General features: G+C 42.6%; 2 protein-coding genes across 3 annotated transcripts; both read right to left on the bottom strand.

Moving 5' to 3' along the window:
* Nucleotides 1-5,023: 5,023 nt before the first annotated feature.
* On the bottom strand, nt 5,024-70,605 carry LOC117356689 (alcohol dehydrogenase 1-like). Its single transcript, XM_033936297.1, has 9 exons — nt 70,559-70,605; nt 59,843-59,944; nt 54,281-54,422; nt 49,568-49,655; nt 47,747-47,966; nt 35,634-35,894; nt 19,570-19,705; nt 11,765-11,903; nt 5,024-5,206 (listed from the first exon to the last, which is right to left on the bottom strand). Exons 1-9 carry the CDS (start codon nt 70,574-70,576, stop codon nt 5,182-5,184), a joined length of 1,131 nt encoding a protein of 376 aa, XP_033792188.1. The 5' UTR covers nt 70,577-70,605; the 3' UTR covers nt 5,024-5,181.
* A 10,753-nt stretch (nt 70,606-81,358) lies between these two features.
* On the bottom strand, nt 81,359-118,031 carry LOC117366131 (alcohol dehydrogenase 1B-like). 2 transcript variants are annotated; one of them, XM_033957281.1, is made up of 9 exons: nt 117,772-118,031; nt 111,612-111,713; nt 110,012-110,153; nt 104,402-104,489; nt 104,086-104,305; nt 94,662-94,925; nt 89,084-89,219; nt 84,805-84,943; nt 81,359-83,088 (listed from the first exon to the last, which is right to left on the bottom strand). In XM_033957281.1, the coding sequence occupies exons 3-9, from the start codon at nt 110,100-110,102 to the stop codon at nt 83,064-83,066; spliced, it is 963 nt and encodes a 320-aa protein (XP_033813172.1). In that variant the 5' UTR covers nt 110,103-110,153; nt 111,612-111,713; nt 117,772-118,031; the 3' UTR covers nt 81,359-83,063. The 2 variants fall into 2 exon arrangements, with proteins under 2 accessions (XP_033813172.1, XP_033813164.1); XM_033957273.1 differs by lacking the exon at nt 117,772-118,031 and adding an exon at nt 117,204-117,363.
* Nucleotides 118,032-118,803: the final 772 nt, after the last annotated feature.

Below are 118,803 nucleotides of genomic sequence, written 5' to 3'. Positions count from 1 at the left end.
ATAAAGAAAGGAATCACGAGTAGATCAGAGAAAGTTATAATGCCGCTTTATAGGGCAATGGTCAGACCACACTTGGAATACTGTGTCCAACATTGGTCTCCCAACCTAAAGAAGGATATAAAACTGCTAGAGAGGGTGCAGAGACGAGCAACGAAGCTAATAAAAGGTATGGAGAACTTGGAATACGAGGAACGACTTAAGAGACTGGGATTGTTATTTACAATGTCCAATGTGACACGGACAACAGGACATGGACTGAAGCTAAGGGGGGACAAGTCCAGGACAAATATCAGGAAGTTCTGCTTCACGCAACGAGTGATGGACACCTGGAATGCTCTCCCAGAGGAGGTTATTGCGGAATCCACAGTTCTAGGATTTAAAAGCAAACTAGATGCACATCTCCTTATGAGAGGCATAGAGGGATATGGGTGACTAAAATTATGCCAGGTGTACACCTGGCTGGGCCTCCGCGTGTGCAGATCGCCGGACTTGATGGACCGAAGGTCTGATCCAAAGATGGCAGTTTTTATGTTCTTATGAATATATACTGTATAATGAAAAGTTACCTTTATTGACAATTTAGCGAATTGGACTTATGAAGATATTGGTGAAAAGCTATTCTCATTAACACTGCATTGAGAATGTCATCTCTGATGGTCGTCAAGACAATTGATTTAAGTTGGGATATGAAGGTGTATTTATCAATATTGTAAATTTATATCCCTAAAATTCCTTACACTCATGCATTCCCTACCTATTAATCTTGAGGAGGGGTATTAGGTTGAAGTGAGGGTAGGGTTTGGAAACAGTAGTTTGTGTCATGGACAAGATACCGTATTTTTCTGCTCCATAAGATGCACCTGACCATAAGACGCACCCTAGATTTAGAGTAGGAAAACAAGAAAAAACATTCTGAACCAAACTGTGTACTAACATATACCAGGCTCTGCATCCATCGCCCTCACTTCCTGCCAGGCTCTGCATCCAACCCCACACTCCTTGCCAGGCTCTGCACCCTGTTTTCACTCTCCAACAAACTTTAATGTAATTTTTTTCCTTTCATTTTTCATATACACACAGCAGATATAAATTCTCAAAACTGACACATTTCGATCACTAAATTGAAATTAAAATAATTTTCATTAGTTTCTGGTTGGACTTTTTTCTGACTGTGGATCCAACATTTCTTTCACAATCCATCCACATCCCCTTTGGATCCAGGTCTCTATCTCTTTTCCAAAAGGTATAAGAAGATGATAGTGAGGTAAATCAACCTTGACAAGTCCAAAACTCCACCTCACAATATCAGAGAAAGAGATGTAAGGCTGAATCTAACAATTTAGAACAGCCACCTCCAATATCAAGTCCTCTTCAAACCATATCAGAAGTAAGACAAACCAGATATATGGGATAATTCAATCATTTATTTTCTTCCATACAGCAGAGATACTAGCATGTCCCCGACGAGACCCGTTTCCCCCAGATAGGGCTTTTTCAAGGGTTTACAGTGGGCGCTTTTTCTTCAGCGTCCTTACATATGATTCCTCATGCCCCGCCCCTTTCAGATGACTACAATGCTGGTGTTGGAGTACACTCTGGGTTTCCAGCAGATCTAGCAGTCAAAAAGTGAGGACGCTGAAGAAAGAGCGCCCACTGTGAACCCTTGAAAAAGCCCTATCTGGGCGAAACGGGTCCCGTCGGGGACATGCTAGTATCTCTGCTGTATGGAAGAAAATAAATGATTGAATTATCCCATATATCTGGTTTGTCTTACTTCGCTATCTTTTTTCCCTCTGCTTACCCTCCCCAGATCCAGTGTCAGTTCTCCTTTGTATCTACCACCACCTTTGTTCCAGGTCTTCCTCTCTCTCCCTCCTCTGTTATGATCTTGCATCTCTCTGTCTTTCTCAGGGTCTCTCTTTCTCTGTCTCTTCTGTATGCAGTGGCATACCAAGGGGGTGGGGGAGGCAGTCCACCCCGGGTGCATGCTTCAAGGGGGTGCACAGTCAGCTGGGTTCGGACCCTCCCATGCTGCTCTAAATGGTACCTCAGCGCAGCTGCCGACTCTGCTCTGGAATAAGTACGGAAGCCGCGCTGAATTGCAGGAAGGTCCCACAATGACTGCGTCTACCGCCTCTGCTCTGGAAGAGATAAGTGACGTCGGAGGGGGTGGACAAGCAGCTTCAGTCATCGTGGGACCTTGCCGCAATTCCCTGCTTCTTCCGGCCCACCCCCTCCAACGTCACTTACCTTTTTCGGAGCAGAGGCAGCAGAAGTAGTCATCACGGGACCTTGCTGATTTGGATGGAGAGAGAAAAGAGCATAGCAGGGTGGTGGAAGGAGAAAAAGGGGGTCAGGGTGATATGGAAGTGTGGTGGAGAGAGATAAAAGGGGCAGATGCTGATGGAATTGTTGTGCATGGAAAGGGGAAGAGACATAAGGGTGAAGGATACTGCATGGAATTGGGTTGGAGGGAAAGAAAGGGGGCAGATGCTGATGGAAGTGGGGGGGGGGGAAAGGAGAGGAGAGAGTGAAATGCCAGACCATGGGGGTGTGGGGAAGGAGAGGAGAGAGATGCCAGTCCAATGGGGGTGAGGGGAGAGATGGAAGGGGGAGGTATAAAGTTTCTGGAAGGGGAATAGAAGGAGAGAAGATGCCATATAGAAGGGGCAGAGAGAGGGTAGACAGTGGATGAAAGGAAGAGAGTGACAAGAAGATGAGGAAAGCAGAAACCAACAAAGACAAGGTAGAAAAAAATTATATTTATTATTTTTTTTTGCTTTAGAGGAGATGCATCGCTGTTTCTGTGGTGTTGCATTGTATGCAGAGTCCAACTTCTTGGTGCGTCAGTTTAACTTTGTCTACGTATTTTTATTCTATCTCACCATTTACAAAACTGTAGAGCATTTTTTAGCATTGGCATCTGAGCTAGTACCACCGTGGCTAAAAAACACACTACAGTTTTGTAAAGGGGGAGGGGTTAGATTGTGATTACATACTAGGCGAAGATGTTTTCTTTGTTCTGTGTGTTCGAAAAGACATGGTTTTCTGTTAGGATTGCCTGTGTAGGATTGATCTGTACTAGTCTGGCTTGTTTAGTTTTACAATGCTGCCTTTTCCTAGGTACACTCTTGTGTGATATATGGATCGTTACTAAAAATCATGTTTTTCATATAGTTGGGGGGGGGGGGGTGTCAAAAAATGATGGGCCCCAGGTGTCACATATGCTAGGTACGCCACTATCTGTATGCACCTCCCATAGTTCAGCATCTGCCTCCTGTCTTTCCCCTTTGGTCCAGGCCTCGCTCTCTCTCTGTCTTTCTTCTGCTTACAACCCCCCATCCCATCCCTATGTCCAGCATTTGTTCTCATTTCTTTCAGGTTTTTCTCTGCTTCTCTCTCTCTCCTTCCTTCGTCCCTCCCTGGTCCAGAATCTTTCCACCTCTTTATAGTCTCTCTCTCTCTCTTCCCTCTATACACCCCCATGTCCAACATCTGCCCCCCTCTCTTCTGCCTCCCTTTTGTTTCAGGTTTCTCCCTCTCTCTATCATCCTTCTGCTAACATTTTGAGTATGTGACCCTCTCAATCCCCTCTAGTCCAGCATCTGCCTTGTCTTCAAGTCTGTTTTCCTGCCCCTCCTCAAGGTCCTTTAGAAGCCTCCTCTCACTCTCACACCCCCCCCCCCACCGGTGTCCAGATCCAGCGTCCCGCCGGGGCCCTCATGATGGGTAGGGCCTTACCTCCAATCTGCTTCCTGCATCCAGCAAGAGAGGTCATCTTCTATCCTGTGACCGCTGCTGAGCTAATTACGGCAGCCTGCAGAGCGAACTTAGCAGGCTGCCATTGGCCTCCGAAGCATGTTGCCTCTGCTGCGGTCCCGCCTCCTCCTCTTACATCAGGGGTGGGACCGCGGCAGAGACAATGTGCTTCGGAGACCAATGGCAGCCTGCTAAGTTTGCTCTGCAGGCTGCCATAATTAGCCATATTGGGCGTGGGCATTTAAAAAGGTACGTCGGGGTGTGGGTAGGGTGTTTAAAAAAAAGTATCTTCGCTGCAAAAGATGCACTGACATTTCCACCCACTTTTGGGTGGAAAAAAAGTACTTCTTAAGGAGCCAAAAATACAGTTTTGTTTAGCAAATAGAATGGCAGTTTGGAAAGTTAAGTGAACATTAAACCCTGGTGAAAAAGAACTTTTCTATTAAGCCCCAAAATATGAGGTGCTCATTTGAATGCTTATCTGTAATAAACATGATATGGAAAAGTCTGGAGCAATGCATAGAAGATATGAATATTAATGAGCTGTTTCACATGCATATAAACTAACTCATTAATATTAAACTAATATAAATTACAATAAAACACCATCAGTTATATTGTGTTAATCAGATTTTCTATTCCGTCTTTATTCAGTTCAAAGTCAGATTACATTAAAAGAGAGGTTGGGTCAGTTACCCAGGAAGTTACAGTGGACAAAATAATGCAGACATTCAGAAGGGTTGCTAGTACATGCAGATCAGTAAAACTATTAATACAGTTAGGTCATAGCTTCAAATATATAGTTACAAATACAAGCAGATCATCATTGGTTCTTCATTTTGCCCCAGGAGTTGCATTAGACAGTTTAGAAATGGGCTTTTACAATTACTGTTTCAGTTACTTCAGGTTTGGCTCCCTGTCTTCATACAGAAATGCTTCAACAGGTAAGGTTAACTTTCCATGAGATTATCAGCAGATTAATACATCTGTTGATAATCTTGGCACCCCTTTGGCCCTCAATCTATAATGGGGTATTGTTCTCTAGTGTTCATCCTGGCAAGCAGATCCCTCCTTCCTCTAGCAGCAGATACTGTAAGCTTCCCAGGACAAACCCACTAGATTTTAATCCCCTGGCAAATTCTCCCCCCCCCTTTCTCAGCAAAGCAAGCCTTGCCTTTAATACTAAACTCTGCCCGAACCCCAAACTCGAAAAATTACTGACATCTTGCCCCCACCAGATGTCCTGTTCCCCCCCCCCCAGTTCTCTATAGGGCAGAGTGATGACCAATTGTTCTTGCTTTTCCACTCCATAAATTTCCAAAGGCTGATCCAAGGTTCCTCTTTGTCCTGCACATGAAATTGATTTCTGAGATCCTTTCAAATTCAATAAAGATGTTCAACTACCTTCCAAAGCAGATGACTTTAAAACGTCAGGACAGTGCGAATACTGAAAGAAACAAAATAATATTAGTAAGATAAGAATCATTTATTATACCAGTGTACTATTATATGTTAACTACTACAAATATTTAGAAAAATCTGTTACTATTATTACTGTCAAAAGATGCTACTAATTTGCATAACACCATACATATGTAGACGGTTGCAAGGAGATAAGAGTTTGGTGTAATAAATACAAAATGAAGATAGCAAAATAAATGACAAAGTTTGTGTGTGTGGAGCTCAGCTTCCTCCCCAGCACATGCAGCTCAGCCCCGCCTTCTTGTGACTAGAAGTCTTCCCATTGGCTGAATCCTACTGCAGCCTCTGTACTGGAATGGGGGAATATTGGATAGCTATAGTGGGCTAAACTGTGAAAAATATCCACATACTACAGTCCTTCTGGCTTTGAGACAGATACGGGGTCTGTTCAAAAAGTTCCAGGACAGTTTGAATTGCGCACCAATGGAATGTTCTTTTGAGATGCACTAGGTGATATTGAGTAGCTTGAAACCTCATGAATAACCTCCTTTTTTCCGTTTGTTGATATCTGTTTTCGTCTCCATGCTACAGCAGTTTTTGTGAAAGTATGTTATTGTGATCGGCTTTTTTTCATCATGTGCGACCTCAATAAACAGTTCTGTTTTAAATTGGGTAAGACCACTACAATATGTTTATGTTTATTAAAATCTTTATATACCGCACATACAACCAAAAAGGATCAAAGCAGTTTACAACATAACTCAATCAAATTTGTGAAAAGAACTCCCTTTAAATAGGAAAGAAAAAAACCCTTAACATTTCTAATACATAAAACCCTATTACAACCAAACTACAATTAATTAATTATTAAAAATTTTTAAAATATAAAATTATATAAATGCAAATTGATACAAATTGATACAGACTGCAGTCCCAAATTTTAAAAGGTCATTTGAAAAAAAAAAATGTGACTTTAGATGTCTTTAAAAATTTTGAAATGATTCTTCCTTTTTCAATTCTACTGGCACACTGTTCCTTAATATTGGAATTAAATTTCTAGTCAAGGCAAGATGAGCCTTTGAAATTTGGTGAACAGCTACTCTATTAACATTCAAAGATCTTAATAAATGCCTAGCACAAAAAACAACACTAGGTTAGAAAGATATGACGGTTGTAACTCAAACAATGCTCTATGTGCTAACATCAAAATCTTAAATTTGATTCTAAATTCCATTAGTAACCAAATTGCAGCATTTTGTACTGTACAATAACTTATGAAATGTTGAAAGTGGCTTATGGGGAACATGTAATGAGTTGTGGAAGGTGTTTGAATGGTATTCACACTTCAAAAGTGGAAGACAATTCGTGAATTGGAGGACTATCAACTTCAACTGATGATGATCATGTTGATCAAGTGAGAGTTATTGTGCACTCTAATCAGCGATTAACTGTTAGGGAATTGGCAGAGGAATGCAACATCTCCATTGGTTCACGCTACAATATTCTAACAGAGACGTTGGGGATGTCTTGTGTTGCAGCAAAGTTTGTTCCATGGGTGATGACTGACAACCAGAAGAACAACCATGAATTTTGCACCAAAAACGCGATGACAGTTTTTCCAAAGCCAGCTTACTCTCCTGACTTGGCCCCTGCTAACTTCTTGTTTCCTAAACTTAAATCCACACTGAAAGGAAAGCGATTTGACACCATTGAAGACATAAAGCAAAATTTGATGCAGCAACATTTGACGATTCCTGAAGATGCATTTAAGGACTGTTTCCAGAAGTGGAAATGACATTGGGAAAAGTATTTACGTAGGGAAAGAGAGAACTTTGAAGGGGACTCAATGGAATAAGTTGTAATAATGTTTAATACATTTTGATAAAATCAGTCCTGGAACTTTTTGAACAGACCTCGTAGAATGCAAATTTTTAAAACCTGAAAAAATCCAGACAGTTGGCAATCCTAACCTCCTGAATCCTGAATACATCTGATAGGTCCCTCTTAAATGTGGGGGCCCTAGGCACATGCCTACTTTGCTTATGCCTTAATCTGGCTCTGAATAGTGGAGTTACATAAACTGTGTTTCAAAAAAACGAACTATACAAAGCTTGTTATCCTAGGACAAGCGGGCAGTATATTTTCACACGTGATGTCATCCACAGAGCATGGTATGGCAGTGGTAAAATTGTATTGGCAGTTTTTTAAAAAACTTTGTGACAGCCTGCACTGTGCATGCACAAGTGTCTTCCTACCCAACACCGGCTCGCAGCACCTCAGTTCTTCATTTTCCATGGAGTAAAGAAGTTCTGTTTTTCTGGACTCTGTCCAGCGTGCGTTGCCTTCCTATCAACGTTCTTAGTATTTGTCCTTTGGCCATTTTTCTTCTTTACTTTTGTTCTTCTTTTTTTTGGGTCTGTTAATTTTTTTAATCTCTTTTTTTCTTTGTACCTTGGTTGTTTTTTTTGGCCCTCCTTTTTCTACTTTGGCAGTGTTTTTTCCACTTCATTTATCATCATTGAGTTTAACCTTACCACTGAGATTTTAAGAAATGCTGTTGGTGCCAGTGTCCTGTCTTAATCACTGACCTGCATAGTTGGTGTTTGCAGTGTTTGGACCCTGAGCATTGGATAGGCACCTACACTTGTTCCACCTTACAAAAACGCTTGTTGAAGGCCTGTTGCATCCAACAAGAGAAGCTGTTTGGCTCGACTATGGACTCCAGGGATAAATCTGAGCCCTTAGTACTGGCACTACAGGCATCAACATCAACATCAGACACAATTCCTGCATCGGGAAAGCCTGCTAAGAAGTCAACCTCTTACCAACAAGCATCGCAGGCCTCTACAGCATCGAGTCCTTTGATGCAGGCCAAGCGTCAATGCCATCATTCTCCTTCAGTGAAGGCTGTGTATCCTTCAGGACCTGCATCCTCATTGAGGTCACCTATTCTTCAACACCATGCTGCACCAATGTTATCGGCTACTGAGCAGTATATTCCTCCAGACAGTCTTGCAGATTTTCAGCAGACCTCACACAGTCTACTTCAAACCAGAAAATATATGGCAAGATCAGCATTTGATGCATTTGAAATGTCATCCAGAGCATCTGCCATGATTGTTGCTATAAGGCGTCTTGCTTGGTTGTGAGTGTCAGACATGGATATTAATCTGCAAGATCGCTTAGCCAATATCCCATGTCTCGGTGGCCCAGCCTCTATCCAGTGACAGGATAGAGGCTGCTACTCAAAGCTTACTCAGCATGAGCAGAATTAGAACTCTTTAAACAGAGCTAAGACTAAGAGTCAACCATCTAAGCCTGTTCCATGGAGGTGGTCCAGAGGAAGGCTACGAAAATGGTATGTGGTCTTCATCATAAGGATAGACTTAAATTTCTCAATCTGTATACTTTGAAGTAAAGGTGGGAGAGGGGGAGATATGATAGAAATGTTTAAATACCTATGTAATGTAAAAATGCGCATGAGTTGAGTCTCTTTAATTTGCAATGAGAGGGCATAGGATGAAATTAAGAGGTGATAGGCTCCGGAGTAATCTAAGGAAATACTTTTTTACAGAAAGGGTGGTAGATGCATGGAACAGTCTCCCAGAAGAGGTGGTGGAGACAGAGACTGTGTCTGAATTCAAAAGGGCCTGGGATAGGCACGTGGGATCTCTCGGAGAGAGAAAGAGATAATGGTTACTGTGGATGGGCAGACTAGATGGGCCATTTGGCCTTTATCTGCCATCGTTTCTATGTTTCTATGTTTCATAGCCTGCTTCTTATTCATATAAGAGATGATATCCTGCAACATCCTCTTTTTCTAAGCCTCCACCACAGAAGAGACAAAAGCAACAGAGGCCTCAAAAGGCCCAGTCTATGTCTCCTCAAAAGCTTCTAGAGAGCATGGCCAAAATTCCTCCTTCTCAGCCTCTTCCCTAACTCATCGGAGGTCGACTTCAATTGTATCATTGAGGCTGGACTCTCATCACTACGGACTCCTGAGTCCTCAAAGTCATCAAGGAGGGTTACTATCTCTATTTTGTAATCATTCCCCCCAACAACCCTCCGAGAGTGTCCTCTTTTATATCTCATCAGACGTCCCTTCTTCTTCAGGAAATCGAAGGTCTACTTCTACTAAATACCATAGAAGTAATTCCCCCTTCTCAGAAAAATCAGGGTTTCTACTCCAAGTATTTCCTAATTCCAAAGAAGACGGGAGGTCTTCATCCAGTTCTCAACCTCCACGACTTAAACAAATATCTAGTCAAAGAAAAGTTTTACATGCCATCTTTAGGGACACTATACTCTCTTCTAGAATGAAACAATTGGCTATGCTTTCTGGACCTCAAAGAGGCCAACACACACATATCCATACATCTTAATCACAGAAAATATCTGCGTTTTTGGATAGCTCACCAACACTTCCAGTACAAAGTTCTGCCATTTGGCCTAGCTTCTTCTCCAAGAGTCTTCACCAAGTGCCTAGTGGTTGTGGCAGCAACCCTACGTACTCATGATTTCAAGTGTTTCCATATCTTGACAATTGGCTGATAAAAGCTACATCTCCTCAAGCAGTCCACTCAGCAACACAGTTGATGATGACTTTTCTTCAGCTTCTAGGGTTTGAAGTGAACTTTCCAAAGTCACAGCTTTACCCCTCTCAACTACTGCAGTTCATAGGAGCCCTACTCGGCACCACTCATCTACGGGCGTTTCTAACTCAACAAAGACAAGACAGGTCTCCTCTCTACATACCATCTCAGCAAGACATATGATGTGACATATAGGTCACATGGCATGCACAGTTCATGTTACCCCCTTTTCACAACTTCATCTCAAATCAGCTCAGTGGACCTTAGCATCTCAATGGTCTCAAGCTCTCGATCATTTATCCCAAAGGATCATAGTCACCTTACCTCTCTGTCAATCCCTTCAGTGGTGGATGGATCCATCAAATCTTTCCAGGGGTCTCCTTTTTCATGTTCTTCCACATCAGACAGTGCTCACCATGGACGCGTCCATGTGTACTTGGGGGGCTCACCTGTTAGAGCTGCGAGCAATTCAAAATGCTCTAAAAACCTTTCAGGAGAGTATTTTCAACCAAGAGTGCCAAGCTGCTTCCAGAAATCCTTCTATTCAGCAATGCTATTGACAGAAGTGGACACATTTCAGTTTGTGATGTACTCTCTATCACCAAGATGCTTCCTCCTCCTCCTCTCTTCCTTCAGTGTTGGATTATCGTCTCCCTTTATCCAACTCTGGTCTGAAAACTACTTCAGTGTTCACCTCAGTGCTATTAGTGCTTTCCATCTTCCTGTCAATGAAAAACCTCTGCCAACTCATCCTCTTGTTTCCAGGTTTATGAAAGGACTTTACAACTCCAAACCTCTGCTTAAGCCACCTCCAGTTGTCTGGGATCTTAATGTAGTCCTCGTCAGTTTGATGAAACCACCATTTAAACCACTGGCATCTACTCATCTTAAGTTTCTCATTTGGAAAGTGGTCTTCTTGATTTCTGTCACTTCCACTTGTCGAGTGAATGAACTTCAAGCATTGGTGTCGTGGGAGCCAGTCAGGAAGCTGCTCAGCGAAGAGCATCAGTGCCAAAGCGCGCTCCTCTCAGTCACCAACCGACCAGGTTAGCAGTAGGACAGGAGCGCGGAAAGCTCACTCCTGCCCACTGCACCTCTGGACTATCAGGGATCAGCAGAGGAGGTACTACGAACAGGGCATGGAGGGGGGCAGGGTGTAGAGCCTGGCAGAGGCCTGCAATAAGTCTGGGAGGGGGGCACTGGCCTGAATATAAACAGCTTCACTTTCTGTTCAGTGGAGACACGGCATTGTTCTCACACAGATGATTGGCTTGTAAAGGTCATCCCTTTGTACCATTATTTGTTCACTTAGATGTATATTATTTCACTATAAGAGGACAATTGCAAATAAATTGCTTTGCATTGAGGCTAAGACCCCTGAGGCAGGCCATGCAACCGAAACATGTACATGTCAGGTCTTGAATGAATAAAAGGATTGAGCACCACAGATCGCCTCTTTTGGTTTTCTTTGGGATATAGAGTCAACATGAACACTGGGCAAAAAAAGATTGGCCTCCAAGGGAATATATATATGATGGTTAGAGGACAAAATGTAATCAATGAACTTTTGGTAGTATGAGATAGAATCATACTGCTACCACCACTACATATAAAGCTAGGCCTGATGAAACAATTTGTAAAGGCTTTGAATAAAGACGTTTTGTGTATTGAATACATAACACATATATTACCTGGACTTACCATGGAAAAACTGAAGATATTAATTTAAATACTACATTAAAATATCCTGATTTCTTAATGGACGAGCAGAGTGAAGAGTAGTATATGGCACATGTTCTGTATATCGAAAACTAAAACTGGAGAAAACTGGTGACATTTTTGGAATCAGCAGGTCAAATATATCCAGAAACAGGTCTAACATTTCAGGCACCAAAATGAGTGTTGGCCAGTGTTAATGGTCCCAAACTTTTTGATAGCATCAAGATATAATCTGTGTGTGGCTCTCATAGTGTACTATTAAAAAAACTTACCATTTCCCAGAGAGAATCAATTCAAATCCATCATTTATTTTATCAAAAGACACATAGTGAGACACCAGTGAATCCAGGTTAATTTTCTTGGCCAGGTAATCAGAAACAAGCTGAGGGACAGAGTCTTTGGACTTCAGGTCTGAAACACAAATAGTATACAACTATATCTGCATTCAATATTCCAGCCTCATAGTCCAAAAGTTTGATGAGAAATAAGTAAATGAAATTAACTGAGAATTATACAAAGCTGAGCATATGAAGTATGTTATGTTATGTTAAGTTAATCAGGTTTTCTATTCCGCCTTTATCTATTCAGTTCAAAGTCAGATTATATCACAAGAGGTTGGGTCAGTTACCCATGAAGTTATAATGGACAGATTGACACAGACATTCAATAAGGTTTCTAGTACAGGTGGATCAGTATAACTATTAATACAGTTAGGTCATAGTTCAAATACCGTGTTTCCCTGAAAATGAGACCTATCCCCAAAATAAGCCCTAGCATGATTTTCGGGGTAGGTCATAATATAAGCCCTACCCCCCGAAATAAACCCTAGTCACCGGCAGCAGCAGCACTTCCCACTCCCCTCCCACGACTCATCTCTCCCTCCCATCCGAACCGCGAGACAGAAAGAAATACCTTATAACAAACTGGCAGCATTGGCAGCAATCTAGACCGGCTGCTTCGCGGCCTGGGTCATTCCTCTGTTGCGTCATTGAGGACATCATCAGCAATACGGCAGAGGAACGGCCCAGGCCATGAAGCAGCCTGTCTAGATTGCTGCTGACGCTGCTGGTTTGTTATAAGGTATTTTTTTCTGTCTCGCGGTTCGGATGGGAGGAAGAGATGGGTCGGCGGGGGAGGGGCGAGGGGGTGCGCGGCGGCAGCGGGGGGATAGGAAGATGCTACACAGGGGATGGGAAGAAGGGAGGGATAGAAGCTGCAAGGGTTCTGCTGCACAAGGGATCGGAAGGATAGAAAGATACTGCACAAGGAGGTGGGTGAGAGGGGAGGAAAGATACTGTACATGGGGGGGGGGGAGAAATTAAATAGGAAGAATTGGGGTGGAGGAGAGGAAGGGAGAGATGATCATTGTACATGAAAAAAATAAGACATCCCAAAATTAATATGACAGTGTCTTATTTTCAGGTAAACATAGGTATAAAATAGGTCCATAGGTATAAAATAGGATGTGCAACATTCTATAAATGGCACAAAAAAATCAGTACCAACTAAAAAATGTGCTATTATTCTATAAATCAGGGTCCCACAAACTTTTTGACGCCATGGCACGTTAAACTTGGTGCCACGGCTGGAGAGCATCCTGAAGTGCGCAGACATTGATGCGATGACATCACACATATGCATGATGTCATCATGTCGATGTCCGCGCATGTGAGAAGGCACTTCAGCCGCAGCCCTGAGCCGATTTCTACGCCAGTAAGGGGTTACCGACAGAGGAGTGGCGCGGGGAGAGAAGGAGATATGCCAGTGAGGAGGAAAGGTGCTGGCGCCGGCTGACTCTACAGGGTATGCTTTTTGCAGTGAGAGGCACATCCTATAAGCAGTCAGCTGGGGCCGGCACCTCTCCTCCTCGCTGGCATCCCACTGCACATGTGCTGCGGCATACAGTTTGCGATACACTGCTATAAATGATGCTCAAAGTTAAGCACTGTTAAAGTTAAGCATCTACTGGGCTAGATAAACCATACTGACCCAGTATGGCTCTTCTTATGTTCTAAACTGCAGTACATTCTGTACATTTGCATGTACATTTATGCAAGTGCCCAGTTGTATATAATTGCCTCTATAGCACATACAAAAAACACAGTCAAATATGAGATCAAGAATTAGTTAATGGTAAATATGCCGGGATTATTTGGTCTGAGCTTCTCCTTTAAATTCCATATTTCAGAGTAGCCAAATAAATTATATTTGGTCTATATTCAAAAGAAATTATGAGCTCCTTTTACAAAGGTGCGTTAGGGCCTTAACATGTGGAATAGGGCCTGGGATAGGCACGTGCTCGGAGAGAGCAAGAGATAATGGTTACTGCGGATGGGCAGACTAGATGGGCCATTTGGCCTTTATCTGCCATCATGTTTCTATGTTTAAGAATTTTATCAAATTTGGAATGATTTCTGAAGGGTTTGAAGACTTATTTCAACAGGCATACAGAATTAATTAAGGGCTTCTTTTACAAAAGTGCGCTAGCGTTTTTAGCGCACGCACCGGATTAGCGCGCGCTAGCTGAAAAATTACCGCCTGCTTAAAAGGAGGCGGTAGCGGCTAGCACGTGCGGCAATTTATCGCACGCTATTCCGCGCGTTAAGGTCCTAACACACCTTGTAAAAGGAGCCCTAAATCTCTTGGGGGAAGTAATCTATGGCACAATAGATGAAGTATAAAATGTTTTTATTATTGAATTTTTAAAGTTTATTTTTATGGTGTTTTTTTTTTATTATTGGTGGTAAATTTGTATTCCACCTAGGACAGGGGTAGGCAATTCTGGTCAGGTTTTCAGGATATCCACAATGAATATGTATGAGATGGATTTGCATGCACTGCCTCCTTGAGATGCAAATTTATCTCATGCATATTTATTGTGGATATCCTAAAAACCTGACCTGGCTCCGGCTCTCAAGGACCAGAATTGCCTACCCCTGACCTAGGTTATTGGAATGGGTAATAAATGATGGAAATAAAGTAGTGTAGTAGCTGTGTTAGTTCACTTTAAAGGTTAATAAAAAGAAAAGGAAGTCATCCTTTTTTATTGGACTAACTTAATATTATTTTTTAGTTAGCTTTTGGAAACCAAAACCAATTTCCACAAGTCAGAACAGTATACCATATCAGCAGGAAGGTTTTGATTTCTGAAAACTAGTCAAGAATATATTTAGTCCAATAAAAAGGAATACCTTATTGTAGGTTTCTTTTTTGTTGTTTTATTTTTATTTAATGAAGTGATTGGAGCAAGTCAGTTTTTGAAATTTACATCTGATATTGTTATATTTTGTATAGCACAAGGGGACGTTTATCACTTTCTATTTCTCTGGTTTTGCACTATATTCAGAGTCTGGCTTTATGGGATTTCAGTTTAATTTTTGTCTAAATATTTCTATTTAAAATTCTGTCTAGTTAATTTACACATGGTAATGGTCTTTCTGTTTTTTATGTATGTGAAAGAGATCAGTTATTCTGTTAGCACGCTGGGTCTAAAATTGCACACTGGTGTCCTATACAGAATTGCGTCTGCAGACGCCTAACCCTACCTAACCTTGTCTAACCACTCTGATTCTTTAACCAGAGTCCATGTCACAAGGATGCACTGGGGAGGGGCCTAAGGCCCTGAATGGCTCAGATGCCTAAGGACCCTCCCATAGGAGAGACCTTAGGCACCTGGGGCCAACCAGAGTCTTAGGCCTCCTTCCCAGTGCATCCTGGGCTATAGTAGGAGTGGCCTAAGACTCCGATTTGCCAGATACCTAAGGTCCCTCCCATGGTATCTGGCCAATCAGAGTCTTAGGCCACTTCCACTGCATCCCATGATGCCTCCCTCCAGCCAGACCTTTATTTTAAAAGGTATGGGGGTGGGGGGAGGTGGAGTGGTCTACCGGTTAGGGTTATATGCTGGGGTGGTCTACAGCTTAGGGGCAGGGCCGCCATCAGAAATTTCTGGGCCCCTTACTGAGCAATCCTATTGGGCCCCCCCACGCACCCCTTCCCCCCCACTTTTGTCCGGGGGGGGGGTGCTATCAGGAAATCGGTAGGGGACAAAAAAAAGTATGACAGCAGTGTTTATTGTTTATTGTTGTGCACAGCAGAAGCATAATACAGGAATTTGTGCTATGGTGGCCTAGGACCAATGTTTCCTCTAAGGATTGATGAGGTGTGTGCAAAAAAAAATATGCATGAGTGACAAGTTACATACTCCACAAATTTATGAGCAGGCGCGGAGGACGCATTTTTAAACAAATGTAGTTTATCCTTGTACTCCTTATGTATTTTTAATCATCTATGGATATGTTTGTATGTTTATTGTTCAAATGGTTTTATTTATTTCCCCAAATTTATTTTTGTTATACGCATTGAAAATATTTGATATTGTGTTTAAATCAAAATCTCAATAAACTTGAAACGAGTGCCCGTGAGATTGTGGGAGGGTTAAATACTCAAAACTTAGAAGAATAACAATTTACTTAAAGTTTTTGCTAAGCCAGCTTTCTGGTATCTTTACATACAGTGGCGTACGTAGCATATGTAACACCCGGGGCCCATCATTTTTTGGCACCCCACCCCCCATCTGTAAGAAAAACATGATTTTTAGTAACAAACCACACGTCACACATGAGTACCTAGGAAAAGGCAGCATCTTATATATTGCAATGAGCAGTACATCAATACACCCATTGTAAAACTAAACAAGCCAGACCAGCACAGATCAATCCTACACCATCAATCCTAACAGAAAACCATGTCTTTCAAACACACAGAACACAGAAAACACCTTCGCCTAGTATGGAATATGTCATCACAAACGAACCCCTCCCCCTTTTGCAAAACTGTAGTGTGGATTTTAGCCACGGTGGTAACAGCCCTGACGCTCATAGAATTCTGAGCATCAGAGCTGCTAAAAAAAATGCTCCACAGTTTTGTAAAAGGGGTGATAAAATAGAAATACACAGTTTCAACGCTCTAGCTCAGAGATGCCCAAACTTTTTGGGCTTGCGAGCTACTTTAAAATGACCAAGTCAAAATGATCTACCAAAAATAAAATTAAAAAACACAAAGCACACTATATGCTGAGAAAATGTTAATTATCATTCCTATTCTGGGTTTTTTTTCAAAGAGGTCAAGGCAGATGACTCTATGCATTGTCACCTCAGTAACAACCATACAAAAATAGACAAATATACCCCCCATCCTTTTTATTAAACCACAATAGCAGTTTTTAGCGCAGGGAACTGCGCTAAATGCCCAGCGCTGCTCTCGACGCTCATAGGCTCCCTGCACTAAAAAACGCTATTGCGGTTTAGTAAAAGGGGGCCATAGTGCAAAATATAGACAGCATATATAAATTCAGACACATTTTGATCACTAAATTGAAAATAAAATCATTTTCCTACCTTTGTTTGGTAATTTCATCAGTCTCTGGTTGCACTTTATTCTTCTGACTGTGCATCCAATACTTCTTCCCTTCTTTCAGCCTCCTGTATGCTTCCTCTCCTCCAGACCTCATTCCCTTCCCCAACTTTTTCTTTCTTTCTCTATGTCTGTCTTTCTCTGATTCTGTGCCCCGTTTTTTTGCTTTGTTTCTGGTTCCCTGTCTCCCCCCCACACACACACACCTTCTTTCTTCCTTCCTGCCTCCCCCATGCCACCACCGCCGCGGAATAGCCATCTCCCTGCTTCTCTTCTGCATGGGGCCGATCAACTCTCGCCGCCCGATGTCAATTCTAACGTCGGAAAGGACGTTCCGGGCAGCCAGGCAGCGATTGGCTAGCCAGAACGTCCTCTCGACGTCAGAATTAACGTCCTCTCGACGTCAGAATTAACGTCCTCTCGATGTCAGAATTGACGTCGGGCCGCGAGAATTGGTCAGCCCTGCAGGGAGATCAAAGAACACGGTGCCGGCCTGATCCCCGATGGCAGCAGTGAGAAGGGAAGGGAAGCAGGTTGGGCACCACTGCTCTAGACGAGCCGCATTCTAGGGAGAACAGTGGACCGCCCCCCCCTTGGTACGCCACTGGAGCAGCAGCGTGTCTGGCCAGCTCGTTCATTCAAAGCCGCAGGTGACGGCTCCTTGCGAGATCCGCGCCTGCATCTGAAGTCTCTCTGATGTTGTGACGTCAGAGAGGCTTCCGATGCAGGAGTGGATAGCGCAAGGAGCCGCCAACCCGCGGCTTTGAATGATCGAGCCGGCTGCTGCTCCAAAAGGAAGAGAATGATCGCCTCCAGACCGCGGGCCACAAATAAAACCTGGAGAGCCACACGCGGGCCGCGTGTTTGAGACCGCTGCCTTAGAGGGAACACTGCAAGACCTTGGGGGAGCCCGGGCCCCCTGTCACCTCCGGGCCCCTGAATGCAGGACTGGTAGTACTGCCCTGATGGCGGCCCTGCTTAGGGGTGTGTGCTGGGGGGTCTATAATTGGGTGTGGGGGCTGGGGGAGGGGGGTGGAAGTCCTATGCATTGTCTCTTGGGGCTCATCAGACTCCAGGGCCCTGAGTGTCCAACTTTCGGTTTGGTCTTGTTCAGGCCTCTTTCCTCCTGCCTGAAGCATTTTTTTCTTGTGTCATTTGTGTATTTAATATGTTGCATTATTTTGGTGTATTATTATGATTTTTTTTGGCATATAATTCCCTGGAGTGCATTCAGTGTGCATAATACCATCAGTAACAGATATACTAGGGGGAGGCAGCTGGTGCAACTGCACCTGAGAAACATTGAAGGGTTCTTTTGTTCAAAATTGCCCCAACCCCATCTGTTTACTGCTAATATAGGTGTTGCCCCTACTCTAAGGATTTTAACTTGCACACACCCCCCGTCCCTAATTCCATCCCATTCTAGCCCCACCCTAACTCATTCCACTTAGCCTTCCCAAACAGCTGAGTCACCAACCACTTGCATAAGTGCAATTTTACCCTTAATTGCTTGTGCAGCCTAGATCCAAAACAACTAATTAGCTACCTCTTAGTACCTGTCTTGGAGGAGATAGAAATAAATGTCAATATTTAATTTTATAAAGAGTGCCTGCCCAAAATTCAGTGCTATTTAGCCAGCCTGGAACAGCTCCTGGCCAGCTAAATAGCACTTAGCCGCCTAAGCACTAATATTCAGCGCAAGATGGCCGCTGAATGTTAGCAGTTAGTGACTTAATCGGCTAACTGTGAAATTCAGATCACTGGCTGGCTAAGTCGAGCGGCCAAATCAGTCTGCTTAAATAGCTGGCCTATCTTTAGCCATTATAAACATAGCCAGCCAGCGCTGAATATCAAGATGGCTGGCTAAGTATTTAGCAGTTAAAAATAGACAAGGATTGGAAATGGCCCAGCATTGGAAATGGAAATGGCCCAGCATTGAATACCTGGGCACAGTATGACCGCGGGAGTCAGCCTGGCTAACTCACATGGTCTGAAAATCAGCTCCTGCATGTATTGCCATTATAAAATCCAAAATACATGAATATGTACTTTTCAATCCCACCCAAACCACATCCATAACACACCCTTCTCAAAACGATTTGTGATGCAGAGATGATTTCTAAAGATAACTATTTAGAAATGCAGGATATTTACAAATATATAAACACTGCTGTTTACATGGAGAGGGTGGTGGATGCCTGGAATGCGCTCCCGAGAGAGGTGGTGGAGTGGAAAATGGTGACTGAGTTCAAAGAAGCGTGGGATGAAAACAGAGGATCTAGAATCAGAAAATAATATTAAATATTGAACTAAGGCCAGTACTGGATAGACTTGCACGGTCTGTGTCTGTATATGGCCATTTGGGGGAGGATGGGCTGGAGAGGGCTTCAATGGCCGGGAGGGTTTAGATGGGCTGAAGTAGGTTTTGACAGAGATTTCGGCAGTTGGAACCCAAACACAGTACCGGGTAGAGCTTTGGATTCTTGCCCAGAAATAGCTAAGAAGAAAAAATTTAAAAAATTTAAATTGAATCTGGTTGGGCAGACTGGATGGGCCATTCGGGTCTTTATCTGCCGTCATCTACTATGTTACTATAAATTCTGCCCAAACCTTCCATAATGCCCCCAACAATATACTAATCATTCCCATATCAAAATCATACTTCCAAAAAAAGCTCCTTTCAAGGTGCGTCCTGTCAGCAACAGCAAGGGGTTAAACGAGAGTTTTTCACTGGAAGAAGGTACTCCAATGATCACACAGGTTCCATAACCATAATGGCAGGACTGCAGGGCAGATACCTGATGAACAAATAGAAGCAGTAAATTATCCAAGGTCATGAAACAAACTTCCAACAAAATAATTACTACACCAAGAAAGTATCTGAGAAGCAATTGTTTAAGACCAATTATTGCTCATTGGGTTGGGATGAGATACAATAATAGTTATTTTAGAAGCAATCCCATATGTAGAAGGCAGCATTTACATGTCTGGAGTGGTTCAGATGCTTAATAATAATAATAATAATAATAATAATTTTATTTCTTATATACCGCCAAAGCCATAGTAGTTCGAGGCGGTTTACAATGAAGAAGGGCTGGACAATCAGCGAAAATGGTACAATGTTACAATCAGATTTAAATACCATTTCATAATATAAGTCATTCACACATAGTATATAGATGACAAGGAGGCATGGGGAAGGCAGGGAGAAGGAGCAGTTTTGGTCAGGAGGACTGCAAGCAGAAATTTTAATTAAAGAAGACCAGAGACTAGCAGAACTTTTGAACTCACAATATAATTGGCAGTAATCTGTCAATGGACTTCATCCCTACCAGAAGATATACATTGCTCTCCTCTTCCCAAATAGGGCAATTTTGTATTTGGCCACATAACGTGTGCAGCAGATATGCTCATAAGTAAAACCAATTTTAAAAAAGATAAGCATGTGTTTACTTTTACTTTTTAAATTATTGCATGGGAAATACACACACACACACGTGCACACAATTATTCTTGCTAGGAGGCAAGCTCAAATTTACCATTTTATGTTATGCATCTATGCATGTACAGTATTTTATAAAATATGCGTGTAAATCTAAACCCTGTCCAAGCCCTGATCCAGGTTGGGCTTTCTTTAGTGCATACAGGGTGTATACGTGCATAGGTTTAGGCTCATATGAGGTGCTACTCAAAAACATGGGGAATTCAATTGTAAAAAAAATATTGCTTACCGAAACTCCTAGTTTCCACCGTCTCCTTCGAAGTAGTCCCCTTGAGAATGTATACAGCAATCCCAGCATTTTTCCCATGAGTCCATGCATCTATGGAAGCCATCTTGGGTGAGTGCTTGAGGACCTCCTGCAATTCTGCCTGGATCTCTTTAAACATGTTAAAACGGCACCCTTTCAGTCATAATTGCATTTTGGGGAATAGGAAAAAAATCACAGGAGGCAAGGTCAGACGAAAAGGGAGGGTGTGCCATCACTGTAATGTTTCTGCAAGTTCCGAACAGACAGAAATGCGATGGGCCCTCTGTTCACAGGTTAGCAGTCTTGGCACAAATTTCGCAGAAATGCGTCTCATGTTCAATTCGTCCAACAATATTCATTGAACTGTCCCGTATGACTATCCTACCATCTCACAAACATTGTGGATAGTTTGCCTATGATCTGCAAGGCTAGTCTCACAAACTTTTGCTATGGTTTCCGGTGTTGTGCTTGTTGACGGTCGTCCTGAACGGTAATCGTCGTGGACAGATGTTCGTCCGTCCTTGAAGCGTTTGTACCATAGAAAGGTTTTGCTTTGGCACATGGCATTATTTCCAAAGGCTTTCTGGAGCATACGATGGGTTTCTGCAGCAGTTTTTTAAAGTTTGAAACAAAAATTTGATGCAGATTCTTTGCTCAGTAAAATCCGTCATATCAAAATCCGCCGAGTCACTAAAATACAACCTTACAAAATCGCACAGAACAAAACAATGCAACCACTCAGCTGCACGTCCGTTGGCACACCGATTCACAAAGCATACAGCTAGACACCTCTAGCGGCAGAAAGGCATACTATATCCAGTTCACGTGCGCTGTTCACATTTCCTGAACTTTTGGGTAGCACCTCGTATATCCTTGGCAATTTTAGAAGAAATGAAGAGATCACGGGTGCACGGGGTGGGGGGGAGGGGTTGGAGGAGAGGGTTTCATTTCAAAATTGGATCTGCATGGGGGTTGATATGTTGTGGATTTATTCATGTTTGTTCATCCTTTGCCTGCACCTTTGATTATTGTACATGATGTCCTTATTGTATGGTCATACTCTGTATATTCCCGTATGCATTGATCCTTTAATAAACATATTTTCAAAAAAAAAAAAAACACCTTTATGTGAAGACTTCTTAAAAAATTATCCCTCTATGATTCTAGTCCTACCACCGGCCCCCTGAATCCACATCTTCCCTCACTGTCTGCCTCTATGCTTCTCCCTTCCCTCTTGTACTGACCACTTCCTCCTCAATCTCTTCCCTCAGCTCACCTCTCAAAAGCAGATGCAGGGAACTGGTCCTGAACATATGAGTGAAATGTATGGACTAACTCAGTGTGCACTGACAGACTGCAAAGTGACTCCTGAATCTGCCATGGAAGGCAAGGCCTGTGAATGCACATTTGCTCAGTTCCTGTGCTCACAACTAACCTGTTGCTGCCATCAGAACAAGCCCCTACAGTTTTTCTAGACCACTTCAGGAGAGGTGATCTTAAAGGAGGACAGCTCAAGAAAAAAGAAGGAAAAAACCATGAAAGAAAATCCTTGGGGGTAGATGGGTCAGGATTAGAAACTGAATGGGGGTCTGCATGTACAGTCATGTGAAAAAATTAGGACATCCCTTGAAATATTCAGTTCTTTATTAAGAAATGTTCATATATCGATGTCAAATCTTTTTTTATTATTATTTCTCTGGCAAAGAAAGGGATGTAATTGCAGGTAAACAACAATTTTTTTCTTGATTTGCTCATGAAACAAAAGATATCCACAAAAATGTGTATTCTAACTGAGGAATAAATTAGGACCCCCCCCCCCCCACACACCCACACACCCATACCCATATCCTCCCACTTAAAGTGGTTCAAATCATACACAGGTGTATCACATCAAGTGCACATAATTAGAACATTGTTACTCAGCATTATGAAGGAGGTTTTCCCTACTTAAACCTTAGACATTTAGTTTAGTGGGCTTATGACTGCTACGGTGAGAGTGAACTCCATGGTGAGATCAAAAATCCTGTCTGAGGCCTTCAGAGAGAAGATTATAGCAGCTTATATGTCTGGCAAGGGATTTAAAAAGATCTCAAAATAATTTTACATTAGCCATTCCACGGTATTGAAAATATTGTACAAGTGGAGGACTTTCCAAATAACTGCTAACATGCCCAGGTCAGGCCGTCCAAGCAAGTTGACCCCCATAGCAGACCACATGATGTTAAAAGAAGTCTCCCAAAACCTTAAAATGTCATCATGGAACCTACAGCAGGCTCTTGCTACTGTTGATGTGAAAGTGCATGCCTCTACAATCAGAAGGAGACTGAACAAATTTAACTTGCATAGGAGGTGTGCAATGAGGAAACCTTTGCTCTCTCTATATGAGAAACATCAAGGCCAGAATGAAGTTTGCCAGAGAGAACGTAGACAAAACACCAGGACTTCTGGAATAGTGTTCTATGGACAGATGAGTCTAAAATGGAATTATTTGAATACCAGAAAAGAGGACATGTTTGGCGTACACCAAATACAGCATTCCAAGAAAAGAACATCATACCAGCTGTGAAGCATGGAGGTGGAATTGTCATGGTTTGGGGATACTTTGCTGCAGCAGGACATGGCCAGCTCACCATCATAGAATCCACCATGAATTCTACCGTGAATCAGAGGGTGCTTAAGGAACATGTGAGACCATCTGTAAGAAAACTAAAGCTGAAGCAGAACTGGACTCTGCAACATGACAATGACCCAAAACGTACTACATATCTATTTTACCACTTGCTGGTAAGAATCTCTGGAATTCAATTCCAGGTATAATGAGATTATGCAAAGATCGTATGTCTTTTAAGAAGATGTTATAAACACAATTATTTGTGGACGCCTTTCTCTAACTCTGTGGTTATTATTTGTTTTAGATTTAAAGCATTCTGTATTAAGGAAATTTGTGGGGAAGATTGACATTTGTTTACTGCATTTTTTGTTTGTGCTTGAAATTGTGGATGTAAATGATTTGTACATCGCTTAGATTTAAGTTATTCATAAATTTTTAAAATAAATAAATAAATACCAGTAAATCCACCAAGGACTGGCTGAAAACTAAGAAATGGAGAGTCCTGGAGTGGCAGGGTCAAAGCCCTGATCTTAATCCCATTGAGATGCTGTGGGATGATTTGAATTTGGACTGTACATGCAAGAAACCCCTCAAACACCTCACAGCTGAAAGAATTCTGCATTGAGGAGTGGGCCAAACCTTCGTCAGATCGATGTCAGAAACTGATAGATGGCTACAAGATGCGTCTTACTGCAGTTATTTCAGGCAAAGGGGGTAACACTGGCTATTAGGGTGTAGGGTGTCCTAATTTATTCCTCAGTTAGAATACACAATGTCTTTAAAAGGTCCTAAACAGATCCAAAGAAGCCTTTTAGTCAACAGCTCTCTCCTCAAGCAAATAAGAACATAAGAAGTTGCCTCCACTGGGTCAGACCAGAGGTCCATCGCGCCCAGCGGTCCGCTCCCGCGGCGGCCCATCAGGTCCATGACCTGTGAAGTGGTTTCTGACCAATCCTATAACCTACCTCTGCTTCTATTTGTACCCCTCAATCCCCTTTTCTTTTAGGAACCTATCTAGACCCTCCTTGAACCCCTGTAGCATGCTCTGGCCTATCACAGCCTCCAGGAGCGCGTTCCATGTGTCTACCACCCTCTGAGTGAAAAAGAACTTCCTAGCATTTGTTCTAAACCTGTCCTTTTTCAATTTCTCCGAGTGCCCCCTTGTACTTGTGGCTCCCCACAGCCTGAAGAATTTGTCCCTGTCTACCTTCTCTATGCCCTTCATGATTTTGAAGGTTTCTATCATGTCTCCTCTAAATCTCCGCTTTTCCAGGGAGAATAGCCCCAGCATTTCCAATCTGTCAGCGTATGAGAAGTTTTCCATACCTTTTATATATGCAAATTATTGTATATATGCAGTGCACAGCTTGCTATGAAAACTATCTTTAATGCAGATCCTCTACAACCTCCCTTTTAGAACCAGGCTTACTGAGGGTTAGGCACTAGGCCAGCATTCCTCCCCTCAAGGGCCACCTGTGGAGTCTGATCTCTAAGAAAGTCCTCAGAGTTCACTCTGTATCTTGCACATGGGAAGAGACAGGTGAAAGTTTGACAACTCCAGTATGTTCATCATTTTATTGTCACATACTGTGTGTGGGGGAACTGTGCAGTTTTGGAAGGAGGGGAAGGCATCTTGACTGATAAGTTGAATACTGTCAGCAGTACACCATATATCATCCCCATCATGGTTAGCATGGTGGTGACTTCACAAACAGCATTTAAACATAGGTGACCTGGGCTTACATGCATGGTATGTAAGGTTCTGGTCACCTTGTTCGGCAGACTGGATAGACCTTGTTACAGCTAACTGGCTTGTTACTCAGTTAAATCATACATGCCCTTTTGAGGGGTGCAGAAGTGTTCATCTGCAGACCAGACATGATGTCCCAGGAGGCATGTCATCTGCCTGGTGCCAAAATCCAAGATGTTACGGAGAGCTTGCCAAGACTCATAAAAACATAAGAATAGCCTTACTGGGTCAGACCAATGGTCCTTCTATCCTAGTATCCCGTCTTCACAGAGACCAATCCAAGTCATAAGTACCTGGGAAAAACCCAAATAGTAGCAGCATTCCATGTCAGTAATCCAGAGCAAGCAGTGGCTTCCTCCATGTCTGTCTCAACAGCAAACTATGGACTTTTCCTCCAGAAACTTGTCCAAATCTTTTTTGAAACCAGCTACATTAACCGTTCTTACCACATCCTTTGGCAAAGCATTCCAGAGCTTAACAATTCTCTGAGTGAAAAAAATATTTCTTCCTATTGACTTTAAAAGTATTACTCTGTAACTTCATCAAATGTCCCCTAGTCTGTAAATCTTGATGCAGTAAAAAATCGATCCGCTTGTACTCATTCTACACCCCTCAGCCATCTCTTTTCCAAGCTGAAAAACTCTAACCTCTTTAGTATTTCCTTAAACAAGAGGAGTTCCATCCTCTTTATCATCTTGGTCGTTCTTTGAATCTTTCTAGTGTCGCTTTATCTTTTTTGAGATAAAGAGACCAGAACTGAATGCAATACTCCAGGTGAGGTCGCACCATTGAGCAATACAGAGGCATTATAACATTCTTAGTCTCGTTTATCATCCCTGTTCTAATCATTCCTAGCATTTTGTTTGCTTTTTTGGCCGCCGCCACACTTTAGGCAAAAGGTTTCAGCGTATTGTCCCCAATGACTCCCAGGTCTTTTTCTTGAGCGCTGACCCTCAAGGTGGACCCTAGCATCTGGTAACTATGATGTGGGTTATTCTTCCCAATGTGCATCACTTTGCATGAGTCCACATTAAATTTCATCTGCCATTTGGATGCCCACTCTTCCAATTTCCTAAGGTCTTCCTGCAGTTTTCCACAGTCCGCATACATTTTAACAACTTTGAACAGTTTCGTGTCATCTGCAAATTTAATCACCTCACTCGAGAACAATGGCCCTTTAACCCTACTCTTTGTTTTCTGACCGTTAACCAATTCTTAAGCCTAATAACTATTATCTGATGTATATCATCTGATGCGTTTCATCCATGTTGGCAATAATAATACTGCTAGTTACCCCTCCAAACATATCATAAGTGACTTTATGGCTCTGGGAGAGAAAATGAAGCAGTCAAGTGCGCAGGTGGTATTCTCGGTGATCCTTCCTGTCGAGAGTAAAGACCAAGGCAGAGAAGCTCGTATCCTGGAGATGAATGCGTGGCTGCATGGATGGTGTCATCGAGAGTGTTTTGGCTTCCTAGACCGTGGAATGGTTTTCCAAAGGCTGCTGAGCAGGGATGATGTGCATCTATCGATGAAGGAAAAAAGTATATTCAGCAGCAGACTGGCTAACCTACCGACGAAGACTTTAAACTAGAATCATCAGGGCAGGGTGATCAAAGCCCCCAGGTTAGTATAAGCCCTCAGATAAGTGAATCACTGAATATCACTACACAAATGGGAAAAGAGGGCAATGTCTGGAAAGCAGTATATACTAATGCTCGAAATATGCGAAACAAGGTTCTGGATCTAGAGGCTATGATGGATGAGGCTAAACTGGATTTAGTAGCGATCATGGCGACGTTCACGGAGAACCATGCCTGGAATATACAGTACAGTACAGGGAGAGGGGGGACATGATTGAGACATTTAAATACATCATGGGACGTGTCGAGGTGGAAGAAGACATCTTCTTTCTCAAGGGACCCTCGGTCACAAGGGGGCATCCGCTCAAACTCAGAGGAGGGAAATTCGATAGTGACGTAAGGAAGTATTTCTTCACAGAAAGGGTTGTAGATCACTGGAACAAGCTTCCAGAGCAGGTGATCAAGGCCACCAGCGTGCTTGACTTTAAGAATAAATGGGATGCCCTAGTAGGATCCTTACGAGGGTCGAGTTAAGGAACTAGGTCATTAGTACTCAGACTTAATGGGGTGGGTCAGTAGAGTGGGCAGACTTGATGGGCTATAGCCCTTTTCTGCCGTCATCTTTCTATGTTTCTATGTATTTATGTTTAGCAATCATTGACAATATAAGACTGCCATCTACTGGATAGGTTCTGAATGGCATGTAACCTTTAAATCATTTAATTTACAAATTCACATCAACTCTCAATATAAATACACACTCAGTCACAACCTTTTGTACCATTCATCTTTTTTCAGCTGGGTTAGTTCTTTGAATAGTTGTTTTGCTATATTTTTTTTTTGTTCAAATGTATATGTTCATATATTCATGTATATTATCCAGCATGTCACTTTAGATACTTATTACATATATCTCTGTTTATATAATTTTAGTTTAGCACGTTGTTATTTTACATTATTAAGAACATAAGAACATAAGAAATGGCTTCGCTCATTGCACAAAGAAATAAACAGAATGTCACTTCAGTTACATATTTTATATCTATGGTTATATAATTTCCGTTTACCACGTTGCTGATATTTGTTATTATCAATATTTGTCAATGTTTGCCCTTTATTTGTTTCTTATACCCACGAGGCAGGCTTTAATGCCAAAACATGAACTGTGTTGGGTCTGCAACATAGATTGAACTAAATATTTGATAGACTCTTTTATTAACTCTTTAATAAATATTCATTTACTTATTTTATCTCTGCTTAATGTGTACAGGTCCATCCTTACTCCTTCATTGTTTGGGATGTAGTTATAAAAGGTTATAATCTGTTCAGGAATGACAGAGTAGGAAGAAAAGGAGGGGGAGTGACATTATATGAGGGCCATTTTTAAAGTAAGAATCATTTGCATTTAACAACCTAAGTAGGCCTTATGGACTGGAACATTGTTGGGAACATGTCTAACGTGACCATTTATTTTTTTCATCAAAAGGGGACATCTATTAATTGTCAGTCCCGCCCCCAATCCCACCCCAGCTCCGCCCCAATCCCACCCTAGCTTCACCCCAAACCCGCCCTACCCCACCCCCAATCCCGCCCCCAATTTCCTCCATTCATTTTTCATGTACACATATCTTATTAATTCATAATGGTAACCATAAAATTTTTTAAAAAAACTACAAAGCACACTATACGCAGAGAAAATGTTAATTATCATTTATATTTGGGGGGGTTTCAAAGATGTCAAGGCAAATGACTTTCAAATATGCAATGTCACCTCAGTAACTAAAGAAAAATAGATAAATATAGTGCAAAATATAGACAGCAGATATAAATTCTCAAAACTGACACGTTTTGATCACTAAATTAAAAATAAAATCATTTTTCCTACCTTTGTTGTCTTGTGATTTCTTGAGTCTCTGGTTGCGTTTCCTTCTGTCTGTATATCCTTTCTTTTGTTTCTTTCTTTCTGCACTCAGGCCCAACAATTGTCCCTTTCTATTCCCTCCCTCCTTCCTTCCCATGTCTTTAGTGCCCCCAGTGCCTCCTTCCCAAGTCCTTAGTGCCCCTTCCCATGTCTTTAATGCCCCCAGTGCCTCCTTCCCATGTCTTTAGTGCCCCCAGTGCCTCCTTCCCAAGTCCTTAGTGCCTCCTTCCCATGTCTTTAGTGCCCCCAGTTCCTCCTTCCCATGTCTTCAGTGCACCCAGTGCCTCCTTCCCAAGTCCTTAGTGCCCCTTCCCATGTCTATAGTGCTCCCAGTGCCTCCTTCCTTCCCATGTCTTTAGTGCCCCCAGTGCCTCTTTCCTATGTCCCTCTCACTGCCTTCCACACTTTGTTCCCCCCCACCCCCCAAGCCAGCCTGCCTGCCTTACTACCTCTTTCCCTCCCTCCATGCCACAAAAAAAAAAAAAAAGCCTCCCCATCTTTACCCCTGTCTGCTGCTCTTACTGCCCTGCAGCTCCCGCTGCTAAACCCGACAGGAAGTCTTTTTTCCGACGTCAATTCTGACGTCAGAGAGGACGTTCTGGGTCAGCCATGCTGCGTCTGCTGGCTCTGCTCAGGGAAGAGGTAAGTGACTTCAGAGGGAGGAGAGGTTAGTTTGTGATTACTTATTCCATACTAGGCGAAGGTGTTTTCTGTGTTCTGTTTGTATGAAAGACATGGTTTTTTGTTAGCGTTGACTAGCCTTGTTTGGTGAAATGCATCAGGCATGGTCCTTGGGAGCACCTTGAATTAACTTGATTTGAATCTCCTTATTTTCTGCCAATCATCTTTTGTTTCACGTTGGATTCTTTGGTGGACTGCTTGCCTTGTTGTTTTGTTGCAAATTAACATGCATGGAGTGGAACATACTAGAGGAGTTACAGATTTGGTTGTTTATACATACATATGGGTTACAATTGGTTGATGTAGAGTGAGGCAGTTGAGAGGCGTTGTAAACTTGATTATTAATATAGACTTATATTTCGGATAGTATTACTGCTTTACAAATATTTGAACATTTTCATATATGCATGGAAAGGGTTCAGAGTTAAATTCCTGGGTAAGTAGGTGGGAAGGGAAGGAAGGGGGATTTGTTCATAGATGTTTGGGGGTTGCATAGAAGAAAAACTGTGCACTGATATACTAATCTTTGTTTTGAATTTTAAAAAAAGAAATACAAGTGGAAATAAAGAAGTAAAGAAGAAAACAGATAAATATGGGCGGGACATGGGCAGGGTGAGGGCAGGGCAGCGGCAGGGCCAGGGGGGCCCAGTGTACTTGTGTGCCTAGGGGCCCTCAAAGAATTAATCCTACCCTGCAAGCAATATGCATGATGAAGCAAGATCTGAATGCCCGTCTGTCATCACTGAAGAATTGGAAACTGCAACAGTGTTTTGGGACTGGAAAGGCATTCTCCTGATTGATTTTCTGCCTCGAGGAGAATCCATAAATGCACAAAGGTACTGCAAAACCTTTAAAAAAGTTACAGTAAGCTATACAGAACTGACGGCGAGGTCTGCTCACTATGGGAGTGTGTCTGCTGTATGATAACGCACATCCTCACGTTGCTTGAAACGCAGCAGAAATGTTACAGAAGTTTCAGTGCTTCATCTTGCATTTTTGTTCTCCTTTCGATAAACAAACGTTTTTGAAACACAGAATAGTGCAGTTTCTGGAATCCAGTGGATTACATGACTCGTGGCAATATGGATTCACTAGAAGCAAGTCTTGTCAGACAAATCCAATCAATTTCTTTCACTGAGTGACCAGAAAATTGGATAGAGGGAGTACGCTAAATGTGGTGTATTTAGATTTTAGCAAAGCCTTTGACAATATTTCACATAGTCATCTAATAAATAAACTGAATGACCTTGTTATGGGCCTCAAAGTGACAGGCAAAGTCAGGAATTGGTTGATTGGAAGGTGATAGAGGGTAGTGGTTAATGGAGATCGCTCTAAGGAAAGGAATGTTACCAGTGGTGTGCCTCAAGGGTTGGTTCTTGGGCCTATTCTTTTTAACATTTTTGTAAGCGATATTGCTGAAGGGCTGTCAGATAAGATTGGCTCTTTGCGGATGATGCCAAAATCTGCAATAGAGTAGACACCCCTGATGGAGTGAAAAACATGAAGATGGACCTAGCATAGCTTGAAGAATGATCTTAAAATTGGCAGCTAAAATTTAATGCTAAGAAAAGCAAAGTTATGTATTTGTATACTTTGGAGGAAAGGCAGAAGATGGGAGATATGATAGAGACTTTAAATACCTATGTGGCATAAATAGACATGAGGCAAGTCTCTTTCAGTTGAAAGGAAGCTCCAGAGTGAGAGGGCATGGGCTAAAGTTAAGAGGTGATAGGCTCAGGAGTAATCTAAGGAAATATTTTTTTTTACAGAAAGGGTGGTAGGGACAAAAACGGTGTCTGAATTTAAGAAAGTGTGGGACAAGCACGCTGGATCTCTTAGGAAAAGGAAGAGATAACGGATGGGCAGACTGAATGGGCTATTTGGCCTTTATCTGCCATCATGTTTCTGTGTTTCTATTTCTAGGATCCAGGAATATATGAACAGGAGGAGGCACCGAATGTAAGCTGGTCATTGCCAGTCCACTACTGTCTATATGTTTATTTTTAAATATCAGGTAGGACCAAGTGGTTTACATGGCAGCTAAATAAACAGTAGAAAAGGAACGCCAATTAGTAAACAGGAAAGAGAAAGCATTAATTCTAGAAAACAAACATATATACTGTGGAAATGTTCACCCGCAGTACATATAGGTATTTTTTTTTTAAATTTTGGATGGCATTTTTTCTGTTTTAAATGAAACTGCTTAGCTGTATGGATTGTGGACAAAGCAGAGTAGTAGTGGAATACTAACAACAAAATACCATGAATGCCCAGGCACCAGCCACATAACAAAAATGGAGAAAAGGGATAACAGTGATACGTTAAACTCTGAAATTCATTAACGGCGAATGCGGTGAAATCAGTTAGCTTAGCAGGGTTTACAAAAAGGCTTGTGTAATGTCCTCAAAGAGAAGTTCTTAGGCCATTATTGAGATGGTTTGGGGAAATCCACTGCTTATTCCTAGGATAAGCAGCATAAAATCTGTTTTGTTATTTGGGATCTAGCTAGGTACTAGGGACCTGGATTGGCCACTGTTGGAAACAGGATACTGGGCTTGATGGAATTGGTCTGTCCCAGTATGGCAATTCTTATGTTCTTATAACCTGAGGCTTCTCGGGGCTGCAGAAAATCTATGTTTAGATGTTAGTAAAGTAAGGCTGGGCAACTTGCAGTTAGTGGACTGAATGCAGCTTGCCATTGAATTTTATGTGGCAGCTGAGACCATAAGAAACATACACAGAAATGCCCAAATTCTATAAATGGTGCTTTGGGTTGTGGATAAAAATTCGGGCACGCACCCGATTTGCACACTCAACATAATTGAATAACAAACCGATTAGTATTGATAATTAGCTCTTAACAAGCAATTATTAGCATTAATTGATTTTAATTTAAATTTTTCATGTAAAGTTAGGCCAGGGATCTGCCCCTAAAATTTATGCACAGTGCTCAAAAGGGGGCCCAGAAATAAGAGGATCCTCGGCAGATCAGGGGCGTTCCTCATAGTTACATGCGTAATTATAGATTAAGGGGCATCTGCACCTAACTTTAGACGTAGCTCTTGGTCATAAGCACTATTGTATAAACTGTGCAGAACTTTAGGGGACATTTATAGAATAACATGTGGAGGGGTGGGGAAACATCTAGACGTCCCCCCCCCAATTCTTTTTTAAATGACCTAGTTGGACATCTTGGCCTTTAGGACATAAGAACATAAGAATAGCCTTACTGGGTCAGACCAATGGTCCATCAAGCCCAGTAGCCCATTCTCACGGAGGCCAATCCAGGTCACTAGTACCTGGCCAAAACCCAAGAAGTAGCAATATTCCATGCTACCAATACAGGGCAAGCAGAGGCTTCCCCCATGTCTTTCTCAATAACAGACTATGGACTTTTCCTCCAGGAACTTGTCCAAACCTTTCTTAAAACCAGCTACGCTATCCGCTCTTACCACAACCTCTGGCAATGCGTTCCAGAGCTTAACTATTCTCCGTGTGGAAAAAATTTCCTCCTATTGGTTTTAAAAGTATTTCCCTGTAACTTCAGTTTCCACTCAGGATTTTTTACACTTCAATCATGTCTCCCCCCAGCCATTTTAAATACCAAAACACCCTTGTTCAAATGCCCTAATTCAGACCATTTGGATGTGGGAAGGGCCAACATAGTAATGGATTGGTCACATAGACATCCCAACAGAGCAATGGGGTACCTTAGAGGGCACTGCTGTGAACGTCACATAAAGGGTGTCAGATGTATATCTCACCATAACCCCCTTATAATTTATGATGAACCCTCCCAAAAAACTCTGCCAAAGTCTACTAGCCCCCAAAGCCCTTATGGCTGCAGGTGGCAGCTATATGGCAGTATAGTAGGGTTTGGGTGGGTTTTGATGGGCTCTTACTTAATACCATAGATGTTGTGGTTAAAATGCCTTATGGGCCTGGGTCCTCCTCTCTATGATTCACTAGCCCACCCACCAGGTAACACTGCACACCTGATGCTCTCCTAGGCTTCCCCATACCAGATGCTGCTGTTCTAGAGCCAGGTATATACCTTTTTGTTCTTATTTGTGTGTTTTGGAAGGGGGTCAGTGAGCACTGGAGGAGTGTGGGAGTATCTTACCTTGATGTATGCAGTGGTCATCTGGTCAGTTTGAGCATCTTCGTGGCACTTAGACACTTCTAAAACAGGTCTAGCTATGGATGTCTTAAGTTCCGCCCAGAACAGCTTGCAAAATGTTCAATTATCACTGCAAGATGTCCAAGTCTAACCCATCCTTATGCACGACCAAAGCCCACCCATACCACGCCTCCACCACACCCATCTCAAGCTCTTGACGCACAGTGGCTGGGATAGCTTGCTAGATGTCCAGAAAGGTGGCTTTGATTATTGGCACTTGGATGTCATGGAGATTAGGACATCCAAGTGCCGATTTAGGATGCTTTTGGGATGTTCATGTTTCATGTTTATTAAAATTTGATGCATACCCTTATAACATAGTTTCAAAGCTAATTACAAGTATAAAAAAGGAGTAACAAAAACAATTTGCACATACCTTTACCAAGACAAACAGACTTACAGACCACGAAGGGATAGTGGGTAGAGAACTACATAATTTTAGAAAAAGTGATGTATTTAATTTCAAATGTTTTATTATTTGTACACTTGATGTAAGATTGAAAATGAATAAAGAATTTAAAAAAAGAAAAAGGCAACATTGAAGGATCACATAATGAGAGGGGAGGGTAAGCAGAGTAGGGGGTGGGTAAGCAGAGTGGGCAGACTTGATGGGCTGTAGCACTTTTCTGCCGTCATCTTCTATGTTTCTATGTAAAAAGCAGGAACAGAATGCTAAAAACAGGAAATCTGCAGAGATTTGTTCAATTAGTGAATTTTAATTTTTGAAAGCATCTTTGAAAAGAAATGTTTTCAAGAAACTTTTAAATTTATCTAGAGCAACTTCTCCTCTGATCTATCCGGGCAGTGAATTCCATAATTGAGGCACTGCTACTGAAAATATTTCTGCTCGTCTCGTGCTGATAACTTTTAGAGATGGTAAAGAAAAAAGATTTTGGTCAGTGGACCATAGAGCTCTGGATGGAGTGTAGGCAATTAATAACCTGTCTAAGAAAGTAGGAAGACTAGTTTGACGGATCTTAAATGAGAGTAATGCTATTTTATAGGTGATGCGATGAAATATTGGCAGCCAATGAGCATTTTTTAAAAGAGGTGTTACACGATCATGCTTTTTTGAATATGTTATGATTTTTATTGCAGTATTTTGGATAAGTTGAAGTCTCCTTATTCATTTTTGGGTGATACCTATTAGGGCTCCTTATACAAAGGTGCGCTAGCGTTTTTAGCGCATGCACTGGATTAGCGCATGCTATAGCACGTGCTAAACAAAAAACTACCACTTGCTCAAGAGGAGGCGGTAGCGGCTAGCACGCGGGGTATTTTAGCGTGCGCAATTCCACGCGTTAAGGCCCTAACGCACCTTTGTAAAAGGAGCCCTCAGTAGAGAATTACAATAATCAAGTTTAGAAATAACAAGGGAGTGAATAAATATATTGAGTGCCGATGGTTCCAATACTTTTGCTAGTGCCCTGATCATGCGCAATTTGTAAAAGCAGCTTTTTATTGTTTGGCTTATGTGATCATGGTACGTTAGTTTATGATCTATGATTTATGAGCCCCACAGGCATTATTTTTGGCACCATTTTTTTAGGCGCAATATATAGAATTCAATCCAAAATGTCATTAACCAGAGTTTTGATTTTTAAATACTGTATTTCACAAATATTTTAAGAATAGTTACTCTAGCAGCGTGCTTCCATCATTTATAGTTAAACTTTTACTTATTTATCACATTTTCCAGTTCCAGCATTGTGTAATGTTGCAGCCCTCTAAGAGTAGTGTTGACATCCATGTGGCCCTCTGGGTATAAAGGTTGCTCACCTTTGAAACTGATCAGATGGCAGAGATGAGGAGAGTAGTGGAGCTTCTATTGTATGGTGGCCATTTCACCTACCAGAACTTAAAGAAGTATGAAGCAAATATTTTTATTTAATGACAGGTGATATTTGACAAGACCTAAATACCTCATAGAACATAGAAAATGACGGCAGAAAAGGGCCACGGCCCATCAAGTCTGCCCACTCTAATGACCCACCCTCCTAATTTCTTCCATGAAGAGATTCCACATGTTTATCCCATTTTTCCTTAAAATCTGGCACGCTGCTGGCCTCAATTACCTGTTTCAGCTTGCTATTCTTCCCTCTCTTTATGAAAATAGTTTCAGTGGTTTAGCCAAATTTGCTTTAGTGCGAGGAACTGTTGAAGAAAGCAAACTGAGATAGCACCGCATATGCAACAGCTCTAGTAAGTTAGATGATCTGTAAGTTAAATCGGAGCATAAAATGCACTTTACCATCATATCGATATTTCCAATGCACTCAAAGGAGTAGTCCACTCCATGATTAGTCATTCCAGCCAGCACTTCATGAACGGGCTTGTCATAATCCCGAGGGTTGATGCAATCAGTGACTCCTAGTTCTTTTGCCTTTTCAAACTTGTCTGGGTTAATGTCAACTCCAATGATACGAGCAGCACCAGCTACTTTGCAGCCCATGACAACAGAGAGGCCGATTCCTCCCAAACCAAATATAGCACACGAAGAACCAGGTTCAACCTGTACAAACAAAAAATAGAGAAACTCAGTGTAGAGTGGTGTTTTGGAAAGGACATCAAAATCGGAATTGAAATGTCCAGGTCAGGATGTCTGAAGTTTGACTAGTATTTTAGAACAGCATCTGCTGATGTAGATCCTGCTCTTAAAAGTAAACTCAGACACGTGAAAACTCAATGATGTTCCAAAACACACTTTCACAAGAAAAATACAAAAAATGTCATATACATCTTTTGATCAGGAGATGCGTTTCGGCGTCCCGTTAAAAGTTTGATCGGATTGTTTTATACCCTGAGGCAGCAGGCTCGTGAAACGCTGGCCACCGTCGGTGTACCGATCAACAGAAGATAAGTTGAAAGTTTCTTTCTTCTATCACAGACAGCCCTGCTTAAGGTTTTTATTACTTTGGGAGTGTAATGGAGGTTTTTTGCCAGTGAGGTTATCACCCAACCACCTTGGACCACCATTGTGGTGGTGGGAGGGCTTCAGTCTGAGGCTTTTTCCTCCATTTTTTTGAAACATATCTTATTTAAACCAATGCAGCACTGTTTATATTGTATATGACATTTTTTGTATTTTTCTTGTGAAAGTGTGTTTTGGAACCTGTTCTTAAATACATGGAGAAAATGGAAATTTATGCTCTGGTTACATGTGGCAGAAACATCCATTTTAGAAATGTAAATGTCTAAATTATCAACAAGTCAAAATGAGCACATGAAGTTTATGTTATGAAGTAGCAACATAAGGGACCGATATTCAGACTGCAGCTAAGTCAAAATATTCAGCTCTGGTCAATTAAATTAATAGCAGCCAAAGATAGGCCTGCTATTTACATGGCCTGATTTGGCTTCTAAACTTAGCCGTTCAGCACTGAATATTGCCAGTTATGCAATACAACTGCTTAACCTTTATCCACTAATTGTAAATACTCAGTAGAGATAACCAGTTATCTCGCACTGAATATTTGGAGTTAGCTGGTTAAACAGTATTTAACCAGTCCGCGGCCATTTCTGGCTGGTTAAATAGCTTCTGAATATGAAGGGGGGGGGGAATGTTTATGTGCTGGAACAAAAATTTATGCTAGTCATTTTAGAAACATAAACATTTCACTTTTGAGGGGGACATTAACCAATGGGGAATTAAAGGGGGGGCTTCCTCTAATTCTTCCAATGGAAAGCTTCTCAATGGGAATGCTCTTCTAAAATCTAGAGGTCTCTGATAGCAGTTGTAAACCATGACATTGATCATTTTGGACATAGGTATGCATTCCCTTTTTGAAATGAGAAATGCACATTTAATTTTTTGCCCCTCCCTAGTCCCACCTAAAACATATCCAGATCACACCCCTTTGCCAGATCTGGCTTTGTAAAATCGGTCTTTAGATTAGATCAAGTTTCAAGTTTTGTGGGGTTTTTTTTATATCCCACAAATCTTATTATGTCTAAGCAGCTTACAATATAAGTTGATATATGCATAAAATAAAAATGTAATAAAAACATCACAAAACACAAATGGGTAAGGGAAGAACTACAAAAGGGAAAGGATAATGCAAAAGGTCTAAGGGATGGTCTACAGATAAGAGTAAAGGTAGATTATAGGGATGGGATTAGAGGTAAGTTACAAAATTAATCAGGGACCACTGTTCAGGCACTAGGCCTGATGGGCCGCCGCGGGAGCGGACCGCTGAGCAAGATGGACCTCTGGTCTGACTCAGCGGGGGCAACTTCTTATGTTCTACCTTCCAGTTCACCTCCACTGCCTTCCCATTGGCTGAATCCTAACTATAGTCTCTTCTGATAATTACAATGGAAGTAGGCAGGGGCAAGGGTACTACTCACACATGGGAACGTGAAGGGGGACTAGACAACTACAGGTAAGAGTTTTTAAGCTCTGAAAGATGTCTAGACTCATCCTTCTACATTCAGGAAATTAATGTAAAATTCTGCTGAGTTTTGAATGTACAGTGCTGCTGCATGCATCTAGCAACACTATAGAAATGATAAGCAGTAGTAGTAGTAAAACGAGCTGGACAGTTGACAATCCTAACCTTCTCAATCTTGAGAATTGCACAAGGCGCTGTAAACATGTGGATACAAAGTATGTGCAGATATTGCATGACATGCGGGGGTAGTTGTAGGAACTAGTGTTGGGAGCGATAGACCTGCCAAGTCTCCTGCATTCAGCGAGAGCCTCTCGCTTTAGAACAGGGGTCTCAAAGTCCCTCCTTGAGGGCCGCAATCCAGTCGGATTTTCAGGATTTCCCCAATGAATATGCATGAGATCTATGTGCATGCACTGCTTTCAATGTGTTTTCATTGGGGAAATCCTGAAAACCCGACTGGATTGCAGCCCTCGAGGAGGGACTTTGAGATACCTGCTTTAGAAGGTCATCTCCTGCACTCTTCCTGGGGAAGCTGAAACTCCCGCTCAGGGGCAGAGCAAAGTTCTTCCCACGTTTCATCTTCTCCCTCCCTCATGAGGTCCTGCATCTCCCCTTCCTATCATTCCTCTGTGGCCTGCCCTCTCCATTCAAGTATTCCTGTTCTTACTGTTTCTTCATTTTTATTGCAACAGTGTCGGTACCATAAAGAAGAGGAAGACATCGTGGAATCTCGAGCTGATGCACACATAAAGTCACTTTCAAGTTTCGGCCCCTTCAAGCTCTTTGTCCTGACCTTGTCTAACCTCAATTCATCCTTATCTGTATTTGCAGCATAGCATAATAGAAGGCATGTATTCCTAAATCTTGAATGAAAGTAGGCAAGGGATCTAAAAAAGTATTAAAAGACTAGAGCTAGAACTGAGCCTTGAGGAACACCAAAGGGAATAGAGCAGTGTTTTCAACCTTTTTACACCCGCGGACCGGCAGAAATAAAATAATTATTTTGTGGACCTGCAAACTACTAGGACTAAAATTTAAAAACCCCGTTTCTGCCCCATCTCCGTGAGCTCAGTCCCCACAAATCATCTGATCCCATCCACACAAGCCTCAGTTATGATTTTATATTGAATGTATTTTATTAAAGTATAAAAAGAAACAATATTCTGTACATTTGTCATTTTATAAATACAAATAATACAGAGCAAGGATCAACAAAACCCCTGTCTCCCCTCCCTTTCACATATATCCCCTCTACTATCAAGAAAAGTGAACAAGCCAAATTATTATAGAACTAGTGTTTAAGCCCGTTAGATTAACGGGTGCTAGATGTCTCCTGCTTTTGAACCTGGGCAGGGGCAGAGGCAGAGATGGGGCGGGAGGGAGTGACGGTGGGAGAGCAATTTCAAAGCCTCGGCATCGGCGGCTCCTTGACCAATCCGCGCTTACAACGTCCCCACACTCGCGGTCTGGCTGGCTCCCCCTCCAAAGCCCTTCGCAGCGGCAGCCCCTCCGCAATCCGTCCCCGCGTCCCATGCCTCTCCGAAGGCCGGCTCCCACGAAAATGGTGCCCCTCTGTGCAAAGCCGCAGCGGCAGCCTCCCTCAAGACACATTTAAAATCTGACATATTGTAATCACAAAACAGAAAATAAAATTATTTTTCTTACCTTTTGTTGTCTGGTCATTATTCATATCATGTAGGGGTCCCAGGCTATGGTTGGCTTTTGATAACTGGCTTGCCAGGGCCCCTTCTTTCTTCTTCCCTCCCTCCATCCCTGCAGCTGAAGACAGGCACCTCCCCCCAGTGGTCTGAGACAGGAGGGAGCAGTTAGGAGAGGGTCTGAGGGCAAAGAGGGGCTCAACAGCACACAACCACCTTTCCTTCCCTCCCTCCATCAGGTGCAGTGAATCCACCAATGTTAAAAGGAGCCGCGTCGAAATCGGAGGCCTGCCACTGCCGTAGCACGTTCCCCTCTGCCTTGGTCCCGCCCCTTCTCTGACATATGGGACCGCGGCAGAGGGAACGTGTTACGGTGGCGGCAGGGCTCCAATTTCAAAGCAGCTCCTTTTAACATAGGCGGAGATGAACTGTACCTGATGGAGGAAGGGAAGGAACGGTGGGGTAAATTTCGGGAACGGCAGGAATTGTTTTGCGGGCCAAGCACCGTGAAAGTTTGTTTCTTTAGGCAGCCCCGGTTGTTTATTTGGATTAAATGTGAGCCCGGTGAGGAAGGCCGCCGCAGCCTCGCTATGGTTGTTTCGGCCTTAGTCGCGCACGGTCATGTTTGGAAGTTGATTTTTCACCCTCCTCGTCTTTCGGGAGTGCAGTTGGTTACTCCGTTCCCTCCCTTCTTCCCTGTCTTTGGATTTGGGGGGGGGTTGTGTTTTGGAGTGGAGTGCTGCCATTAGTGACACGGTAGGGGTTTTGTGATGCTGCAGCAGTCCGGGTTGGCCGTGACGGTATGGGAGAGTATGATGTCATGGCGGCTGTGCTTTGCTGGAGTACACTGGTTGCAGCTATGTTGGGCAGGTAGGGGACAACAATGGCGCTTATGCTCAAGTCCCCGCCGCAGCTCCTCTCTCGATCCTGGTGCGGTTCGAGAGAGGAGTCGTGGCGGCGGCTTGAACATAAGCGCGATTGTTGTCCCCCTACTTAGCCGCGAGGCTGCGGCAGGGTTTCCATGGCAACCCTGATCGCGGATCTCAGTGTAGGGCCTGGTCTGGCGGCGCCGTGTAGGGCGGAAGCGGGAGGCGGGACCTCAGCACAGCACCGGCGGCCCCCAGGAGTTTGAGGTCGGCGGCGGACATGCATGGCGTGGCATGGTGCAGGAGGAACAGTGATCGGTGGCGCGAGCTGGAGAGCAGGTGGTGACAGTGATCGGTGGCGCGAGGTGGAGAGTAGGTGATGACGTAAAACGTGCGCATGCGCACTCGTGTTTTCGGGACGGATCAGGGAACACGTTTTTTTTAGTGCGCATGCGCGGCCTAGCATTTTATTATATTAGATGCTACACAGAAATATGCTAACAGAATACTGCAGTCACACATGACAGGAATAGTTATAGGGGAGTGCAACTAGGGCAACTGCCCCCTGGTCAGAGAGGGCCCTAAGCCAGCTGGAAGCTAAAGAAGCACTGCCTGGGCTTTGCAGTCCCCAGTTATGTCTAACACCAGCTCTAGCAGGATATATATTTCAAATCTGATATATTCTAATCACAAAATAGAAATAAAATTTTTTTTTTCTACCTTTTGTCGTCTCTGGTTTCTGCTTTCATCTTCTTTTCACTCTCTTACTTCCAGCGTCTGCCCTCTCTGTCTTTTCAATCCAGCATCTGACCCTTCCATCCACTGTCTGTCCTCTCCCCCTTCCATATGGTATCTGTCTTCTTTCTATGCCCCTCTCCCCTTTCCATCCAGCCTGTGCCCCCTCTCTCCTTTTTACATGATTTATTCCAGCTTCACTGCTCTCTTCACTTTTATCTCTCCTACACCAGATCTACCATCGTTGTCCCTCTCTACTTATTTTTCTGCTGACCCCCTTCCCTTCATCAATCTCTCTACTTTCTCATGCCTGTCTCTCCCTTCCCTTCCTCTAATCTCCCTGCCAGCTGTTTCCTTCCTTTTTTCCTTCTCCCTTCCCTCCTCCTCCTGTCCAGCAGTAACTCTCTTCCCTTCCAGCAGTATCTCTCCTTCTCCTTCCCTCCAGGTCCAGTAGCAGCTGTCCCTTTTTTTTCCTTGCCCAGCAGCTTCCCAGACTCCTTTCTCTCCTCCCCTCCCAGCAGCATCGCTCCTTCTCCTTCCCTCCAGGTCCAGTAGCAGCTGTCCCTTTTTTCCCTTGCCCAGCAGCTTCCCAGACTCCTTTCCCTCCTCCATTCCGAACAGCATTGTTCCTTCTCCTTCCCTCCAGGTCCAGAAGCAGCTGTCCCTTTTTTTCCCTTGCCCAGCAGCTTCCCAGATTCCTTTCCCTCCTCCATTCCTAGCAGCATCTCTCCTTCTCCCTCTCCAGTAGCAGCTGTCCCTTTTTTCCCCTTACCCAGCAGCTTCCCAGACTCCTATCCCTCCTCCCTTCCGAACAGCATTGCTCCTTCTCCTTCCCTCCAGGTCTAGTAGCAGCTGTCCATTTTTTTCCCTTGTCCAACAGCTTCCCAGATTCCTTTCCCTCCTCCATTCCTAGCAGCATCTCTCCTTCTCCCTCTCCAGTAGCAGCTGTCCCTTTTTTCCCCCTTACCCAGCAGCTTCCCAGACTCCTTTCCCTCCTCCCCTCCTAGAAGCATCTCTCCTTCTCCCTCTCTAGTAGCAGCTGTCCCTTTTTTCCCTCGCCCAGCAGCTTCCCAGACTCCTTTCTCTCCTCTCCTCCCAGCAGCAGCTCTCCTTCTCCTTCCCTCCAGGTCCAGTAGCAGCTGTCCCTTTTTTTCCCTTGCCCAGCAGCTTCCCAGACTCCTTTCCCTCCTCCCCTCCCAGCAGTATCTTTCCTTCTCCTTCCCTCCAGATCCAGTAGCAGCTGTCCCTTTTTTCCCTTGCCCAGAAGATTCCCAGATTCCTTTCCCTCCTCCCCTCCCAGCAGCATCTCTCCTTCTCCCTCTCCAGTAGCAGCTGTCCCTTTTTCCCCCCTTGCCCAGCAGCTTCCCAGACTCCAATAGTGGCTTTCTCCCCTCCCAGCAGCTCTCCTTACTTCCCAGCGCAGCTTTTCAAGACGGCAGCCTCAGGTCCTTTGTTGGGTCGCACTGCCTCTGAGGAAAGAGGAAGTTGCATCATCAGAGGCAGCTGCGATTCAGCAAAAGTCCCAAGGCTGCCTTCGTGAATCGCTGCGCTGGTAAGTAAAGGAGAGCTACAGAGAGGGGAGAAAGCAACTGTCAGAGGCTCCCCATGATTTCTCTGGCCCAGCGTGGACCAGATGAAAATAACACGTCGATCTTGCCGGCCCTGCGCGGACCGGCAGGAAATTGAAGTTAGTCAATCTGCCCAGACTGGCAGAAATTTCCTGCGGACCAGCAGTTGAAGAACAGTGGAATAGAGTGTGCACTAAAAGCAAGGATGCATGAGAGACACTGAATGAGCAATCACATAGGAATGATTTAAACTAGGATAGAACCTTTCCAGATTTACCATTAGTTATTAGCCTAGAGAGGAGATCGTGATTAATGAGGTCAAAGTTGGCCAATACCAATAATGTGATATCACTATTGTCCAGAGTGGAGTGAATATCATTGAGGAGAGCAATAGCTATAGTTTCACAGCTGTAACCTGAACGAAAACCGAACTTGCAAGGGTGCAGGACATTATTGTGTTCCATAGAATTAAGAAGTTGCTGAAGACCACATGCTCCACAATTTTTGAAACAAAAGGCAGATTGGAAACAGGTTGGTAGTTAAGAGGAGAGTTTGGATCCAACAAAGGTTTCTTGATTGAGGGTCACACAATGGCATGGCTCCAGGACTTAGGAACCAAACTCTGAGAAAGGGAGGAAGTGATCATCTGAAGCAAAAAGGGGAGAAGCTAGGTGCTGCTATTCAGGTACGTGTTTTTGAATACTAACCTAACAAAGATTTGGGGTAGGGTTGCTTGTCAGGGGTTTAGCCCCGGGTAGGCCTGGCCTTTCAAAATTGGGCTCAGGCCCACCCAACCAGCAGCAGAGGACTTTGTTAAGACCAGCATCGGGGGAGTTGGTTGGGCTCCCGTGGTCCCTGCATCTCCCTCCCTTCACTCTCTAGCTTCAATGGGTCAGCGGCAACAGTTCCTACAAGCTGCCTGCCACTAACTCAGAAGCTTCTTCTCTGCTGTGTTTCACCTCCTCTGTCACAACTTCCTGTTTCTACTGGGGCATCATTAACAGTCAGTTTGGATGCCCAATTTCTAAGTTCATTGAAAACTGGATCGTCGGTCCACTCTGTGGGACATATCTTTACTTTTGTTGATCCTCCTTCATTCAAGAGATTGACTGTGTTCTCTGTGTTACAAGACTTTCAAAGGTCACAGGTTCCGATTCATCTGTATGCATGAGATGTCATGAAATGTCTGGCAAAGATGGATGCTGTAAGTTATGCACCATTTGTAGCTTTGCTTTTGGTGTGATTCTGTCATCAAAAGAGGCAAGTGCTGCTAGGTGTTTGGACAGAAACCATAGATGGCTGGAAATGCTGTGAGCGCTTTATTTGCAATAATTTTGTTTGTGTAGTTTCTTCAACTTCCTAACACAAGAGTCTGTGCATTGTGTCAGTATCCTGGCTCGATCCAATACCACCATCACTGACTCACGCCAACTTATAGTTTCTGGTAAAGGTTTTTCTTCTTTACAGTGATTAAAATTGATCATCCAGTCCACGTGGCAGTCTAGCAGTTGACATCTGACAGACTGACTTCCCAAAGAGCCAGTTTTCAGGTGCAGATCACAAATTAGATAATGCCATACAAACTAATTATGCGCAATCACCTACATACACAACACACAATATGTAGTGTATTCTGGGGTGACCTCTAAATATTGTCTAATCAAGCTGAAATTTGATATGTGAGTAAGACATACCAAGTGGACAAAAATAAGCCTTGTGGAGAGATTTGACAGGGTTGAGGAGAGAGGGTTGGGGATAGAGGGAGAAAATTAGACATTATGGTGGAAGGAAGAGATGTTTGAACCAGGGCACAAGGGAAGGGGAGAGAGATGGTGGATAATGGGAGAGAGGCAGAAATGTTGGATATGGCAGAGAAAGGGAATGGGACTTCTATACTGCTTTTTTTGTGGCTATACATTCAAAGCAGTTTACATATATACAGGTACTTATTTTGTACCTGGGATAATAGAGGACTTAGTGATTTACCCAGGGTCATAAGGATTTGATCTCACAATCTCAGGATACTGAGGCAGCAGCTCTACCACTACCACTTGAATTCTGCATGCCAGCAGGGCAAAGAGAAATCTCGGACCGAGGGAGGGAGAGAGAGAGAGAGAGAGAGAGATGTTGGACCTAGGGTGCAAGGAAGGGAATGAGAGAGATGTTGGACATGGGAATATATGAGAGGGAGGGAGAGATACACAGCAGGTGGAGGGGGAGATGGATCCAGAAGCAGAAGGGAATGATGAAGAGATACCGGACAATGAAAATTAGGGATGAGAGAGGGAGAAATGCTGGACCATGGGGGAGAGGGCAGGAGGGAAAAGAGAAGAGACAGGAAGAAGTGAGGCTATGAGGGTGGGAAGGGGAGGAAGAGGGAGAAGATGCTGGGCTAGAAAGGTGGAGAGAGATAGATGCTGGGAATGGTGGAACCCTATTGGAGAGTGAGTTGGGGAATGGGAGAGCTAGTGGGTAAAAGAAAAAGATGTAACTTGATATGAACAAACTGTTAGCAGCTAATAAATGTGTTTACCAAGACCTCAAACACCCAAGACACTAAACTAATTTTGTGTCCTTACTGGGGTGACATGTTCATCATCGGTCTTGTTTGATTTTTTAATGCAGACAATGATACCTTAATGTATCTATACGGTGCTGTACATAATAATAAATAATTTAGAAGAGCACTTAGTATGGTATCAGAAAAGTTATTTACAATTCAGGTAAAGGTAGCTATTAAATAAATTATTGGTACTTTAATAAAAAATAGTTTTAGGTAAGATTTTCACTTGATATTTAATTAATTATGCAGTCTGTGTGTTTTAATGAAGAATAACACTGATCAGAAGAGCTATTGCCCCTGAGGAAGCATACCAGTGAAACGGCTGGGTAGCCATTGGACCACAAGCTAAGTGCTCTTCTAAATTATTTATTATTATGTACAGCACCGTATAGATACATTAAGGTATCATTGTCTGCATTAAAAAAATCAAACAAGACCGATGATGAACACGTCACCCCAGTAAGGACACAAAATCAGTTCAAGTAGTGTCTTGGGTGTTTGAGGTCTTGGTAAACACATTTATTAGCTGCTAACAGTTTGTTCATATCAAGTTACATGTGGTATGAATAGTTGAACAAGCTATTTTTCTATTGATTCCTTAGGATTAAAAGAAGAAGATGAAATTTGATAGGTAGCTGAAATGTATAAAGGAGGAGAAGGGTGAGAAAGAGGCAGAAAAGAGCTAAAAAGGAATGATCAATATATCAGAGGCAGGTATAGTGTGGGAATAGACAGAAGAAGAATTAGCAGACAGACAGGGCAGCAGATAAGAGAAACTAGAAACAACATGATGGCAAAATAAAATGTCCAGCAATAAAGGTAGAAAAAACATTTTATTTTTAATGTTTTAAATGGAATGAGTTCCAGAGGATGTGTAATACTGGTTAGTGTAGCTGAATTTAAACAATGTTTAGATAAGTTCCTGGAGGAAAAGTCCATAGTCTGCTATTGAGACAGATATGGGAGAAGCCACTGCTTGCCCTGGGATCGGTAGCATGGAATGTAGCTTGCCCTGGGATCGGTAGCATGGAATGTAGTTACTATTTGGGTTTCTGCCAGGTACTTGTGACTTGGATTGACTACTGTGGAAACAGGATACTGGGCTAGGTGGACCATTGGTCTGACCCAGTATGGCTATTCTTATATGGAATATGATAGCTTTGGGAAATATGCATAGTAAAAGTCTTTGTATTGTGTTCAGTAGAAAAGGAAATGCTTTTCTGTTTTTATTGAGGGGGTGCTGAAAAGTTCTCAGCCCAACCAACTAACTTCCTAAATTCTGAGCGTTATTATGCCACTATCGCTAAAAAGAGTGTTATCTTATTTCGTTATGTGCCAAGTTGTAGAAATGAAATGCTATGGGGGGTTTTTTAACATTGTTTCAGATCATTGCTGAACCATATTAATATCATTCCCTTCTTGGTTGGGCTGAGAACTTTTCAGCATCCCCTAATATGTCTCCAGTGTTGCAGTACATGCTAAGTTTAACTTCTTGGAGTTCCCATTTTAATTTTTACCTAAATATTTTTATTTCTAATTTGTGATCTCTTGTTCTGTATTTGGTAAGGTTCTGTTGGTGTGATAGTAATGGCAGGTGGGGAAGGCAGGGAATGAGGGAAAGAAACCCTGCGTTATTTTCGGGCCTGGCCCTAGTAGATCTAACACCAGTCCTGACCCTTGCTGGTAGGGATCCCCAAGCATTCCCAGCTAAAGATCTTCTCCAAAGATGGCCAGAGCTCCCTTCTACTAAGCTCTACAGTCAGTGCCAGCATCCTTGAGCCACTAACAACTAAGCATGCATGGGGTGCTGACATCAGTGGCTTAGGGACATTGCTGCTACCTACCAAGTTTGGTAAAAGGGAGTTCTGGCCACCTTCAGAGAAAGTCTTCAGCTGACATAACTTGAGGATTAACAAAGAAAAATGAGGAGACCCAATGATCCACAGTGAAAACAATCCACCGAAGAAAACAAAAACAAAAACTGTGGATACAGATGTTCTGGAGATAATTTATTAAACACTGACATTTTTTTTGCTACTTCAGCTTGTCTACGGTGTTCTTTGCTCACATGTTTAAAGACAATAGACTATTTTCAGTCCAATTCTTTATATGTGAGTTTGCAAACCATCGGACCCCTGAGGAAGGCGTGTTCGCCGAAACACGGACCGTGTAGGATCCGGTTGAATTTTTATCTCAGTATTTTTTATCATTGTACTTTTTTAATTGAATTGTCATGGTTTTATATGTCAGTGTTTAATAAATTATTTCCAGAACATCTGTATCCACAGTTTTTGTTTTCATCGATAACTTGAGGATCCCTTCATATAGTTATTCAGAGCAAACAGTTAAATTTATGTATGTGATAAATGTACTCACACAATTCCAGGTAGCTAAAAATCCCCTTTCCCTGCATTTGGCTGGTTTATATAGGTTAGTATGATTTTTAGTTGTGTGAAAGATGAACATTGATCCTGTGTTCTCATAATCTAAATGTTTTATTTGGTTATTCTTTTTTAAAATAAATCAAATATATTTCAGTGAAACAGGCTGTCAGTTCTAAAGAGGCAATAAGGCGATGTTTACCTTGGCAACATTGACTGCAGAACCGTAACCAGTGGAAAACCCACAGCCAATCAGGCAGACCTTATCTGCAGGAGCATTGTCATCGATTTTGACAGCTGAAGTTTCATCCAAAACTGTGTATTCGGTGAAAGTGCTGGTAGATGCACAGTTGTAAATCTGTTGTCCTTTGCAGACAAAACGGCTAGTGCCATCTGCCATCAAACCAGTTAATTTCATTATGCTAAATCAAGAAAGAAAACCACAGAATTATTAGATAATGGCAAAGCAATAGAATAAACACTGCTAACATCCAAGTACCATATATACTAGAATATAAACTGATCCAAATATAAACCAAGATAACTTTTTCCCCGTTTTTAGGAACTTATTAGAGCTTTCATCTCTTAACATCTTACTACACTATCTTGTAATCTCTCAGCTCAATTATTGTAACTCCCTGTATCAAGGCATTACTCAAAAATAACAAAGATTACAAATTATTCAAAACACTGCAGTAAAACTAATATACAAAACTAAAAAATTTGACTATGTTATGCCCCTATTGATAAAATCACATTGGTTACCAATCACACACAGAATCACTTATAAAATTTTACTACTTACATTTAAAACTAAAACCACACATACCCCCATCCTTCATTGACAGACTCCTTGTTCCTTATTGCTCTCCAAGAATTCTTGGTTCCAGTAATCAACATCTCCTAAATATCCCTTCACTACGACATACTTTCTATGACTCCCATCAGAAAAAAAATATTTTCAGTCACAGCGCCAACTCTCTGGAATTCATTACCCCTACGTTTACGCGAAAAGAGCCATACTGACAGATTTAAAATAAACCTAAAAACTTTCCTATTTACAGACGCTTATAATATGTAACTCCCTCCATGGAATAAAATGCCCGAAGGAAGAGCATTCTCTCCTCTCCTCATGTATTAACCTTTATTGTTCTTCTTTCCTATTATATAAAGTACTTCTCCCCTCTCTCCTGGTTGTTTCTTTAAGTCCTGTTAGTATTTAATCTTAATTTTTTTCCCCTAAATTTTAAAGATTTGTAAATATGATTGGTGTTAACTGCTTTGACAATTTTTAGGCGGTATATCACATTTTAATAAAACTTGGAAACTTAACTTGAATATAAACCGAGGGTTTATATTCATGTGCCCTGCCCTGACAGGTTCTGCTCCAGGCCCCCCTCCCTCCCCTGCAATGCCAGGATCTGCACCCTGTCCCCACTCCTTCTCTACCCCGATGCCTGGCAGTCCTTTCTCTAGGCCTGTCATAAGTCCTGGTGGTCTAGCGGTGAGCCAGGACAGTAGGGATACCTCCCTCCTCCTATCCCGGCTGATTCTAACACATCCTACCTCCCTCCCGCCTCCTAGACCTCTAGAAAGCCACTATCTAAAATGGCTGTCATGAGTTCCTGCAGCAAACCTTGTGAGACCACAAGAACTCATGGCATTTTAGATAGCGGTTCGCACGGGGCAGAAGCATAGGAAGATCACTGCTTCCCCGGTTCACCGCTGGACCACCAGGGCTTTCAAGGTAGGCATTTTAGAGGTCTTGGAGGTAGGATGTTTTAGAGTTGGCAGGGACAGGTGGCAAAAGAGATTCCTCCTGTCCTGGCTCACTGCTGGACCACTAGGGCTTAAGGCAGGACTCAAGGAGACCTGCAACAGGTCCGGGAGGGGGATGGGTGGGTGCTGAATCAAATATAAACTGAGACCCCCCATTTCTGGGCCATTTTGTTTGGGCCCATAAATCTTGGTTTATATTCAAGTGCACACGGTATATATTAAACAACTCAAAACTGAAACAAACTCGTTTCGAAGACAAAGATTAGTTTTTGGGTTCTGGCAGCAGACACACTCTCTACATTGTGGCACACAGAGTGAGATGACTTTATCACCTGCAAAAAAAAAAAAAAAAGAAGAGAAAACTTAAATATTTTTTGTGTGTTATCTAAGGGATGCTTTAATGTATCAGTTATCAAAGCGATATACTTGGAAAATAGGTTTCACGGTACTCAGGTAAAATGACTCGACTGAAAATTTCTTCGCAATAAAAATTCAAACAGCTATCTCAGCACATGTATGTACCTTTAGTGGCATTAAAAAGCAGCATTCAAGTGCATCTATTTAAGTCAGTGGAATAAAATGTCACACATATCTGGGCTTTCCTGACATATGCAAGCTATTGTGCCCTCAGTGAGTTACCCAGTCAAATAGCAGGTGCTGAGCAAGTGGATTCCTTAGCACATGTGGGTCAAAGTAAAGCACCAGCCCAGCCAGCACCATTTTGAACATCACAGCTGGTAAGGTGGGAGCATGTTGTGGTTCCTGCCTGAAATAACTACAATGCAATTTGGATGAGGGGGAACCAGTGTGTGTGTTGGGAGAGGTGATCCAGCAAGACAGTTTCTGCCAGGAATGAGGAAATTCCTGAATGAGGGGATGACTTAGCTGCAGTAACCTCCATATGTACTAGAAATGGGGACTTTCAGGCTGCAAGTGGCCCTTCTTTAACTGGCTTAGACTGGAGTCATTTTAGCCTAACACGGTTCCCAAAAAGTTAACTACATCTCTTGAGATGCTAGCAGAAATACTTGTGCCTAGATTGTTACAAAATGTGCATGAATTATGGAATTCTATAATTTGTACATACAACTGCACCAACTTCGCCCCTGTATATTTGTTATCATGTGATCGGACCAAGCGGTTATTACCCATCACTCCCCAGGTATCTCTGCTCTCCCATTGTACTCTATTAAAACAACACAATACTGTTAACAACAAACACATCCTATTAAAATACATGACCAGATCTCTCCAGGCTCCTAGTCATCACTGGGTCCTCCCTGGAGTCCATTTTTCTCCTCCAGGTCCTCCCTGACCCTCATTGGCCCTCCGGGTCTTCAAGCAGCTTCCGGTGCCATTTACTGGTCTCTCAGCTGGTCGCCACTGGTCCCACTAGTTGCTTACCAGACATTTGACCAACATTATCCTGGGTCAATTAAACTGCTTCCTCTTGGGCTCCTCTGGCAGCTTCCAGTGCCATTTACCAGTCTCTCCACAGTTGCCACCAGTCCTACTGGTCCCTCTGCCGATCGCTCGCCAAACCCCCTCAACCTTGCACCTTGTAATCCTCCATTTCTTCTAGCTGGGGTCACTGCTGGTCTCTTACTCCCCAGCCTCTTGTGTCTCCACAAGTTCTGGACACTCTTCTCTGGTCCGTTGCCAGTCACCAAGCTTGAGCCTCTCCTGGACTCCAAGCTCTACTGGGGCCCTTCCCAGCCAGGCTCCTTCAAGTCCCTCAACTGCTTTCTTTGTGAGGATTTTCCCAGACGCTCACACCCCTGGTTACTCACACATCCACCCAGCCCCCTGCCAGTTGTCAAGTATGGAGTACTCTCCTGATCACCCCAAGCTCTACTGAGCAGGCTGGTTTATCAGGCTTACCAAGGATTAAGTCAGAGGTCAGCATTTTTCCCCTCAAAGGTTGTCTGGCTCCCAAATAAGCTTCTACCTTTCCAAGCTCTTTGCTTCGGACTTAACTTTTTCAGCACCCTACTTCACACAGGGTGAGTGGACAGTTCCCCTGTGCCTTTGCAAATTAGCTCATGTCCATTGCTCAGATTCCCTCTGCTGGCTAGTGACAGGAACTTCACCCTTTCACAATATTCCATTTGCAAACTACACACCATCGTGTTTAGGATCCCGATTATAGAATAGCATGTAGCTAGAATATTGGCATTTACGCATGTATATGTACACATATGTGTGTGTATATGCCATTATTCTGGTCATTAATAAGCATTCCTGTGTCTTAGTAGTATTGATACCTTGAGGAGATCTCTCATAAATTTGGAATTTTATTCACTTCGCTCTGGTCTTTGTTGAAAGTCCATCGTCACACCCTACTCCTCTATTCTCATCACTACCTATGTGGTTGCCTTCAACCAGTTTTCTTTTTATTTGGCCTAAATGTTACCATCTTCTTTACAGAATTACCCTCATAAGTTGCTGTATGATTCCACTCTGTTCGTACAGGAACATTTTTCTAGAATTCCTTCTCATGCTGCCTTTTTAGGAGAATACATATATATATTTTGATGCCCTGTTTGCATTTTGAAAAAGGCTTCATGGTTGTGGGTATTTTACAATGCAGGTTTGAAAGTATAAATATCTAAATTTGAATGATTCGTTACTGACCTAGAAGCTCTAGGCAAAACTCAACTTGGAGTTAATTTCTTAAGGTCATTTTTGCATGCATGTAGCCACAAAGGTACATAAATTGTCTCATAAAACCCTTCTAAAACAGCAAGAAAAAACCCTCAACAACCCCAAAACTCACACAAAAATCAAGACCTAAAATGTTTTTAAGAATGATGAAAGAATTTTTTTAATGTACTCACTAGGAGTGGTCTGGGAGGTATTAGTTATACCGCCTCATCCTGTTTTTGTGTTGAAATATGAGATATGAATAACTGAAGGAATGTAGTTTTGCTGTGATGGTTCCCAAGTCCACTGATTTTCTTTATATGACCTTTAAGTTGGAACTCTGAGCACTCTGTATTATTATAAAAATTTGTACTCATGCATATTAAGAGAAGCTGGCTCAGGGGATAGAGTCCCAGCCTTAGGTACAAATGTTCAGGGTTCAAATCCCAGGCTGCTCTTAGTGAGTACATTAAAAAAAAATTATTTCATTATTCATGAAAAACTTTTAGGTCTTGGTTTTTGCTTTTTAGCAATTGGATTTAAGGGTGTCAGATATATAAATTATCCTAATTGTTTGAATTCCTCATGAAATACTTATCAGTGTAAAAGCATGCACAATTACATGATGAAGTATACTTTCACAGTAGGTGCGTACAGGGAAAGGGAGTTTTAGATTTAGGTCTCGCCTTTTAAGGTAACAGTAGGTATTTGGGTCAATGCACGGGTGGACTCTTCAAGGGGGTTACTTTGTTTCTATAATACGAAGTTACGTGGGGAGTCAGTGTGGTTATTGATATTTCTTTCCAGAATATGATGAATTCTAAGAGTAGGTGGTCTAACCAAGGAACTTTGGATAGGGAGTTAAATTCATGGTAGCTTGTGCTTTTTGCTGAAATGGAAGAGGTGAATAGGTCTAACTGATGACCCTATTCATGTGTGAGTTATTGAAACAGGGGTCTGAGGTCTAGCTCATGTAAGAGATCGAGGAATTTCAGGGTTTGAGAGTTTGAGGTTATCTAAGTGGAGATCAGAAATGTGTGCTAAGAGCTGATTGGCAGTACATACTTCTCTCAGGTTAGAATGAAGATTTGAGTTATACTGAGGGTTTTAGCAGGAAAAGAAAAGCTGTACTGAGGGTTTTAGCAGGAAAAGAAAAGCCATGGTGTTTCTGGTTCTAATAAAAAGGGGGCATCACATGCTTGTTTGTATATCAACCACTGAACCAGAAATGGTTTTCAAGGTTGATGATTCAGAGGAACTGAAAGAAATTTCGGTGAATCTGGAAGATTTACTAAGCCAAATCGACAAATTAAAAAGTGGTATACATCCCAGATCACTGAAAGAACTCAAACATGAAATTGCTGACCTGCTGTTAGTGATCTGTAACCTGTCGCTAAAATCATTTGTAGTACCTGAAGACTGGAGGGTGACTAATTTTATGCCGATTTTTTAAAAAGGGTTCCAGGGGAGATCTGGGGAAATTACAAACCAGTAAGCCTGACTTCAGTGCCGGGAAAAATAGTGGAAACAATTATAAAAAATAATATCGTGGACATGTAGACAAATATGATTTAATGGGACAGAGTCAGCATGGGTTCAGCCAAGGGAGATCTTGCCTCACCAATTTGCTTGACTTCTTTGAAGGTGTGAATAAACATGTGGATAAAGGTGAGCTGGTTGATGTAATGTATCTAGATTTTCAGAAAGCTTTTGACAAAGTTCCTCGTGAGAGATCTCTGCGAAAATTTAAGAGTCTTGGGATAGGTGGCAAAGTTCAGTTGTGGATTAGGAATTGGTTATCGGATAGAAAACAGAGGGTAGGTTTAAATGGCCATTTTTCTCAATGGAGGAGCGTAAATAGTGGAGAGCTGCAGGGATCCAAAAGGGACCGGTGCTATTTAACTTATTGAAATTGGAATTGATCTTGAAATTGGAATGACGAGTAAGGTGATTAAATTTGCAGATGATACAAAACTGTTCAAAGTTGTTAAAACACATGCAGATTGTGAAAAATTATAGGCAGACCTTAGGAAATTGGAAGACTGGGTGTCCAACAGGCAGATGAAATTTAATGTGGACAAATTCAAAGTGATACACATTGGGAAGAATAATCCAAATCATAGTTACCGGATGCTGGGGTCCACTTTGGGGATCAGTGCTTAAGAAAAAGATCTGGTAACTATACGCTGATGCACCTAAATGCCAGTACTATGAACATTTGGGTGCACATTTGTCATGTAAATGTAAGCAACTTGTTATAGAAATGTGAAATATTTAAACTAAAGGTATGTCTGTAGTGTATAATATTCCTCACCTGGTTTCAGGTCAGTCACTCCTTCTCCAACACTCTCAACAATTCCAGCTGCTTCATGGCCCAAAATGATTGGAAATTTGATATTAGAAAGTTTTCCCTTCAGCACATGGTTATCTGAATGACAGATTCCAGAAGCCAAAATCTGTGTCAATAGAAAAAAAAGAACATATTAAGGGCTCCTTTTACTAAGCTGCGCTAGCGATTTTAGCGCGCGCTTAGGGCCCGCTGCATTGCCCTGCGCGCTAGACGCTAACGCCACCATTGAGCTGGCGTTAGTTCTTGGCATGTAGCGCGGGGGGTAGTTTGTGCTAATCTGCAGCGTACGCTAAAAAAGCTACCACAGCTTAGTAAAAGGAGCCCTAAGTCTCTAGGGCAATTTTTCAAAACATATACTGCAGACCAACAAATTATGTATAAATCTAGGAGCCAGTCCAAAAAGTTAAGACCTAGTGCCTGAGAGCTCTTTCACTTCTCCTTCCCCCTACATCCACAACGCTGTCTCACTGAACTTCAAGAATCTTTACCAGTCTCTTTCCCCATATCTCCCATCTCAGACTTCACCCAGTTTCTTTCATCTTCCTCCCAATTTTCAGTCAGTCTCAGTCTCTATCACATGCCTACCCAAATCTTTACCTAGTCTCTCTTTTGTCCAAACAAAACCATTCACCTTTCCACCTTTTGCATAGTGATCCACAGCACTCTGCAGCTGCTTTTGCCACTATTAATTAAAACCAAGTGACTTACCTGCAGAAGGGATTCTCTATGGACAGCAGAATACAAGTGCTCACAGCCTGGGTGACATCACTAATGGAGCCCACGTAAGCTTCTCTAGTTTAGTATTTAGTACAAGGTTATGAGTTACTTCACCATGCATGTGTACCACTTCCCCATGCCATACAGCAAGAGTAGAATACAAGTCCTTGAGGGGGTGGGTAGGTATGTGAGAAGTTGTATTTTGGTGTTCATGGAGACAACCACATTGTAAATCCTCACAGCATGGGACTCCCTAACTATAGGCTACCTTCAAGAAAATAGAAGGGGTACTGATAAACAAGGTGCAGCCATGGCAAATGTTGATATATTTTTTGGAGACAATCAGCCTTTTAAAAAATATATTTGTCCTTTGTTGTTGTTGGAATGCAGCATGGAATAGAAAAGAAATAGCCCTGGTGGGGATGGAGTTGGGTTGGATTCTAATCACCAGAGATTCCAGAGGACTGAGGCCTCGGTGTTCTAAACTTACTGTTAAAATCCTGTGGGTCATTGTAGTGCCAGTAAATTTCCCAATTTCAAAAAGACAAGTGATGCTGCAAAAACTTCACATATAAATTAGCACCACGAAGGTCCATGGAAATTCCATCAGATCAGTCATTGAAGTAAGCAATTAACACACACGCAGAATAGGCCATGGAAAGAGGTATAAATGTGTGCATATACTGGGAAATGCTATGTTGAAGGCACACATGAGTGTCAATCATAGGTGTGCCTTATTGTGGAGCATAATGGGAACATGTTATAAGTGTCTCTCAATGCCATAGGCAGAGGGGAGGGGCAGAGAACTACCAGCAAACAATGCAGCTGCTTTTTTCTACACTGCTTCTGTGGGACATAGATGCTGCCTCCATATTTTTTTGGAATTTCCACCTCTCCTGTAATCGGCAGCCCCAGACCTGCCGGCATATGCATGCACATAAGACGTGCTTTTAACACACGTGTATATGGCAACCCCCCATCAAGTATGATAAATGTATCTTCAGCTCTTATGCAATCGACGGTCCAGACCTGCCGGTATATACTTTTGACGCATGTGACAGGCTTTTAACACATGCAATTGAATACTACCAACACCTCCAGTCCTGTCAGTAATTTTAAAGGTCAGGCTTCATTTTGTGCATTGCCCAGAGTGCTCATTTTAATATTAATGACCTCATTATACTATATTTACACAGCATTATTGGAGGATGCTATGAAACACGGAAAAGATCACGCAGAGCTATTATATGCATCGGAAGCTAAAATACTTCAATGCTAAACTGGTTAGAACTGGTTTAGCGTTGATCATTAAAGGCATGGTATATTTAGAACATGAACTGTCATATCAGGAGTCCTTTCCCAAACAGTAATAGGCTATGAATGTGTGAACTGATGTCCATGTTGCAGCCTTGCAAATTTCCTTCATGGAAGTTAAACTCAGGAGGGCTACCTATGCTGCCATAGCTCATGACAGATTGTGTCATGTCCCTCGTGAGTCAAGCCTGCTTGGCATAATTGAAGGAAATGCAGACTGCTAATCAATTAGTGTGTGTTTGTTGATGGCAGCCTCTTCCCACTTAAGGTCAAATTAAATAAAATATTAGGTGGACCTTCTAAGGACTTTAGTCTGCATCAAAAAGAAGGCAAAGGCTGTCTTGCAATCCAATGTGTATAGTGTGCTTTCACCTTTGTTGATTTGAAACCTGGACAAAAAAATTAGCAGAATGATAGTTTGATTAAGCAGAAAATCCAGCAAGGCCAGGGGTGGGCAATTATGGTCCTCAAGGGCCACAACCCATGACATTGATTTGAATGTACTACTTCCATTTTATGCAAATAGATCTTCTGCATATTCATTGTGGAAATCTTGAAAACCCGGCCGGGTTGTGGCCATCAAGGTTCAATCTGTCATAGCGTTGGTAGTTCCTAGCCTCTCTGTATCTGACAGAGGCCTATTTACATATGCCTATTTTCCCAGATCACAGGAAGTTTCTCAGGTTTCATGTCCTGCAAAATCATTATCAGTTTTCAGCTCTGCCCTTTGGCCTGGCGACAGCTCTTCGCACCTTCACTAAAGTGTTGTGGTAGCAGCTACTGCGTCCCTACCTCGATGATTGGCTGATCAGGGTCCCTTCGTCAGGGGGTCATTGCACAGTGGATCAGGTGATCAGAATCCTGGAGGTTCTGGGTTGGATTGTATATTGCCACAAGAGCAATTTGATGCCAACTCAGTACAGGTGTTCGACACGCCTGTAGGCTAGAGACACGCAGACAAAAGCTGTGTTCTCAAATTGCTTGTCTCTTAGACAAGTGAGCCCTGTCAACATGGGGCTATCTTCAAGTCCTGGGTTCCACGTCAGATGTGGTTCCTTGGGCGAGATCCCACATGGGTCCTCTCTAGCATGCGTTACTCTCCCGCTGGTCCCCTCAGATGGATGCATTATAGAAGTGTCTGTCCTGGACGATGGAGGCTTAGGCCAGCATGAATTAGTGACTTCGTCCTCAGTCCCTCTCCAGGGATATGCCTCTGCAGATTGCTTCCTGTGTAGTGGTAACAGATGCCAGTCTCCTGGGCTAGGGAGCCCATTGCAATCATCGCCCAATTCATGGGTGTTGGCCGCCCTCTCAAAAGAAGTAGTCGATCAACAGACTGGAACTGTGTGCCATTTGATTGGCTCTAGTGAGATTGCAGAAGACTCTCGAGGGTCAAGGGGTCAGAGTTTTCTCAGCAGTGCCATAGCTGTGGCATATATCAATCACCAGGTAGGCACCAGGAGTGCATCTCTAGCTCTGGAAGCCCATCTGCTCTTTTACTGGGTAGAGCATTACCTCCAGGCCCTCTCGGTTGAGCATGTTGCAGGAGTAGACAATGTGTAAGCGGACTTCCTCATCAGGCAGACCTTGGATACAAGTGAATAGGCACTGGCTCCAGCAGCATTTCAGGCAATTGTTCAGCGCTGGGGTCATCCTTTCTTCAACCTCAAGGCAACAGTGAAGAACAAGAAGGCAGACTGATTGTTCAGTCGAAGAGTCAAGCCCGGAAGCAACAGGCTGGATGTGTTGGTCGTGTATGTTTTTTCTCCCTGGCCCATTATAGGCCGGGACATTTGATGGATAGTGACTCATCAAGGAAGAGTCATTTTGGTAACTCCAGCTTGACCTCACAGGACATGGTAGGCAGATCTGATTTGGCTTTGATTAGGCCAAGGTCTCAAGTTGTAGGTATTTCCAGACCTGCTTTCTCAGGATCCAGTATGCCTGGACGATTTGGATCACCTTGATATTACGGCATGGCTATTGAACGTGAAGCGTTAGAGCATAATGGTTATTTAGACATGTCCAAGAAGTTGACTACTGTTTCTGCCTATGCTAAAGCGTGGACGACTTATGAGCATGGGTCATCCAAAAATGTTTGGAGCCATTCTCGCTCCAATTTTGGTGGTGTCAGATCTCATGAAAATCTCGGAGAGGGTGAAAGCCAGAAGGCCTTGAGCATGCGCAGATGCTCTTATTCAGTGCTGCATCAGGGGAACAGATGGAAGGAGGGGTGGAGGGGAGGTGACCTGGTTGAGAGCTCAAGGTTTAGCTGAACCTTTTCATGGAAGAACTCAGCCATGGTCGGGGGGAGGAGGGGAAATGAAGAAGGGATTGGGGGTGAGAGCACGTTGAGTAAAGAGTTTAGTGTAGCAAAGAGACGGTAAGGGTTATTTGTTCATTTATTTAATTCATTTTCTAGCCTGTTGTCCCCAAAGAGCTCAGAATAGGTTATATATGCTGAATTGGAAGGTAATTGGGCACTGGCTAATGTTCAGATTGAAATCTGGTTAACTTGGCACTTGGTTTTTGCTGTCCTGACTTTATCCATTTATTTAGCCAGTTAGTGGACTAAATATTGTCCCTGGACTCCTCCTAATCTAGTCAGTGAAAGAATGGTTAGCGAGCAGAGATATTCAGCAGCAGTACTGTACCTGGTTAAGTGACACCGAATATTGGTGGCAAGCCAGCTCATCAGGGTTCAATTGGGTAGAAACATTTCCAGTCTAGTTAAACCCCATTGAATATTTATTTATTTAATTTTCTATACCGTCCTCCCAGGGGAGCTCAGAACAGTTTACATGCATTTATTCAGGTACTCAAGCATTTTCCCTGTCTGTCCCGGTGGGCTCATAATCTATCTAATGTACCTGGGGCAATGGGGGGGATTAAGTGACTTGCCCAGGGTCACAAGGAACAGCGTGGGTTTGAACCCACAACCTCAGGGTGTTGAGGCTGTAGCTTTAACCACTGCGCCACACTCTCCCCATATTTATTACAAGTTAGGTAATCAGGGAGATTAGATGGATTAATCTATTTCTCTCACAAGATAAAATTCAGTGGTTCTTCTCTGTCTCATTCCTACAAATCTCTGAGGCCCTGAAAGTCACTCCTCACTTCTCTCCAGCTTAAAGGCAAGTCGACATTTCTCTAGTGACTATCCATGACTAATGCAAGCCAAAATGCATATATTGAAGGGTACATAGATCCAGAAATTACTGGGACCTTATGTTAGCAAGAAACACACCAAGAGTCTAACTCTTCACCAGGTTTTTAGCAGTTTGTAACTCATGCTAAAACATACTACTGTGCTTGTGTGAACATGAAATGAGCATGTCCTGGTTAAAATGGGACGTCAGATAACCAGAACTCGGAGACGGCCCATTATATTTATGCCTGTTACTATTTCTGAATGTTATATAAATAATAATTTTGTTCAACGTAGATTTATCAATTTCCGAGTAAAACATTTGCTTTTTAATACAAATACTTTACCTTAACACGGACTTCATGAGCCTTGGGTGGTGCAACCTCTATTTCCTCAATTGAGAGTGGCATATGGGGCCCCCAGGCAATGGCTGCCTTGCACTTAATAACCTAAAAAACCCAAGCATGAAACATTTCTGCTTAAAAAAATAATAATTTTATGAAACAGGAAAAAGTGATATTTTTATACAATTCAAACACCAGTTTAAAATCCTCCTGAGATAAACAATCTCAGTTCTGCTTTTTTAGGCTCTGGCAGGCTTCCTCTCTCTTTCTTTCTCTGCCATGCCTTTTTATGTTCAGTTTTCCTGGGTAGAGTGTGATTTACCAGTCCAGCACCTTTAAGCCACTAGAAGCAATTTGCCCATGATCCAATGACCTTATCCTTCATGGGGAATAGAAACATAGAAACATAGAAAGTGACGGCAGATAAGGGCCAAGGCCCATCAAGTCTGCCCACACCAATGACCCTCCCCTACCTCCCTTTGCGAAGAGAACCCACCATTCGATCCCATTTAGCTTTAAAATCAGGCACACTGCTGGCCTCAATCACCTTTACAGTCTCAAACTTCAACAAGTACTACTTCATGGGAGAAGAATTTAGGATTTAAGTTCTCTTTTCCCAGTCTCTAACCTATATTATGGCACATGGCAGGAGGCCACAAACTACCCCATGCCCTGATATTAGATTGCTTTCTTTTAGTAGAATTCATTAAAGGGTCCCATGGGTGGTTATCAGCAATTTATGGAATGCAGTGGAAACCATACAAGTTGAAAGACAAAATAAATTTTGTTTACAGCCCTTAGGAGTAGCAAACACCATCTTCTCTTTGGTGTTTCCTGCTAGGGTCACCGGATTATAGCCCTTAGTGAGATTCAGTGTAGGCATGACCAGAGCCTTTATCAACCCAAGGCACTGACTATACATTGAATTTGAAAACTTCTTCTTTCTAAAGGTAATATAAAACCAGATGCTCCTATTCAATTTTTAGACCAACACAAGGGGAGACTGGGACGACACCAGTTGCTCTCTAGTTTCTCAACAATGGAAATTTGTAACATGGTAGGAGTTGGTACTTATTGAAGGCACCTCATGGTAGAGGACTGTAGCTCCTGTTTATGTCAACTGGTTTGCTGGTTCCCTGTTACACCTGTAATTGAATGTTTCAGTTGTGCCTTTTCCATCTGGCAGTGTAGAAGACAGCCCAGTGACATTTTTAGGGGCCTTGGGCTTCTATTGAAAAGCCGATGCTGTTGCAGCATGCAGCCTCAAGGTGTGACCAAAGTGGCATACCTTAAGGGGGCATACCAGGTCCGTTGGGAGCCCATTTGAGTCTGAGGAGCAACGAGATGCTAAAGAAGTATACTTTTCTTAAGGTACATTTTTTTCCTCTCTCCTGTTTAATAATGGGGAAACGAAAAGCCAAGACACAGGTATCCACACTAGTTGTTTGTGACCGTCGGAGCAGTGCAGAACATTCAGCGCGCTGGCCGGCACTACAAAACCTCTTGCACGATTTTGTACAGGGGGTTAATTTGTAAAGTAGGCATAGTCTAGCTACATGCCTCTTCAGTTTAACTTTTGTCTACAAATGTATTTCTATTTTTAGTTTGTAGCTATTTATTTAATCTAATATTTGTGAGTCGCGCAAACTTATACAAGCTCTAGGCGACTTGAGGAAAGGAAGGGGAAAAGGAAGGGAAGGGTCAGAGTAGAAGGAAGGAGAGGAGAGATGAAGAAGGGACAGGAAACTTAAAACTTAGGCAAGTTAAATAGGGTCAGATGCTTAAGAAGATATTAGAGGGATTAATTGTCAAAGAGTGAAGTTTTCAGTTTCTTTCGGAATTGGTTATGGTTGGTTTCCGTTCTTATAGTCTCTGTGAGGTTGTTCCAGATTGTGACTCCGAGGAAGGTGAACATGGATTGGAAGATTCTTTTGTAAGAGATTTTTTGTTGAGGGGAGGCTCAGTTGGATCCTTTTGAGAATTCTGCGTGCTGGGCCATGCGTCAATTAAAAGTTTGATGAGAGGGACTGCTGAGTTGCCGTATCCCATGCTTAGTGAGGGTTTGTTTATGTGAAAGAGGCCAGTTATTCTGAAAGCACTGAATATCTATGTAGTAGGGGCCTTAAACAACCTGGTCCAATCACAGCCTAAGGCCCTGCCCCAGTGCATCCCAGGATGCACTGGGGAGGGGAAGTCACATCATTGTGAAGAGGTGGGCCTGCTGGCCGGAGGAAGTAGGCATCCCTCAGGTCAGCCATTGTAAATAAGGTAAAGGGGAAGGGTCGTTGGAGGCATTGCTTGGCGGCGGGAGTGGGCATATCTCCCGCTGCCGGGGGAAGGGTATTGGGGGGTGTTGCTTGGTGGCAGGAGGGAGTGGGCATCTCTCCTGCTGCCATGAGAGGTGGTGCTTGACTTCAACGGCAGGAGGAAGTGGGCATCTTTCCCGCTGCTATGTTAGGAGGGGTGCTTGACTTCAGCGGTGGGAGGGAGTGGGTATCTCTCCCACCACTGTGGGGGTGGGTGTTTGGTGGCGGGAGGGAGTGTGCCTCTCTCCCACTGCTGGAAGGGGGGGTTGCTTGATTGGCAGTGGGAAGGTATGGACGTCTCTCCTGCTGCTGTGTGTGTGTGTGTGGGGGGGGGGAGGTTGTTTGACTTTGGCGGCAGGAGGGAGTGGGCATCCCTCCTGCTGATCTTTGATTTTTTATTTATTTTTTAAATTTTGCATTTATTCTGCACATGTGCCCATCAGTATCACCAGTGATGGGCACATGCAAATTTAGTGAGTCTTCGCTAATTTCATGTGAGGTTTTGAGAGAATGACTTGCCTTTTCGAAATCACTATATTAACAACTGCAACAGCGGCCCATTGGATTTTACCACAAAGTTTTAAGAATCTAGCCCTGAGAGAAAAGCATTATTTTACAAAGCCGCAGTAGCGATGCTGTCACGCTAAATGCACCAAAGCCCTTTGTAAATGAGTGACGTCCTGGCGGAACCATTATCCGCGCTCTTCAATCTTTCCCTGAGTACAGGAAGAGTCCCGTTGGACTGGAAAACGGCTAACATCATTCCACTCCACAAAAAGGGATGCTGGACGGAGGCTGCGAATTACAGACCGGTGAGTCTCACATCGATAGTGAGTAAACTCATGGAAACTCTAATCAAACACAAATTGGATATGATCCTGAACAAGGAGAATCTAAGAGATCCCCACCAACATGGATTTTCAAAGGGAAGGTCCTGCCAATCCAATCTTTGACTGGGTAACAAGAAAGCTGGATATGGCGGAGACCCTGGACGTCATGTACTTGGACTTAAGTAAAGTGTTTGATAGCGTCCCACACTGCAGGTTATTGAGCAAGATGAGTTCGATGGGATTAGGTGAAACATTAACTGCATGGGTTAGGGACTGGCTTGGAGGTAGACTTCAGAGGGTGGTGGTGAATGGTACCCTCTCCAAAACGTCAGAGGTGATCAGTGGAGTGCCGCAGGGCTCGGTTTTGGGCCCGATCCTATTTAATATCTTCGTAAGAGACTTGGTTGAGGGGCTTCGAGGTAAAATTACATTATTCGCTGATGACGCCAAACTATGCAACATAGTAGGCAAAAGCACAGTGCCCGACAGTATGATGCAGGACCTACTCTTACTGGAACATTGATCCAAAACTTGGCAACTAAGTTTCAATGAAAGTTTGGAAGAGTTCCTTCGTTATATGAAAAATTTCACTCGTCTGAATCACATGTTTTTCCTTGGCATTTGAAGTCTAAAACCTCTCTTTTCTTGGGTTCCTTGAAAAAGATCCTCGAAACATGGTCCATGTCGGGACCTGCAACAATTTTTTAAGTTAAGTGAATTTATTTTTCTTGCCACTGAAAATCTTTATTGTTATTACACAAAGAGCATTTTGCCTTAGCCAGCATTTTTACACTAAAGCCATACAGTGTGATGGGACAGTGTGTTCGCTATAGGAGTCTAGGCTCTTGGTCGGATCACACATTTTCTGAGTGTATGTGAAGAATGTATAGATGCAATTTATATATTTATATTTTCAGTTCTATATATATTGAGAAGTCTTATTTACAGTATAACTAAGTTTCAATGCCAAAAAATGTAAGGTCATGAACCTTGGCAGCAGAAATCCATGCAGAACTTACACCCTAAACGGTGAGACCTTAGCAAGGACTGTAGCAGAACAAGACTTGGGAGTGATCATTAGTGAAGACATGAAGGCTGCCAATCAAGTGGAGAAAGCTTCACCCAAGGGTAGACAAATCATGGGTTGAATCCGTAGAAGTTTCGTCAGCCGAAAGCCCGAAGTCATAATGCCATTGTACAGATCCATGGTGAGACCTCATCTGGAATCTTGTGTACAATTCTAGAGGCCACATTACCAAAAAGATGTGCTGAGAGTTGAGTTGGTTCAGCGAATGGCCACCAGGATGGTCTCAGGACTCAAGGATCTTCCTTATGAGGAACAACTGGGTAAGTTGCAGCTATACTCACTCGAGAAACGCAGAGAGAGGGGAGACATGATTGAGATGTTCAAATATGTCACGGGCCGTATCGAGGTGGAAGAAGATATCTTTTCTCTTACAGGACCCACGGCAACAAGAGGGCATCCGTTGAAAATCAGGGGTGGGAAATTTCATGGCGACACCAGGATGGACTTCTTCACCGAAAGGGTGGTTGATCACTGGAATGATCTTCCACTACAGGTAATTGAGGCCAGCAGCGTGTCAGATTTTAAGAAAAAATGGGATAGGCATGTGGGATCTCTTCATGGAGAAAGTTAGGGGGTGGGTCATTAGAGTGGGCAGACTTGATGGGCCGTGGCCCTTTTCTGCCGTCATTTTCTATGTTTCTATATTAATACGTTTCAAATATTTAAATGTCTGTATCATATCACCCCTGTCCCTTCTCTCCTCTAGAGTATACATGTTGAGATCTGCTAGTCTCTCTTCTTGTACTTCTGTTGGTGCAAACCTCCTACCGTTTTTGTTGCTGTTTCTGTTCAATCACTTCTACATTGTTGTGAATTTTAAGTTCTGTTTAGTTTTTACTGTCTATCATCACTAATTCAACATTTGCTTTGGGTTTTATTAAACTTTCTACTAAATCATTCATTTCTGGAGAACAGGCACAATCTAGGGCAATTCTCCAAATAGGATGCTGTTGCATCTATCTCGTCAATATCACCAAAATTCATCCTTTCCTCTCTGAGCACACTACCTGGACCCTTGTCCAAGCTCTCGTAACCTCATGCTTGGATTGCTGCAATCTACTCCTAACTGGCATCCCTCAGTGTCGCCTCTCCCCCTTGCAATCTGTGGAAAACTCTGCTGTGCAACTCATCTTCTACCAACCTCGCTACGCTCATATCACCCCTCTCCTTAGGTCACTTCACTGGCTCCCTATCTGCCATCGCATACAGTTCAATATCTTATTGCTGACCTACAAGTGTGCTCATTCTGCTGCCCTTCAATATCTCTCTTCGCTTCTCTCTCCTTATACACCTCCCAGAGAACTCCATTCCTCAGATAAGCCACTCTTAACATTACCCCTCTCCTCCACTGCCAATTCCAGACTTTATTCCTTTCATCTAGCTACCTCCTATGCCTGGAATAAATTACGCGAGTTTGTCCGTCAAGCCCCTTTCCTCCCCTTATTTAAAAGCAGATTGAAAACCTACTTTTTGATATAGCTTTCAATTCATAACCCTACTCCTCTGCCATCTAACCCAGCCAGCTGATTAACCATTCCTCTTAACTGTATCCTGTTTGTCTGTCTTGCCTGTCTTTCGAGAAGGGACTGTTTTCTTACTCTTTGTGACTCTGTACAGCGCTGCGTGCATCTGTTAGCGCTATAGAAATAATTACCGTATATACTTGAATATAAAATGGAAGTTTTGGGCCAATTTATATTCGAGCCAATGCCCCCTCCCAGAATTTTTTAGGACGCCGTCGTCACCACCAGGCTCTGCCCCCCTCCTCCTCTTCCCTGCCCTATCCTCATACCTCTGCCGATCCCTGCTGGAGGTGTAGCGGGCAGGAGCAAGCTTTCCGAACTCCTGCCCTGCTTCTAACCAGCTGCCGCAGATTCAGTTTCTTTGGCCGCTGAGCGGCACGAGTATTACTCCCCCAACCTTCTGTTTTTCCCTTTAAGTGTTTTCTTTTCTTTCTATTAATTGGAGTTCCTATCCCTTCTTCCCTTTTGTTCCCGTTTGTTTTATCCTTGAATCGTTCTTTTCCCTTGGTCTTTTTTAGATTAAATTATACTTTTATTGGTACACGGCTTAGAAGTCTCGAGTAGGCGGTATAGTAAATTTTAAATAAACTTGAAACTAGGAACGCGATTTGGCAGAGCAGTACTTAGTGGGGCAGGAACCCAAGGCAGAGCACACTCTCCTCTGGACAGAATATTTCTAGGTAGTGGGAAGGTGCGTGGATAGGTCATGGGGGTTGTGGTCCACCTACACACACCTGTTGGCTCTGCTGGTCCCCTACCCTGGAACATGAAGTTGACGTCAGGGGGGTAAAGCCGACGACCGCATGCAGACAGACCACAGATCTGCGACCACTCCAGCACCCCCCTCACCCTCCCACTGCGCCCTTGGTACACCACTGTCAACAGCAACAATCGACCAAGGGTTATTACTGCCTGCCACTTTAAAAGATGGTGCCCTAAGAGCCCTTTCCAGCTCCACAGGCGGGTCAAAATGCAATTAAAGCACCTCTGGCAGAAACTGCTGCAAAAACTTTACATCAAATCCCTCTGACCTTTCAGAAAACCCAAGAAAGCAAAATCATGCAAATCATTTTCTAAAGCTTGATCCCACCTCACTAACAACCCTGCTCCAGTAACTACTGATCATGAGCTGTCACCTGCTCCTCCACTTCTTCCACTCTAATAGTCAGGGATGTCATCTGCTGTTTAACGTGAAACATTTCACTTTTTAGTTCCTCCAGAGAATCGGCATTGCCCTTAACAAGCCTCTTAACTTGCAGAAGTTAATTTAAGAGTGTGAGAAGAAACTTCCTCAGGCTCTGGCAACGGCTCCTTCAATGGGATAGGATCCTGTTTATTTTATAGAGGATCCGGTTTATTTTTTTTAGATATCTGCTGCACGAAAACTGTATTCAGTTTTCCAGACTTGCTTGCCATACTTAGCACCACTAATAAAAGCTTTTTATGTCTAATGTTGCGATACTGCTGCTGAGAAAGGAAGGAGGCAAAGGGAGCCACAGCTCTAAGATGTCATCTTGACCAGTGCTCAAAAGAAACCCCACCCTATACTAATTTCCTTTTTTTAAAATAAATTCGTTAAGTTTTTTTTTCAAAATACAAAAAAGAAGAATATTAAAATCCTATTTCATTATAAACAAAATTCCAACATAAATCTCAGATTAAGAACAAACAATTAATCAAAATCACATTCTAGCTTATGATTACCAAGTTTGATCTATAAATCCCATCGCACCAACCCCTCCCCCCACCTCTACCCCCCCCCTACCCACAAAGGTCAGAGGATGATTAAACTAATTTAGATTTAAGTCATTATAAATTATTCTAATATAGCAGATTCTTCCCAAGTTTTATATTTAGACCAGATTTTTTGAAATGTAGACATCTGGTTTCTTCGCATAGCTGTTAATTTGAACATATTATATATAAATTTTATCTTACATTGAATTATCTTTATTGATGGTAAAAAAAAAATTTTCTTCCAATATGCAGCTAGTACCATATGTGCTGCTGTCATAACTAAACCAATCCTTTTCCTATGATGAATTAACATCGCCGATGTAACTATATTCAATAAACAACATTCCTTATTTTTATACACTTGAAATCCCACCACCTCTGATACAAATTGCATTATATGTTCCCCAAAAATTTGTACCTTAGGCTTAAGGCATTCCCACCATATATGGATAAAGGAACCTTGAGTTCCACATATTCTCCAACATTCATCTGTACCGTTACCAAATATAGCTTTTAAACGTACAGGAGTATAATGCCATTGGTATAGCATCTTATAAACATTTGAATTTTGAATAAGCGATTAATCAAATCCATAATAAACTTGAAACTCCACCATATTACTGGAGATAGATACACATAATAGTGAACCTAACTGCTTATTCCAATTATCTTGTTCATAAGTTTTCCCAAGAATCTCCTCCCAAGCTGCTTTATTTCTTGAAGGAATTAAAATAGTTTAAACAATAGCATTATACAGCCAAGTAATTTTCCCCCTACTTATTTCATACATAAATACCTTCTCTAATAGAGTTGGAGAGTGGAATAACTCTTGTATTACTTTCTTATGAAAAAAAATCTTTCACTTGTCTATAAAGAAATAAATCACAATCTTTTAAACCATATTCTGATTTCACATAAGCAAATGTGATTATATTTCCATCCTTTATTAATTGACCCAAAGATCATAACCCTTGTTTTTCCCAATAATAGAAAGCTTTATTTATTTTACCAGAGGTAAAAGAGGGGGCATCTCTTATAGCTGACTCATGAAAAAAAATTTGAGATTTCATCAATTTAGTCCGTAGATTAGTCCATAATGAGAGGACATGTTGAATAATAGGGTCGGTATTAGAAGCTATCTTTTTCAGGAGTTCACTGGGCAGCCATGGTATTGCCCATAGAGGAAATTCCTCTGATATATTTTGCTCAAGTACCACCCAACTCTTTTGAGACTCATATTTCCAGCTAATCTGATATTGCAACTGTGCTGGCTGATAGTATGATCAGAAGTGAGGAACCGCCATTCTACCTAGTCTTTTTAGTTGATATAACATATTACACTGAACCTTTGGATGCTTATTATTCCAGATATAGTTTTTTATGTTCAAATCTATTTTATTAAGCAAGTACAACAGCAGTAGAAAACAGGGCATACAATTTCACCCGACAACCGCGGAGGACTGGACTCTGATGTCCTCCACGATCAAGCACCCCCCCCCCCACCTCACAGAAAGAAACCCCCTCCCCCCCACCCACCCCGCCCCACCCCCCCAAAGAAACATACAACTCTCCAGCAGGGAACATCAATGGCAAATAGGTGCACGGAATCAAAGGTGGAGTCTGTTCAAGATACGGCTACGACTCTCAGGGGTCAAAATGTTCAAGTACGGAGTCTAAGTGTTAACAAAGTCTCTGCTCCGGCGACGAGAAGAACAGGCCAAACGGGCCTCCCAGCCCATAAGTTCGTGAAGTCGATTCTTCCAATGCCAAAAGGAGGGGGGTTCAGGAGAAAGCCAGCAACACAAAATACATTTCTTCCCCAAAATAAGTTTTTTTCTCCATTCCTTTAAAAAAGGAGGAAGGTATTTGTACTGGAATTGCAGAGAATAAATACAATAATTTGGGGAAGAACAATCATTTTAATAGAGTGTACTCTTCCTAACCATGAAACATTCAAATGTTTCCATCTATTTAACTCACTCATAATGCTTTTAAGTAAATATGGATAGTTAGCCAGATATAATTCAGATAGTGTTCTAGTTACATTCACCCCCAAGTAGCGTAAATGATGTTCTGCAAATTTAAAGGGGAACTTTTATTTTATATATAGTTTCTCTTGTTTAAAGAGAGGTCCAGAATCTCAGATTTATTTACATTGATTTTAAATCCTGAAACTCGAGCAAATAGATCTAATAACTGCCGATAGAGAATCGACAGGGTTGGCTAAATTAAAAAGATCATCAGCAAATAATAATATTTTTTGTTCCAACTTCCCACATTTTATACCATGTGTATCCGGGTGTTGACAAACTAATTGGGCCAATGGTTCCATGGCTATAGAGAAGAGTAGGGGAGAAAAAGCACAGCCTTGATGAATCACTCGTTCTAGTTGAAAATTTTCTGAGTATATTCCATTTATTCTTAAACAAGAAATGGGGGGACTGTATAAAGTGCTTGAATCATATACTAATTTCCAAATAGAATCTAGCAGCCTTGTTTCACTTTCTAAATTAGTGTCCAGCACTGTACATGCACTTGAAAGCACCCAGGTGCTTCACAAATACATGGGTTCAAAAAAACATGGAATGAACACAGAGGATCTCTAATCAGAAAATAATGGGTATATATTGAGCCAGTACTGGGCAGATTTGCACGGTCTGTGTCCCGCATAAGGCCATTCAGTTCAGGATGGGCTGGAGGGGCTTCTACGGTTGGGATGGTTTAGACGGGCTGGAGTGAGTTTTGATGGGACTCCAGTAGATGGAACCTAAGCATGGCAGAGCTCTGGGATTCTAGCCCAGAAATATCTAAGACAATGATGATTTAAATTAAATAATTAATTTATAGAGCATCTATGGTTGGGCAGACAGGATGGACCATTCAGGTCTTTGTCTGTCATCAATTACTATATTACTATGTAATATAGCCTCAATAAGATATTATTCACACAAAAAGAACCCTTCAAATGATATAATGTAAAACTCCAAATCAGGCAGAGTGAATGCTTTCTTTCTTCTTTTTTTTTTCTAACAAATACTCTAATGCTGAGTTTAGTTTAGGCAAGTTCAACTTAGTGCTGCATATTAGAGTAAAATAGTTGTTCATTGAGACTATTCTCTTGTCAAATTTCTCTGATCTTTCACTGCTTCTGCTTGCCAAATTGAAGATGTCTAGTCACTTATATCCTCCTCTGTATGCAAATGTATTTTTAGAGATTGTTAAACTTCTCTACTTACTTTCCCAGTGGTTTCCATATTATATTTCCCTTTTTAACTCAGCCCTGGCACACCTCTGGTCAAAATCGTCTAGTGCATTGACTATAATCACAGGCAAAACTCTTTATGTACAAGGTTTTTAATCCCTCCTACAATCTTTGGCCTATCATTCAGAGTCTTCACTAGGCTGTGCTGGTTCCCAGCCCTCCCTTCCCCTGTTTGTGCAAACAAAAAAGAAAAATCCCAAGTGCTTTGGATATTGATTTTATTGGTTTGATTGTGAACTTTGTTGTCATGTGATCTTTGACATGTTTGTTGTGTTCCAGTTATAACTTGTAATGCTTTTTATTAACCTTAATAAAGATATTATGTACTTACACTGGTAAGCTCTTTTGCAACAGATAGGTGAGACATTCTAGACAGATGGGTTGTGTCTCAATTGCCGCATCCATCTGCAGAAGGAATCTACTCCAGATTTTTTCTCTATGCCTCTGCTGTTCTTCACTGTGCTCTCTAGCTTCACCTACAGTTAGTACCCAAGCACTGAGAGTCACTAAATAAACTTGAAGTAGAGATACCCATGGCAATCAATTTCAGAAACAACCGTTCTGTTCAAAAAGTTACAAGAGAACATCAGCTGCAAACAGCCAACAAAAACCTCAAAGGAACTCAGAAACTATTCCTGCATAAAAGAGTAACATATATACAGTATTCTTACCATCCCCCAAAGGCTTGCAGGCATCCAAGAAACAACCCGGAGAAGCAGAAACAGATTAAGACAGTAGTCAGGTGCAGGAAGGACAGGGCAGGAGTTTAGAATGTCTGGAAAAGAGCTTACCAGGGTATATACGTGAAGGGATATAATTTTAAAAAAAGTCTAACTCCATTTTGGGCCCAAGTCGCTAGTCGCCCAAAGTCGGACATATCCAAAGTCCATTCTTGAAAAATATGTCCCCCCAAAATATTTTTTTTTGAGAATCATCTACTTGTACGTCCAGCCATTTGATCGTCCAGATCTCTAAGTTGTCTATCTTTATACCCCATTCTCGTCCAAAAATTTGTCCCAAGTCAAAAACGGCTAGAACAAGACCTTTTGGGAATGGGAGGGGCCAGCAAAGTGATGGACTGGCCACCAAGACATGACAATAGAGTAGTGGGGCATCTTACAGGGTACTGCTGTGAACTTCACAAAAAGGGTGCCACATAAACATCTCATCACTATCTCCCTTGCAAGGCATGGTGAGCCCTCCCAAATACCCCAAAAACCTACTATACCCACCTATCTACAACTCCAATAGCCCTTATGGCTGCAAGTGTGACCTATATATGGCAGTACAGTAGAGGGTTTTTTTTTTTTTTTTGAGGGGTGGTAAACTCACATTTTCCATTATGAATGCAGTGGTTAGAATGGCATATGGGCCTGGGTCCTCCTCTCTATGGTTCACTAGCCCCCCACCCCCCACCCCCAGATTACTTAAGCAACCTCTATGCAGCTCTACCAGGCTTTCCTATGCCAGGTGCTGATTTTCTAGAGGCAGGTATGTATGTTTTTATTCCAATTTTTATAGCAGTGTGTGTGTGTGTGTGGGGGGGGGGGGGGTCAATGATCACTGGGAGAGTGTGTATGGGTCTGTACTTTGTGTCTGGATACCTTCTGGCCACTTAGGCCTGTTTTTAGATGGCCTAAGTCAGTACGAATAAGTTCTGTCTAGGTAGTCTCATTAAACTTTTGGTTATACTTGCAGTATGACTAATTCTAGGTCTTTAAGGTCATCCAAGTGGTGATTTGGGCAGGATTATAGATGTATTTCTGTTTCAATTATGAACCCCATAATCTTTTTTTCTAGTGCAATAGGCGAGACATTCTAGACAGATGGGACGTACAAAAGCAGTCCCCAAAATGCTAGGGTGGAATTACAGCGCCAGCCCGTAAGACTGAGGACCCAAAGATTGAGTTCTATCTCGCTGCCACATCCACTCTATAAAACAGGGGAGACAGCTCTATCTTTGGCCCATGAAGAAGCCAGACTCCGGGTAGAATGCGTCTTGATGGAAACAGGAGACTGAAAATTGTGGCCTCGGAAGTTGGAGTGCCCTGCTTAATAGAATGAGTCAGCACAAAAAGATGGTCAGAGAGTCAAAATTCGTTAGTGACCTCCAGATAGGGAAGAAGCACGCTGGGAACATCAAGTTTCTTCATAAGGCGATCTTGTGTTTTGGAACCAGTTGGCTGAAAAACAGGCAAATGCACTTCCTGATTAACATGGAAAGTCAAAATCACCTTCGGCAGGAAGAAATTGTAGACAATATGATAAAATATTCTACCCAATGTGCAGCGGCAGCCAAAAAAGCAAACAAGATGTTAGGAATTATTTAAAAAGAGATGGTTAACAAGACTAAGAATGTTATAATGCATCTGTATTGCTCTATTGTGCAACCTCACCTGGAGTATTGCGTTCAGTTCTGGGCTCCTTATCTCAAGAAAGATATAGCGGCATTAGAAAAGGTTCAATGAAAAGTGACCATGATGATAAAGGGGATGAAACTCCTCTTGTATGAGGAAAGACTATATAGGTTAGGCCTCTTCAGCTTGGAAAAGAGATGGCTGAGGGGAGATATGATTGAAGTCTACAAAATCCTGAATAGAGTAGAACGGATACAAATGGATCAATTTTTCACTCCATCAAAAATTACAAAGACTAAGGGACACTCGATGAAGTTACAGGGAAATACTTTTAAAACCAATAGGAGGAAATATTTTTTCACTCAGAGAACAGTTACACTCTAGAATGCATTGTCAGAGGTTGTGGTAAGAGCGAATAGCATAACTGGTTTAAGAAAGATTTAGATAATTTCCTGGAGGAAAAGTCCATAGTCTGTTATTGAGAAAGACATGGGGGAAGCTACTGCTTGCCCTGGATCAGAAGCATGAAATGTTGCTACACTTTGGGTTTTTGCCAGATACTAGGGACCTGGATTGGCCACTGTGAGAACGGGCTACAGGGCTTTATGGACCATTGGGCTGACCCAGGAAGGCTATTCTTATGTTCTTATGTTAACTGTATGCAGGGAAATACTAGTCTCCGAGATGTGGAGAAAGAGCCTGGCATTCCAAGACACACCGCGCTGAAGTAACAGTGAGTAGAAACACGGTCTTGAGTGTCAAGTCCAAGTCCAAGAGTCATGGTCTTGAGTCCAAGTCCAAGAAACACAGTCATGTGTGTCCAAGTCCAAGAGGGAAGCATCCTGAAGTGGCTCAAAGGGAACCTTGGTGAGGTTAGACAGAAGCAGGTTGAGGTCCCAGGAAGGGAACGGCGGCTTAACTAGCAGTCTCATGTGAAGAGCCCCTTTTAGAAATCTAGTGACATCAGGATGAGACGCCAAAGAGGAACGATGATCCCAGACCCTTAAACAAGAAAGCCCGGCCACTTGGACCCAAAGAGATGACACAGTGTGGCCTTTATCAATACCAGCCTGAAGAAAGGCAAAAAACCACCGATATCCGGAGCTGAATAAGGCTCCACCTGGTCCTGAGAGCACTAAAGTTGGAAAGTCTCCACGCCTTACATAAGCAGAAACAGTAGTCGACTTCTTAGACTTGAGAAGAGTGTCAATGACCACATCAGAATAACCTTTGTGTTCTAAGGCTGCGCGCTCAAGAGCCATGCTGTAAGAGCAAAGCGACCTAGGTCCTCCATGCAAACTGAATCCAGAGTAATAAGGTACGAATGGGTGCTCAGCCAAAGGTCATGACCTTGCGATGAGGCATCAGATCTGTGTACCACAGTCTGCAAGGCTAGTCTGGAGCCATCAGAATGACGCGGCCTGGATGGGCCACAATCTGCTGAATGACTCAGCCTATCATGGGCCAGGGAGTAAAGACATATAGGAGAAGCTCTTGAGGCCATGGCTGCACTGAGCATTAAGACCCTCGCTTCTGGGCTCAGATCTTCAACTGAAGAAACAATCTGATTTCTTGTTCTTTACAATGGCCATGAGGTGAAAGCGGGGCTAACCCCAGCACTGCACTATGGTTCGGAATGCTGCTGAGAACAAGGCCCACTTGCCCGAATCCAAAGTCTGTCTGCTGAGGAAGTCGGCTTGAACATTGTTGACTCCCACCACATGCGCTATTGATAGCACCTGGAGGTGACATTCCACCCACAGAAAAAGAAGATGGGCTTTCTGAGTCAGAAGAGTGCTTTGGCCCCTCCCTGGTGATTGACATAGGCTACTGCCATTGCATTGTCAGAGAAAACCCTGATGCCTTGGCCCTCCAGAGTCTTCTGCAATTGCACCAGTCAGATGAATAGCTATCATCTCCAACTGGTTGATCGACCTTTTCCTCTAAGAGGGTGTCCAACACCCCTGGATGGGACAATGATTACAGTGGGCTCCCCTGTCCCAAAGGTTGGCATCTGTCATCACCATGATGCAGGAGGCATTCTGCAGTGCAACACTCCTTGCAGAGTGACTGTGGGAGAAGCTACCAAACCATGCTGGCCTGAGCCTCCAGAGTCCAGGGAGGATAGGTCTGTAAAGCATCCTTGTGCGGAGCCCAGTGAGAGAGTATGGCATGTTGGATAGGACACATGTGTGCCCTTGACCAAGAAACCACATCCAACAGGGCAGCAAGGATCCCAGGACCTCAAGATAGTCCCACGCTGAAGGAGCCAGCTTATCCAGAAGGGAAGAAATCTGGGCACACAGTTTCAGTCTGCATGCCTCTGGAAGATAGATGCAGTCCACAGCACATTGAAGAGAACATCCAGATATTCCAGAGACTGCAAGGGCATCAGATTGCTCTTTCTGTAGTTCACAATCCAGCCCAGGTTCTCCAGCACCTGGATAGAAACATAGAAAATGACGGCAGAAAAGGGCCATAGCCCATCAAGTCTGCCCACTCTAATGACCCACCCCCCTGGCTTTACACCCTTAGAGGTCCCACGTGAATATTCCATTTTCTCTTAAAATCTGACATGCTGTTGGCCTCGATTACCTGCAGAGGGAGTTCATTCCAGTGATCGACCACTCTTTCGGTGAAGAAATACTTTCTGGTATCACCATGAAATTTACCTCTCCTGATTTTCAGCGGATGCCCTCTGGTAGACGAGGGGCCTATAAGACGGAAAATATCATCTTCCACCTCGATACGACCTGTGATATATTTAAATGTCTCAATCATGTCTCCTCTCTCTCTTCGTTCCTCAAGTGAGTACAGCTGCAATTTATTTAGCCTTTCTTCATACAGGAGATCCTTGAGACCCGAGACCATCCTGGTGGCCATTCGCTGAACCAACTCAATTCTTAGCACATCTTTCCGGTAATGTGGTCTCCAGAATTGAACACAATACTCCAAATGAGGTCTCACCATGGATCTGTACAACGGCATTATGACTTCTGGCCTCCTGCTGACAAAACCTCTACGGATACAACCCATCATTTGCCTTGCCTTGGAGGAAGCCTTTTCTACTTGATTGGCAATTTTCATGTCATCACTAATGATTACTCCTAAATCGCGTTCTGCCGTAGTCCTAGCTAAGGTCTCACCATTCAGCGAGTAAATTCTGCACGGATTTCTTTTACCCAGGTGCATTACTTTACATTTTTTAGCATTGAAGCTTAGCTGCCAAGTCTATGACCATTGTTCCAATAGTAGAAGATCCTGCTTCATACTGTCAGGCAAAGTGTTTTTAACTACTATGTTACACAGTTTGGCGTTGTCGGCGAACAATGATATTTTTCCTCTAAGCCCTTGGATCATATCACCTATGAATAAGTTGAATAGAATCGGGCCCTGATCCAACGTGCGCTGACCCTCAGCCATTGAGGGAGCTCTGATCAGCCAGTTGTTCAAGTAAGGATGTACCTGAAGACCCATTTTCTATAAATAAGCTGTCACGACCATCATCACCTTGGTGAAAGTACAGGGAGCCATTGCCAGCACAAAGGGCAGAGCTTAGAACTAGTAATAATTTTCTAAAACATGAAACCATAAGTATTTGGGGTGGGCCAGAAATATCAGAATGTGCAAGTAAGCTTCTGTGAGATCCAGAGAGGCAAGGAACTCTCCCAGGGCCATGATGCAATGACCGATTGAACTGTTTCCAAGTGAAAGCATGGAATCTTGAGAGCTGTATTTACGTGCTGAAGATCCAGAATTGGCCTCCAGTCTTCGGAGCCTTTCTTTGGCATGATATAGAGTATCTGCTTGAGCCCAAGAGGTTGGGTGGCACCGGCTCTATAGCTTGAATATCCAGCAAGCATTGAACAGTGGCTTGAACCTTGATCGCTTTGTCTGGCCAACCCGTGAGAGTCCACAAACCAATCTGTCAGAGGTCAGGCAAATTCTAACTTGTAGCATACTGAAAAATGTCCAGGATCCACTGGTTGGACGAAATGTGAACCCAGGCAGGCAGGAATGTTGAGAGTATGCCCCTAATCTGTAGAGCGGTACTCCTCAATCTGGCCTCATTGTACCTTTTTGGCAGAGGGTGCAGAATAGGAGCAGAGGGCTGGGATCATCTGTAGCCTGCATACCGTTGCCTGGAGCCCTGGGAAAATCTCTGCGATGTGGCACTGGAATTCGGGAGGGATCGCAGGGAGCCATGAATACTAGAATGACCAGAACCTCTAGAGGTCCTGGGTCTGCTATCAGGGAGGGTCGTAGGGCAATGGCCCACCACAGAATTCATAAGGTCATCCAGGCCCTTGCCAAACAATAACTACCCCTTAAAAGGGAAGTCTAGCCAAAGTAGTCTTGGAAGTGGCATCACTAGCCCATTGTCTAATCCAGAGCATCCTGCAGGCAGAAATGGAGTATGCCAATACTTTTGCCAAAACCCACATAAGGTCATACAGTGCGTCAGCAACATAATCCGACCTAGCCAAAAGAATTGAGGAAGATCCATAGCCTCACTCTCCAGCCTTACAGCTGAGATAGGCACACGTGACAAAGGCCGCCACTGAAGCAGCCTTTATGCCTAAAGCAACTGCATCAAAGAGCCTCCGGAGGACCTCATCCACATGACAGTCCTGCATATCTTTAAGCACCACACTGCTTTCACTGGGAAGAAAGATGCGTTTAGTCACCTGCGCAACTAAAGAATCCACCCTCTAGGCTGGCCCAGAAGCTGCTTGCACTTCTTTTTAGTTCCTCCAGAGAATCGGCATTACCCTTAACAAGCCTCTTAACTTGCAGAATTTCATTTAAGAATGTGAGAAGAAACTTTCTCAGGCTCTGGCAACGGCTCCTTCAATGAGACAGGATCCTGTTTATTTTTTTAGAGGATCCTGTTTATTTTTTTTAGATATCTGCTGCACGAAAACTGTATCCAGTTTTCCAGACTTGCTTGCCCTACTTAGCACCACTAATAAAAGCTTTTTATGTCTAATGTTGCGATACTGCTGCTGAGAAAGGAAGGAGGCAAAGGGAGCCACAGCTCTAAGATGTCATCTTGACCAGTGCTCAAAAAACCCCCCACCCTTTACTAATTTCCAAATAGAATCTAGCGGCCTTGTTTCTCTTTATAAATTAGTGTCAAGCACTGTGCATGCACTTGAAAGCACCCAGGTGCTTCACAAATACAAGGGTTCAAAAAAGCATGGAATAAACACAGAGGATCCCTATTCAGAAAATAATGGGTATATATTGAGCCAGTACCGGTCTGCGTCCCGTATATGGCCATTCAGTTCAGAATGGGCTGGGGAGGGCTTCTATGGCTAGGATGGTTTAGATGGGTTGGAGTGAATTTTGATGGGACTCTAGTAGATGGACCCTAAGCATGGCAGAGCTCTGGGTTTCTAGCCCAGAAATATCTAAGACAATGATGATTTAAATTAAATAATTAATTTATAGAGCATCTATGGTTGGGCAGACAGGATGGACCATTCAGGTCTTTGTCTGTCATCAATTACTATATTACTATGTAATATAGCCTCAATAAGATATTATTCACACAAAAAGAACCCTTCAAATGATAAAATGTAAAACTCCAAATCAGGCAGAGAGAATGCTTTCTTTTTTTTCTAACAAATACTGTAATGCTGAGTTTAGCTTAGGCAGGTTCAACTTAGTGCTGCACAACAGACTATATTATTAGAGTAAAATAGTTGTTCATTGAGACTATTCTCCTGTCAAATTTCTCTGACCTTTCACTGCTTCTGCTTGTCACATTAAAGATCTCTAGTTACTTATATCCTCCTCTGTATGCAAATGTATTTTTAGAGATTGTTAAACTTCTCTACTTACTTTCCCAGCGGTTTCCGTATTATGTTTCCCTTTTTTAACTCAGCCCTGGCACCTCTCTGGTCAAAGTTGTCCAGTACACTGACTACAGTCACAGGCAAAGCTCTTTGGCCCCGATTCTGCAAAGCACGTCTAGAGTTAGGCACCGTTTGGACGTCTAAGATAGGCGTCATTTGTAAAATTGTCCTCAGCGGGTGCTCAGCACTGTTTAGATGTCTACATTTTTAGTTCTCTTAGATTGTCCCTTGCTGTGCACATGTTCCTTGTTCCCAGTTGCAGATGCTCAAAATTCCATATTAAATACCCTGTGCATTTGGAGCTGTGATTAAACTTACTGATCTTGAAACAGTGATCGATGCTCAAAGAAAATTTCATCCAAATGAATTGCAAGTAAATTCTGAAAGCAACTCGGTAGGGAAAGCACCTCAAGGCAGAACAGAAAGCATCAACGATTGTAGCAGTTTTCCTGTTTGCCGAGTCTGGTTTTTTTTACATGGACATAGCAAGATCCAGAAAACTGCTACAATCATGATGGCAGCCGCGGAAGTCTAAGAGAACAGAGAGCATCAATGTTTGCCCAAAGACCAGTTGTGAATAAATCCCACACACTATGTCTCACCATCCAATCATTGAATACTGCTTTCAAAATTTGATGTGCTTTCAAAAAAGATATTTTAACGCTTAAAAATGTAACATTGGTTGAAAGATGTGTAGTGTGTGGGCTTTATCCCCACCTGGTCTTCGGGGCTCTGAGCATACATTTTTTTCAATCATTGATTGTACGTTTTTGCGTGTTATTTGAGAATATTAGTACTGGGTTTTGCTTATGCTTTACAATTTTCTGGTTTCCCAGTTTTTATCTTTGCAACGAGCAGCTCAAAATCCCCCTGTATTTTTTTTACTTCAATTGAATATTCGTGGTCAGCGCCAACTGCAGGAGTTATCCAAAATGCTTCTTGGTGGATGAATATCGGGTCCTTGGTATATAAATGCATAGACAGAGTGAGAGAGATCTATCTATATACAGTATATAAAGAGAGAGAAAGAAAGACCTTTGTTAAGTTCTGCTCTTTCTTGTTCTTTTAATTTGGCTAGGATCATTAAGAAATACATTGTGTTTTTCAGTTATTATGCTCCCTTCAGTCTTGGGTGATGGGATGTGGCATATATGGTTTTTTTGTTTTTAATAAATAGAACAAATGCTTCTTTTGTATTGGAAAGGTTAGGAGTATCTCACAATAGTTAAAGTTGGTTAAAATATTGAATGTTATTTAATAGAGCAGGGGTGCTCAATTGCTATCCTCATGGGCCCCATTTGTTTTTTTCAGGATTTCCCCAATTAATATTCATGAGAGTTATTTGCATGCACTGCCTCCATTGCCTCCAACTGAATCTACAGCCCATTAGGAACCTTCAATACAAGCGGATTTTCAACTCCATGCTAACCTATCTGGGAGTAAAAACCTGAAACGATCTCCCAGAAACTATCAGAAAGGAGGCCAACTACTCCTTCTTCCAAAAAAAAAAAAAAAAGTCCTATAAACTTACCTCTTTGACAATTAATTAATATCTGCCTTTTCGCCTTTCCTCCTATATGTCCCCTTCCCCCTTCTTCTCCCCTTTCCCTCCCTGTTTACTCTTCAATCGCCTGGAGCTTGTATAGTTTTGTGCGACTCACAAATAGAAGATTAGATTAGATCTCATTAATATTCATTTGGAAATCTTGAAAACCCAAATGGGTTGTGGCCCTCAAAGACCAATATTGAGCACCCCTGTGATAAGGTTCATTCCAGCTAGCTTTTATGCAACAGTACAGTAGTTTCATAAGTACCAAAATCATCCCCATTAGAAACAGTGGAAACTGTGGAATTGCAGCCTTGTCTAGACCAGAGTTAACTTAGGGCTCCTTTTACTAAGCTGCGCTGGCAGTTTTAGCGCGCGCGCTAGACACTAACACTTCCATTGAGCTGGCGTTAATTTCTCCATATAGCGCGGGGGTTAGCGTGCGCTAATCTTCCGCGTGCGCTAAAAACGCTAGCGCACCTTAGTAAAAGGAGCCCTTAGTCTTGAGCAAGAAGTACATATAGGCAGATCTGAGGTAAATGAAAGGTGCCTAGACATTGGGTAAATGGCATTTGCTGGCATATCTGTGAATAGGGTTAATTAAATTTCTATGGTGCCTTCTCCTGAGTGCCCCAACATGTCTTTTAGAAGATATTTCATAACTCTGTTAATACAATGAGTTCTTGCTATTCGCTGGGGCTATCTTCCTAGAAAAACCAGTGAATACCGAAAATGCATTGATCCTATGGGAAAAAGGAAGTTGGGTTCCTGTGCAACCCTGTTTACTGTACACTTTTGCTACCTACCACCACAGATTCATCATTTCATGTACTTGTAAAGAACAGCTCACTTATTATAGTCTGCATTTAATCAATGTATTTCATACAGTTGTGTTTTTTTGGTAAATACAATCTTTTGGTGTAACAATACCCGTGCCCAATTCTATGAATATCTTCAGCCTCATGGGAATATACTATGCATGACTGTGAATAACTGACAATGCCCGTGTATAGCAAAAAAATGGGTTATACTTTATTTTGCACGAATAAGTGAATCTGTGAGTATGGAACATGTGGATAACAAGAACACACTGCAATAATAATTATTTCATCTTCAGAAATCAAAATTAATTTATATTTACATGAATCAAGTCTTACGCATGTAAATAGAATCAATAAAAGAGAGTCTTGAGAGAAATTATGAAACAGAATCAGATAGTGCTCTTTGCAGTTCTTATTTTCTTACCAATTGTATACACTGTTGAAAGAAACACAGCATTACACTGCACATGAAAAGGGTTTGGACTGCTAGGTACTACCAGTACTACTATTTATTTATAGAGTGCTATTGACATGCAAAGCCCTGCACAGTACTGAAAAGAGAAAATCCTGCTTCATAGAGCTTACAATCTGATCAGGATACAGAGACTAGACAGGTACTGTATTTATTAGAGTAAACAAGGGCCTAGATGCACTAAAGAGGATCGGTAAGACAGCATGGAACTGCTCTGATCTGATTTTTGGCCGATTCAAAAAGAGCTATTGATGCAATAAAAAGTTTGCATGCAAATGATTCACGCAGAGGTTAGTCGTAATACCCATCTCTCCCATCTGAGAGCAACTCACATGCCCAGAGCCAGCAGGGGAAGCCCAACAGCTGAGCAGCCTCCTTCCACTCAGCTGTTTGGGGCAGGAAACCTTTTTTTTTTTTTCTTTTTTAATTTTTTCTACGGTAACCTAAATGAATGTGTTTTTCGGTAATATAATGTACATTGCAGCACCATTTTTTTCACTATGTAAGACTCTCAGCATTAGCAAAGTGCAGGTTTGGGAGGATGTTTGGAGAGAAAGCTTTCACTAGTGCCTGTACCACATTATCAAGCCTGTCTGCCATGAAGCAACAGATAAGTGTGGCTTGCACTTTGTTAGATTAATATTTAATCACCTTACCGGTATAGTTGGCACAGTGGGGTTGCCTATGATAGAATATTGAAGGTTAACCAATGAGGAATTCGGGTTCTTCCTAGCTCTGGAGCAATGACTGCCCGGTAGCTTCTGAGGCAAATTCCCCTGCATATGTGATTCAACTGTATGCTTTAGCTTCAGCGTTTGAACTGGAGGATATGTGTTGTGTTTAAGGGTCAAATAACATGCATTTTTGCCTTAATATGCCTTAGTAATAACTCCCTAAATTAATTAACATAAATTGGTAACAGCATTAAAGTTCATAAAATTATCAGCATTTAAGAGGTGCGGTTAAGCATAAGCAGGTTATTGCATCTGTTGATATTCTTGGCCTTTAATCTATAATGTGGCACTTGCTCTCTAGTGTTCACCCTGGCAAACTACTCCTCTTAAGAAGATTCCTCTACTCCACAGCAGCAGATAACCCTCCCAGAACAAGCCCACTTACTGCCCTTTTAAACCTTCCCGTGACTAATCAGAACTGCAACCCCCTGGATGATTTCTCTCTTCCCCTCCAGAGCATTCCTTGCCCCTAACATTAAATCCTGTCCAAACCCAAATCTGGAAAAACTACTGAAACACCCCACCACCATCCCAAATCCCACATTTCCTTTCCCCCCCTTGATGCCAGTCCATAATTTTCCAATGGCTGATCTGAGGTGCCTCTTTACCCTGCATATGAAATTGATTTATGAGAAGATCCTTTCAAATTCAGTAAAGTTCTTCCAACCACATTCCAGTGTAGATAACTTCAAAACGTCAGGACAGTGCGAATACTTAAAGAAACAAAATAATATTAGTAAGATAATAATAATTTATTATACCAGTGTACTCTTAAATGTTTACTACAAATATTTAGAAAAATCTGTTACTATTATTACTGTCAAAAGATGCTTCTAATTTGCATAACATCATACACAAGTAGGAAGTTGCAAGCAGATATGAGTTTGGCATAATAAATACAAAATGAAGACAACAAAATAAATAACAACTCCTTGAGTTCTATGAGTTCGTGTTTGCGGAGCTCAGTTTCCCCCACAGCACGTGCAGCTCAGCCCCTCCTTCTTGTTACTAGAAGTCTGCCCATTGGCTGAATTCTACCACAGTCTCTGCACAGAAAGGGGGAAATATTGGAAAGCTAGTGGGCTAAGCTCTGAAAATATCCACATACTGCCGTCCATATGGCTTTGAGACAGGTAGATGAAATTTTTAAAACCTGAAAAAATCCAGACAGTTGGCAATCCTAGCTAGTGGCGTACCAAAAGGGGGGGGGGGGCGGTCCACCCCAGGTGCAGCCTTAGGGGGGGTGCACAGCTGGCCAGGTCCAGAAAATTCAGCAGTGAATTTGAAACAGCTTCCTTTCTCCCTCCCTGCCCCTTACCTTCGTGGCCATGAGTCTAAATTACCTTCTTACAACAGCTAGAGCAGGGGTGCCCAATAGATCAATCGTGATCGACCGGTAGATCGCCAAGGCAAAGTGAGTCCATCGCGGGGACGGGTGGGGACGGTGGGATTCCTCACGGGGACGGGTGGGATCCCTCACGGGGACGGGTGGGACTTTGGCGGGGATGGGTGGGGACGGATGGGATTTCTGTCCCCGCGCAACTCTCTACCCCCGAGTTCTGATGGTGGCACACATCAGGCTGGCTCCACAGGTCCACTTGAAGTTGCCCTGTGAAGCTGTAGTCTGACTATTATGGAAGCAAATAATTTGGACCAGTTAGATTGTAGCGAAGGAATGTCGTCATTTAGGATATATATGGATGTATAACTGGTAAAACGTTGGAATTTGTTACTAGCAAGGCTAGCTTTTGGCTTCTGTAATAATTCTCATGATAAAATTAACCTTATGATTAACCAGACCTGATAATGAATAAATAATAATTTCTTTTGGAAAACATTTGCATCATTTTTCATTATTCATTTTTACAAACCTAGAGTAGCCACGAGTACGCTTGCGTGCAATTACCCTGGTCACTATGCAGAAAATGCTTCCTTTCCTAGGCAGAAAACCCCTCCAAAAGGGGTTTCAAGGTACCAGTCACCAAGAATAAGACTTACGCAAAAAAAGATAAGAAAAAGAAGCAAAGCAGATCAGAAGCACTTCTGCACAGTTCACTTGCAGAAATAAAAACTGTAGGGGGCTCTGTGTTCCTCAGCCATATGGGAGGAGCAAGGAAATTTGGGTGGACTTTTGCTAGACCCGGTTTGCAGGTTGAGATAAAACACCTATCGTATTGACTCCTGATGGGATGTAACAGGATCCTGCTTTTTTAACTGCAGAATTTATATGCTTATTTCTTTTGTCGTACATTCTCTTCTAAGTTTTTAAAACATATTGGGAGTGATACAATTGTACTATTTTCTGGCTACTACAAAATTATTTCACCATAAAGCTTTCAGCTTGCTGCCCTTACACCAGCTGAGTTCAAAATAAAATTATGTAACATCTGTTGCATTTATATTCTGATGTTTCAGTTCCCATAAATCACCTCTGTCCAGAGCGTAAAAGTTCAAACCCTTCATTGATTTTATCAAAAGGTAAAGTGTGAGTCACCAGTCCATCCAAGTTAAATTTCTTTGCCATGTAATCAGAAACTAATCTGGGGATACACTCCTTACTCTTCCAGCCTGAAAAACACAATAACAAAAGGCACAACGGTCATACTAGAAAGAACCACTGAAACCACCGCTGAAAAAAAGAGTATCAATCCTTGCTATCAATCCACCCTAACTTCTTAATGCTTAGATCTTCTCATATACAGACTGGACATGGAGGCTCATCATGTGAATAAAGACAGTAGGGTCTTAAAACAAGCTGAGTGGGCCAGTCATTGATATTCAGCAGCAATTAACCGGATACCACCACTAAATATCAGCTCTGACTACCCATTACTACTGCCTCTGTTTACCAGAAATAATATGCCAAAGAAACCTGACCAATTTCTTGATAATGTTGACCAGAGTAGTAGAGTGGTATACTACTGAGTATATCTGTATTTAAGCAAAGCTTTTGACACTGAGCCATTTAGGAAGTTCTCAAATTAACTGCCAGGGTGGTCACTAGGCAGAGCCAGTACTTACCATATATACTCAAATATAAACCTATTTAAGCATACTCAAAGAGAACAATTCCCCCTAAAGGGGGAAAACTTTACTTGAATATAAACTGTAGGGGTATATTAAAGTTTACAGTAACTTTCCTCTTCCTACCCACACCAATGACTAGAATTTATTCCTCCCTATGGTTTCCTAGCATTCTTTCTCCACACTCCCCCCCCCTCTCTACACACATACCCCCACTCCTCACAGTTGCTGGTACTTCTTTCTCTACACCTCACCCAACCCATCACAGCTGCCAGCTTTCCTCCCCCACCTCACCCCCCACACACTCTTTCACACCCACCCACACTCCTTATGGTTGCCGGCATAAGGGACCCCATTTTTGGACTAAAAATAACTTGGTTTATATTCGAGTATATAGGGTAATTATTAATTAAGGCCGTCTTAACTTTATTCACTGAGCTAACCAGGCACCAGTCTGAACATGGCTCAATATTGAATATCTGGGCATAATTCAGCCCGTGGCTGTCAGCAGTTTAAAATCCCAAGACTACCATGGGCTGAATGTTGGGTGGACTGTGTATACAAGAAAGTAATATGCAGGGTCATCACACAGCTTCATATTTGTAAGGGGAGGCTGAGAGAAGCCAGGCCTTTCCCCTGCTGCTGATACTGAAGTGTAGTTAAATCTGTGAAGCTCAAAGGTAAAGGGGAACAATATACAGAAGCTGATAAAAATAAAGCAGAATTGCTCCATAAATATTTCCGTTCTGTGTTCTCAGATGAAAGGCTGGGAGTAGGACCCCAAGATAAATGCTAATAAAAATGGAGGTGGGGTAGACCTTGACCACATTTCAGAAGACTATGATCACGAGGAGCTACCTAACTAAAGGTAGACAAAGCGATGGAGTCACATGGGATAGATCAGAGGGTACCGAAGGAACTAACAGTTCCTAAGTTCTGGCAGCTTCACCATTTTTCAATGATTCTTTAAAGTTGGGAGTGATCCCGGAGGACTGGAAAAGAACAAATGTTATCAAGCTCTACAAAAGCAGAAGTAAGGAAGAGGTTGGGGACTACAGTACAGCACTGCGTACGTCTGGTAGCACTATAGAAATAGTAGTAGTAGACCAATTAGTCTAATCTCTGTGGTGAGGAAATTAATGAAAATGCTTCTAAAACAGTGGAGAGGTTTCTGGAATCAAATGGACTGCAGGTTTGGGCAGCATGGTTTTACTACAGGAAGGCCTGATCAGACTAATCTGATTAACTTCTTTGACTGTATAATCAAACAGTTAGATTTGGGGGAGCATTAAATGTGGTCTACTTAGATTTTTGTAAAGCTTTTGACACAGCTCCACATAGACAACTGATACTGAGCGCCATCAGTCTGGACTGAAAAGTCATTAAATGATTAGAAACTGGTTAAGAAAAATAAGACAGAGGGAGGTGGTACATGGAGTTCACACAGAAGAAAAGGATGTTACCAGTGGTGTACCGCAGGGATCGGTCCTTGGCCTGGCTCTTTTTAACATCTTTGTGAGGGATACTGCGGAAGGGCTGTCAGTTAAGATTTGCCTCTTTGCAAAAGGGTAGACACCCCAGATTGTATGGATAGCAGGAGAAATGCCCACTTCCTGCCACCTAAAGGCCTGCCTATTCAAAATGGCAGCCCTATCCCTGCCAAGTGCATCCTGGGATAAGAACATAAGAATAGCCTTACTGGGTCAGATTAATGGTCCATTAAGCCCAGTAGCCCGCTCTCATGGTGGCCAATCCAGGTCACTAGTACCTGGCCAAACCCCAAGGAGTAACCAAAAAAGCACTGTGGAGAGACGATGATCCTGAAATGGACTTTAATTGAAGTTCCAAATGTACATAAAAAAAGCCAAGTTCCAAATAAACAATCCACAAGAAAGGTATAAGTCTACAAAAAAATCAAAAGGACCTAATTAGGCTGGTGGCGCAGGACCCAACACGGTCCACGTTTCGACAAGATGTCTTCCTCAGGGGTCCCTAAGGGTCCTATGATGATGAATACGTGGAGAAACTGGTGTGTGGAGGATCAAACACTGCTGGAACAAACAGACTATGGACGTTTCCTCCAGGAAATTGTCCAAACCTTTCTTAAAACCAGCTACACTATCCACTCTTACCGTAGCTGGTTTTAAAAAAGGTTTGGACAATTTCCTGGAGGAAAAGTTCATAGTCTGTTACTGAGAAAGACATGAGGGGAAGCCACTGCTTGTCCTGGATGAATTCGGAGAGGCCTAAATACCTTTTCAGAGTGCTCGCTGGCTGATGGTATTTAGGCACCTCTCAGTGCATACCAGCAAATTTTCCCTGGCAATGAGCAGCTCCCCTATCTGCTGCACATGCTGACCTCAACCATTCTTCTGATATCATTTCCTGTTCATGGGACCAGGAAACAATGTCAAAAGGAAGGCTCAGTTGGTACAAACAGCAAGTAGCCATAGTTGAAACCTTTATGGATTAGCACATTTTAAGCAGAAAAGAAGTATCACTGCAACCTTTTTTTTTTTTTTTTAAATCATTTTTATTAAATTTTTGTTTTTAGAGATAGAAATATAGGTCACCACAAACCAACAACCACTAACTAGAGAAAACGCTGAAACAATCGGGTCTTTTGTGTCATTCCTTCACGAAGACCCACGGAAACCAACCCACCCCCCACCTTATACCTATACTTTTTTAAAATTTAATTTAATTTTTTTATTGAATTTCAAATTATCTTAACAAGCAAGCACAGCAGTATTTTATTTTTTTAATAATCTGAGGAACAGCTGGCTTTCCCATGCTGCTTTAAAGAGTGTTTTGCAACATTTAGGGCTCCTTTTACTAAGGTGCGCTAGTGTTTTTAGTGCATGCTAACCCCTGTGCTACGCGTAAAAACTAACGCCAGCTCAATGGTGGCGTTAGCATCTAGCGCGCACGGCAATGCTGCATGCGCTAAAACCAATAGCACAGCTTAGTAAAAGGAGCCCTTAGAAGGGCCTAACCAATGGTAAGGGCACAAGATAGATATTATGGATCCTTGTGTAAGGAATAATCTAAGAATATCTGAGGGCTCTGACTCCTACTTCCCGAGAGGTAATCCATACTTGCAGACTTTGTTGGTGTTACGTGCACCAGTGGTCTCTGCTGAGCAAAGGATATTCAAGAGGAAATACCAAGGAGAATTTAAAAATTACCTAATACTTCTTTCTCTCTGCCCACTTCGGTCTTGCTGTAAAGAGAAGTAATAACTTTGACCAGAAACTCATTTTCAGGGAGACAAAAAGAAATCCTAGGCATAGGTTCCCTCCCTCCCTGCCCACTGGCCCAGGTATATCACTTGCACACTTGATAGCTACACTTCTGATACTACAGCAGTGGTTTTAAGCCCAATTCTCAGCACATCACCAGCCAGCCTAGTTTTCAGGAAATCCATAATGCATAGCCATGAGATTGATCATATATCAGTCTCGCGCATCTTTATTGAGAATATCTCAAAAACTCCACTTTTTAGGATTTCCCAAGGACTGGGCTGGAAACATTGAATTAGAGCCTCAGTGAGGTATAGGTATAACTTATTTTGTAAAACCAACAGAAGCTTTCCCACCTCCAGTGTACAACTGGGCACTGAGAAAAATGTTTCAAATCACGGCACTGGTCCTCTGCCATGCTTCTCACCACATTAATTTTTACCTCCAAAAATGCTCCCTTTCCATGTGCGACCAGTGAAAAGCAGCATGGGACTAAAAGAAATCTCTGCTCCGGCTGGTGCTCCTCCAACAATCACACTGGTTCCGTAGCCTATGTGACAGGCCTCCAGCGCAGCTTTCTGAAGAGGACAATAAGCAATCAAAAGTAGCACAGAACTGCCCAGTCTATTACCAAATTAAATTTGCAGTATAATTCACAGAATTATGCACCAAGGGTGGGTAGGGGTGGGTGGGTAGGGGACACAATTTTATAAAGGACACGAGTATGCAGAGCAAGTTTGTGCACTCTGGTATGGGTTTATAAAATTTACCCAGGGGCATAGGTGCATAACATACCACATGCTTTTATGAGACATAAAGATAGTAGGGGCTGTACAATTAACACATTAATAATTTAATGCTGTTAAAAAAATTTTTTTTAAAACCTTTATTAATTTTCAAATATTAACAGTGCAACACATAGAAATAAGAACAAATAACAAGTCAAGAAAAGCACATTCAACATACAGATATTCAAAATCAATTATTATATCCCACCCTCCCACCCATGGATTAATCAATAACATAAATGTATATACTCTTTCAATAACCTCCACTCATGTAAAATAATACAATATTACACTCCCCCCTCCCTCCCACTCTGGATGTGCACAGAAATTAAGAGACAAAACAACTACAGAGAAGTAATAAAAGATGTCAACGGGCCCCAAACTAGTTCAAATACGTTACTGTGCCCCAGCATTTCAGCATTCATTTTTTCATACATTTTTTTCCAATTATGTGTTATCATCTGCATAGCTACCCCAGTCATAATTAGGAAGAGTCGGCATTTATAATGATCCATGGGGGGAATATTGTGATTGGGAAGCTCCTATCACGGTTAAAAAGACTGCTAGCCCAGTCAAAAGTGCAGTCCTTAAACCTGTAATCCCTAGAGTAAAGCCTGGACACCCTGCTAACAGCCATAGTGCAGTACAGCTAGAAAGAAGAGGGAAAAACCAGGTGATGTCCCAACCAGGAATTCAGGCAGGGAGGGCACAGGAAACAGAGTCTATCCCCTATTACTCCTTTCCCAGAGCTAGGGAGAAACGTAAAACCAATCCAGAAGGGGGTGGAGTCAGCCACTGTGGTCTGCAGGCTCGTAAGCCTCAAGTAGCAAGACTGCAGGGAGAGCAGGAGGACACAGCTGATCCCAATTGGGGAAGCAGAGCATTTTCCACTCTTCTCCTATTCCCCAGCAAAGAGGGTTTTCACGAGGCCAGCCAGCAAGGAAAGAAAGCCGGACTCCAGGAAGGTACAGTAACTTTCCAATTAAGCCTTGGGGTGAAGGGCTGGAAGTTTATTATCATGAAGAAAACTGTTCAGAAAAGCTCCCAAGCACTCAGAGAGGGGGATGGGAGGTAAATCAGGAAGTGGAGGACTTAATGGAAACCTTCAGTCCCAGGGATACAGAGTGGGACATGTACAGTGAAGCTGACCCAGAAGAAAGTGTGCTGGAGGAGGACATGGACATAAAATTGAGCAGTGTGTGGCTGTTTTCTTCCTCCCAGTAATGAGACAAGTCTCTGCCAAAGAAACCTGAGCTAGAGTAAGGCTGCAGGTAGTGGTAAGGCAACAGTGACAGTGGTTCTTCAAACATCATTTCACCAAGTCCCAAAGAACTAAAGCTGAAGGACATCAGGGAGGATATTGGGTGGGTCTGAAGACCTTAGTAAAAGGGAGGCTTGCTCCACACAGCCTGCAAGGCAGGGCTGTGAGTGTCCTTAAAGGGGACAAGGTGTTAGAGGGAAACAGAGGCAGGGAAAACGTTTTTCTTTTCTCTGAGAAGAGATTTGGAAGGAGGGCTGGCACCTGCAGTGCACAGCCGTGCTGGCAAGAACTGTGACTACTAGAAGCCAGCTGCCCTGAAGAGAGAGAATCTTGGGCATTGAAGAGACTAAAAAGTTTATTTGATTTTGTTTTATGCTTTTGTGGACAAGGACTGTCCCGTCCCTGAACTAAGGCACAGAGAGAGTGCACAGAACTTAAGTGAAAAGGAACTGCATAATCAATGCCTGGTATAAACAATTGTTCGTTGTGGGAATTTTTTCTTTTGCCTTAATAAACCCGGTAAAGTTTTGGTTAAGAAATCCAGTGTCCGGGTTTTCCTTCCACTCACCATATAAAAGGCGCACAAATAAATCTTACCTGCGGTCTGAGCCGGGTTTTCCCACTTGCTCGGGACCTGGCCTGGCCACAATATGTAATAATGTTCCACATATTACTGCTTCATAAGTCAATGGAATTGATGACTCAAGAACAACATTAATCTGTCCCTATTGTTAAAATTTTTTTTTAATGTGATTAACGCACCCCTTCCCCCGCTCTCGATCTGCATCCTTTTCTTTTTTTTCTACATGTGCCTCTTCATAACTCACTGCGCACTTAGATTGTCCCTCTCCCCTGCTGCTCCTTCTCCAAGCCCCTCGCAGCTATTGTAACTTGCTTTGATGGAATGGTACAAAGGTAGGCTGCTTCTCTTTGGGCACAAAGCCTTTTTCTCTCTCTCTAGGTTTGGAAACAGAAGTCAAGGAACTTTTTTTCCAACACTAAAGAGGAATTCATATGATGTTAGACGTTCAGTAAAGATCTCTTCATCTAGATCATCCATTCCACATTTTTGATAGCAGCCAGCCACAAAGATAGACCAGATTTAAAGACCTCCATGTGAGGGAGCTGAATGAGGGAAGTTGGAGCATGACAGGCATGAAGGCAAAAGGTGAACTGTAATGGAGTAACAATGGTGATAGTGTTGACAGAAGAGCCAGAAGAAAACACAGATCCTGACCTGATGGAGACTATCTGGCCAGAGGCTTGTGGATAAGAAGGGTCGGAATTCAGGGATAAGTCAAGAGAAACTGGGATTTGAATTTATTTTATGTTTTTTGAGACTGCTGGAATGATTGCAAAATGGTTGACTGGGAATGAGTGAGAAGTGGGGCATGGTATACACTTAGGAACTCTGTGCACTCAATACAGTCACTTGTGGCCACAGCATTATCTTCACAGCTGGTACACCTCTTGCTAGATTCTTTTTGGAGCTTGCTTCCCCCAGCAGTGGTACTCTCCACAATATCCTTCTGAAAACACTGATGCTTACACACTGGACAATTATCTGAAGCTCCTTTGGTTGCAGCCGGCTGGCCGTCGGGTTGGAGGCAGGCCTGGCACACTGAGTGAAAGCAGGGCAGCAGCAACAGTTCCCGCTCAGCCCTCAGGCACAGCTCTTTAGCAGCTCCAGGCTCTCAGGCGGCAACACGGTATTGATCGTGGTTCCCTCTCCTCTGCTGCCACCAACGGCGCTATCTCTGGCCGTGGGAGTGGTCAACGTGGTCATGGTGGTTGCCGCCATCATTTCGTACGATGATGTCATGATGTTCCAAAATTTGCATACAGCTTACCCAGAAGAGCCTGGGTGCAAAAACAACACTCACCCTACAATAAAAGGAATTAATCCAATAAATAATTTAATTAGGTGTACCAAAATTGTTTGAAATCCTGTCCCTTAAGTATTATAAGCTATCCGATGTATTTAGTAGAATAACTTTTCAGACCCCATAAGTAACTTTCTTCAAGCAAAAAAGACAACTTGTCCGTATTTTCCTCTTCTTTATTAGTGTTATATATCCTCCTATATCCTTTGCCTCAAACCAGCAATCCTGAAAAATTCAAAAGAAAACCCACTGTCCATAAGAAAATAAATAAAATAATATGATAAGAGCTCTAAGTTGAATACTGAGATCCAACTGACTTTCCAACTGTCAAGTTAGAATCCTGCATTAGGACATCTGCTGCACTTGATTGTTAATAAAATCTTTTAAGTCTTAGGATCCCTGTAATATTTAGTATTATTGTTCAAAGAAACCCTCATAATTGCTGGATAAATTAAGCCATATTTAGCTTCTAACTACCTGAGCTGAGGTCTTAAGTCCAAAAACTTTTTTCTGAGAGAAGCTGTGTTTTTAGCAAACATAAGCTTTCTACCCTGCCAAGTGATTGAATTCACCTTTTTTGCTGCCCTCCAAATCTCCAAATGCGTGTTGGAAAAGCAAAACTTTAAAAATCAGAGGTCTAGGACTCCTCTGAGAATTAGACAGCCGGGATGGCATTCAATGTGCCCTCTCAATCTCAAATGACAGAGTAAAAGTGAGAGAGAAGACCTTCGGTATAAAATCAGTGAGGAATTGAATTGCATTACTTCTTTCTGCTCCTTCATTTAAACCCAAAATACTAAAATTTTTCCTTCTGGACCTGTTGTTAGCCTCTTCAAGACCTTGAACCAGCTGGGTTAGCAAATTGTGATCTTTAACTGACTAACATGTACTTCAGCAACCATCATCCTCTGCTCTAATTGATCCACACAAGCATTACTCACTGTTAACTGATGTGTCAATGCAGAGACCTCTTTCTGGAGGGAGGTTAATGCTGAAGTAGTTTGACCCAGCATGTCTTTTATGGTAGCAAGATCCTTTATCACCTGCTCTAAAAGTTCAGATGTATCTTTAGGCAAGGAAACTTTTGATGGTAATGTGGGTCCTTCTTCAAACGCTTTGCAATCCCTCCAGGTCCCACATTCTCCTCCGATTTTTTGCTTTGTTTACCTGAGGCCATCCTGACAGTAAAATTATACACTTAAAAAGTATAAAACTGCAGTTGCAATACTTCAAAAATATCTTTAAAGTAGCAGGGCAGAGGGAGCAACTGATTCACACAACCATCTTAGAACGCAGCCAGGCTTCGCCCCCTGAATATAAAACTTTCATTTTTCTTATTTCAAATTTTTAAAGATTTTGTTCACTAAATTTTCATGTTCAAGGGAGCCTTAGCCACAAAATATTAATACTTAGCTTGGAAAATATACATATCTTCCTCCGAATCTGCAATTCCAGTATCCGCAGATTTGGTTATTCGCAATTTTTTTTTGGGGGGGGGGAGAAGAAAAGAAAAGCTGCATCCCGGACCTCCCCTGGTGGTCTAGTGGGCTTTCAGGGCAGGAACGATCTTCCTATGCTCCTGCCCCATGCAGATCACTCATACAAAATGGCTGCGGGGAGTTCCTGTATTAGTCTCAAGAGTTCCCTTAGTCTCTCGAGACTACGATGGGAACTCCCTGCAGTCATTTTGTATGAGCGATCTGCATGGGGCAGGAGCGTAGAAAGATCGCATCTGCCCCGAAAGCCCGCTAGACCACCAGGTAAGGTCCGGGATGCTGAGGGAAGGCGGGGGGTGGGTCAGAGCCGGCCCAAATGTTGTTCACGAATTTTCAATATTCACAGGCCGGCTCTGCCCCTAACCCCCACGAATATTGAGGGAGAAGTGTATAGTGATATCCAAGCTAGGACCTTCCTTAACGGAGCATCCTCGTTTCACTCTTTGAATTTTTTGAAGAGAGTCATCAGGAGAAAGATGCCCTTATTTTCTCCAGCTTTCTTGGTACGGCATGTTTTTCTTTCAAACGCAGGTGAGGTTTATGCTGAACACGGCCTAGTTCAAAAAGCAAGATCTAGCAGCTGATTACATACCATGACATCAATGTTTCCAATGCATTCAAAGGAATAGGCTACTCCTTCACCGCCAGTCATTTCAAGCAGCACCTCCTGAACAGGCATGTCATAGTCCCGAGGGTTAATGCATTCGGTTGCTCCAAACTGCTTTGCCTTCTCAAACTTGCCCTGGTTGATGTCAACACCAATGATCCGACTAGCCCCGGCTGCTTTACAGCCAATAACAACTGACAGACCGACTCCTCCCAAACCAAACACAGCACAAGTAGAACCAGGTTGTACCTGCAAGGTTAGGAATAATAAACTTCATTAGAATCTGAAATAAAGAACATGATGGGGGTGGAATTTTCTGCATCAATCAAAGGGCTTCTTTCAAACTGATATTGTATGCCCCCATCACTGCACATGGACACAAATTTATAGTTACAGAACATAAGGTAAATGCTTGGATTAAAAGGCTATTCAAAAAATGATTGAGATGCTTCACAGGATTACCATACCTGGCTGGGCTTTCCTGGCTGTGCTTTACTCTGACAGCGTGCCACATTTTTACCGATATTTTACTTTTGAGTTACGGATGAATACTTTATCATCACTGTTCTGTGCACAACTGGACTTACTATGCTGAGATTCATCCCCTTTTTGAACCAGACAAACCAATACAAGGAGTATCCTAAATATACAAACAGCAATACAAACACATATAGAGCAAATGGATGTACAAAACACTTAAAAGGTAAAAGATATTCTGCAGAAAATTTTAAAACATATAAAATGGTGAGTCACATATGAGTTCATAATAGTCTGCATTAGTCTGTACGACTAAATTTTCCAAGTTTTATTAAGAATTTTGTACCCTGCACATCTACAATAGTCGTCTGAACAGCTTACAATCTAATTATGTGGACGAGAGGATTGTGAAGACAAGAAGTGACTGTGAAGATTGGGGAAGAACTACAATATAAGATAAGAACAAAAAAGGGGAACCCAAATGGCAAGTTAGGCATAGGCATCTTTGAATAAATAAGTTTTGAGGTCTGTTTTGAAATTATTTAAGGAAGTTTGAAGTCATAGGTGGGACAAGAGCCACAATTCGGGGGCTTGTACAGAGAAGGCTGAGCAGTGGACAGTGTCAAAGGGAATCTTATGGAAGTTAGGGGCGATCAGCCAATTTTAGTATGATGATACGCGTTTTCTGGATGGACAGTGCAAAGTGAGAAGTTTAGATATATAGGAGGGAGTGTCAATGGTATGCATTTTAAACACAAGCAGAAGGATTTTATAGGTGATACGATGTGCAATTGGGATCCAGTGGGCAGCTTTGAAGAGGGTTGTGACATGGTCATTTTTACGGTGACCTGTAATTTATTTGATAGCAGTGTTTTGGATAATTTGAAGGTGTTTTTGAGTCCGATACCTTTGTATAGGCAAAGGTGTCCAACCTGCGGCCCGAGGGACGCATGCGGCCCTGTGAAGTATTTTGTGCAGTCCTGGTCGAGAGCGATGCAGTGTTTTCCTCTGCTGCCCTGGGTGTTTACCGTCTTGCCGGCTCCCTCCTCTGTCTTGCAGCAGCTTTTACACATTTGTGCGGCCCCAAAAACATTATTTTCGGCCAATGCGGCCCAGGGAAGCCAAAAGGTTGGACATCCCTGGTATAGGGAGTTTCAATAATCGAGGTGACTTATAACAAGTGAATGAATGAGAATGTTAATGTTTGGGGCGTGGAGCAGATTATGAACTGAGCAAATTGAAATTTAAGAACATAAATTAGCCTTACTGGGTCAGACCAAAGGTCCATCTAGCCCAGTAGCCCGTTCTCACGATGGCCAATCCAGGTCACTAGTACCTGGCAAAAACCCAAAGAGTAGCAACATTCCATGCTACTGATCCATGGCAAGTAGTGGTTTCCCCCATGTCTGGGGGAATATGGACTTTTCCTCCAGGAAATTGTCCAAACCTGTCTTAAAAAACAGCTACACTATCCGCTCTTACAACAACCAGGACTTAAATTGCTTGTACGCTAATGCAAGGAGCCTAAAGTCCAAAATGGGAGAATTAGAAGCCATAGCCATAAAAGAAAACCTAGACATCATTGGAATCACGGAAACATGGTGGAACGAGGATAACCAATGGGACGTAGTGCTGCCAGGGTACAAACTCTATAGAAGAGACAGGACCAACAAGAAGGGTGGAGGAATAGCACTATACATAAAAGACACCATTCCCTCGTCCGGAGTGGATATAGAACCAAAGGCGGAAGGACTGGAGTCATTATGGGTCAAATTACCAGGAAAAAGTGGCCTTGACATAAGAATGGGTCTATACTATCGTCCACCTGGACAAACGGAAGCAAACGACAAAGATCTGGCGGCAGAATTGAGGCGGGAAAGCAACAACAGGAATGTGACAGTAATGGGAGATTTCAACTACCCCGGGATAAACTGGAGTATTGGAAACTCAAACTGTGCGAGGGAAACAGAATTCTTAGAAGCTGTGAGGGACTGCTTTATGGATCAGCTTGTCAAGGAACCAACAAGAGGAGATGCCACTCTTGACCTAATCCTCAACGGATTAGGGGGACCTGCAAAAGAAGTGGAAGTAGTAGGGCCACTAGGAAACAGTGATCACAACATGATTCAGTACAAATTAGGAGTAAGTACAACAAAAGGGAAAAGAACCACAGTGACAACGCTCAACTTCAAGAAAGGGAACTATGATGCTATGAGAGCAATGGTAAGAAAAAAACTTAGAAACAGCTCAAGGAAAACAGAAACTGTAGAGCAAGCCTGGTCTCTATTCAAGGGCACAGTGCAAGAAGCACAACATATGTACATCCCCATATTTAGAAAAGGGTGCAAAAAAAACCGAACAAAAGACCCCGCATGGATAAACAATGAGGTGAAGAAAGCGATAGGAGACAAAAAAAAATCATTCCGGAAATGGAAAAAGGACCAGACTGGGGAAAACTGGGATGAACACAGGAAAGGCCAAAGAAAATGTCACCAAGTGGTTAGGAGAGCGAAAAGAGAATACGAAGAGAGACTGGCCAGGGAGGCAAAAAACTTCAAATCATTCTTCAGATATGTTAAGGGGAAGAAACCGGAGAGGGAGGAAGTAGGACCGTTGGATGATGGAGATAAAAAGGGAGTGATAAAGGAGCAAAAAGAGGTAGCTGACAGGTTAAACAAATTCTTCTCGTCAGTCTTCACAAGCGAGGACACATCCAATGTACCGGAACCCGACATGATCTTCCATGGTGATCAAGAAGAAAAACTGTCGGCAATAGAGGTGAGCCATGAGGATGTCCTCCAACAGATAGATAGATTGAAAAGCGACAAATCACCAGGCCCAGACGGAATCCACCCTAGGGTACTAAAAGAACTAAGAAATGAGATAGCAGAAATACTCCAACGAGTTTGCAACCTATCCTTGAAAACTGGAGAGATACCGGAGGACTGGAAGATAGCAAATGTTACACCTATCTTTAAAAAGGGGTCAAGAGGAGACCCGGGAAACTATAGGCCGGTAAGTTTGACATCGGTTCCAGGCAAGATGGTAGAAGCACTGATAAAGGACAACATCTGTGAGCACATCGAAAAAAATGGGCTGATGAAAGCGAGCCAACATGGCTTCTGCAAAGGAAGATCGTGCCAAACAAACTTACTGCACTTCTTCGAGGGGGTAAACAGCCATTTGGACAAAGGGGAACCTGTAGACATCATCTACCTTGACTTCCAAAAGGCCTTTGACAAGGTACCCCATGAGCGGTTACTTAGGAAGCTGTGGAACCACGGGGTGGAAGGGGACGTACACAGATGGGTCAAACACTGGTTGGCAGGCAGGAGACAGAGGGTTGGAGTGAAGGGTCACTACTCGGGCTGGAGGAAAGTCACGAGTGGAGTTCCGCAGGGGTCTGTACTTGGACCGCTGCTGTTCAATGTATTTATTAATGACCTGGAAACGGGGACGAAATGTGAAGTTATAAAATTTGCGGATGACACTAAACTCTGTAGAAGGGTCAGAACTATGGAAGAGTGTGAGGACCTACAAAGGGACCTAAGCAAACTGGAAGAGTGGGCGAATAAATGGCAGATGAAATTCAATGTAGGGAAATGCAAGGTCATGCATATAGGGAGAAAGAACCCGATGTTCAGCTACCAAATGGGGGGACTAGTATTAGAGGGAAGTAACCTTGAAAGAGATTTGGGTGTACTGGTGGATACAACAATGAAGTCAACGACGCAATGCGCAGCAGCCGCGAAGAAAGCGAACAGAATGTTGGGTATTATTAAAAATGGTATTACGACCAGAACAAAAGAAGTCATCCTGCCGTTGTATCGGGCAATGGTGCGCCCGCACCTGGAGTACTGTGTTCAGTATTGGTCACCGCACCTTAAGAAGGATATGGCAATACTTGAGAGGGTCCAGAGGAGAGCGACACGAATGATTAAGGGCATGGAAAACCTTTCATACACTGAAAGATTGGAGAGGCTGGAGCTCTTCTCCCTGGAAAAGCGGAGACTCAGAGGAGACATGATAGAGACCTACAAGATCATGAAGGGCATAGAGAAAGTGGAGAGAGACAGATTCTTCAAACTTTCAAAACATAAAAGAACAAGAGGGCACTCGGAAAAATTAGAAGGGGATAGATTCAAAACAAATGCTAGGAAGTTTTTCTTTACTCAGCGGGTGGTGGACACCTGGAATGCGCTTCCAGAGGATGTAATAGGGCAGAGTACGGTACTGGGGTTTAAGAAAGGATTGGACAATTTCCTGTTGGAAAAGGGGATAGAGGGGTATAGATAGAGGATTATTACGCAGGTTCTGGACCTGTTGGGCCACCGCGTGAGCGGACTGCTGGGCACGATGGACCTCAGGTCTGACCCGGCAGAGGCATTGCTTATGTGCTTATAACCTCTGTCATTACGTTGCAGAGCTTACCTATTCTGCAAGTGAAAAAATATTTCCTCCTATATTGGTTTTAAAAGTATTTCCCGGTAACTTCATCGAGTGCCCCCTAGACTTGTAATTTTTGACAGAGTGAATAATTGATCCACTTTTACCCATTATACTCCACTCAGGATTTTGTAGACTTCAATCATATCTCCTCTCACCCGTCTCTTTTCCAAGCTGAAGAGCCCCAACTTTTTTAGTCTTTCCTCATACAAGAGGAATTCCATCCCCTTTATCATCTTGGTCGCTCTTTTTGAACCTTTTCTAGGGCTGCTATATCTTGAGATAAGAAGAACTGAATTGAACATAATACTCCGTGGAGCGATACAGAGGCTTTATAACATTCTTAGTCTTGTTAACCATCCCTTTTTTAATAATTCCTAGCATTTTGTTTGCTTTTTTGGCCGCCACCACACATTGGGTGAAAGATTTCATTATATTGTCTACAATGACACCCACATCTTTCTCTTGGGTGCTAGCATCTGGTAACTGTGATCCAGGTTTTTCTTCCCAACGTGCATCACTTTGCATTTGTCCATATTAAATGTCATCTGCTACTTGGATGCTCAGTCTTCCAATTTCCTAAGGTCCGCCTGCAATTTTTCACATTTCGCTTGCGTTTTAACAACTTTGAACAATTTAGTGCAGTGGTCTCAAACTCAAACCCTTTGCGGGGCCACATTTTGGATTTTATAGGTACTTGGAGGGCCGCAGAAAAAATAGTTAATGTCATTAAAGAAATGACAATTTTGCATGAGGTAAAACTCTTTATAGTTTATAAAACTTTCCTTTAACAGTTAAAAGGAAATATATATAAACTATAAAGAGTTTTACCTCATGCAAAATTGTCATTTCTTTAATAAGACATTAACTATTTTTTCTGCGGCCCTCCAAGTACTCTATTTTTTCTGCAGCACTCACATTTAAAGTTTAATATCTTTTCTTTCTCAAAACTGGCACATTTCAATCACTATATTGAAAATAAAATCATTTTCCCTACCTTTGTTGTCTGGTGACTTTATTTTTCTGGGCTTTCAACTATGTTTCCAGGGCCTTCTTGTCCTTTGACTGTTTTTCTCTCCATCTTCACTTTCTGCCTTGCATCCATCTTTGAAAAATAAGAGACTGACTTCATTGGTAGTAAATGCCAGCGGGGAGAGAGCTGATGACAACTTAGAAAAACGCTCAGAAAAAGTGAAACTCTGAGGGGGGTGAATACCTCCCCTTGGGTAAGAGTTTACAATCCAATCATTGCATTTGCTATTTGGAGCATCACTCTCTGACCGCTGGTAAAACTTAATCGATTCAATAGCTTTGATTGACAAAATTTTGTTCAAAAATATATCATACACGAAATCTCTTGCTCTTTAAACGATACTATACACTTATCTGTGCAAGCTTGTAAGGATTATGGTTGTAAGGGCTCTAGGGGTCTAGGTCAGATAAGTGTATAGTATCGTTTAAAGAGCAAGAGATTTCGTGTATGATATATTTTTGAACAAAATTTTGTCAATCAAAGCTATTGAATCGATTAAGTTTTACCAGCGGTCAGAGAGTGATGCTCCAAATAGCAAATGCAATGATTGGATTGTAAACTCTTACCCAAGGGGAGGTATTCACCCCCCTCAGAGTTTCACTTTTTCTGAGCGTTTTTCTAAGTTGTCATCAGCTCTCTCCCCGCTGGCATTTACTACCAATGAAGTCAGTCTCTTATTTTTCATTATAATCATTTTTACTGACTTGGACCTTTATACATAAGTCCCTGTATCTTTCTTTAACGTTGCATCCATCTTTGGCATTAATTTAATGTTCAATTTTTCTGCTTTCTTTTCAAAATCTACGTTTCCATGTCTTACCTTCCCTTCCTATCTCTCTCTTCTTCCGTCTTATTTCCATGGACTGGCATCTCTTTCCTTCCTTTCTCTCCCTCCCTCCTTCCTTCCTTTCCCCTGGACTGGCATCTGTCTCCTTCCCTTCCCCCGTGCCCTGGCATCTCTCCCTCCCCCTCCATGGTCTGATATCTCCTTTCCTTCCCTCCCTCACATGAACTTGGCTTCTTCTCTTGTTCCTCTCCTCTCCCTTCTCCTTCCTTCCCTCTTTCCCCAATTGGGTGCAGCAGCAACAGAAGCAGCATTTCCCTTCCCCCTTTCCTGTGCAGGAGAGGCATTTCTCTTCCCCTTTCCCTGTACAGCATTTCCCTAGGGTCCCCCTTTCCTATGTAGCAGAAGCATTTCTCTTTCCCCTCCCCTTCCATTCTCTTCCTTGTGGAGCAGCAGCGTGTCTGGTCGGCTCGTTCCGTTCAAAGCCGCGGGTGGAGGCTCCTTGCGAGATCCATGCCTGCATCTGAAGCCTCTCTGATGTTGTGACGTCAGAGAGGCTTCCAATGCAGGAGTGGATAGTATTATAGTGGATAGTATTATAGAAGAGTGTAACTCTTTGCCCCAGAATCAGAGTCAGTTCTTTGAAGTTCCAGTGGCACAATTAATCTTGAAAGCACAGGATTAAAAAAAAAAAATAACCTTCACAGTTCACCTAGAAATCGCTTAAGTGCACAAAAAAATCATCACATGTTTATCCAAATTTAAATCAACAGTACTTATCATTTACATCCATCTTCATCTTCTAGTGGAAATATTATTCAAAATCTCCTGACAGAGCTCCGTTTCGTGGGTTCACCCGCTGCGTCATGGGAAGAACCCAAAATGCCTTCTTCACTCTTCACCTGCTGAACTAATCCATCTGTACCAGTTGATTGAGCTGCCAACATTTTTTTCCAAGTCTTATGCTCATCCTAGCAAAAGCGCAGTGCATAGATTGGAATATAAAGCGAGCACTAGCCCCACAGACAATCCACTCAACTTTTTGTTTCTTTTCATCCCAATAGGATAGGGTCTGCCATTGGTAAACGCACCATTTCTAATTGGCTAGCAGAATGCATCTCTTTTGCTTATTCCCAGGCTGGGTTGATTCTCGAGGGAGATGTCATGGCTCATACTTTTAGAGCCATGGCTGCACAATAGATGCTATTTTTAGAACAAGTCTCATACTCATAAATGCAAGTTAAAAACCCTCCCCCTCTCTCTGGACTCTCTGTTGGCTCTCTCTGCCTTCTTTCTCTCCCTTCTCACCACCAGACACACAATACACATTCATGCAGGTAAACCACAGTCTCTCTCTGTTCTGGGGAAGCCATATGTTTTCCTCTACATATACAGAAACAGCTCTATAACAAAATATCTATGTTCCTCTTGAGGCTTGAATCCAGGACCTCCCACACACCCACAAAAGATTAGCCCAAAACACACTTTGAAAAACAAAAAATTATAATATATACTTGAATATAAGTTGATCCAAAAATAAGTCGAGATCCCCATTTCCCCCCAAAAGGAGGAAAAATGGTTGACTTGAATATAAGTCGGGGGCTTAATATTCAAGTGCCTTGCCCTGCCAGGATCTACACCCAGTGTCTCCTCCATCAAGCCCTCCCCTGCAAGGTTCGGCATTCAGCCCCCCTCCCTGCCAAGTTCTGCACCCAGTTAATTTTGATAACTAGAAAGAAAATTTTTTGGTCCCAAAATCCCGGTTTATATTCGAGTATATACAGTACATGCATCTCTTTTGCTTATCCCCAGGCTAGGATGACTCTCAACGGAGATGTTACAGCTCATACTTTCAGAGCCATGGCTGCCATTGGATGCCCACTTGAGGTCTGCCTCCACTGAAAAGATATGCAAAGTTGCAATGTGGGCTTCAGTCCACATGTTCACATCTTACTACTGTTTGAAGTGAGACACCTGATGCAACAGTCAGTTTGGTTAGCAGACCTGCAAAATTTGTTTGGGGTCTAGAATCCAACACCCATCTATGCCCATTTTATTCTCCCTATACTGTAAATATGTTTTTAGGTTAATTGATCTTTGAACTCACTGTTCTGAGTTCCTTTTGACCAACTGTTTTTGTTTTTGGTGAGCCTGGTAACTCAGGCATTCTCAAATGGCTTGAGATTACTATGGCCTGATTGCCCTTGGAGAAAGTAAAGGTACACTACCTCTAGCATGTGTTCTCCAAGGACAAGCAGGCCAATAATTTCAAATACCCTCCCGCCTCCCCCTAGGAGTTGAATTATTTAGTTTTAGTTATATATTGTACAGCTGGCCCCAGGCTTATGAAACCCGCAGGAAGGCATCTGTGCATGTACAGTGGGACACCGTCTTCAAGATTTAAAAAGGTATACGCACGCTTCTAAGTGTCCACACCCACAGCTCCATAGAAACATCATCCACACGTGAGATTATTGGGCTGCTGTCCTTAAAGAACACCTGCTACAGATAAGTACCTTTGTTATACAAGGGGCATACAATCCAGGAATGTTGCACTCTAAGAGAGCAGTGCCATCCTTGTGGATGACATTACCCATTTGTGTGCCTGACTCAATCTTGCTTGTCAATGAAAAATGCCTTTTCACCTATCTCAACAAGTGATTCTTTACCTTAGCAGTGTTGACTGCAGCACCATAACCAGTGGAAAATCCACAGCCAAAAAGGCAGGCTTTATCTAGTGGCATATCAGCATCAATTTTTGCAACAGCATCCTCTGGTATAACAGTGTATTCGGAAAAAGTACTGTTCCATAGAAAGTGGTTCACTTGCATACCATTGCAGGTAAACCTGGTGGATTTATCAGGCATCAGATTCTGAGGTTCTTTCGAGCTGTTGAACAAAAACATATAAGTCAATCAGAAAATGAAAAGTTAGGGTTGGTAATATCCATTGACATAAGAAAGAGTTTGAATAATACAAACTAACTGGGTTTTGAAGCAACAGTTGGTCTCTGGGTGCAGGCAAGAACTACATTTTCCACATTGGGGAATGCAAAGTGGAATGACCTTGTCACCTAGAAAAAAAACACAAGGGAGATTGGGGTATATTTTTTTTCATAAAAACAAAATAAGGCGACATACCATAACATAAAATGTATTTATATACCACAATACCTTGCAGATCAGTGCAGTTAACAAAACAAAACACTGAGCAATTCACAGCAAAATGCAAATTATCACTTTTCCAAAAATTTAACAAATAGATAAGCTTTCAATAATTTTCTAAAATGCAAATTTGAATTATGTAATAATTAGTGAAAGTGAGCATCCTAACTAGCTGTTTGAAATGAAAGCAAATGGTGGAAATATTGTTTGAATAAGAAACTTTTTACAGAAGGAAATGCAAATAAAGTTGTGATACACAATGAACGGTTAGAACTTGTAAAAGTAAAATGGTGCCAAACCATGCGAGACCTTATAAACACAGAAATCCAAACTTATAAATACTCTGGCCTTAACTGGAAACCAATGTAACTTGTGATAAGGTGTCACATAGTCTGACTTTTTAAGATTAAAAATTAACCCCCTCTTTTACAAAAGCCGGCAGTGCAGGCTGGCATGGTAAATACTCCAACGCCCACAGGAACTGAATGGGCTTCGGAGCATTTGCCACACGGCACTCAGCTGCACGGCTTTGTAAAAGGTGGGCCTAAATGAATTGCAAATACAACAAAGGTGACCAATTGGTGTTCAGTCTCTTTTATTGTAAATGGACTCGACACGATCGTGTTTCGGCCCACAAGGGCCTGCCTCAGGAGTCTTGTGATAAATCGATTCGTGCAATTTTCATAAACCTTTCAACACATCCTATAGTCAACTTCAGCTCTCTGAACGGCATCTGCTGCTGTCCGCGGTTTAATTGCCATATTTTGTATTATATGTAATCTGCAAAAATTAATTTTGATAACTAGAACTGCAGTAATCTAAAATACTTAAAACTAATGACTGCACCGGTAATCTGAACAGGGTTACTTGGCAAGCTGTTTGACCATATTACAGTTACGGGAGTCTTCAGCTGAATATGGGCAGATCTGGTTAACAGTTGTTTCAGTACCATGTATATACCATCTGATTACAATTCAAATTTGTCCAGCACAGAAAGTAAAATCGTAAAACAACTGCTTTTCTTGAAAAAAGGAAACATTTTGTAAGTATTCTAACTAGGTTTATACTGTAATAAGCACCAGTCTGTGGGGGCTGTGGAAGTCAAGCATCCCAATTTTTTGCCCATTACTTTATTAAATTTGAAGCAGCAATCTCCATGCTGCTGGGAATCCCGGTTACTCCTCTCGCTCTTCCTGCAGCATATAGTCTGACCAATGGCCTACAGGAGAAAGAGACAGCTGCTGCAGCAGCTCACTGGCTGGCTGTGTCTGACTGATGGGCTACAGCCTAAAATAGGATAGAGACATTTCTGTTCTTCTCCATCCCACTGGCAGCTGTAGACACGAAGACAGACACTGAGAAAGGAAAGAAGAAAGAGTAAGATAACTTTATTGGCAGATCAGTTTTTCAAGTGTTTCAGAGTGATATGTTTAACACAGTGGTCTCAAACTCAAACACTTTGCAGGGCTACATTTATAGTTACTTTGAGGGCCTCAGAAAAAAAAACAGTTAATGTCTTATTAAAGAAATGACAATTTTGCATGAGGTAAAACTCTTTATAGTTTATAAATCTTTCCTTTTGGCTAAGTCTTAATAATAATATTGTAATTTATAGCTAAAGAGACATATGATCAAGAAACTGTTTTATTTTACTTTTGTGATTATGATAAACATACCGAGGGCCTCGTGTTGTCTCCGGACCGCAAGTTTGAGACCACTGGTTAACATTTAAGGTTAAAAGAAAGAAGTAGAAAAGGAATAAAGAGGCTAGGAATGGGTGAATTCTGCTGCGACAGTAGTGTCTCTAGACAGAAATGTTTGGGATAGCAGTAGTGGAGGGGGGAGGTTGAAGTTAGGTATATATGGGGGGAGGCAAGTCAAAGTGACGTTTCTGCACATCATAACCCCCTTTCCCCCCTTTAAATAAACACCCCACAGTCTTCTGTGCATAAAAGAAACCTTCCTCCCTTCAAGCCTGATTCAACTACTCATAAACCACCATTATAATTGGTATCATCAACAAATTCTTCCATGTGATTGTGAAATTTGGATTCTCTATATAAAGCGGATGGTTTTTTTTGTCTGTGTGGTACCTCTACTGGATGGCAATACAATACCTCTAGTCCTGAGCATTTTTACATTACATTACATTAGGGACTTCTATTCCGCCTATACCTTGCAGTTCAAGGCGGAGCTGTTACTGACCCGGAGGATATTTAGGAGGAGGCTTTTTGGTGGTCCCGGTCTCCTGCAGCAGCGGTTCTCTTTTTTGTTTGACCAGCGCCAACAGGCACCCATAGAGACGGACCCCTGATGTCATCGGGTCCGTCTCCAACATCTTAAAAAGCAGCCGCTGCCGTGGTTTACTTTGGGAGCTGTTACTGACCCGGAGGATATTTAGGAGGAGGCTTTTTGGTGGTCCTGGTCTTCTGCAGCAGCGGTTCTCTTTTTTGTTTGACCAGCGCCGATAGGCACCCATAGAGACGGACCCCTGACGTCATCGGGTCTGTCTCCAACATTTTAAAAAGCAGCCGCTGCCGTGGTTTACTTTGGGAGCTGTTACTGACCCGGAGGATATTTAGGAGGAGGCTTTTTGGTGGTCCCGGTCTCCTGCAGCAGCGGTTCTCTTTTTTGTTTGACCAGCGCCAACAGGCACCCATAGAGACGGACCCCTGACGTCATCGGGTCCGTCTCCAACATCTTAAAAAGCAGCCGCGGGGCGGGGCCGAAGGGGCGTGCCCTAAGGGACACGCAAGGCCCCTTGGGAGCCCCTTGGAGCCACGAGGAGTCCGGGAGCTGGAACTTCTTGGTAATATAATTTACTTCTATAATTTTTGTATGTTTGTTTGAATATGGGGAAAATAAAAATTAAACCAAAAAGTTCAACACCAGTGGTATCTGGTCCCATGGACAGACATTTAACATTATTATCTGAAAATCCACTTGCCATACCATCAAATATAGATTCATCCTTGTCAGGAGCTTCAATAAGTCCCCTCGAATGGACTCCTCCCCTTCACCCAGTATCTAGTGATAGTAGGAATATAAACCCTACTATATCCGATGGACAAGTGGTTTCCTCTACCCATATAAGCAAATTAGTTTATACTGAAATACCTAAACCATTGATTTTTTTCTGGAGGAGTGGAGGAAAATCCACGAACAGAGGAAACACAGGATATTACCCTAAAGGACTTATGGCTAGGAATATCTAGAGTTGAAAGGTTTCTCAGGACAACGATGAAACAAATGGGGGATTTTTCTCAGTCAGTTTCTTCTAAATTAGAAAATGTGGACTCTAATTTAGGTTGTTTGGATAAACGACTAAATAGTATAGAAACTCAATGTAATAATTTACAAGCTGTCTCGGTATCTGCTGTTAAAGATTCTACAGTGATACATTCTAAAATTGAATCTATGAGAATATGAATAGAGTAAAAAATCTCCGCTTGGTCAATTTTCCAGTAACTCATTTATTGTCACCTGAAATTTTATTAAGGAAGTTTTTCAAAGAAGTACTGGGAATGGCCAATGCGGAGAAATTTCCAATAAATTTCCTCCTAAAAAAATTGAATCTGCCCAGGAGGTGGACCATCTGGCCACACCAGAGGTAAACTTGACTGAATTTCTGGAAGATACACAGGATGTGCTCCAGAGTCGGTCCACCCTGGTGATAACATGCATGAGCGAGATGGATAAGATGTTATTAATGAAACTTTACTTTAAAAACAGGTTAATGAAATTTTGTGGGGATTTAGTCAGGATTTTTCCAGATGTCTCTAGAACCACTCAATTGAGAAGGAAAGAATTTCTGAAATTGAAGGATAGAGTTTTGGCCCTAGAGGCATCTTTTTACCTGAAATTTCCTTGTAAATGATTGGTTAAGTTACAAGATATTGAGTATGCCTTTTGGGATCCTATACAACTACAACAATTTTTAGTTGCGAGAGAACAGAAATGAGTTTGTTTCATCTAGCTGAGAACAAGAGGAGAAACTAAATTAAATTAATATCCCATTTAGTAAGGAATGATTCAAGGTTGTTTAGTATGAACCGAGAATTATTGTCCTTTAGTTTTCTTGAATTTATTTGATTAGAAATAGTAACATATTCTCCCCATTAATGTGGGCTTAAAAGGAATTATGTATGTATGATTTGATTATGTATTGTTTTGTGTGATTTTTCCTTTGGAATTATTGAATATTGTAATGTAATCAAAATTATAATAAAAAAAAAAAAAAATCGGATGTATGTATGTATGTATGCTCCAGCATAACCCCAAAACACATGGACTGATTTCAACCAAACTTGGTACACATATCAATTACTATCTGGGAAAAAATACTGTGGGGGTGGGAAGGGAGTGACATATAAAGAATCATCGAAAAAGACAGATATTGCTTTGACCAATTGTGTGAAGCTTGGGGAATGATGTCACACTGTGCTGTGCTGTCATTGCTGTAACAATGCCTCCAAGGAAACGTAAGGCAATTGGCCAAGTGCAATCAAAGCTACATCTAGAGCTTCAGAGACAGTCCAGCAATGTGAGGCTCGACTACAGGATATGAAAGAGAAATCTGCTACATCTAGAGCTTCAGAAACAGAAGCGTGAGGCCCGACTACAGGATATGAAAGATAAGTGTCTAATCTACAGGTGTAAAAGTTGGTCCTTGAGGGCCGCAATCCATTTGGGTTTTCAGGATTTCCCCAATGAATATGCACGAGATCTATTAGCATACAATGAAAGCAGTGCATGCAAATAGATCTCATGCATATTCATTGGGGAAATCCTGAAAACCCAGCTGGATTGTGGCCCTTGAGGAGTGACTGACACCCCTGCTTAATCCATAGTTTTCAGGCTCGCTGAGACACTCCCGATGCCATTTAAGTTCAAGTTCAGCCCTATAGAGAGGACCATTCTTGCTGCTAAGATTGGGATATCGGGGATTGGGATATCAGGGCAATGCTGGGTGATCAGCAAGTTAACAAATAAAGCATACAGTTCTAGCAAATAAGTTTACTATATATTGGTATGAGCGACATGTGGGCACTTGCTACGCTACAAAATAACAAAACTTAAAACATTTAAAGGGCCTCTTTTACAAAGTCGCTTAGCACGGGTGCTGCGGTAACTGCCCTGAAGCCCATAGGGATTTAAAGGGTTTCAGGGTCATTGCCACACAGCTGGGGAGTGGGGGTGGGGAGGGTAAATCACAAAGACAGTAACTTTGACACTACTATAGAAAAAGGAAGGATTCTGCAATGATTATTGTGGTCTGTAGGCTTAAAAATTAGAGATTCTTGCAGCAAAGTGAGGATGGATCCATGTAACACTGTATAGCGGCCTGCAAGCACTCAGAGAAACTCGCAAGCCATCAGAGAAACTCGCAAGCCATATCCCTGAATTGTCCAACCAATGCAGAGCTTTTTACCTGGTTTTATATCAGTCACTCCTTCTCCAACACTTTCAACAACTCCAGCACCTTCATGCCCCAGGATCACTGGGAAATTAATGCCTCCCATTGCTCCTTCTATCACATGATCATCTGTCCGACAAATTCCAGCAGCCAAGATCTATAGGATACATAAAAGAAAGGACAGTGTGTGCAATTACATTTCATTGAGTAATTTGGGAAAGTTGCATTAGAAAAATAAAAAGAAATCAATTGCATTTACCCTACAGGCTTAATGGAAATGACTGGCTATGTATGGAGCAGATCCTGCTGTGTATGGAGCACATCCTTCTAAAGCTCCTAAATCCCAGACATGTAACCCTCATTTTAGCTGTCTAGAGCAGTGCATAATTCATGTGTTTACTGGGTGATGTCTAATGCAACAATTCTCATCAGTAAGAGGGACTTGGGATAGGGAGCCAGCTAAAGTTGAAGGACAAGGCATCAGGCACTCTGGAATGGAAAAAGGAGACTCAAGACTTGTCACAGGGCCTACAGACCGGAATAAGCAGTAATGGCTCCAAACATCTGGACTCCTTCAGAACCCGCCCTGTAGTACCCAGGGTCCCAGGCTGGAGCCGGTTCAAGCCCCACCTCCGCCTATGCAATGCAATGCAATGTTTTCTTAGTATGAAGAAAAAAAACCACGCCTCCGAGCCTCGGCAATGTTAAAGTCTGTTGGATGTGCTAGCTCTACAGGGACCCATGTTGTGTCTTGGCATTCAGAGCACTCACCCTGTAGTCCCTAGGATCCCAGGCTGGAGCCAGTTCAAACCCCAGCTCTAACAATGCAATAAAATGCAATGCTTTCTTATTATGAAGAAAAAAAAAAAACATGCCTCTGAGCCTCGGCAATGATAAAGTCTGTTGGATGTGCCAGCTCTACAAGGACCCCTGTCTTGGCTCAGCAGTCAGAATGCCCACCCTGTAGTCCCAAGGGTCCCAGGCTGGTGCCGTTTCAAATCCCAACTCCACCTATGCAGTGCAATGTTTTCTTATTGTTAAGAAAAAAAACCCCCAAACGCTTCCGAACCTCGGCAATGATAAAGTCTGTTGGATGTGCCAGCTCTACAGGGCCTAAGAGTTTGGTGGGCTATGGATGCTGTGTTTGAGTGTGTATCATGGATAGGCTGGGTGACAAAGGACACATGAATTGGAAGTCAGAGGACTGGGGTATGGAGGAAGAGGAGATGGGGATAAGGAGAACAGTATAAAGTCAAGAGGAAGGGGCACCTTTGTCACCAGCGAGATCCTTTCCCGAGGTTTTGTTCTATTTCAGCTTAGTTTTTGTTGTTTATTTTTTTAAAATCTTTATTGATTTTCCACATATTAACAGTGCAAAATACAAATATAACAACATATAATATATCAAGAAAAGCACACTTGTCTTACAAATATACATGAACAACCATTTTTCCCCCCACAACCTAGAAATCCTGCAATAAAAGGTATTAATTTTACTAAATGATTTGCAAGTTTCTGCTAGCCATGGTTCCAGAAGGAAAGGTAGAATTAAAAGAAAAATAATAAAGCCAGGTTCAACCAAATATAAACCATGTGAGAGAAACATCTCCATTACCTTAACACGAACTTCATGTGCTTTTGGGGGAGCGACCTCCACATCCTCAATAGACAGCAATTTATGAGGACCCCAGGCAACCGCTGCCCTGCACTTAATAACCTAGGAAAAGCACATAGTCAGGTCTTAACTTAAAACCATAGAACTTGGTTTAATGGCTGATGTAAAAAACAAAAGCAGACTGCCATGTGCGAATGAGATTTTGCACTGTTGTGGTGGGTACAGTATGAGGAAGGAGTTTGAGTTTACGGAGATGGAGATAAACTTTTTCCTCATGCTATTCTCTACATGCCATGGTTCTTCCAAATGTTTCATCGAGGAACTTCCTACTGCACAAAATAAACCCTGGGAATTAGGTATCAATCTCGCAGGACTCTGGAGATAAAATAGTTTACACGGACATAATCTACATTGACTGTAAATCACTCAAATTTATGCAAGATAATATGCAAATAATCAAAACACCAAAGAATTGGCAAAATTTTTAATCCTGCTCTCAGAACAGGAACCAGGGTCTACATTAAGGGCTCCTTTTACTAAGGTGCGCTAGCGTTTTTAGCGCACGCAGGATATTACTGCGCGCTACACAACTATAACACCAGCTCAATGCTGGTGTTAAGGTCTAGTGCGTGCGGCAATTCAGTGCGCGCTATTCCGCGCATTAATGCCCTAACGCAGCTTAGTAAAAGGAACCCTAAGTCTTATTTATTATTCATTTTATTTTCTGTACTAGTGTTTAAGCCCGTTACACTAACAGATGCTAGAGTAGATGTCTGTATGTCTGTTTTTTTTAAATTTGTCTCTCTCTCCTTGGACGTTGTCTGTCTGTCATTCTTTGTGTCTGTGTCTCTCCCTGGTCCCCTGTCTGTGCGTCTTTCTTTCTGTCTGTCTCCCTGGCCCCCCTGCTTGCCAAAGCAGCCCACTTTCCCTCTCCCCCTGTTGTGCAATGCCTACCTGCTTCATGGCCCCCCTTCTGTTCCTCCCCCCCCCCCCGATTGCTGTCTGCCCCCAGCACACCTTCCCCCTAAAGCAGCCCCCTTTCCCTCTCCCCCTGGCCCCCAGTTGTGCCATGCCTGCCTGCTCCGTGGCCCCCTTCTGTTTCCCCCCATGATTGCTGTCTGCCCCCAGCACAACCATCCCCCCAAAGCAGCCCCCTTTCCCTCTCCCTCTGGCCTCCTGTTGTGCCATGCCTGCTTCTCCGTGGCCCTCTTCTTTTCCCCCCACCCCCCATGATTGCTGTCTGCACTCAGCACAACCCTCCCACCAAAACAGCCACCTTTCCAGCCTGCTCCATGGCCCTTCTTTTTTCGCTTCTCCTCCCGTTCTTCCCCTCTCTCCATCCATCCATGGTTCGCTACAGCTGGCCACGAATCTCAGCAGGCCGCTTCGAACAGGAGCGGCAGAGGTTGGTGCGGGAGGGGGGAGTCGGTGACGTGTTCCCTACCAGACACTGCCACCGCTGCTCCGCACCACCCTCATCCTGCCGTCTGGTGTGCCAAGCCGGCGCATGCGCTTAAGCCGTCGAATATGGCCACGGACAGATACAGCACATGTCAGGTACCCACAGCCTCCTAAGTGCGCATGCGCGCTTAGAGGTTTATTATTATAGATAAACAATCTGTGACCAAAACTTTTTTTTAAAAAAATCACTCGGTGCACATTTCAGTGAGAAGGAATTAAAATGATCAATCCCTAGACTATCCTTTGACTTGTTTCATATGGAAAAATTGTCGATAAGATTGATATTGTGCAAATTTTCAAATTTATCTGAATCCCAAAAAGGAATGCTGTCACTGCTCGACAGCTCCATTTCGCTATCTTCGTCAGGAGCAGAGACAAATTAGTCTTTATGTTGAAAAACAGGCAATTTCTCTATACCTGTCAAACTTGGAAATATAATCCAGATATTCAATCTGGAGTTTATCCCAATCATTACTGAACTGTTCTGAGAGCAGGATTAAAAATTTTGTCAATTCTTTGGTATTTGGATATATATTCTTTGGCAAACCATAGGTTCTTTCTTTTGGCCTATTTGATATAAATAATCATACATACTTGATAATAAGTCAAGTTGGGATCTTGGCTTGTAGTTGAGGCAACCCAAATTTCTGTCCTTATTCCCTCCTCCCGCAGTAACCAGTACATCTTTCTCTTCCCCCCTCCCCATTTTTCTTCTTACTACCGTGTTTCCCTGAAAATAAGACAGTGTCTTATATTCATTTGGGGCCCAAAAAATGCATTAGGTCTTATTTCCGGGTAGGTCTTATCTCCCTTCCTCTCCTTCACCCCAATTCTTCCTCTTTCCTTTCTCTCCCCCACATGTGCAATATCTTTTCTCCTCTCTCACCCATCCCCTTGTACCTTCCCTCTGCAGCATCTTTCTACCCCTCCATCCCCCTGTACAGCAGAACCCTTGCCCAGTTTCTATCCTTCCCTCCCATCACTTGTGCAGCAGAACCCTTGCCCAGCTTCCATCCTTCCCTCCCTCTCATCCCTTGTGCAGCAGAACCCTTGGGCACCCACCGCCCCGCCGCATAGCCAAACCTCCACTGACCCTCCATCCTTCCCTCTCAACCGAACTACACTGACTGCGACCATAAATACCTTCCAGCAGAGCAGCGTCGGGCCAGCAGCACCCTAAACAGGCTGATTTGCGGCCTTCTCGCAGGGGCCTTCTGTGTGCCATGTTACTGATGACATCATCAGTGACACGGCAGTGGGATACAGTCCACCTAGCAAGGCAGATATATGACAAATGGAGCAATGTGCAACAGGTCTAGAAGGTAAAATTATTAATCCAAGTATAGATGGGTGGAGTAATGCGTACAATGTTCCTGTTGTACATGTTTGTATAACAACAGAAGGGAATGTCTTTCTTGCAGAAACATTTGATACCACAGTAAATGCACATACTTTCTGTAAGTATTCTGCTGTTATCAGTAAACACTATAATAAAATGTGAACAAAAATTCAAATGCAGACAATGCTGCAAACATATCCAAGATGAGAAGAAATTTATAAGAGCATGAAGAGAATACCAAGCTAATAATATCTGGTTGCAGTGCTCTTTTGCTGCACCTCGTTGAAACTGCTAAATATGTCTGTAACAATCATTTCACAACAGCAGCTCTGAAAAGAATGGATGGAACCAAGCTAATGTTCCCACAAGATGTTAGATGGAACTCTGTAGTGGATTGTTTTGAGAAGTATATCAAGAACTGGCTTATTCTGATGACAGGATGCGAACAAAATCAAGAGAAAATAAATGGCACTGTTATGGCAAAATCCTCAGCATTGGGGGCTTATAAGAAATGTTGAAGATATGATGAGAATCCTAAAACCTATTTCTGCAGGTTTAAACAAAATACAGAAAAATAGCTGTTGTATTGTTGATGCTGTTGAAATTTAGAAGAAACCGAGTGAGCACTTAAAAACATAACTGCACAATGACAGAATCAAATTGCAATCATTAAAAACATGAATGGGGCAAGCACTATCTCCAACTGATTTTCTTGCAAATATGGCCAATATCCAGTGCCAAGGTCAAACCTTAAGTGCTGAAGAGGAGTTAGCTGTGATAAGGGTGCCAACTATAATATACTTCAGAGCTAAGGGGGAACCATTCAAGAAATATATGGTTGCCGATTAGGGGGTCCTTTTACTAAGGTGCGCTAGCCGTTTTAGTGCGTGCTAAATGTTAGCGCACGCTAAATGCTAACGCGTCCATTATAGTCTATGGACATGTTAGCATTTAGTGTGCGCTAAAACGGCTAGCGCGCCTATGTTTTAAAGAAAGTCACACCAGTGAAAGCGTGGAGGTCACTTATTAAGCACTTGGATTCAGAGACTGTTGAAGTAATGATTTCACTTTTAACAGCAGTAGCTTCTCCTGCTGGCATAGAAAGAATATTTTCGTCCTTTGGACTCATTCATTCCAAACTGGGAAATCGTTTGGGACCCAATAAAGCAGGAAAGTCTTAGGAACCCACCAGCACTGTTACTGCCTTTGATGGCCTCCCCAGAGCCCCCCCCCCCTTGCTCTGTCACCAGGCCTGCCATTATCAGCACGCGCTCCAGTGCGCCCCATACTTCCTCCCAGCCTGACCCCAACCCCCCCACTTGCAGATACGCCATTATCAGCAGGCACCTCCTCTTTCCCCCTCCTCCCAGTGGCTGGCACATGGCACTGACCAATACTGCAGCCACCGGGGAAAAGCAACAGCCTGCCCTCAGCTGTGTTCTGCTGGGCTGAAGTGCTAGTGTTGCAGGCACTTCTGGGTCATGGCATGACCCGTGATATTGCTCTGGCCTTTCTCCAACTCCCCACTGCCTCTTCCCAGCACTGGAGTTCCAGGATAGAGAATGACTTGGGGACAAATTTTTTCCCGTCCCCAAGAAAGCTCATTTCCCTGAGTTCTTTTCCTGTTCCTGCCCCATTCCTGCAAGCTCTGTCCTCATCTGCAAACGCCTCAAACAACAAAATGCAATATAAAGCAGACACAGCACATCACCCTGCTAATACCATCCACACAATAAAAAAATGGTGGAAGCACAATGTTGTCGGGGATGCTTTACAGCAGTGGAGACAGAATAGATTATGAAGACACCACCGTCTATTTTCCTCTTAAAGTAAAGCCAGATTCTAAAGGAAAACCTATTCTAGTCTGCCACAAAGAAGGGACCTGGGAGATTTACCTTTCATGGAAAAATGATCTTAAGCACAAACAATGAACATAAGAATTACCGCTGCTGGGTTAGACCAGTGGTCCATCGTGTCCAGCAGTCCGCACATGCGGCAGCTCTTAGGTCAAGACCATAAGTGAATGTCATTGGATAGCCCACCCAGTCATAACACCTGAATCTAACAGAAAATCAGTGTCAGGACTTGCAAGATTGCTATAATCCTCAGTCAAATTGAACAAAACTACACCATCCCACTGTGCAAAATTAATAGACACCTATACTAGTACAAAACTCAGAATAACCTCCCACATTTTATTACACTGGCCCTTAAGGACTGATTGCTGGAAAAGGATGGAAAATAATGAGTATGGCACAAGTCTAGGGAAGGGAAGAACAAGGGAGAATTCTGCTTAAGAATTATTACAATTAAAACATACAGGATTTTACAAAGAACTTTTATTTTTGCATAAACTCCCCAGGAATATTCCTTGCACAGCTGTGACCTTAACACAAAATGTCATTGTGAGGTGGCATACTGTATCGACCCAAGAGAAATCAAGGCATTGTCCCATTGCAACTGCACTTTTCCCCCCTTCCGCTGCTAACCTACTTAGACTTTCAAGTGTAGCCCGACCTGATTACACCGGCCAAGAGAGAGCAAAAATATTAAATGAAATTTAAAAAAAAAACAAAACCACATTTAAGACGACCATGGAAATAATATCCCAGCAGCTACAGAATTTGACTTGAGTGACAGCCTGCACGTTTTTCTACTGTTGTTGGGGTATTTTGGGGTTTTTTTCCCCTTTTAGCTGAAACATACTGACGTATAAGAAATAAATAGTTGGACTCATCAGACTGGTACACTGGATAATGTTTTAGCCCTGCCAAGTTTTAAAAGCTTCTTACTTTCCCACAGGTTTCCATGCTTCTTTAGTTTTTCCAAAGATGCCGTAAAATATCATCACGTGAGCGAGGGCCCTCGCCTGTCGAAAAGACACGCCCCTCCCTAGCAGATACGAACGAACTACTGTACTCTCAATCGCGCAACAGAAAATAACGGGAAGGGGTAAAACGCGGACCTCACCGATCTTAACTGGACGTCCTTAAAAATCTGAGGTCCGTGCCACTTTGAGTCTCAGCATAGGTTATGGCTCTGACAGACCTCTATGACACGTTAGCTCTGACGGATCCTAATGCTTTTCTCTCCCTATGCTGAGACTCAAAGTGGCACGGACCTCAGATTTTTAAGGACGTCCAGTTAAGATCCGCAGTTCGATCCCTTCCCGAAAATAACCTCCAGCTCCCCGCCTACTCCCAGCCTGCACCGCCCTTACCAGGCTGTGAGCGGACTGGAGGAGCAGGAGCCCCCCCTCCCCCCTTTTACAGTTTAAAGGCCAGAAGTGTTTGATGCCGTATTTAAGAAAAAAAGAATTTAAAAAAAGTCAAAAATCATTCTGCACAGTTTCAGCACTACCTGTAAGCATGGCTGGCTGGAACTTCAGCCCGGGGACTTGCGGGGAAAACACAGATTCGTAGAGCTCCGTCCCGCCTTCCTTCCTGGTCCTGCACAGCGACAGGGCTCCCTACTCGCAAAGCTCCGAATTTCAAACACAGGCTTCAATGTGCAAGCTCGTTGGCTGTAGGAAGGAAAGAGGGACCGGAGCAACTCTGCGACTCCTGGCCAGTACCAGGCTTGCATCTCCGGCCAGGCTAGCTGCTGGGCCACGTGTGTAGCCTAGGAGCTGAGGCGTAGCCCTTTCAGGACCAAGGGACATATTTGTCCCATAACTTTAAAATCCTATAAATTTTGATTGGGATAGTCTACAGTTCTAAATTTGATATGTATGGATTCCATATGATACTGCCTTTATGTAAACAAACTGGTTCCGACATTCATTCATTAGCGTCGTTGCTAGATTGACGAGAAGATTCACTTGCCACACTGTCCATAAGCCTGACCTCATTTTGTGAAATAATGATATTTCACAAAAAAAAATCAATTTTTTGGCATCTGCAAGCCCTTTTTACCATAAAAATGTCATCAAAACCACAAAAATTGGCCTACGATCCTTATGGTCCTGAAAGGGTTAAGTACTTAGGCTCGGGTCCCAAGACTGTTCTGGAGCTAAACAACAACCGGAAGGCCAGCACTTAAAAAAAAAAAAAAAAAAAACAATCAAAAAAACTAAGAACATAATAACTATTGTATAACTGCAGTTATGATTTTTTTTTCTTTATGCGCAGAAACAGTTTATTTATTTATTTAGTCGAATTTCTAGCCGGTCCTCCCAGATAGAGCCCAGAATAGGTTGCAAGTTTACATACACAGCAGAAGGTTTAGCATAATGATTACAACTTCATATACAGCAGATAACAGAACAACAAATTAAAAGGATGAAGAGCAGTAGAAATTGCGATGTACATGTTTTGGTTACTTTTGCTCTTCAGCTTATGGGGCGTGCAGGCCAGGAGTCCGCGGGGTCTTTGCAGCCAGTTTTCAAGCGAG

The sequence above is a fragment of the Geotrypetes seraphini genome, chromosome 1, assembly GCF_902459505.1.
Source record: "Geotrypetes seraphini chromosome 1, aGeoSer1.1, whole genome shotgun sequence".
Classification (NCBI taxonomy): Eukaryota; Metazoa; Chordata; class Amphibia; order Gymnophiona; family Dermophiidae; genus Geotrypetes; species Geotrypetes seraphini.
Note: the sequence above shows the minus strand (reverse complement) of the source record. Positions and strands in the feature narration are given on the sequence as shown.

Coding starts and splice junctions, on each gene's coding strand:
- LOC117356689 (XM_033936297.1), bottom strand. Junction 49,656..54,280: donor AGTGACTGACCTGAAACCAG/GTGAGGAATATT, acceptor TTTTTTTTGCAG/GTGATAAAGTCATCTCACTC. Junction 47,967..49,567: donor AATCTTTGTCTTCGAAACGA/GTTTGTTTCAGT, acceptor TTCTTGATTTAG/CATAATGAAATTAACTGGTT.
- LOC117366131 (XM_033957273.1), bottom strand. Junction 84,944..89,083: donor GAAAGGGAGCATTTTTGGAG/GTAAAAATTAAT, acceptor TGTGTTTTTCAG/GCTGGAAGAGTAAGGAGTGT. Junction 83,089..84,804: donor CTTTTACGCTCTGGACAGAG/GTGATTTATGGG, acceptor TGTTTCTTTAAG/TATTCGCACTGTCCTGACGT.